Raw genomic sequence first — 144179 nt, 5'->3', positions numbered from 1 at the left:
AAATGCCACACAATTTAAGTGGAACACAATGCAGTTGAGTTTGGTCTTGATAGCCCTTTCTTTTGCTTATGATGATGAATGTTTAAAAAAATGTTTACAGTTTAATGGAAGTTACACCCATAGTTTGTGCAAAGCGCTGTGAGGTGTAGGAAAAAGTTGGACAAACCTATGGAAATTATGAAAGATGGTAGCCTAAAAACATATTTAATATAAATATAAATGGAAAACAAACTGCCATAGCTTCATAACAAAAAGTAATCATGCTGTAATTATATTCATTTGTTTTATTAATGTTTATTTACAGTGCATTTTATTCTGCTTACCTGACTCGCGCAGAATTCTGTCCTGTTTGGTTTCCATCATCCAGACACTCTGGCAACTGGGCTGTGTATGGAGGCCACCATTTTCTCCCACAAACTCCACTCTCAGGTAATTTTTATTGTTTTGCTGAAACAGCGTTGTGTGTTTTATCCACAGATCTGCTCAAAGTCGCACTGGATTTTCTCCTCATTGTAAGGTTGAGAGGTCCATCTATCACTCTTTTCCATGTTTGTAGAGTTAGTTCGTGGAGTAAATATATAGGCTGTAGTGTTGTTACAATACTGGAATTTCTAACTTCAATACGATACCTTGAAAAGTACCGATATTCGATACCATTTTTGATTCCACGGGGGGAAATGTATACACTGTTATAGATTTTGATTTATTTATTTATTTTTTGTCTGTCCATCTATTAAAATTCTAGGCGATCAAAAACCACAGACTGTATAAAACCCAACCGCTAGATGTCAGTGTTATCTTAGAACGTAAACTGACGTGGAACCGGAGAAGTGCGAGGTGCGTCAAAGTGCATACATCTCTAGAGTTAGCATTAACAAACCCAGCTCACAAGACGATAGAATTATTCCACTCCCGCCGCGGTGTGTAGAACTGAAGTTTTGGCTTCAACTATAAAGAAACCACTAAGGAGATCGACAAGAGTCATGTTGTTTGCAAAATAGGCCATGTTAAAATCCAAATACTCGAAACGCATTGAATCTGAGAGCTCACTTATATAATATAAATATATATATATATATATATATATATATATATATATATATATATATATATATATATATATATATATATATATATATATATATATATATATATATATATATATATATATATATATATATATATATATATATATATATATATATATATATATACTCATCAAATAGACTGACTTCCTGTTGTTAAATAGTTTAGAAATTAAAAACTGTTATACTGTGAACCTTTAAAACATATACACACCTAAAGACTCCTGCAGTCTTTACTGTTTTCCCTTTACTTGGATTGCACACAATTGTGATTGTGATATAAATGCAAATGACAGTATTAAGTTTTTGTTTGTTTTTGTTTTTTTGTAAGTTGTAAAGCAGAAGCCAGTTTAACCCAATTTATTATAAAAAAAGTAAAGAAAATCAAAAGAACAAACTGTTATGACTCATAGGTAGTCTGTGTTCACACTGGCACTATTTGGGATTAAAGGGTCATGAAACCTCCTGTTTTAGCCTGGTCATTCACACCTCAAAGCTCAAAAAACTCTGTAAAAATGGGCATGTAAAGCTCTGGATAAGTCGGAGTGTAGAGGGAGGGAAGAGGGAAGAGAACAACCAATGAAGCACAGACATAGAACACACTCATTATACAGAATAATGAATATTAATATATGAGCATGGAGAAAATGACGACAAACTCCCAAGCACAAGGGAGAAATTTGAAAGAATATTTAATAGGGCTAATAATAGGCCACTTTGATTACATTTACGAGCACTGCAGTCTCAAAATCAGTCTTTTGTCTATTAGAATAATCGTGTCGTCGCGTTCAGATAGGCTACACCACTGTATCAGTGTCCAGTTTGCACATATAATTAATTTGAAGAAGACTTGATGAAATATGTGTGCATAACTACACCGTGCTGTTTAATGTTTAGTGCAGGAGAATGTGTGAAATAAAAACTTTAAACACGTATACTTTATTCTGTATGAGCTAGGATTCACGTGGCTAGTGTTATTAAACACAACGCGAAGCTCCGCTCTGAAACCGATCATATGAGCGCTCCACGTCTATATCATAACAATCGTATTTTTCATGTGTTCGTATTCAAACTCCAGTTCTGACCGCATCGCGAGCAAAATACAAACAACTCGTGCTGCTGTGCTGAGGGAAACAGCCTACGGCTCGCGTGTTTGAACGCAGCTAGAGCAGGCAGAGGAGAATGAGCCGCACTTTTGGGACATTTGAATTCTCCGCTGTAATGTGATCTCACGCGAACATATTTTCCATTTGTGCTGGTAGATCACAGCAAAACAATCCACATGCACACAAACCTCTGCTCTGGTCACGTCGCAGGAAAACGTGTTGTAACACAGGGCTTGACATTAACTTTTTTTGCTCACCAGCCACTGTGGCTAGTGGTTTTCCAAAGTTACTAGCCACTCAGCATTTTCACTGACCACAATTTTGCTGTTGGGAAATTACATTTTATATGATTAAAGTTGCCTCTGGCATGCTTAAATTACTTGATTTTGAGTCATTTTACTTGATTTACAAGATTTAAAACCCTTTCATACTTACAAATGTAGATTGACCACCCAAATGAAGACTATACATCGTATATATCAGCTGGAATGTAGTTATTTTTGTTAGGCTATATAAAAAGAACAAAGCAGCAAAATTACAAATAGTAATTTAAAAAAAAAAAAACCTTTTTTCAGATGTTTATTTAGCATGTATAAATTTATTTAACATTTTTATTTAACAGTGCTTCTGTTCTGTATCATTCAGCACGATTCTGCCTATCCCGCCTTCACTAACCACAAGTTAATCGATAAAGAACTGTGACTGAATTGTAATTTTGTGATACAACGAGCTTGGCTATCTTTTATTTGGCTGTAGGCTGAAATTATATTCAACCCGCCAAAGTGGCTAGTGGGAGTGGCTATCTTACCCACCACAGCTGAAATCTACCCGCATTTGGCTGGTATTAATGTCAAGCTCTGGTTGTAGCACTGAGGAAACGAACAAACGATATGTCTCTGAATGACAAGAGACAGAGGCGAGAGAAGTGACACTTCCTCATGCATAATACCGCAATTATAATCTTAAGCATACTACAGCGCAGTGATTGGATTAAATAAGCTTTATGTCATGAATATATGTCGAGAATCGCTCGAAACAGTCTACATCAGCATGTTCGTCCATGCCCATACTTGGGCTGAAAGTACACAATGTCATCAGATTTTGTGACGTTGCTTCGACAGGAAGACAGAAATCGCTCTGAAAAATGCAAAAATAACTATTTTTCACTTATGAATAACATTGAGTACCTTTAGCTTTTTCAATGATGTGCAGCCTATACATATGTTTACATCTCAAAAAAAGTGTTTTGGGGTTTCATGACCCTTTTTAACAACAGCATTTACTTAGATGTGAGTCTCAGTGTCCTGCACACAGGAAATTACAGTAGTGTTTTGAATGCTGTATGATGTAACCAAAGTCAAACCTGTGTTCAATTTGTGACTATTAACTGTAATTATAGTGATGGTGAGTAAAGTAATATCAAAGATGGCAACATCCATACAAACAAAAATCTTATCACAAATGACAAGAGTCCAATCAAGGAGTGACTTCATCTGTCAAGTCTGAACTAGCAGCAGCTTTTATAAGTGGAGTAGATTTGACTCGCATACAGACCACAAAACAGACAGGAACAGAGAAAGGGCTTCAAATAACCAAGCATATAGCTGATCGTGGTTTGCCCTGCCAGATGCTTCGGCAGATGTGTGTGGACTTGAGATGTTTCTCCAGTGTATGATTTGTTGGTTGTGTCCTTATCAAATGTTGGAAATAAATGAAGAGAAAAGGAGCACAGTAATTCTGACTAAAATATATATTTAGGTAAAATGCATATTTTAAATGTAGGTTTAATATTCTACATGCATTTATGAGAGCACTAACTCTAAAGGGGGTATACATGTAATTACCACAGTTGTTACATGTATTTCAATTGCTGTTTATTTACTACATTCAGATGAGTGAATTTGTGTTCCTCCTACCAGTTAACATTTGATCTGCATTTTTGTTTTTTTTGTTTTAAATATATTTTATTTTAAAATGGTGGGCAAACAGTTTTTGTTTTAGAATGTAACATTTTAACCTTTATTTACAAAAATACATTTACTATATTTGTTTTCTTTAACTTATTATTATTATTATTATTATTATTATTATTATTACAGTTTTCACATTGTTTGGAGGATGTAATTGGGCAGAATGTAGGGGCCCACTGAAATTAAGTCCCTTGTACCTGCATCAGTCTAGCTTTTGTAATAATCATTTCCTTATAATTGCATAACATGTTTTATTCAGTTATGAGCTAAATGGGGAAGCCAAAATCTGTCAGCAACTTCTACAGACAGCTTTGGGCTGGTTGATCTGTGCTGATGATTGTATGTGGTAGTCAGAACATTGTTCAGTTTTATTTGTTACTCAGCTTTCACAGCAATGCTGGTAAATGAGCAAAAATATATATAAATACTGTGAGAATCATCAATCTGAAGTCATTGGCACAGCTGCTGTGTGGCATCTAGTACTGAGGTTGTTGACAGTATTGTGTGCATGTTGCTGCCTTGTACATGGTGTTCACTGCCCAATATTGTTTGAGAAATAAGTATTTTAACCCACAGTTAACTTGTACATTTCCTTATAAAATGCTCTAACATTTCTCCTATTTCTTTTCTCCACCAAACAGCTTTGGAGATGGTTCAGCCTAGATGCTCAGATCTACCACTGGTCAAGCTTCATTCCCACATCTGGCACCAACGATTCATTAAGTGCAGTCCATAACCAGTGTCTGCACCTTGTCCATTGCAAATGTTATGGATTGTTCTATTAGAGCTCATTATAATCTTTGAGACTGGTGTTATGTAAAGGCTGTTGTGTGTTGTGAGTAAAGTTCACCCCCCTGTGAAACAGTTTCCCTTAGTTGTGAGAATATTTTACCTTCATGCTCTCAGCAGTTCCTACATTTTAAAGTGTCTTTTTATTATTATTTTTTATTATTATTGAAATATTGTTTTAATGTTCAATCAACTTTGGGACATAATCAACTCTGGGAAGTTAGTATCATTAATTCTGTAAGGTGCTTTGAATCAAATGAATATTTGTATAGCGTGTTTCCTTCAAAGGCTGCTTTCTCATTCCTCAAACATCAAAAAGGGTCACCTTTGGTTTGCTCATTGGAGTTTATAAGCATCATTATTTGGAACAAAATATGAAAATGGCTCGGTGTTACACTATTTCAGTGCATGGCAGAGAGTCGAAGAACCACCTGACACAAAGCCATGGATCACCCCCTTATACAGAGCATGGTAGGCTATGGGGTCAAATTCATGCTTTCTGCATTACGAAATTACGTGAACAACACCTAATAAGCAGGTAGAATTACCGTTTGCTTGAAACAAGCTTACCTTAACTTGGCTGGCAAATTTTTTATTTTTTTTTATTTTATTTTTTTTTGTCTGAGGGATCAAACAAAGGGATAGATGAACAAACTGGCTGTTTTACATTATGGGTTCCAGAAAGTGTTCATATGAGCTTGTATTTTTATTAGTATTATAATTTATATATTCTGATTTGTAATCAGAAGTCACCCTTTGCAAATCATTTAAAGCATTTTAAAAATTAAATCCATGAATGCAGTGCTTATCATGAGTGCCTTTTTGATTATTCTGAGCCAAAAGCTATTTAAGTGTAAGTGCAAAATGTAAAACAGTGAAAATGTGTCAGTGAAACTGCATTTATCAATGCTGAATCTTCAAAATAGGCATAACTACATTTGTGGTTGTTGTTTTTACACGTTATGTAGGCTACTCGTTGGGGGAAATGCAACACAACATGAATTCGATGCTTGTCAAATTGTATGCATAGATAATTAGTTTATATTTCCGTGTCTACACTGGACGCGTGCGGCGCGACGCGACTAGACCCGCTTTGTCACGTCCATGCAGACAACTTAATCAAGCGAGCTGCTGATCCGGCGCTGCATGGCTGCACGTAATTTCAGATATTGAAGATTCATCGTATAGACGTCGTATAGAGGTAAGGATGACGGCTCATTAACCACTAAAAACGGAAGATGGAAGACGGATTTCAAATATTGAAGATTCGTCGTATAGACGTCGTATAGAGGTAAGGATGACGGCTCATTAACCACTAAAAACGGTCGATGGAATGCGATGTTTACCAGACGTTACGATCTTTCACAGACGTCTCCGCGACGTACGTGTGCTATCTGGGGAGGGGCGGGGCTTAACAGTCTTATTTGCGCGACCCATACATGTCATTTTCTTTTGTTAAATATAAGTTGTTTTTACATGGATTTTGATCGGATCGATGTCTACAGTATTTAACAACAATACTTTTAAATAAATTTTACTGTTCATATAGGCCTAATATGCATAAGATATCATGATGTACAAAGAGCACAATTTTAAAACAGCCGTTTTTATTTTAAATTATTTCCTCCACGTTCCAAATAATAGTTAATGACACAGAGTTTGAGAAGATTTATTTATTTACGTTTTTTTTGTATTAATTCAAACATATAGCCTATTAATAAATGTGCAACATTTGACTGTATATTTGATTGTATTATTTCCTTCATGTTCAAATTGTTACAAATAATACTTAGATTATGTAACGTAGGCAATTTAATGTCAAATAAAATTAACCATTAAAAAAAAAAAAAAAAAGCCTTGAACAAGTGAAACGTGTGTTTCTTTGTATGAAAACAAATAGGATATTTAAAAAACATTTCTAAAATAATGGGGTTAAAACATATTTAAACTGCTCATAATAAAATAAAAACAAGCAAAAAACAAATAATCATCTTTATTTAATATTAATATTATTAAAATTAATATTATTTAATATTAACACAATAAATATCTTTGACAAATGCAAAAAAATCTTTAATGATAAAATGTAAATGATTCAATAGCCTATAGCAGATAAACACTTTATATATATACACTTTATATAGCTTATATATATATATTCGTTCACCACATCATGACAGAAATATCATACCGTATGATATTTATCACCGTATACACCTTCTGTTGTTAAATCGTTTAAATGTATGTTTCACTTGTTCAAGGATATGCAATGATTAAATACATGTAGGCCTATATTTTGACATTAAATGCCCATACCTCCGTGTCTTTATTTGTCACAAGTTCACAACATGATACAGAAATATCACATTATAGTCAAGGGAGACATTTTACTATATGGTTAAACGTTAATATATTTTTCAAAATGATATGGTTAAAAGTATTTGTTCACAGTTTATACAAATTAGTTCATGACTTAACAAAAATAGTTTGTATTATCCATTAACATGGTAATTAAAACTCGTCTTTGTACATCATGATATCTTATGCATATTAGGCCTATGAACAGAAAAATACTTTATTTAAAAGTATTGTTTATAACCCTGTAAAACCCAAATATAGGGAAAAAAAATGAGCAATTTTTTTTGACCTCTCAGATATTGTTTTAGGAGGCCTCTGATGTAGAAATTAAAGATTTTTTAATTTTTTTTTACATTTTGGTAAGTTTTTAGGGAAATGTTGTAATATTGCAACATTGGGCCTAGTTAGGAGCAGAATTTCTGTATTTTTACTCACTTTGTATGAACAGATATACAGAGCATTTAAGCATTAATTTGCAGGGCTGATTGCTTACTTTGCCCCATAACAGTATATATCATGAGTAATAATCACACAACAATCATATTTTTTTATGAATAGGCATTTATTAATAAAAATATTGGAAAAAATTGTATTTATAAAACTTCTATCACTTTCAATGTGGTTTGAATGAAGTCTGTTTTTTGCAGCGATAGTCCCTAAGACAGTTCTTTTCATTTGAGAAGCACAGGCGCACATGCACTTGATACAGTGTATTTGTGTATCCATTATTGCAGTGTCTGCAGCATCCTCTCTTCGTCTTTAATGGGAAATGTGCAATCATGTCTTTGCATACTTCCAGTGGGGAGTGGTCCGATGACATCTTGGCATTCTGAAATGGAAAAAGTAAAAATATAAATAAGTGAATAATACATATGGGTCTTATATTGTAGATAAACTGAAAGAATAGACAGGGTGGTAGACCATGTGTCGAGTGTAGAGATCTATATCCATCAAAGTATTATAATTTCAAAAATAAAATTCAAATGCTAATCAAAATTCCTCTACTACATTCAAACAATACTGTCTGGCTCACCTATGCTCTTTACTTATACTAAAGGAACACATGCATCCCCCCAGAGCACTTACAGGTTCATGTTCAAGACCATTCACACCTGTCCCTGAAGAATGCAACAGGCATCCCCCCCAAAAAATCCAAAACATTAAGAGCCTGATGCTATAAACTGCTACTTGGGCAACACTAATAAAAAAAAATCTCAGGATCATTTAGAAGTTAAAAAACAAATAAACTACAAAGATACAGGGAGTTTCAGATACTGCTCTAGATGATGGAGTTTCAAATTCCACATAAAATATATTCCTGTGTTTAATTATGGTCTAAACTAAACTAAGTACTAATTTAACAGAAAAGCACATTTAGAACTTAGTTCAAATGAATCATATAACAGTTTGAATTTCAATTTGTGACCATGTGAGAAGTGCAGTGTCCTTATATAATGTGTAAGGAGCACAGGCTATTTTGACTACCATTCTAGCCCAACGTTGTAGAATTACAACATGCACTTAATCTCTAGATCAAATTAGAGTAATGTATTCCAAAATAACATGTATGCGTTTTAGACACTGTAATAAACACACACACAAAAAAGTAAGGAATTTTACTTAGCCTACTTGAATCTTGACGACATCCAGTCATGCAAAAAAAGGAGATGAGCGATATAAAATACATATAAAAACAACTTATATTTAACAAAAGAAAATGACATGTATGGGTCGCGCAAATATGACTGTTTAAGCCCCGCCCCTCACTTCCGTTCTGTGGCTGCGGTTCTGAAACTGCGGTTCTGAAACTGTGGTGCTGCGGGTCTGCAGCTGGATATGTCTCCGTTTGTCGCCACTTGCTGGTTTAACGTGAACGTTATGTGTGAGTCTATTCATTCCTATAAATCTAACATACTTTTTATTTTCAGCAGCTGGAGGAGAGACAGCCTGTGCAGCAACAACAAGACAACAATGATTATAAGCAGGGGTGGGTATTAAATTATTTTCTGACTTGTTCAGTACCAGTAGATATTTATAAGTCCTGGACTAATGGTGCTGCTATTGGTATGTATGTAACATTCAGTCATTAATTGCCCTTTATATACAACCATATATCATTCAGATAATCTCCAGGTGGACTGCACGGGTCCAGGATCAAGAGATCATTCATCATGCAGACCATGTTCCAGGAGAAGCAGCGTATACTGGGTGAACAACTATGCCTCATTTTTCCAATATCACTTAGGTAAGACTAAATGGATTTAAAGTGATTTCAATCATGGTCATTTGTTTCAGGTCTGCTTGATCATTTTGTTGTCCTGGATGTGAGAACATGGTCAAAAGGTGTGTCAATCAGCATCCAGCCATGAAAGCAGCCTTCTCGTTAAAGGGTTAGTTCTCCCAAAAATGAAAATTCTGTCGTTTATTACTTACCCTCATGTTGTTCCACACCCGTAAGACCTTCGTTAATCTTCAGAACACAAATTAAGATATTTTAGTTGAAATCCGATGGCTCGGTGAGGCCTCCATAGGGAGCAATGGACATTTCCTTTCTCAAGATCCATTAATGTACTAAAAACATATTTAAATCGGTTCATGTAACGACTTATTTAGTGATGGCCGATTTCAAAACAATGCTTCAGGAAGCATCGGAGCACAGATGAATCAGTGTGTCGAATCTGCTGTACGGAGCGCCAAAGTCACGTGATGTCAGCTGTCGACACACTGATTCATTTATGCTCCGATGCTTCATGAAGCAGTGTTTTGAAATTGGCCATCACTAAATAAGTTGTTATTTTGGGGGGTTTTTTGGCGCTCCAAAAATATTCTTGTCACTTTATAATATTAATATTGAACCACTGTACTCACATGAACTGATTTAAATATGTTTTTAGTACCTTTATGGATCTTGAGAGAGGAAGTGTCCATTGCTCCCTATGGAGGCCTCACTGAGCCATCGGATTTCAACTAAAATATCTTAATTTGTGTTCTGAAGATTAACAAAGGTCTTACGGGTGTGAAACAGCATGAGGGTAAGTAATAAATGACAGAATTTTCATTTTTGGGTGAACTAACCCTTTAAAAGGCTCAGGAGGACAAACAGGTAATTCACAGGGTTGAATTTCACAATTCAATTACTCACAGAGACAAGGAGATGTTAATAATTCTGAATTTGAGGGGTCAGCAATTTTACTATTTGATACATTTACACTTTTTATTTAATTCAGAATGAAATCATTGTGATTGATGAATCTGAATATAGGTGATGTGTACATTTATTTAGAAATCGGATTTGATATTTTAAAATGCACTGTCTGTCCAAAATTACAGACTTTCCCGCTGTTGGTGCATATTAACCATCATCCTGTCATTGTTTCTTTTCTGTTTCAAAAAGCAGACTTTATATTTATCATTCCAGGTCCTGATTAGGAGACGCAGAGAACATGAAGCTATGTGCCATGCTGCTTATATTTATCAAGCAGTAAAAATGCTCAAAACTAAACAGAAGCATTTTGAAATTTTATGACAACCGTCATTTATTACACTGCATTCATTCAACAACAATGGTTACACATGCTTTACACTTTCAAATTTCAGTTTTTAATCTGATCAAGTGTTTACATGTCCTATCGAACAGATTAGAAAAGGGTTAAACCACCCCTTACAATCAGAATGAAATTTTAAAATCTGATTTGGCAAATTTATTCTGAATGACATGGTTGCATGTAACTTAAAGGGATAGTTCACCCAAAAATGAAAATTCTGTCATCATTTACTCACCCTCAGCTTGTTCCAAAGCTGTATACATTTCTTCTGTTAAAATCCACCATTGACTTCCATAGTTTTTTTTTTTTTTTTTTTTTCTACTATGGAAGTCAATGTTGGCCAAAGCAGCCTGGTAACAAACTTTCTTTAAAATATTTTATATAGCTTTGGAACAAGCTGAGGGTGAGTAAATGATGATAGAATTTTCATTTTTTTTTGGTGAACTATCCCTTTAATTCGACTGTGCAACTAGTCCGATTACAAATTAATTATTAGGGTCCATGTAAATGCAGCTATTGTATAGTCCCAAATGATACACAATCACATCATATTATAAAGGCTGCTTGGCAACCCTATAACTTTTTTAAGTCTGAAGCTATAGCAGCAACATTAGCTGTGTTTACATAGGCTCTAATAATCAGACTTTAATCAGACTAGTAGCACAGATGGAATAAAAAGTCACATGTAACCACATTAGTTGAAATGAATTGGCCGGGTCCAATTGACATTTCATTCGGATTGAAAGTGCATGATTAAAGCTTTTTTAAAATCTGTTCGATTAAAACTGTTCGAATCAATTCGACTATCAAATACAATCCAAAATCTCCTTCCTCTCATCATCTCATCCGCAAGCTTCTTGTTTTGGGCATTGAAAGGGGCATTTTTACTGCTTGATAAATATAAACAGCATGGCACAAAGCTTAATGTGCTCATCGTCTCCTAATTAGGACCCATAATAGATAAATGTTAAGTCTGTTTTTAAAACAAAGAAAAGCTGTGTAGTGCAGTCATGCAATGTACCAACCGCTTTGACATGATTATCGGGTTAACTAACTTGTATGCAAGGGCTCACAAACTACTGAGTGTTCGAACTTACAAAGTGTACGCCTGCCTAAAGGGTTAGTTCACACAAAAATGAAAACAAAAATTTACTACCCTTATGTCATTCCGAACATGCAAGAATGTGTTGTTCATCTTCGAAACATAAGTGAAGATATTTTAATGAAATCTGAGAGTTATCTCCCTCAATTTACAGACCATGCAACTAACACTTTGATACTTCAAAAAGCTCATAAAGAGATTGTAAAAGTGATCCATATGAATGGAGCAGTTTAGTCCAAATTTGAACATGAACTTCAAAGAGACTTGTTCGCTTAATGCAATATACAGTTTGAGTTTAGACTTTTATTCACATAGAAACATTAATTAGCGAACATAAATGGAAGCTCAACTGTACTTGTTTGTATATGCACTTGTGTATTAAATTTGTTCATCATATAAAGTGATCGAGTTTATTCAGAAAATTTGGACTAAACCTCTCAATATTCATTAGATTAGATTTACGATCTGTATGAACTTTTGTTTTAAACATCAAAGTGGCAGTTGTGTAGACTGTCAATGGAGGGACAGAAAGCTTTCAGATTTCATTAAATTATCTTTATTTGTGTTTTGAAGATGAACGAAAGTCTTAACAGGTTTGGAACGACATGAATTCATGTCATGATAAAAACAAATAATGTTGTAACTCACAATATATACATGATATTTTAATGATTTCAAAATACTATCAAAAATTAAAAAAAAACCTTCATAATCGCAATTCATTTAGGCTACATGAAATATGCCCTTACTGTATTTTTTCTTAAAATATTTGTTTCTTGCTTTCGTGTACAGAAAGATGTATTTTTGAGGAGGCTGCAACAATGACTAAAGGCAGGGACACACTTAACGACTGTAAGGCCGATTATAAATAAACTAATAAACTGATCTTGCCCAAACACGTCGAGTCAGAGCCAGTTGCGTTCAGTCTGTTTATAATCTGTAAGTATTTAAATCCACTTCAGTCGAAGGAAACAGTTTTTAAGTGTGTGGATTTCAGTCTTAGAATGTTTCTTCTAGTCGTTCAGTGTGTCCCCAGCTTGAAGTAATCATTAAAATGTAAGTTCTTTGAGAATTTGTGCACTGTTTATTATCTAAATGTAATAATGTACACTGCCAATCAAAGATATTGAGATTTGGAAGATGTTGCAAAATTTAATTTATTCCTTTGATGGAAAATTTCCGGCATCATTTTTCTAGTCTTCAGTGCCACTTGATCTTTGATTATTCTAATATGCTGAATTGATGCTCGGACATTTCTTTTGAAATGTGCTGCTTCATATTTTTGTGTTCTTGAGCATCAAATCATCATATTAGAATGATTTCTGAAGGATCATGTGACACTGAAGACTGGAGTAATGATGCTGAAAATTCAACTTTGATCACAGGAATAACTTACTTTTAAAAATAGATTAAAATAGAAAACAGTTAATAGTAAAACTGTTTTAGAATATTATTATTTTACTGTATTTTTTCCATCAAATGCTGCCTTGGTAAGTAGAAGAGACTGCTTTCAAAAGTGAAAATGCAACTTCTAACAATGTAATTCAACCTTTCAGCTGCCAGAGGAGGATGATGATGGCAGTGGTGACTGAGGTGACAGTGCAGCTCAGGATGAAGAAGAGGAGGAACATGTAAGTTAAACATGCTTTCCTCATACGTTTCTAACAAACAATAAACCTGACTACAATAACTACTATAATATATATATTTTTTTTACTTCCAGTTAGTAAAAATCCAAAGTGAATATATAGAGACCATCCTCCTATCCTTGCCTCAGAAGAACCTGAGAAAGACCCTCTTCCTCTTCTCTCACAGCTCTCCATCATCTACCTCTACAACACTGTTGGCAAGAGTGTTATACACAGCTGAGGACACGGTAATGAGAGATCTCAAATTCTTCCTGAGAAAGTCCGCATGTTCATTTTCTTGAACAAAAACTGTACATGTATTTTTGGGTGGGCCAAACTATTATTTGAAGAAATGCTAAAAATCTCTATATTGTTCTTTATACATATCTTACTCTTTATGAATGTCATCTTCTGGATTTTTTTTTAGCTTTTGAGAAGCTCAAGGACTGTATATCTTTGGTAATTGTGATATTGTCTGGCATGTAAAGCAGTATTAAAGCACATTACCTCAGTATATTTGTAGCAGCTGCCTCATACAGGACACTTAGGAAATGGTTTAATATATATTTTTTGCAAATAAAGTAATAAAATATCTGCTGAATCTTTTTCATATCTTTGTCATTTTTGTGCCAAATAATGGATAGTAGTAATCATAAGAGTATCTATAAATATAATTGATAAAATCATTATTTAACTATACCCATCTAATGATAAAACACTTTGTCAATTAAAAGAATAAAACATATGAATCACTGGTTACATTTATTTATTGATTGTATTTGATCTATGAATGTGTTCAATTTATGAATTCATGTGTTAACACTTTACATGGTTAAACATGGTTACATGGTAATATTCAAATGTACTGGCTTAGTAATTGTGCAAAGTAACAATGCTGATGATTTCATGGATGCAGTGTGTTTCTAGCCATTTTCTATCAGAATTTAATAAGGGTTTCTATTGGTTTCCACTACATATTTTGATCTGCAAATGTATTAACCAAAGCAATACAATTCCCTATAACAATTAGAATTTATAAGGTTTTATAGCAGAGAATGAAGTGTTTATCAGTTCTGCATTGATTTCAAGGTCATGGACGGAGCACATTTCCATTCCCCGGAGTAAAGGTGAGAAGCAGATTTTAAGATAAAGGTCGAGGTGGTATTTTGGTCTGTAGGACGTACCTGTCACGTTCCAGCAACGTACCACTAAAACGTCGCCACAACGAATATGGGAATCACAAAGTTACGTCGCTGGAACGTTATTCGGGACGTCGTTGCAACTAATATGAGCCGATCCAGTTACGTTTTCACAACGTGCCAGTTTGGTCGTTGAGACGTACTCCTCACGTTACAGAGACTTACCGCTATAACGTCGCCACGACGAATATGGGAATCACAAAGTTACGTCGCTGGAACGTTATTCGGGACGTCATTGCAACTAATATGAGCCGATCCAGTTACGTTTTTACAACGTGCCAGTTTGGTCGTTGAGACGTACTCCTCACGTTACAGAGACGTACCACTATAACGTCGCCACGACGAATATGGGAATCACAAAGTTACGTCCCTAGAACGTTATTTGGTACGTCGCTACAACGAATATGGTCCGGTCCAGTTACGTCGTCACAACGTAACTGTGTTAGCTGGGTTTGAGTCTGTTATGTTTTTGTCCGCTATAGGTTTAGGACAGCATTATCATTAAACCCAACCAAAACAACATGGAATTATGGAGGATAAATTTGGCAGATGATTATAATGGTTGAGTTATAATACAGTATAATTAATATGAAATATGCATATGAAAACGTATTATTTAAAATAACCGTGGGGGGATGACAGTGGATATTCCTTCGATCAAAGCCAAAACTTTGTAAGTTTGTAAGGAGCCAATAAAATACTACACCACATGTATGATCATCTTGGCTATATATTACGGTGGCGTATTGCCTGGCGTAATATTTTTCCACTCAATTATGTCGTAAAACGAGATGTTATGTCGTTAAAACAACATATTTTGTACGTGACGTGTACGAAAAATACCTGTATACCTTTATCTGATCTATAGAGCTCATATAGCCTATATCAGTTCAATTTACATTTATTTGTTTAGCGCTTTTCACAATACTTAGGCCTATAGTTTTAAAGCCGCTTTATAGGAAATGCTTTAACATTACAATTTGGAGTAATCTGTTATCAAAGGTGACTGTACAAGTTATGGCCTAATTTCAGACATATATAACCTACATAGGCTATATGTAGTTAGCTAACATTAATTTAAACCAATGTATTGAGGTAGAAACAATGAGCGATGTCCAGAAAAATGTGTAGGCCTAGCCTAACGTTGTAGCCTACTAAGAAAGCATAGGTACTACACAGGAAAAAGTATTCGTGTAGAATTTGATCTTTTAATAGCCTATCACTTAGTAGGCTACATTAAGCGACCTTGAGCTTTTTCTTTATAACGGTTTTCTATAAGAGAAAAACACTTAATGTAGGCTAATTAAAGGAACTGCGTTCATATTCTGGGCTCATCTGCTTTGCTGTACATAGTATGGTTTAGTATGGTGTTTACTGAGTTTGGTCTTTTATGTCACACATTATACAAGCATTAAGCTTTAAACATGTATTTTAGGCTATTTCCACAACAAATCCATAATGGTATTCAATACAAAACAAGACTGAAAATTTTTATAAAAAGTATAAAATAATCCTAAACAAATTATGGCATTCATTACAAACAATATTTATTTAAAAGCCTAAAAAATTATTTAAATTGAAACTGTTGGGCTCTCATTCGGCACAAATCCAATTGTTTATTAGCACTTGGACATTAAAATATATTTATGCCTGTTATGTTGTTAAACAATGCTTTCATGTCCCAAAACAGCACTCACATGCGCAAAAACATGTTTGGAGCAGGGTTATTTCAATATTAGGGGGGCTCAGCCCCAAATGAGGGATTTAAAAAAAAATATAGGCTATAGGCCGATATTGTCACGGTTCATGAATCCGCTGTCTCATTCTGGTGTCTGTGTGATGGTGTGGGTGTGTCACCTGATTGTTTTGTGTGGGCGTCGCCGCTGATTGTTGATCAGCGGCAGCTGGGAGCAATTACCATCTGCCTATTTAACGCCTTGTCTTTCGTCTCTTGTTTGTCAGATCGTTGTACGGTGTCCGCGTGTTGTTTCCTGTGTTGCTTGTTGTGTGTTTCCCTGGACTGGACCTTGATTCATTGCTTCCTGGTTTTCGTGTTCTCGTTGGATCTCTCTCTGGACTTCACGCACGGATTACTTCACGGACACTGCTCTTCGGTCATCACTCATCACGGATCTTCACCGCCCATCGACGTCCCTGTGTTACCACTCTCCTGCTGACTGTTATATGTTCTTTGTGTATGTTGAATCTGACTACCTTCGGTGTGAAGCTCTATTAAAGAGATTTAACTTGCATCTGCATCCTTCCTTCATTCCGTGACAGAACGATCTGACCAACATGGATGCAGTGAGTTCAGCAGCTTTAACGGAGTTCATCAACCACAGCATCTCCCGCATGGACCAGCAGCAGGAGAGCATCACTTCCACCGGACGCGCTGTCCAAGCGCTGGTAACACAGGTGTCCGAGCTCTCCCGGGAGCTTCAACAACTTCGCGCTCCCACTGCGCCACCCACACCGCCTGTTCCCCCCGCGTCGCTGGAGCGACGCGATCTACCGGAGCCCCGCCTGCCTGTGCCCCAGAGTTATGCCGGTGAGCCAGAGTTTTGCAGAGCTTTTCTGAATAAGTGTTCCCTGCATTTTTCTCTGCAGCCTCGTACATTCGAGCGTGAGGAATCCAAGGTGGCGTTCGTCCTTACATTGTTGACTGGGAAGGCGGCTTTATGGGGAACGGCGGTGTGGGAGAATAAAGACCCATGCTGTTCCTCGTTCCAGGCACTCTCCGCCGAGATGAAGAGGGTGTTCGACCGTGCGGTTGCAGGAAAGGAGGCCGCTCGCCAGCTTACCGAACTCAAGCAGGGCAGCCGCACGGTCGCGGATTATGCCATCCAGTTCCGCACCCTCGCGGCGGAGTGCCGTTGGAACGAGGAGGCGCAGTGGGATGTGTTCCTGCATGGGCTGGCCAGCCGTATTCACCGCGAAATTTACACCCTGGACCTTCCTCAGACTTTCAACGGGCTGGTTGATCTCGCTTTACGGGTGGATTCCCGCCTCCAGAAACTGGAGTTTTTGGAGGTCCCCAGCACCAGACTACAGGGAGCGGAGGGCCGGACGGCCAGCGCTGCTAATACGGTCGGTCCCGCCACAGATCCTGAGCCCATGCAGGTTGGGAGAGCTCGGCTTTCCCGGGAGGAGAGAGAAAGGCGGAGATCCCTGGGCTTATGCCTTTACTGTGGAGCATTGGGACATCTTCTCAGGTCTTGTCCAGTAAAAGACCAAGCCCGATAGTAAACTCGAGGCTACTATCGGGCGGGATCTCCGCTGAGAAGTCCTCACCATCACCTCTTCTCTCGGTAAGACTGAGATGGGCGTCTCACAACATCACCTGCAATGCACTCGTTGACTCCGGGGCTGAGGGGAACTTTATGGACACCAGCTACGCACTACAGCACGGACTACCCATCTCTTCACTCACTCACCTGGTTACAGTCAACGCACTCAACGGTCAACGTCTTCCTAACATCTCTCAGACCACGGATTACGTCACCCTCATCACCTCCGGTAACCACAACGAGAGGATTCAGTTCATGCTTTTGGACTCACCGCAAGCACCCGTAGTTCTCGGACACCCCTGGCTCATCAAGCACAATCCTCGGATCGACTGGCAACTCAACACCATCACCGAGTGGAGCACTTTGTGTCACAGGTCTTGTCTTAAGTCTGCTTGTCCCACTGTGTCTGTCTCTGTGTTACAGGAAAAGGCTGCGGATTTGTCTAACGTGCCCGCGGAGTATCTGGACCTGAAGGAAGTGTTCAGTAAGTCCCGTGCTGCTTCTCTCCCTCCGCATCGTCCCTATGACTGTGCCATAGACTTAGTTCCGGGTAAGTCTCCGCCTAAGGGCAAATTATACTCTCTGTCTGTTCCCGAGAGGGAGGCCATGGAGAAATACATTTCTGATTCTCTGGCAGCCAAGTTCATCCGCCCTTCCTCTTCTCCAGCGGGGGCAGGGTTCTTTTTTGTGGGGAAGAAGGACGGATCTCTGCGACCTTGTATTGATTACCGAGGGTTGAACAACATCACGGTAAAGAATACTTACCCTTTGCCGTTGATGTCTTCAGCCTTTGAGAGGTTGCAGGGAGCGTCCGTTTTCACTAAATTGGACTTGAGGAACGCTTATCATTTGGTCCGCATTAGGAAGGGGGATGAATGGAAGACCGCTTTTAACACCCCTAGAGGGCACTTTGAATACTTGGTTATGCCCTTCGGGCTTTCCAACTCGCCCGCGGTCTTCCAGGCACTCGTCAATGACGTGTTGAGAGACATGGTTGATCAGTTCATTTATGTCTACCTGGATGACATATTGATATTTTCGTCGTCTCTCCAGGAACATGTTCAACACGTCAGACGAGTGCTCCAGCGTCTGCTAGAGAATGGGCTTTTTGTCAAGGCGGAGAAATGCGAATTTCATGCACAGTCTGTTTCCTTTCTAGGGTACATCGTCTCGTCCAAGGGAATTCGCATGGATCCTGACAAGGTTAAGGCTGTGGTGGATTGGCCAAGTCCAGATTCCCGTAAGGCCCTACAGCGGTTTCTGGGGTTTGCCAATTTTTACCGGCGTTTTATTCGCAATTTCAGCCAGCTAGCCGCGCCTCTGACCGCCTTGACCTCACCACGAACGACCTTCAGGTGGTCAGATGCAGCTCAGGTTGCATTTGCCAAACTGAAGAGCCGCTTCGTTTCGGCTCCCATTCTTATCGCCCCTGATCCTTCGCGTCAGTTCGTGGTGGAGGTCGATGCGTCAGAGGTGGGGGTAGGAGCAGTTCTTTCCCAGCGGGCGCCCTCGGACGATAAGATGCATCCCTGCGCGTATTTTTCTCATCGTTTGTCTCCCGCTGAACGCAATTATGACATTGGTAACAGAGAGTTGTTGGCAGTCAAATTAGCGTTGGAAGAGTGGCGTCATTGGTTGGAGGGGTCGGGGGTACCCTTCATCGTTTGGACTGATCACAAGAACCTAGAATATATTCGATCGGCTAAAAGACTCAACTCCAGGCAGGCTCGGTGGGCACTTTTTTTCGGACGTTTTGACTTTGCTCTATCGTACCGCCCGGGCTCCAAAAACATCAAGCCCGATTCTTTATCTCGTATTTTTGATCCATCCGAGCGCCCGTCTACTCCCGAGTGTATTCTTCCTGAGACATTAGTAGTCTCCACTCTTACATGGGAGATCGAATCGAAGGTCCTGGCGGCCTTAGAAGGGGTAATGCCTCCGCCCGGGTGCCCACCGAACCGTTTGTTTGTGCCGGAGGAGTTAAGGTCCTGCGTCATCAAGTGGGGGCATTGTTCCAACGTGGCTTGTCATCCAGGGGTTAATCGAACCAGATTTTTGGTTAAGCAACGATTCTGGTGGCCTGCTATGGCTCGGGACATCCGCAGTTTTGTTTTGGCTTGCTCGGTTTGTGCCACTGGTAAGACGTCCAACCGCCCTCCAGATGGGTTACTCCAACCGCTGTCTGTCCCTTTGAGACCCTGGTCCCACATCGCTCTAGATTTTGTCACCGCCCTCCCACCCTCCCAGGGGTACACGGTCGTTTTGACCGTAGTGGACCGGTTCTCGAAGGCGACTCATTTCATTCCCTTGACCAAATTGCCCTCTGCCAAGGAGACAGCGGTTACTGTCGTAGACCACATCTTTCGGTTACATGGCCTCCCGGTAGATGTGGTGTCCGACAGGGGTCCCCAGTTTGTGTCCAAATTTTGGCAGGAGTTTTGTAGACTGCTGGGCGCGACGGCTAGTCTTTCCTCTGGGTTCCATCCCCAGACCAATGGACAGACCGAGAGAGCCAACCAAGATTTAGAGCGTATGTTGCGATGTTTGGCGTCCAAGAATCCTTCCTCCTGGAGCCAACAACTCTCTATGATTGAGTACGCACACAATTCGTTACCAGTGTCTTCTACGGGCCTCTCTCCGTTCGAATGCAGTTTAGGTTACCAGCCACCTGTGTTTCCCAGTCTGGAATCCGAAGTCGCGGTCCCCTCTGCTCACGCCTTTGTCCAGAGGTGCCACCGCACTTGGAACAGAGCCCGCGAGACTCTGTTGCAAGTGAGGGCGCGCACCAAGGCTAAGACTGATCGCCACCGGTCAAAGCCTCCCGTATACGTCGTGGGTCAAAAAGTGTGGCTTTCTACCAAGAACATTCCGCTCCGTTCCGTTGCCAATAAGTTAGCTCCCAAATTCATTGGCCCGTTTCCTGTCACTAAAATTATTAGCCCAGTGGCAGTCCGACTCAAATTGCCTCCGGCGTACAGGAGGATTCATCCCGCCTTCCATGTTTCCAAAATTAAGCCTGTTTTTCACTCACATCTTAATCCGCCTACTCCGGTTCCCCCACCGCCGCGGCTCGTAGACGGGGAACCAACCTATTCGGTTAATCGCATTCTGGACTCGAGGCGGAGGGGACGCGGATTCCAGTACTTGGTGGACTGGGAAGGTTACGGTCCGGAGGAGAGAAGTTGGGTTCCTGCTAGAGACATTCTGGATCACTCCCTTATCGATGATTACAATCGGCAGGTAAGGAGTTCTAGGAACGCCGTGAGGCGTTCCTAGGAGAGGGGGTACTGTCACGGTTCATGAATCCGCTGTCTCATTCTGGTGTCTGTGTGATGGTGTGGGTGTGTCACCTGATTGTTTTGTGTGGGCGTCGCCGCTGATTGTTGATCAGCGGCAGCTGGGAGCAATTACCATCTGCCTATTTAACGCCTTGTCTTTCGTCTCTTGTTTGTCAGATCGTTGTACGGTGTCCGCGTGTTGTTTCCTGTGTTGCTTGTTGTGTGTTTCCCTGGACTGGACCTTGATTCATTGCTTCCTGGTTTTCGTGTTCTCGTTGGATCTCTCTCTGGACTTCACGCACGGATTACTTCACGGACACTGCTCTTCGGTCATCACTCATCACGGATCTTCACCGCCCATCGACGTCCCTGTGTTACCACTCTCCTGCTGACTGTTATATGTTCTTTGTGTATGTTGAATCTGACTACCTTCGGTGTGAAGCTCTATTAAAGAGATTTAACTTGCATCTGCATCCTTCCTTCATTCCGTGACAGATATAGGCCTATTTAATAAATGTTATGCATGAACAATACATAGGCCTATATCAAGTCAATCCCTAATGAATTTTTTTCTAATCATTCTAAATAACCTGCTAATATTCATGAATATTCAATAAGAATATCGACAAACTTTAGGCTATTTTTTTGGCTGTATTTGTCTAGATTGGCAATATGTGGCTAACATTTTCTTTTTAATATTTTTTCCAATACATGTAATCTTTTGAACACTTATTTTTTTAAACTCTACCTTTGTGCAGTAAAATTAAATTGAATGTATAACAAAATTTAGTAGTTTAGGCTTTAAAATATTGTTTGTAGGTAATGAATGCCAATATAATTTATGTTTATTTAATACTTATATTTTGTATAGAACAATGTAAAGGATTTGTTGTGGAAATAGCCTAAAATACATGTTTAGCATATTTTTTGTAAAAATTTCGTTTTTACCGGCTAGCCCGGCTTCAGGTTGGCATAGGGGTATTTAATCCCACCACTACGCTTTTTTAGTTCCCCTTGCGCTACAAATCTTTTAAATTTAATGGTATTCAGAAAAACAGAACAGTTTCCATATGCACTATTTGGATGCTATAGCCTATATCCTATTTATTGTTTAAACGCTCTGGGCTGGGTTTCCCGAAACCTTCTTGCCTCTCTACGTCGTTCTTAAATTATACCTTAAGCTGTACCTTAACGTTAATTTGTGTGTCCCGAAACGTTCTTAGTTAAGTATACCTTCTGTAAGTCATACTTTCGTAAGGTTTGACTGAAACACTCTTAGCTATACCTTATCACTGTTGACAGTCTATACGAATATAATTCTGAAGTTGTAATACACCCAGTGTTAGATTAGGATTATGGCAAAGAATAAAATGCAAAAACTTCACTGCTAAATTCAAATGTGCTTTGGCACTGAACCAGAGACAGACATGTGCTCCGCGCTTGTCATGTAACGTTATCACAACTATTCGGTGTTTTTAACCTCAACGTGCTTTATTTTAGTTTTCAGACATTTAAATACACATTTGAATTAAGTAGGCTATAAAAAAGACATTTATAGTTTGTTAAATTCCATGCAACAATAACCCAATTTCAATTATAATTTGACGAAGTGTTTTATTCATATCGTGTAAGAAACAATAAAGTTTAGTCTACTCTTCTCCCAGTTCACCGGCCACATACTTTTATGTATTTCGGGGAAGATTTCGTAAATCCGACAGCTCTAACTGCCATGTAGCCTAAACTCATTGCGCAACGAAACACATTCACTTCCACATATTTCATAGTTCGGGGAACACGCTTAGAAACGGTACATCTTCAGTTAAGGTCTACCTTTAGTCTTCGTAGCGCGAGTTTAAGGCCACAGTTATTTAGAACATAATTTTATGTATTAATTCCTTGGAGACACGTCATGCAGCTGGCAGATATGTATGTAGCTCGTTAATATCGTTTTTCCTTTGTTATTCAAAATATTCACAAACTTGTTAACTACACATGCATTTTATGATATATTCTGATTGTAAAATATGTGGAAGTGAATTTTTGTCGCGCGATGAGCTTGCACCGCAATTCGGAGCTGTCGGATTTACTTAATTTTCCCCGAAATACATTAAAGTATGTGGCTGGTGAACTGGGAGAAGAATAGAGTAAACTTTAATGTTACATACACAATGTGTATCTGATATTAATAAAACACTTCGTCAAATTATATAATTGAAAGGGTTATTATTGCAGCTTCTATAGACATCAGTGTATTGAATTTGAATTTAACAAACTATAAATGTATTTTTATATAGCCTAGTAGGCCTACCTCATTCATATGTGTATTTAAATGACTGAAATCTAAATAAACCTGATGTGGGGTTGAAAACACTAAATATAGTTGTGATATATGACTGAGCGCGTCTGTCTCTGGATCAGCGCTAAAGCACATTTGAAGTGAATCTTTGCATTTTATTCTTTGCCATAATCCTAATCGAACACTATGGTGCATTACAACTTCAGAATTATATTCGTATAGACTGTCAGCAGTGATAAAGTATAGTTAAGAGTGGTCCAGACCAACCTCACGAAAGTATGACTTACAGAACGTTTCGGGAAACACATATTAACATTAAGGTACAGCTTAAGGTATAACTTAAGAATGACGTAGAGTTAAGAATGTTTGCCCTGATTGTACACAGACTATTTAAAATGAGCAGTGGAACTTTTTCTGTATTTGGTTGACTGTATTTTATTTTGACAATAAACAGGCTGCGATGTCAAGTTATAGCTACTTAAACTGATATGGCGCCGGCGCGTTCACTTGAATTTTCTTATAAAAGCGTAAACAACTTAAAATACTCAGACATTTATGGTCATAAGAGTAACACCATTCGAATCTGTGTAGGTATAACTATTATTGTAACTATTATTTGTACTCACACAATAAAACATTGCTTGAAAAATAAAGACAAGCAATGCCTTTCCGTGAACTTCTCAAAAATGAATCGAAACTCATCATATACTAGATGGTCTACTTGTCGCAGTTTTTTTCTTTCATTTTCTTAATATGTTAATTATTTAGATTTAATATATTTCATGTATGCCTAGCTATAGGCTATTTATTCCTTTTATAAGATTTCATCTTGTTTTTTTCTCCGTTCACAGAAGCGCTGCATGATGCAGTGAATCCTCATGTTTTTGTTGTTTCTCCTATATAGCCTAGGCTAAAACTAAAGCCCTGAGATTTTTTCCCCTCATTCTAATTTCGTTTAATTCTAATTTAACATAATCTTGTCGGATAATGAAAGGATCGCGTCGGTTGAAGGTCGTTGTGGAAAGGAAATTATATTGAAAATATAATTTTCAGCTAATATTTAGGCTATATTTTCTTATATTTCAGGTTTATTTCGATTAGCATAAATGTATTGAATAGTTTTTTAGTTAACTATAGGCTAATAACCTTGCCTATGCAAAACATCCACAGAACTGCAGTATACCTATACAGAATTTTTCCAGCTGTTTAAGCCACGAATATTTCCAAATATTCACGAATTATTTAATGCCGTCTAAGACACAATCTCTGACCGGGAGTCTCAGACTCATCAAGGCCAATAAACCTACAGATGCAAACATAATTTACTTTATGCTACTTTTAAGAATAATGACACAAATGTTGGAAAAGTAATGTAGACCTTTTTTGAGGTAGGCTATTGTCTCCACTTTCATTCATCAGTTTTATTTTGAGGTCTATGACAATATAGCATTATTGTTGTATCCGTAGCGCCAGGCCTGTTTACCGGTATTTTAGCTACATTATTTTTGAATAGGCCTATAATAAAATGCGACTGAAACACCAATGATAATATTTTTCTCTCAAAAACTTAATTCTGACTTGGTGCATGTGGCATAATCAGGTGCGAGTTATTTTCTAGAATGTAAGTAATGCTAAATAATAAAATTGTGTTTTATTAGGCTATTAGAAACTGCATAGGCTACACGCCTATAAAACAATAATATTGTGTTCATTACTCTATGGGCACTGCCATCGATACAGGCATCGAATGGTATTTTACACTATATTTGCTTCTGCTTTTCGAGTGCGGAAGAGTGATAAAGGCATGATAAATTCTCTATTATTGATCAGATAAAGGTAGCCTATACATTCACGTCATATATGCCAACAAAATGTCGTTTTAACGACATAACATCTCATTATTACGAGAAAAGATGTCTTAACGACATAATTGAGGGGAAAAAATATTATGTATGAGCCAATACGCCACCGTAATATATAGCCAAGATGATAATACATGTGGTGTAGTATTTCCTTACGAACTTACAAAGTTTTGGCCTTGATCGAAGGAATATCCACTGTCATCCCCCCACGGTTATTTTAAATAATACGTTTTCATATGCATATTTCATATTCATTATACTGTATTATAACTCAACCATTATAATCATCTGCCAAATTTATCCTCGATAATTCCATGTTGTTTTGGTTGAGTTTAATGATAATGCTGTCCTAAACCTATAGCGGACAAAAACATAACAGACTCAAAGCCCTAAAGAGTGAGCACACGCTTTCGACATGCACTTTTGAGAACTCTAAGGAAAGAGCGCATTCTCTTCGCCTGATGGACACTTCAAACACACGTTTGCACTGCCTGTTTGGTTTACCTGTTTAAAGTTCATAACGAGCGTTTTGTCTGACTCAAAACGCACGTATTCAACGCCCCGTTTTGTTATGAAAAGCGCGCCTTTTTTGGTCACTCCAAAGCGCACGTCAAAAACGCGCGTTTTAATAGCAAATCACACGTCGAGAACGCGCGTTTTGGTACACAAAAACGCGCGTTCTTGACGCGCGTTTTCCATGATACCAAAGCGCGCGTTAAGAACGCGCGTTTTTAACGCAAATCACACGTCGAGGACGCGCGTTTTGCTGTCAAAACGCGCGCTTTTGACGCGTCAGTGTGCAATCAGACGTCCGACCAGGCGTTTGTGAATACTTTGGCTTGCCATAAATTCGCCTCATTCGCGCGTCTAGTTCGCGCGAATGACGCGAATTGACGCGCGAATGGTGCTTTTTGTGCATTTACGCGTTTGACGCGAATTCGCGTCTGACGCCCGAGTTGAAAAATTTGAACTTTGGCGTAAATTCGCGCCGCGTTAACCAATCAGGAGCCTGCTTGCTGCTGTGGCGGCAGGCCCGCCCGGAGTCACTCATTCAAAATGGAGGAACGACTGATATTATCAGTGAGCAGTCACCCAGAGATTTATGACACAAGTTCATACTTCAGACAGGAATAAAAAGGACCTCGCTTGGAAGAGTGTCGGTGAGGAGATTGGGCTACCTGGTAAGTTGTAAATACACATTTCACTTTTGAGTCACGTATACGTTTATCGACCCGCGGCCTTCCCGCGACGCTGACCCCTACGCCGCTGTTCTGCTCTCCAGAGCAAATACAAAGCGGTAGCTCTCTCGATGAACGCACGATCAACATCAGCCATCTTGCAAACAGACAACCGCCTAGCACAGTGGTTCTCAACCTTTTTTGGGCCAACGCCCCCCTGTCCATTATCCAGGTCCTTTACCGCCCCCCAAACACCAGTAGCCTACATCATGAATCCATTTTCCAAACCGTGTTTTTGTCTTATCCTGAATCACTATGACACACCTATAATAAGAGTTTATATTTTTATTGGGACTATTAGACTGGTTCGAGTCAGCACCGCTGCAGAGTACAGTACAAGACGCCTGCAATTTTGATTATTTACCGCTAGAGCTCCAAAAGTTACGGACTGCAGCTTTCATAATTAAAAAGCATGTCACTGAAAGCCAAATAACAGATTTGATTTGACTGAACAGTGGCAGGCAGCCGGGACAACCTGGAACCGGAACCTCCGAAATCTGATCCGGCACCTCATTTGGGGGATCCCCCTCTCATATAACACCAAAAGTGGTCCATGCCAGGTTTTGTGTTTTCCAACACATAAGCAACATATAAAGCAGTGGCTGTCAAACTTTTTTTTTTAAAGAACGACCTTTTTTGTTTTTTGTTTTTTTTCAAGTCAAGCATAAGAATACTAAAATGTATAATATACATATACAGAACAAGAATAAAAACTTGTAAGTAGCTATAAACAAGCCCAAACGAATTAATTTGAAGCGAAACTGAAATTGTTCTCAAGCAGCCTCTCGTTCATATTAGCAATGTATTTGGATGCTGAACTTTTATTTATTGTGTCAAATAGGATTTGTACTTCACTCCCGTTTCAATATCAACGAAAAAAATCATCCTCTTCAAATGAGCAAAAATGTGTTTGGCAGGACCAGTTTCAGCGGTGGTCACGCTGAACGGCACAGATAGGATACTACGGAGTAGGGGAGAGTGGGGTAATGTGAGACATCGGGTAATGTGAGACACCCCCTGTATCTCTGCAACGGAATACATTTGTGGTTATGTGACAATTATGTTTTCAAGCCCCTCACATTTCCCCTTGGCCATGAAGGAGAGGACCTCATGGTGCTGTGCTAAGCATGTTTTTTTCACAAAAATATTGTTTTTGCATGTAAAAGTAAATTTTCTTGCGGTCAACTTAATCAACTGTTGTGCCAAAGCAGACTGATTCAGGTAGAAAAACTTATATCATACATGTTGATGAACTATCAACATATAAAACCATGTGATGATGCTAGCTGAAGATTAGCCTGAATTGCTAAGAGAGATAGTTTTTTTCTAAAATGTAGTGGTGGGGTAAAGTGAGACAAATGCTTTGGGGTAAAGTGAGACATGAGGCACAAGTTAAATTTAGTCTTAAAAATATTTTAATGTAATATTACATTGCATATGTTTTATTTTTAATGTCATAAACATTGTAGAAAAGCCATCCTGCCAAGGCAAAACATCAGGAAGACAACCTCTGGGGCAAAACACCCCTCGAGGAGAATGATGTGGCACATGTTCCTAAAAGTGATGTAGTGAAGAAGCTGCCTCAACCTAAAAGGCCTGGAGAGATGGAGAGAGCAACTCCTCATCTTTCCCTGTAACCTTCAGGGCTGGAGTGTAGAGTAGGCCTAGTTGTAGAGTATGACAGTAGGTTGATGTTCTAATACAGGTGGGTCTAGTCCTGTGTTCTGAGTCCCAGGCTGTTCTAGCTGGTTCTGATTGTGCTTTGCTCTGACCTCCAGACACTAGCTGGCTCTAAGGGTGCGTTCACACTTGTAGTTCGATTTGGTTGGTTAATTTGGTCCGGACCAAATAAGAAAAAAAAAAACATTTAGTCCTGGTCCAATTAGCGTTCAGATTGGCAATTTTATCACCGAACCAAAAGATACCGAACCTTGAGGCATAGGGATACATTCACAATGTTATTGGTCAGATTTTATGACGTATTGCCTATTTTGAACTGGAACTTAACAAAAATCCCAAACAATGCTGTGTGCTGAGGTAAATGCGCTCATTGTGTGTGCATAGCAGTGCGTAGCCTGTGTGTGATGGTACTTTGGCCAGCTGGGAACTCGTGAAGAGCTCATAAAATGTGTAAAGTAGTCAAAACAGCGGCAGGAATCCACCCACACAAACGAGACGAGCGTCTGATGCCTGTGATGGGCAAACTCGCGTCTATGACAAGAAAAACCGACATGCGTGAGGATTCTGTCCTTTTTAGGGCAGCGTTCACATATGTTCAAATGAACCGCACTGACTGAGCAATCGCATCAGGTGTTCTGACCCCCAGACTGTGCTCTGATCTAACTGGTTCTATCTGTCATTTGAATGTTAATTAAAATATTTTGAATTATATTATGTTGTATTTGATTTTGTTCAGAGTTAGAAAGTGTTTAGAAAAAAAAATTGCTTAATTGACCAATCCCCATGATTCTGTTACTAGTCCGACATTAGTTCTGGAATGTGTGGTTGTCAAGCTAGCTGTCAGGATTCGAACTGTTACAACATGTGTTGTTATGGTAGTTTCAGAGTGGAAAAAGTAAGTGGATCAGTTTACCCCCTTGATTTCTCTGGTCTGTCTCGGTTACCCCTAAGCTGGGGTAAAGTGAGACACAAGACGACTTTTTTTAAAACAATCATATTTTCACTGACCTTCGTCCTGAATACATTCTGATCATTTCTATGGCTAGGAAACATCCTGAATTAATGGGAAATGTGTAAATTTTACTGATATATCATTTTAGCTCGCTTAGAGGGGAGCAAATGTAAAAAGTGTCTCACTTTACCCCACTCTCCCCTATGTATGAGCAGTGTAATTTTTTATATGTTTGGCTGACGGTATTTTATTTTGATAATGAACAGGCTGCGATGTCAAGTTTGCAATGAATGTGTTGAGTGCGCACGCGAGGCGCCGGCGCGATCACTTCAACTGGTTTCCTAGAAACAACTTAAATACTCCGTAATTTACAGATATGAGTAAGACATTATTCGATACTGCGAAGTTTACTTTTATACACTCACACTAAAAACAGAACATGCTTTTGCAAAATAAAGAATACAGGATGCGCTTTTTGACATCTCGGTTTCCTTTCCTTGAACTTGTTTGTGGAGCGCCGCGCCTCACAAAAATGAATCAAACTCAGCAGTATATAGGCTACTATTGGGCACATTTTTTTCTTTCGCTTTGTTAATCAATTGAGTCAAATATAAAGAATAGGCTACATATAAATTATATAATTACATGAATTATAGACATATAAACTTCGATGACGATGTTTTCTGAAACAAGCGTGAGTCGCTTTGCATTATGAAGAGAACTTGTGACACAGAAGAGCTATTTGTTTGTTGTTGGATATCTTTTATTGAAATGCTGTGAGGAACGCAGAAGAACTATGAAATACTGGTTAAACATGCCCATACACTGGCAGTTTCCACATGAACGCGCTCGCGCACAAAATAACTACGAGTTTAAACATCTGATTTCTATGTTGAGGGCTGTTTGTCAGACTTTGTTGGGCCTAATACATAATGCCATGGTGTTTTACGCACAAATGGTCACTACACACCATGAGTATGCCAATGGTTTCCATCACCTTAACGCGCATTTGAACTAACGCAAAACTCAAGATAATCTGCGTCTGCCTATTGAATTTCTTTGATAATTCTGGACAGTAAAAACGACCATAAGCTGCTATACGGTCATTTCAGCGCTAAAGTGTGCACTTAGGATAAGTAAAAAAAAAAAAAAAAAAAAATCTTCTAATAAGAATAAATACTATGAACAATTATTAATGTATTATTAATTATTTTTAACTAGCCTATCTTGAAATTATCCAAGCAGCGTTTTGCGCTCAGATGTGACGGCGAAATGACCTAAATGTGATTACAGAATATATTTAAATTAATTATCCATCAAATTGTCATTTTCTCCTTACAGTCTTGCGAGTTAACAATAATGCCCAGTAAATTGCTTTGTGAACAAAGAAAACTTTTTGGCATTAGGCATTAAAAATGTAAAAGTTTTACCTTACAAATATAATTTAGTTTCATTCATTTTAAAATTCGTCACCGGAGTGAATGGGAACATGATTTATTGAAAATATTTGAAAATACAAGTGGTTCTTAAGTCAGTACTTTTTTAATGGCTTGTCAACTTTCCATTCCTCGTTGCGTGGTTCTAGTCAGCGCTGGATTCAAGCCACCACCGGATTGTTGTCAGCGCGAAACACATATTTGTGCACTTGAATTCATGTCAGCGCTTGAGCGCTGCTATGACTGGAAAAATAATCGTTGCAAAAGAAACGATACATAGCCTAGCTTACATGTTGCGTGAAACTGGCAGATTTTAGAATGTTGTAGGCAATTCTTTTGCAAGTAATTACACGTTTAATCTTGTCTTGCCTGGATCTTTAGTGTAAACTCGTGAACGCCCCCCTTTTAAAAATCTTGCTTCCAACGCCCCCCGTTGTTCTCTGAACGCCCCCTGGGGGGCGGTACCGCCCCCGTTGAGAAACAATAGCCTAGCACTTGCCCCTCCCACAAGAAGCGGATTTCGCCTCGGACGCGCGTCAATTTCGCTTCAAACGCTTGTTTTTTACGCGCGTCTATTTCGCTCTAGACGCGCGAATGCATTCAAAATGTTCAAGCGGCAAACTAGACGCGGTAGACGCGAATTTGACGCTCTATTCGCGTTTGGTGTGAACGCAGCATTACAGGCCTGCAACGGGTGGGTTGTGTGTGTGTGTGTTGTGTGTGTGTGTGTGGGCCCACATAACTGGTAAACTAATCTTTTACGTTCTACTTTGGTATTTCACACTGTTGTTTGGGGTTATTGTTCCCAACTAAGTGTATTATGAGGTTTTGATTTTCCCTCATCTAATTCCTATTGTGTCTGGTGTTGTTAATATTGGTAATTGAGTACCATCTTTGTGAAATTCATTAATTTGGATTATATAAGATTTTCATATGTTGAGAATTGCTGTACAGGTATTTTAAAAGGTATGTAGCAAAAGTAATATACGCAACAGACCTTTATTAATTTTTTTTTTTTATCTTTATTGACACATAATATCCACTTCTATATTTCCCTATTGTTATAAATAAATTTGTGTTAATATTTTCATACTTACCCTTTGTGTTGATTTGAGGTAATTCTTGTTTGTCTGAGGGTCTTTGCTGTATATAAATATTATTAAAGGAGTATAAGCATAGATACTTTGGGTTACAATAGCCATATAGGGTAATAGGGGGAATATTAATTTATAGTCGGGAGACATCTGTCAGAACCCGGTGCTCCACCCTATTAAAGGTTAAGGGTAGGGGACGCTGCATATCTATCTGTTGATGGTATTCATGTAGGCTATTTATGTAATCCCTTGGCGAATAAGAAAAGAACAGAAAAGAACATGCCGATTTTCACATTGGTCTGCAGAAAAACCGCAACGGGCTGAATGAAAATGTAAATGTGACTCTTCCAACCAGATAGTGGTATTGTTTTTATTGTAATATTTTATGCATTCCATTTTTATTTTTATGTTTTTGTTTCCTTTTTATGTAAAGCACATTGAATTACCATTGTGTATGAAATGTGCTAAATAAAAAAAATTGCCATGTCTCGCCTTGCCTAATCGATTCTCTGACAGTAGGTGGCACTGGAACAGCAGAAATAAAGCCGTTTCCTTGGTAACCTCTGTACACAAAGCAGCTGTACTTATAACAACGCATTCAAATAGCTCAAAATATTTTTTTTACCTCTCTTAAAAATGAACCATGGTTTTACTACAAATAAAACAAAATGGTTATTGTAGTTAACCATGGTAACCACAAATTAACCATGGTTTTGCTATACTATAGTTTAAGGTATTTGTAGTAAAATTATTGTTATACAAATAGCCTATCGATCCAACAACAACAACAACAACAAAATCATAGTTAACACACTTTTAACCATGGTTAATTTTCGTATGTGTTCACGATAGTTTGCAATGCAAGCTAGTTGCAATGTGTTATTTTGCTAACTTTTTATAGCCTACATGCAAATAAAACTAGTGAATAATACAAATTTACAAAATAATCTCAGTGGGATATGTTTTATACAACTCAGTGTAACATTTAACTGAAAACTGCGTGCACGTGACATCACATTGAGGCGGGGCAATTCGTTTCTTTCTAAGTCCGTTTCTCTGATGCCTTTTAGTCTGAGGCCGTTTTGTCTGATGCCTTTTGGTCTGAGGCTGTTTCGTCTGAAGCCTTTTGGTCTGAGGCTGTTTAGTTCGATGCCTAATTGTACGAGACCTGACGTTGTTTTTCCTGAGACCTGAAGCCTTTCAGTCTGAAGCCCCGTTCACACCGCCAGTGACTTTTTCGCTGCATGTTGCTAGTCTCCTACTGTGAAGTCGCTTGTGGGCGTTCCTAGTGCTGTCGCTCTAATATCATTGGTAGATTGCACGTATGATCATATCTATAGAAAATGCAATCACAAATGATATATAAAACTAATAAATCATTCTAATTTGACTAGGAATTAGGTTTAAAATAATTAAAAGTAATATTCTGCTGTTGTAGAGTGTTGTGACTGCAGAGCTCATTGCAATAAATCATTAACTAGATTAACGATTGGTCTATCAACAAATTAAACTCACTTATACTGTCAAAAAATACTAAAATGTCATTCGAATTCGACAAATAATTAATTTTCTTGTCCCTTATAATTAACACAATGCAGGGGAAACTGTAATATGAACTGCAGCAGTGCTACACTGCTCACAGCATCATATAATTAGCAACACAATCAAACTCACAAGACTGCCGACAGTTTCTTTTCCACGCATATCATTTTATTATATCCATGTATGTACAGTCAAATCATATAAAACAGTGAAATCGCTCCGGAACTTTTCCTGTCTGTCTTGCCCTCGAGACGGTGACGTGAGTTCCAGAGAGCTCCAGTCCTATTGGTTCGCTCCTGATTTGCATAAAGTTGAAATATCTGAACTTTTGTCGCGTGTCTCTCGTCGCTTGACACGCCTACATTCTGTCGGCAACGGTCACTGTCGCTCTTGTCGCCAGCGCTCCATTGAAATGAATGGGATCCTGTCGCTTTGTCGCTGTGTGTCGCTGGCGGTGTGAACGGGGCTTGAGGCGCGATGCCGTTTTGTCCGATGACTGAAGCCTTTTAGTCTGAAGCCCCGTTCACACTGCCAGCGTCTTTTTCGCTGCATGTTGCTGGTCTCTGTACTGTGAAGTAGCTTGTGGGCGTTCCTAGTGCTGTCGCTCTAATGTCATTGGTAGACTGCACGTCTGATCATATCTATAGAAAATGCAATCACAAATGATATATAAAACTAAGAAATCATTCTAATTTGACTAGGAATTGGGTTTAAAATAATTAAAAGTAATATTCTGCTGTTGTAGAGTGTTCTGGCTGCAGAGCTCAGTGCATTAAATAATTAACTAGATTAACGATCGTTCTATCAACAAATTAAACTCACTCAAACTGTCAAAAAATACTAAAATATCATTCAAATTTGACAAATAATCAATTTTCTTGTCCCTTATAATCAACACAATGCAGGGGAAACTGCAATATAAACTGCAGCATTGCTAAACTGCTCACAGCATCATATAATTAACATAGGCCAATTCGCTCTTGATTTGCATAAAGTTGAAATATCTGAACTTTTGTCACGTGTCTCCTGTCGCTTGACACGCCTACATTCTGTCGCCAATGGTCACTGTCGCTCTTGTCGCCGGAATTCGCCAGCGCTCCATTGAAATGAATGGGATCCTGTCGCTTTGTCGCCGCATGTCGCTGGCGGTGTGAACGGGGCTTGAGGCATGACGCCTTTTCGTTGTATGACTGAGGTGTGAGGAAGTCCTAATATGAACACCGTACTAACTGCAGAACGGCAGAACCATACGTCATGACAGTCTGAGGATGACAGCGCCAGACTAACAGCCTGAGGGCGGAAGTGGGCGGAGCAAATTTATCTTCGTAGGCACTGCTCCATTTGGAGCTTTTTAAAGTTTAAAACCATGTTAATGTCAAATTTTGTATTAAAACGATCTAACTGAAAAGGTAGATAGATAGATACTCGCATGGTGTTAATAGCTTAATCATATAGACCCCTTAAAAGTTTGTAAACATTGCAACGTTTCCTGGTGGGCGGGGCTTAGCTGGAGGCAAAAAGAGACGCTGGACTCAATGTTGACAAGCGTAAGCTAGCATGTTTTAGGAGGGATTTATTAAACATAGATGCAGAAGAAGGTTCAGAACTGTCCGAATATGTACAGTCACTGACTCTGCGGGACTGTGACAGCTATTTTTGTAAATTAACTTTTGGATATTTCCTAGACAACATATGAATTACTTTCAGGTGGTTCGGGGAATTTTGTCAAGGCTTATTGTCTAATGTAACCTAACGCTGGGCTAACTATGATTATGGCTAGCAATGTGGATTATTTTAAGAGACCATTCAAAGGATGGCACACACATCTATCGTTGTATGTTTGTTTGACATTTAAGTTAGCTAGTGCGCTGAAAGTTGGTGACTTTTCACCTATAAAACAGAAACTTGCTGATTTGTACTAGATAAAACCAACACACCATTACATATGCATCGATTATTTTACCTGATATGAAGTGTGCGCTGCAAACACGAGCATCATTTATGATCGTCTCCGTCCAGTCTGTACGCTGTATTGCATTCAACCACAATTATCTTTTTGATTTCTGTGAAGGAATGTCTGCCGGGATCTGGTAAAACTTTAGTTTTGACCAGTCCTGTTCCTTCTATTCTGGCAGCCAAAAACACAACAAGATGACATTTTAAAGTCAAACCTCAAACTTTTAGCGCACCTGCTATGAGTTCTTATTTATGTTTTGCCTCCAGCTAGAGCGGTGACGTCACAGTGACGTAGGCGATTAAGGGGTCTATACACACAAACACATAAGTTACGATATATATATATATATATATATATATATATATATATATATATATAGATAGATAGATAGATAGATAGATAGCCTGTGTGTGTATTAAAACCCCCTTGTAACCTTTTAATATTTTAAAAGTTCATCAATTTGTTTTGTCTTAAATAATTAACTGAATATAAATTGAACACAAAGCTTAAACACTAAAAATGATAAACATTTATTAATTTGTCATAAAATGTATATTTTACTCAAGCATTTCAGAACGAACCATTGTTTTTCATAATATATAATACACATTACACGGTTGTACACTAGATTGCATGAATTAAGCAAATTCAGATCCATCAAACCCTAAAACAAAAGTTATTTATTTAATTTTAATAAAATGTACTTTTCCCTCTAAGTAGCAAAAGCATTATATAGCTACTAGCTGTGCTTTGCTCTAAAAAATTACAAAATCAAACCAAATTGAGTGTAAATTGAACAGCAGGTACATGATGACAAATTAAATCTTAAAAAAAAAAAAAAAAAAAATCTCCATAAACATGCGATTAATTACAAGGCTGTTTTTGTCCAGAAACTCATTAAGAAAAATGTCCATATCATCCTTAATTTGTAAGCAAAACACTAAAGGCTCTTTGGCCATTTGTCTGTCATCTGTTTCAGCCTGTGAAAGTTGAAGGACTTTTTCCTGGTCTTCCTCTTTCAACATCAGAAAGCACAGCTCTTTCACTAAACCCTTGAAGACTTTTGGTTGTTCCTCTGCAGCGCAGAGGTCTTCTGTGATCTGTGGCTCCTTCATGAGAGAAGGGTACAAACAAATGGGATGAAATGTTAGAAGTGTATTTAACAATACTTTGTGTTGTAGTCAGGATGTAGCACAGCATGTATAATAAAGTTTTGACATTCTGTTTTTCTCATGTTTATATAAGACAAATCATACCCTGTCACTAATGAAATTAATCAATTATGTTCAGTTTTATTTATTTATTATTATTATTTTTTTTTTTAAAAAAGGCAAGCAATTCACATGGCTTTTCACGCTGCACTTAACCCCAGGTTATCGTCGTCCTAAACACCACTTTTAATGCTCCACATATTGCTTGTATATTTACATACTTTTGACAGTCACAGAAACACTGTGCATTGTATACAAATAGAAAATTCAGCATTGGAAAGAAAAAAACAACAAATTCTGACATAAAATGCAACAATTGCAGTGCAGAAAATACAGTTTAATTCTTTTATAGTCTGAAATGTCCATTCAAGATAAACTTGATAGTGAAGTTGACTATATGTAATGAGGATGTGCAATGCCTGAACATTTATGTAAACATATTGTGCTTTGTTCATCCAATCAGTGACACTGGCACTGCAAATTTGCAAATAAGGATGTTAACCCAGGGTTTAGTAATGTACAGTGTGAAACGCTGCGTATGAATACTCAGAATTAATTGTTAACCTCAGGTAAATGATGATCAGTGTGAAACATTAATCAAGATAGGATACTGTTTACCTGGGGTTTACAGTCACCCAGGGTTAACTATTTAAAGTATGAAAAGCCCTCATATTTGTTTTTCATTCTAATGAAAAGAGAAGTTCATACATTTTTAAAAACTTTTAACTTTCCCTTCTTTTTCTTACCATTAACATGAAGATCCCACACAGCCGGTCAACTGTTTCTAAAACAATACAATATTATTAAGTTATTCCTGAAAAGATTTGACAGATATAACAACACACCATCTGTATAAGTAGCTTGTGTCTGTAAGAAAGTCTTAAGAAACTAACCTTGTTTTTGATCAGCTTCCATTGTCCTGGGGTGATTCTGCTTGTCAATTTACTGCATTGCAAAATCAAAACAGAAAAACTTAAATATATAACCATAAAAATTGCATAAAAGAAACAAGTTGCGTTGTTCTAAAGTCAAAATTACTACTTACTGCATTTGCAAAAACAACATTTTAAATTCAGAATACAAAAGAAACGTTCATACCTCCATAGACAACAGCCTCTTTGAAGAGAATTTGAAGGTGTGCATTCAACTTGTGCTGTCTGGTCGGTTTAAGAACACTGGGCAGTGGAAATTGTTGCAGCACGTTTTGCATCGCAGTAAATTAAGTAAAGCGGAGCATCTCCCAATATAATATGCCTCTAAAAATCCACAAAAACATTGGTCAGTATTGTAAAATGTAACCAATGAAATAAAATACCAACAAGTAAAATCACGAACCATGAATATGTAACCACCAAGGTAAAAAAATACTATAGTGAATATAGTCTTTTTGAACCATACTATAGTAAATTTTTGTATACTGTATATATTATAGTATTTACAACACTGTTAATGAATGCTACAGAATACTGTAGTATTAACTATAATGAACTGATAAACTGTTATAAATACTGTAGTATACTTTAGTTTTTACTACAGTAAACTGTATATTGAAGTGTATATTGTAGTATAATATACCCTAAAATTGTAGAAAACTTAGTACAATATTGGGTAAAGTAATTTGTTTGTTACTATAGTTATGTTATCACAGCAACTATAGAATTACCACAACAAATTAATTTAAGTACTTATAGTACTATAGTATGGTTCAAAAACACTTTAGTATTTACTATAAATTATTTTTTCACCTGGGCGCAAGCAACGTGAGACGATTTGTAAAACATCAAAAGACGCAATAAAGTGACTTTGAAGCCCATTTACAAAATATTTGAGTCATGTTAAGTGTTAACGATCGAATAAATACACAACAAATAAACGTGATCAATTAAAAACATAGCACAAAGACACTTTTTAATTCTCTTCCTCCGCCATTGTTTGTTTGTCGCTAACTCCGTCCACATCCGATGTAAGACTGTTATTCCGCCCCAGTGTTGCCAGATTGGAAATGTCCAATTATCGTACCAGAAGCTCAAAATTATCGTATTTGGAAGAAAATTATCGTACATGACTTTTTAGTATAGGTAAATGAACTAAATTAATAACTAATGATTTTTATAACGGAAAGAATCAATACTGAACTAACTTAAGCTGGACAATCACACTATTTTAGCTGCTGTACAACCAAAATGATGTTCCCTTTATCTCTGTAAAGCTATACTTTGACACAATCTGCATTGTAAAAAGCGCTGTATAAATAAATAAAGGTGACATGACGAGTCAAATGTACAGAATACAGCTTTATCTATAGACCAACAACTTTTTGACATGACCTGCAAATTACCACAATACATAAATAATTTGGCGTACCTTAGTGAGAAACAACTGACCTAAGCGCCGCGGCAGGAACGTTAACTTGTGCTCGTGAGAGAGAGTCATTCTCCACGATTATTGGCCGAGAAGATGTAACATGAGATGAGATGGAAGACATGCGTAACAAAGTTCACGTTCTCCTTACAACCATGATGTAGAGGATCCACACAGCTAGATCAATGAACCGATTATAAGGACCATCATTTGAAGTGTCACAAAATACTGAAATTATCGTACATTATGGGATTTTTTTCATTATTGATCGTACATCGTACAGAGGTCAAAATTATCGTACAAATACGATAATTATCGTACGTCTGGCAACACTGCTCCGCCCACTTTCGCCCTCAGGCTGTTAGTCTGGCGCTGTCGTCCTCAGACTGTCATGACGTATGGTTCTGCGGTTCTGCAGTTGGTTATTATTGGGGTTGCATCCGTTGCTGGAGCGACTGAGAAGAGTGCGCTGTCATTATACAGTATGAGAGCGGCCTCTAGAGGCGAAATAAAAACTGATGCCTCTGAGAATTTGTTTTGACACGTGATAAGGCTGCGCGCTGCACAGAGCAGGACACTTCAAAAACGGATTTAAAACGGACAACGAAACGGTATGTTATACAATGTAAACTACAGTACATGTTTTCATATCATTATAAAGTAGCCTAATTATTTTATTGAGTAGATGCTGCATTAGTGGAGAACAGCAGTATGTTTGTCATCGAGGCTGAGAGGATGTGACAAAAACACCAAATGTTTAATATCACGATTGTTACCATTCATTTGCGTTAGTTTATATCCATTTGTTCACTGTTATGCATTCATTATCCACCGAAGTTGCATATTTAAACTGTATCATCATCATGCAGCGACAGAAACATAACAAATCAGAAATGAATTCGATTTCAGTACTGTAACACATATTTTGATTAGATAATCAGGTTTTCTAAAATAGAGGCAAATCATGTGTGAAAGTGTACATATGTCATGCCTTTGTGTAAAGATGGCAATTTTTAAGCATGACTGTTTGGATTTATATGAAATGGTAACACTTTACAATAAGAGCCCATTTGTAACATTAAATAAGGTTATTAAAAGTAATGTTCATTTTTAATTTCAACATTAACATTTTAAAGTCATCTCTTACATTAGTTATAATGGACTATGAATTAACATGAACGATCAATGTATAATTAATATAGTAGTATTTTTTATGTTTAATAATTACAAAGAACATTTAGCCATTTTTTTAATTCAAAGAAACAAAATGTAAGAGTTAAAACTGAACACAGTCTTGCTGCTCAAACTGTGTATAGAACAATTTTATATAAAAATATTTTTTTGCTCCTTTTGTATTTTACATTTACTTGTACTTTTACTTTCAATACTTAAGTACGTTTAATATCAAAAAAATACTTTTCGTACTTAAGTACAAAAAATATCACATACTTTAAAACTTTTACTCAAGTAACATTCTAAACAGTGACTTTAACTTCTACCAAAGTCATTTTCTGGTAAGATATCTATACTTTTACTCAAGTATGGTTTTCGAGTACTTTATACACCACTGGGATTCATATCGTGTGTTATTATAAAGTGTTACCCAGAAGTTTGTGCTTGTGTGTGTCTGTGTGTGTTTGACCTTAAATAGGCCTTTTGTTCAGATGAGTGAGATAACATTAATGGAAAACGTGCAGCCAGCTAACTCAGATATCACCAGTGCCTGAAGTCAAAAAGGCATAAGGTCTGAGTGCTCTCAGGTGGGCAGAACACTATCACTATCTGTAGAGATAAGACAATAAGGAGATGACTGCCTCTGAGCACAGACACAGAGAAACTAATTTAATCTGCATGTGAACAAAAGTACCAAAGAAACCTTTAACCTCATTCACATGCAAGTATAAATATGGTCCTGAGTTAAAACAGGATGGGGACAGTGATTCAAAGGAACTGGTATGGAGAGAGACAGAGAAAAACAGAAGATGATGCTGGAAAAGTTAAAGACGGCGGCTTCTATGAAGGCATGTTACCAAGGCTTTGATCCTGTAGCCTATCTGCACTATAACTACACTCCACCCCGAGCAGACTTTGAACGGAAAAGTAGCATTGTGCCATGGAAACTCAGCTGTCTGCACAGAGCCTTTACTGAAGGTGAGCATAAATGTGTGTAAGCAGGGCCGTATGCACCGTTAAGGTCCCCGAGGTTCGGATCTCTGTCATTTTTAAAGGTGCATATAAGAAAGATCTCATCTGAGCTGCCTCAGGGGTCTAACACCACTCGTCAATGTCAAAAAGTGTGTTTGACCTGAAGCAGCGCTGCGCAGACTGATAGGTGTATGACATCAAAGTTTTGTGAGAGAGATTCGAAAGCATACAGAGCCGTGTGCTCTCTAATTGCTCTCGTGGTACTTTGATGTCATACACTGATCAGTCTGCACAGCGCCACTTCAAGTCGAACACACCTAAAATGTTTTAGACGACCAATCAAATCAAAATAGGTGGACTTTATGTTCACCGCAGCTGCTGAGCGTGAATTCCAGTGTGATGTTTCAGTTAATGGTCATAAAATGCGAGATAAGATCTAAATAGCTAAACTAAACATTTACAGACGACTGACAGAGACGACTGATCCCTGATGCAAACAAATAAACTTGTCTAATTTCACTATTTGGAAATAATTTGTGTGATTCATGTAAAATAATTCATAATTGTCAATGTGATGAGACAAGAAACATTAACAGCCGTTGTAGCAACTCATAACGTAATAACTGTACAATGTAATAAGTACTATATTATTAATGTAATAAAATGTTCATATCGTAATATTTCTCAAAACATAATAAAACCTTGAGCTCATAATGTAATAATAATTTTTACATTATGAGAAATGTATTATCATATTGTCATAATTCCCTTAATAATAACAATAATAATAATTATTACTATTATTGATGTTGCTATTATTATTGTTATTATTATTATTATCATTGTATACATTACTTCTTATATATACATAAGCAGTTCCTGGCCATAAATTTAGGTAGGGCAGATTCTGAGTCTATGATAACCATTTTGTAAGCTTTAAATTCTAATCGCTAAACACATCAGGCACACTTTTGGCATAATTCTAATGTCCTTGCATTATTCAGCCTGAGGGTAGCTCTCTAATGATGACTGACAGACTTTAGTACACATGACAAATGCATAGAATGCCATCTTAGAATTGCTGGTTGATTGGTTTCTGGGGGCGCAGTGTGCCTTTTTCACAGCTCTGATTGGGGCTGTGCTTTCCTTCCTCTAGGAAGTGTTGGAGCAAAGGTCTCCCTCCACCCTAAAAAGATATGTTGCTGTGATTGCCGCACATCACAATCTGTAGATGGTAAATCTCTGGGAAAGCACAACATGATCATCAGGTTCCTGAGAGACATGAGGAGACTAAATCCTCCTCACCCTAAAGGCGAGCATACACTGTGCGATATCTGTGCGATTTCAGCAAGGTTACCAACTCACACTGTACGAGTAGATCGCGTGCGATGGAAAACCAAAATGCACGATTTATGTGCTCACACTATGCGGTCCGATGGTCGAGACGTGACTCTACTGCTCACACCATGCGTTTGAATTATGCACGATAAACCCACGTACTGGGATGCGCCGATTGACAATATGTTTCCAGAGATATCGTCAAAAGCATCAGCTATGGATATCAAGAGGATTTAGCATTTCCAATTCATATATTAAATAATAATAATAATAATTAGCCTATTATTATTATTATTATTATTATTAGTAGTAGTAGTAGTAGTAGTAGTATAGGGTAGGCTTATTTAATATTAAATTGATATTACAATTCATTTGGCCCGCAATATTTTATAGCGCATCACTGCATAACTGACGCACTGCGAGGATAATAAAAGATTTGATTAGCTTATTATTACTCCTTACTGAAAATTATTTAAAGACATTTATACAATGAATTAAAGGCATAATACAATTATTAACGTTCGAAGACTGCAATAATCAGTCAATGAAAAGCAGCTTCACTTCAAAAACTTTTTTGAAAAAAAAAAAAAATTTCACCCACTACATACAGTTTATGGGCCACAAGAGAAATATTAAGAAAATAAATTAAGATATAGCCTACCGTTATCAGGTTGAAGTAGGATTTATCTCTCGTTGTCTCTGAGAGAATATGCACCGAAAGGTCGTCGGTTTTACAATTTTTTTTTTTTTTTTTAAAGGCTGGTGAATAATTGACAGGGGATTGAGACGTCTTCATCGGCATAACTCTCACGCAAAGTTTGCACATTGCTTGTGTGATATAAAGTAGACATTGACTCGCCTTCCTGGTTTAAAATGGAAAAAAATCCTATATTGCGACGTGACATTTTTCTTTATCACCAATTGCCAAATGATGGACAACAGTTCACATTTCCGCATTTAATAAAATTAAGTAAATATTAAATAGCCTACATGAGTAAATAGAAAGTGAAAAGCGAAACATGTAAATTAATGATCAAGTAAATTAATACAAGAGGCACCGGTTATGTACACCCAGGTGGCTTGAAAGACGTGGGTTTATCCATCATGCAACACGAACTGGAGGTAAGCAACAGTTTGCTAAATTGCAGCTAGTTTGATAGCTACAGAACTTAAAGATCTCCCTCTTTTCGTTTTCTTGCTGCATTGAAGATTGGTTTAATTTCTTTTTTCGCACAGGCGCAGTGAGGGGAAAAACACAGAGTTTAGGCAAGTCGGTTCGTAGCTCTGCTTCAACTGTGCGATATCCTCACGAGGGGCGACCAAATTTCTGACATGCCAGAAATTCATCCGACCATGCGATTGCTAGTCGGGAAAGGTTTATCGCCACTCGTTTCCCCGTGTATACTGCATGATCACTGCACAACAAACGACACACGACAAAGCTGAAAATCGGCCCGACTCAAAAAAGAGTCGCACGAGTCAGAATTCGGCTCAAAATCGGACGAAAATCGCACAGTGTATGCCTGCCTTAACCCTGTACCCTCTTGGGTTCTTCTCTGGTGCTTACTGCATTTCAGAGAGCCCCCTTTGAACTGCTGCAGTCTGTGGAGCTGAAAATTCTGTCAATAAAGACAATAAAGTGCTCTTAACTGCGTTAGCTTCTATCAAGAGGATAGGGGACATGCAATCATTTTTGGTCAATGAATCATGCCTAGAATTGTCCCCAATAGGTTGTTAGATACTGGAAAGCTGTTTGGTTTTAAGCAGTCTATTGAATAAAGTGCTTTATAAATGAACATGACGTGACTCAAGTGCAAATTTGCAGAGCTTGTGCTAACATACCAATGTTGTTATGATCAGACTGTTTTCTTATGCTTTCTATAGTTATATATTCATCTAAACACCGATTTGAAAGCAAAACGTGCATCCTCGATGTGTGATTTGCTATAAAATGCATGTCCTCAACGTGCGCTTTGAAGTCACCAAAATATATATAACAGAAATGGGCGTCGAATGCGTGCATTTTGAGTCAGACAAAACGCTTGTTATGAACGTGTAAACAGGTAAACCAAACAGGCAGTGCAAACGTGTGTTTGAAGTGTAGGCGAAAAGAACTTACTCTTTCCTTAGTGTTCTCAAAATCGCATGTGCTGAGCATGTGCTCAGTTTTTAGGACTCAAGTCTGTCATGTTTTTGTCTGCTATAGGTTTAGGACTCTTGTATTATCATTAAACCCAACCAAAACAACATGGAATTATTGAAGATAAATTTGGCAGAAGATTATAATTGTTGAGTTATTATTGATTTCAAAAATACGTCAATGACGCGTATTTGACAGCTTTTTATGCTGTTCATCTTGCCACATGATGCCGTAAAACAGCGTTTTTGTTGCACAGAGCGCATAATTTAAGGCGTTTTGCTTATAGTATAATGATCCACACCCACTGATTTCCACAGCCAGTAAGTTTGAAAGGTTTTCACCTGATTGATGATAAACTGAGGCTACGTGCACACGAAGCCGGAGCTTATCCTAAACCGATCTTTTTTTTTCCTTGTCTCAAAAAATATCTGCGTCCACACGAAACCACTGAAACGACTCAAAATGATGTAGTATACATGCCAGACCATTATGTGGCGCTGTAATTCTGTCACAGAAATGCACTTAAAGCAGCGAAGAAGACTTGGAGCATGCGCATAAACCTTGCGTGCTGAATACAAACTATATCAAAGATTAGAAATAATGCTTTATTTTGACTCAGTAGCTTCTGCAGCATGAACGCAAGCATGTAGAGTCTGCTATTGCTGTTGTTGGTGATGTTTTGTGGTGTTAGCGCGTCTGACTAGGGTCGACACGTGGGGTGATGACATCATCGTTTCAGAAAATATACGGATTGCCCCGTCCACAAGATTTTCAAATTTTTCCATTCTGGTACCCGGGTTCAGATCGCACCTCTTTATCATACTTTAATGTAATTGCTAAGATTTCATGTTCAGCAATTATCTACTCCATTCTATGTATTCAACTTAGTACACAGATACTTTTCACATTAGTAAATAACTTAACACTAGCTTGAAGTAATGTTTCAAAAACGAGAAATTGTCCCTAGTATAACAGAAGTGAGATAGTGTTTAAAAGTTGTGCAACATATCATGTGGTAGCCTAGTTGATAGCCTGCTTGTTAAAGTGCCCGACTCCTAAACCGTACCCATCGCTGGTTCGTGTTCTGCTCTTAGCAGGTCTGGTTTGAAAGAGTGTATTTGCTATGTTAAAGAAACAAATAATCTTTTTTTGTAAGCTGATTTTTACAATTTCCACCTTGTTTTGTTTATCTATTAGTAAAATATTGTATAATTTGGTGTTTCAGTGGCATTGTCACTATTAGAAATAGAAAACGTTTTGTCTGGGTTAAGGGCTCATTCATTGGTTAACTGCATGTCACTATCTGAACTAAATGGTTGTAATTCATGAATGCTTTGGAATACAGATCTAAGGTCTCTTTTAAAAGAAGACATTTGGCAAAGTATTGCTGAAGTGGAATCACTAAAAAAAAAAAAAAAAGTTTAAATGTACTGTTATGAAAATGTACAGAAATATTATGTTCTTCTTTTAGTAAAAAAATAAATAAATATTTTCAGCAAAAAACAAAACAAAACAACAAGTCTAACCAAGTTGTGTGCAAAAAAATGCCTTTTCTGAGAAACTTTTAGCTGCTGTACCATGCTTCAATGGTGATTCCTACAGGTTAGAGACCAGAGTCTACCAGATAACTCCATCAACACAGAAACTAGTATATTATTGTGAAATCACAATAAAAAAAACAAAATAAAAAAAAACTTTAATTTGAAAATGAACATTATAATTCTGATTCAAGACATGAGGACAGGATACATAATTTATGGATACAGGATACATAATACATAATTGCAACGGGCTCTGGGTCTGGCTGTGCTCCAGATCGGGGCGCGACGCTCTCCAGACACCGAATGACAGTTTCTTAGTCTGGTGGTGTCTGGGAGGTCGAGGGGTTGGTGGAAAGTAGCCCTGATCCGGAACAAGGTCTTGAAGCTTCTAGCTTCTTACAGAATCATCTTAACATCAGCATTTTTCAGTAAAAAGGGAAGAGAAGAGGAAGAGGTGTTTGATCTTGTGATCCGTGAATATAAGGGGTGAAGATGTCACACCCTCTTAAGGTGTCTGAGCCAATAAGGAGTTTCCCTTTCAGAGGGAAGTTTTACGAGTCTTTGTTCTGTAGCAAGATATTAGCATAAGACACTGGATTGAATGAATGAGAAAAGAACCTTCTAGATTCTTATAATACTAATGTGTCACAGAGTTAGTAACATGTAACATAAATTACCAAATAGGAAACGAAAGTTGGAGTCCGTAGATACCAAACATGGAACATTAATACCAAAATAGTTCAAAAGAGAGAATTAATACATAGAATAAAGCCTAAAAAGGAAAGTCACGAGATGGGACACCTAGTTCTGCCTGTGGTTTAGCTACGTTTGGGATGCTAGTTGCAGTTTTGGGGGATGGGTTCACAGAACTTTGATAGAGTGAGTTCATGGGTAATTCATTAAATATATTGAATAATTGTGTTTGATCGCTCCAGACGCTACAGATATGAATCCCTGTACCTGTTTGTATTGAATATCTTTAGTAACTTCATATTGGAATCTTAATCTTCTGTGTCTTCGTCTTCCTGCCTCCACGCACCCGTGACAATTATGTATAATATTAATTTAGTCTACCTCTCTAAAACAGGCATTGCGTTCTTTCGATATACTTATGAGATTACATTATCAATATAAACTAATATGCATAGCCTATTTCAAAAGCAGGGAAATGCAATAGACCAGGCACCTTATGTTTTATCTTTTAAAATGATCGAAATTTTTTCCCATTTTGCATTATCCTTCAAAATTCGGTTAAGGGCTTTGTTCAGACCGAACTTCTCTCACAAATGGTGGACTTATTTCAAGTCGTTTATTTTACTACAAACTGGATGTTACCGAAGATATTCAAGGTTCTTATGGTCTGTCAGTACCAGGAACGCGTGTTTGGCTCCCTCCAGCCAATGCCTCCACTCTTCCAAGGCAAGCTTAACAGCAAGAAGTTCCCTGTTACAGATGGAGTAGTTGACTTCCGCCGGGCTGAGCTTGCGGGAGAAGAAGGCGCATGGATGGAGTCTACTTGGCGTCCCCTGCTGCTGCGACAACACCGCTCCCACTCCAGTTGTTGAGGTGTCCACCTCGACGACGAACTGTTTTTCTGGGTCTGGATGGACGAGTAAGGGAGCGGTGGTGAAGGCTTCCTTCAGGTGGTTAAAGGCGTTGGTGGCTGCTGGGTTCCAGGACAGAGACTTGGGCTTATTACGGAGCAGGCTGGTAAGTGGATGGGTGATGGAACTGTAACCTTTGATGAACCGTCTGTAGAAGTTGGAGAATCCGAGAAAGCGCTGGAGCTCTTTAATGGTGGTGGGTTCTGGCCAGTTGGTGATGGACTCCACCTTCCTCTCGTCCATCCGGATGCCACTGTGGTCTATGTTGTAACCCAGGAAAGAGACGGAAGGTTGGTGGAAGGAGCACTTCTCTGCCTTGAGGAACAGGTTGTACTGACGAAGACGGGTGAGGACCTCCGCAACGTGTTGGCGATGTTCGGCCTGGCTCCGGGAGTATATGAGTATGTCGTCGATGTAGACTAGGACAAAGCGGTGGAGAAAGCACCTCATGTATGAAATCCTGGAATACGGAGGGGGCGTTGACCAGTCCATACGGCATTACAAGATATTCGTAGTGGCCAGTAGGGGTGATGAAGGCGGTCTTCCACTCGTCCCCCTCACGTATCCGGATGAGGTTGTACGCGCTGCGGAGGTCCAGCTTCGTAAACACAGTGGCACCACGGAGATGTTCCAGGGCCGCTGGGACGAGAGGAAGGGGATACCTGAACTTGACTGTAATCTTGTTGAGTGAGCGATAATCGATGCATGGCCGCAAGCCTCCGTCCTTTTTAGCCACGAAGAAGAAACTGGAAGCAGCAGAGGAAGTAGACGGCCTGATGTAACCTTGGGCGAGGGCTTCCTTGATGTAATCCTCCATGGCCTTTTCCTCCGGGATGGAAAGTGGGTATATCTTACCCTTTGGCACTGGTTCACCCGGAAGCAGGTCGATGGCACAGTCCCATGGCCGGTGTGGAGGCAGCTTGGAAGCCCGTTGCGGGCAGAAGACATCGCTGAAGGGGGCGTAACACTTGGGGATGTCGACGGAGCGTTGTTCGACTGGACTTTCGATGGACATGGCGCAGAGAGAGAGGTCAGGCGAAGGAGATGGTGGAACAGGAAGTTCAGCCAGACAGCGAGAGAAGCATGTGTCGCCCCACTTCAGGATTTCGCCCGTTTTCCAGGAGATGGTGGGGTTATGCTGCTCCAACCAGGGGCGCCCCAGAACCACGTCAGCGGTGGAATCCTCCAGAACCAGCAGATGTATCTCTTCTTGGTGTAGTAATCCAACTTGAAGTGTTACTGGTCCAGCCACGGTGCGGACGCGCTTACGACTCAGGGGTTTGCCGGTTATTGAGCTGATCTTGTAGATGGTCGGAGACGGAGTGGTCTTGAGACGTAGTTGGCGGCAGATGGCGCCGGAGACGAAGTTGCCGGCTGATCCTGAGTCGATGAGCGCAACCACTGACAGGGAGACAGTAGCGGCAGTAAGATTGGCGACAGTAGTGAGTGGTTTCATTTTATGAGTAGCAGGAATAATAGCACTCACCAGGGGTCGCGGCGGTCGTGTGGGGCATGCTGAAATCACATGCCCAGGGCCTCCACAATAGAGACAGAGATGCAGGGTCAGCCGGCGGCGACGCTCTTCAGAAGATAGACGAGAGTTTTCCACTTCCATGGGTTCTTGGGCTGGTTCTGGAGTGCTGACGGGTTCGGATCGGCAGAGGAGCACGTTGGAGAGGGACTGGTCCTGGTGCTCTTGGATGCACGCTTGCATGCGAGTGGCACAGCGAATGGAGAGCTGGATGAATTTCTCGAGGCCGATGGAGTCCTCGCATGCAGCGAGATGCAGCCGCACCCGAGGTTCTAATCCTTGACGATAAGTTGTTATCAGGGCTTGTTCATTCCATCCGCTGAGTGCTGCAAGCGTTCTGAATTGCAAAGCATAATCGTAAATAGACATTGATCCTTGTTTTAAATTATAAAGTTTCTCACCAGCTGAAGAATCCGTGATCGGTTTCCCGAACACTTCCCGGAAGTGGGAAATAAACGCCGAGTAGGATTGGGTTACAGTGCCCCGCTGGGACCAGATGGAATCGGCTCATTTCAATGCTTTGCCGCTGAGCTGAGAAATGATGAATGCAATCTTGGATGTGTCACTCGGGTACAGGTGCGGCTGCATCTCCAGGACCAGTGTGCATTGCAGCAGGAATCCGCTGCAATCCTCCGCCGATCCGCCGAAGGAGAACTGTTGACATTGGCGGTGGTGTTCGCTGGTGCAGGTGAAGGGACAGTGACTGGAGATGGCGGTGGTGGGTTGATGGTCAAAGTGCGCCGAAGCGCATCCACCAGATCCTGAAATGGGTCCGGCTGGCTCATACTGGGTCTGCGGTGTTGGTCCGGTCTTCTGTTACGGTACACAGGAGGCAGACACAGATGTAACTGGTAATGGTTGTTTTATTGACCACAGTAGAGCAGAGGATAACACACAGGTGAGTGAACTGGTTGTAGATAATGTAGAACGGGTAGTATGAGGAATAGTTACTGTCCTTTCTGTTGCAGGTAGAGATACGTTGGAGCTTGGAGATCGCTGGAGAACTTGGGAGCTGGCTGAAACACACCCACACAGCAGACGAGGCACACAGAGGGAAGGAGACACGCTGGAGACAGGTGAGTATACGAAGAGGAGTCCTTGAGGTAAGCATAACAGGGAGTATATGCGAACGAGACCGGACATAGAGTGCTGTGTGAGTGTGTGCTTTATAGTGCTGCTGATGAGTGAAGTGATGAGGTGCAGGTGGTGGTGATCAGTACTCTGGAGACAGCGTGCGTTGTGATTGGGTGATGTTGGAACCTGACGTGTCTGTGACACTGGACAATCGAAAGGGCAAAAATATTTTAGTCTGAATATAACAAAAATATATTGGATATGATGAAATGTAATAATGTTATTTAATGAATATAATTGTCAGGCTGTGTACTCGAAGGAAGACGTAGGAAAACAGGTAAATATCAAAATAATCCAAGTTTAATCCAAACAGGCAGACAGGCAGATACAACACAACGTATTAAGACGGTAAACAGACAATGAACTGAAAACAAACAGGAACTTATATACACAAAGGAAGATTAACTAATGATGTGCAGCTGTGAAAATGAGTGTCCATAGTAACAAATGAATGTGCGCAGGTGAGGAGCAGGAGGGATGCTGGGAAATTGAGTGCTAGTGTAAATTGAGTACCGTGACAGTACATCCCCCTCCCGTGAGGCACGTCCTCACGCCATAACGGAACATCCACGGGGAGGGCCGGAAGGGGTTCTGGAGGCGGGTGATGGTGATGAAGGACAGGTGGAAGGCTGAGGAGACGGTGCTGAAGGTGGAGAAGGTGGTGCTTGAACGACGATCCCTTTGCGGTGATGGAGATGATGAACCGCTGGCACAGACCCAGAGCTCCTCAGTGCCGACAGCCCGTGGCGAAGATGAAAGAGGGAGGAGTCCAGATGGTGACTTGGCTGATGACAGCTAGGGAACAACCGACAGAGGCGTGGCCAATGGCGCCGACGGAGAGGCGATGGAGACAAGCGACATCGCTGGTACTGGAGACCTAGGCGATGTCGCAGCAACGACCGTCGAAGGTGTAGGCAGAGTACCCGAGGGCTGAGGTGGATCTGGTGTGACAGAGGACAGAGGTGACTCCGAGGGGAAGGAGGAGCCCGCTGACGTCGTATGGGTGGAGGGACAGAGTGCAGCGGACGGACTGCAAGTCCGTGACGGAGGAGGTACGACGAGGGACCAAGGGGGAGCCGGCAGGACGAGGGAACCCGAAGGAACCGAAAGTCCGAGGGTCTCCGGTGAAGCTGTAGGTGGGAGGAGCCTGATGTAGCCGAACAGGTCGTCAGGCCGAGATGGAGCAAAGATCTCAGAGGCCGGAGGCGGAGCCGCAGGATCCTCAGGTGAAGGCACTGCAGGTGGTCAGCTCTGTCCTCTCTTCCTCGGGCTCTGGCTGATGCATCGTGGCGGGTGTTGGCTCACCGTTTGCGGGGGGCACACGCGAGTTCTTCGCGGTCGAGGGTGTTGCAACGGGCTCTGTGTCTGGCTGTGCTCCAGATCGGGGCGCGACGCTCTCCAGACACCGAATGACAGTTTCTCAGTCTGTTGGTGTCTGGGAGGTCGAGGGGTTGGTGGAAAGTAGCCCCAATCCGGAACAAGGTCTTGACGGTCTCGTCATCCAGGGAGTTGGTGACAGCCAAACAAATAAAGTCTCTAACAAAGGAAAAAAGGTCTGCGCTCTCCTGAGCCCGGACGAACATTATTGCCCTCTCGTCCATTTCGGGTGGTCCGTTCATCTGTCAGGCTGTGTACTCGAAGGAAGACGTAGGAGAACAGGTCAATATCACAATAATCCAAGTTTAATCCAAACAGGCAGACAGGCAGATACAACACAACATAGTAAGACAGTTAACGGACAACGAAATGAAAACAAACAGGAACTTATATACACAAAGGAAGATTATTTATACCGTGCAGCTGTGAAGATAATGAGTGTCCATAGTAACAAATGAATGTGCGCAGGTGAGGAGCAGGGCGGATGCTGGGAAATGGAGTGCTAGTGCTGGTGACCGTGACAATAATGTAATATGAATAAAACATGAATTTAAGTAAAAAAAATTGGAACACTTTAATCCTGGAAGGCAGAGGTGGATTAACACACAGGCTTGCATAGGCTGCATATGTGGGGCCCTGGATTGGGCAGACTATTTTTTTTAGAATAATTTTTAATTTATTTTAGTGTGAAAAAAGGCCCTCATTGGCCCATAAGAAACATTAAAAAATAAGCAGGTGATTGGATAGATGTGACATTTGGGTCACATCTGTCCAATCAGCTGCTGGTCAAATAATGTCAATCATTTTCATTTAGGCCTATGTCAATTTCTCTGTACTATACTTCTGTCAGGATCACTATCGTCAAAGATGACTGGCAGTTAGCATACAGTTTAGCTAGTGTCAGCTGATGCGAGCTTGACTAACATGACCTGTCAGAATTAACACTACGCTTGATTTCTGTCAGGATTACTATCATCAAAGATGACTGGCAGTTAGCATACAGTTTGGACTGGCAGTATGGTTCTGTTCTGCCTATCCATGTAGCCTAGCATGGATAAGACTCGCCAAAACAAAACCATATGCTGACAACCCCCCAACCACAAACTGATTGCGAAATCTGATGAAAAGGTAACTGGAAGGACAATACGACATAATGGAAAGGAGCAGCATATCCCTCTGAATAGCAAACTGGAGGCAGCATGCCCCCTACAGGAGGGAAGTAGCAGTGAAGGGGTGCTCTTCTTGCAACTTCTGAGAAGAGCAGCATGCCCCTTACTGGAGGATAGTAGCAGCGAGGGGTGCTCTTCCTACAAGCAGCTGAGGAGAGCAGCATGCCCCTTTAAAAGCAGTTACCTGATTGAGCTTAAGACAACAGCATGTGGCCAATACCCAAAAGCTTATGGAACAAGGTGGATAATCTTAAACAGATGCCTTAAAAATCATGCTGTCAAAAACCTGATAGCATTCAGCAAAACAGTGCTTCCCACAGATCTGAAATACTTGTAGCTGTGTGGAAAATTCTCCTACCCACAGCACAAAAAATGATCAGACGCTACAATAGTTAACTTCGAATTAACGAGAAATGAAATTAATATTGAATTTGAATCAAATTAAATACAGTTGTGTAACCATATAATAACCAGGGTGGCTTACACATTTTAGTTACTTATTTATGAACAAGACCTAAATACACTCTGACTCTTATTTTGCAATGTGTATGCTTACTATTGTGGGCTGCTCATTCAAGTTTAGATGAGGTAGATGATAATATATGTTCTTACAACCATTTACAATATTTTACAATACCATAAAATAAACTTTTGTCAATAAGAACAACATTAGTCATATCAACATAAACAATCGCTTGGCATAATAGTATGCATTTAGTATACATTGATTGCAAAACCACTTAGAAGCAGTGTGAGCACTGCGTGAGCAGGTAGAACACGCAACAGTGCCACATTTATCTTTGAAACGTGCAGCACATACATGAAACAGCCTTTTAAAATTTAATCACACCAGGTATCGCAATCTATGTTTTCCCATCCACAAAATGTTGGAAGCGCTGAAAGAGCTTAAGAAGGAAACTTAGCTTTGCTTTGCGAAGACGTTGAGATTTATGAAGGATGAAATACAGCCAGCTGTGATGTGGATTCTTTATCTCCTTCTTGATATCCTTCCCCTTTGTGTGATGAGTGCAGATCTAATCTGAACATGTTTTGGGTCACTTCCAAATTGAGTAGCTTATAATCAATGCGGCAAATTAGTGTGTTTGTTCAAGAACTTGAACATGGAGTAAAATCCGTGTAAATTCGCTAAATTCCTGATTACAGGACATGGACACCCCTCCAAATCACTGAATTCAGGTGTTCCAATCACTTCCATGGTCACAGGTGTATAAAATCAAGCACCTAGGCATGCAGACTGCTTCTACAAACATTTGTGAAAGAATGGGTTGCTCTTAGGAGCTCAGTGAATTCATCCGTGGTACTGTAATAAGTTGCCACCTGTGCAATAAGTCAATTTGAATCATAAGGGCTAGAAACAAAATTCTTTGTTCCTCTGATTCCTTGGGTCAAGACGATTCGATTGCACCCTATGACGTCATTTTCTGTCATGAAAATTTTTCCGCCATTTTGAATTTTCTGAAAAACCTACTTTTTTTAACTCCTCCTAGGCCGTTACTCCGATTTGCACGAAAACTGAACCAGATCATCTTCAGACCATACCGACAAAAAGTTATGGAATTCAAGTTGATTCCTTAAACTGTTTTCGAAAAAGACGCAAACTAATTGTATGTAGTGCTTGTGAAAATAGACATAAGGCTGTATCTCCGCAACACTTTATCGTATTCAGACCAAACTTGGTACATGTCATCACAAGGCATCATGCAGTGTTTTGGCACAGCGCCACCTACTGGTTCGGAAATATGAAAAAGTGATATTTTCGCTTATAACTTCTGATGGTTTGACCAAAAATCATAAATTTGGTCTCGTTAGATTCGGGGCATCATGTCGAGTCGAATGATAACCAATTTTCCCATATCGGCCATTTTGGCCGCCAGCTATTTTGAATTTTGTGCTAAAACACTGTATTTTACGAACGCATTAGCATATCGATACAAAACTCGGTATGGGTCATCCGGACAATGCCCTGAAGGAGCCTGAGAGGTTTCAGACCAGCGCCACATTGTGGTCAAAAGTTATAACAAAATTTACAAAAATGCTGATAACTTTTGATTGTATTAACCCTCTGGAGTCTGAGGCTGATTTGGGGCCTGGAGAAGTTTTGACATGCCCTGACATTTGTGCTTTTTTCAGTTGTTCATAAACATATAAATGACAAAAGTGTCATTATACTGTATTCAGCACAAACTAGGCTACCATAATATGTGAGGAACATGTATGTACATGTTTGTGTTTTTGAAGGAATAACGTTTATGCGTGGTTATTGAAAAAACAAAAAACTTAAGTCACTGAAATAATGCCAAAAAAAGTATATTAAATCTGTGTTCATAAGACTTCTGGGTATTGGAGGTTGTAGACTAGAGTTTTTGCTTCAGAATTATGTAAAAATTATGCTGCCTACTCCTTCATATAAAACAATATATTGATTTAGTTTTTGTAAGACACTTTTTGTCAAGAAACACAGTATGCGTGGAGGCGTGAATCTGCATGAATAATGGGTGATTCTCACCTGAGAAGAGAAAAGAACCACATAATAATGACCTGAAATGACTTGCATATTAATGAGGTCTTTCAGTCAGGTAGGCTGTGAAAAAACCCTCTGTAATCATGTCTCAGCTCAATTTAAAATAATTGTATTCTATTATATTCTTTAAAATATAATGTATTTCTGTGATGCAAAGTGCCTGAAAAATTATGTTACCTCTATGGCATTTCATATAGGCTTTTAAAAGCATGCACATTTGGAGAAATATTGATGGATTCTTATATGTTTATGTCAAATTTCTATACAGAGGAGTAATATTTATTCTATATTTATTCTCATCACTATGAGTGCTGGATACTGTGTTTTCAGTTCATACTTGCAGCTGGAGGGCGCTCTCTGTGCACCTTTAGGCCACAAATCCATATAAAGAAGAAAAGGAACCAGGAACTAACTGCATGTCTTCTAGAGCTGGCTAACCATGGCTTTAACATCCAGATAAACACTTTTCAAGATAATAAATACACGATTGAGACGATGTATGCATGTATTGACTGAATTTGCGTCTGAATAGCGCTGGCTCCGTGGGCGTGGCCGCATTAGCGGATAATGAGCTGAATCACAGACTTCTGACATGGCTCTCTTTTCATACAGATTACATAAACAGAGAAAGTTTGTTTTTCGATTTGACTTGCACGATTTAAAACCTGACATTTCAACGTTTCTTTAGACATAAGTGTAATTTTTTTGTCATTAGTATCCACTAAGTTACAGTTCATTTTCTGAGAACTATCAGATTGGAGTTCGTTCAGAGGGAGACGAGAGATCACGCATCATGTTAGTTTTCTTTATTTTACAAAAAGCACAACATTCTGTTTTTACTCTGAGTGTACACAAATGAAAGAAGATATTCAACAGATTAAAATGGTGTATAACTCTTAATTGTATGTGCAACACTGACGGAGTATTTTGAGTCTCTTTCACACTGGTAAGAAAAAAAACGTGGTGGTATCGCCGGCGATACCTCAGACCTCAGAGTGTTAACCGATTGTAATGAAACTGGTCTCAGTTGATTCCTTGGGTCATACCGAGAACACAAATATCAAATTTGCCATAGTCGGCTGAACTTCCTGTCTGCCATATTATTTTTCTTTAAAAACCTACTTTTTGAACTCCTCCTAGATCGTTGCTCCGATTTTGGCCAAAATCGAACCGTATCATCTTTAGACCATGCCGACAAAAAGTTATGGATTTCAAGTTGATGCGTCAAATCATTTTTGTATACCGGAGCAACGAATTTGAGGCATGATGCAAAACCCAGTCTTGAAGTTGTATCTCTGCAATGCTTTGACATATTGACACCAAACTTTGCAAGTGTCATTGTCACCTCACTCTGATCATACCACATTAATTTGGTCACAGTGCCACCTATTGGTCGAAAGTGATGAAACAGTAAATCCTCATTTTTGATCATTTTTCAGCTCTTTTGCCTAAAATTATCTCAATAGGTCTTTAATTGCTCACTGTTGCAGTTGGTCGAATCCTCCAAGCCATGTTGGCTCGCCTGTTGTGCCGCTTTTTGCTTGGCCCCGTAATTGCTGCTTGCAGCTATATTTATTATCATTATTATTATTTATTAGAAAGGTATATTCTGTTCTAATTTAATTATGTAAATTAATTTTAATTGTTTTTCGGCAGTGGTGTAATGTAATGAAGTAATAATACTTTGTTACAGTACTTAAGTATTTTTTGGGAGAATCTGTACTTTACTTGAGTTTTTATATTTCTGTCAACTTCTACTTTTACTCCACTACATTTCCTAAATAAAATGTATACTTTTACTCCGATACATTTACCCAAAGCATTTTCGTTACTTACTACAAAATAAAGTCGGAAGAACACAGATTGCAAGCAAGCATGCGCAAACAAGTGCTCACACAACCACAGTTGATTTCATTTTCCAGGTTGCATCCGTTGCTGGAGCGGCTGAGAAGAGTGCCCTGTCATTATACAGTACAAGAGCGACCTCTAGAGGCGAAATAAAAACTACCACTGATGCCTCTCAGAATTTGTTTTGACACGTGACGTGAGGCTGCGCGCTGCACAGAGCAGGACACTTCAAAAACGGATTTAAAACGGACAACGAAACAGTATGTTATACAGTGTACACTACAGTACATGTTTTCATATCATTATAAAGTAGCCTAATTATTTTATTGATTATTAGTGGAGAACAGCAGTATGTTTGTCGTCGAGGCTGAGAGGATGTTAACAATAGTACTACCTCAAGCGGTTAAAACAATGTGACAAAAACACCAACTGTTTAATGTCATGATTGTTACCATTCATTTGCATTAGTTTATATCCATTTGTTCGCTGATATGCATTCATTATACAGCGAAGTTGCATATTTAAACTGTATCATCATCATGTAGCGACAGAAACAGAAATCAGAAATGAATTTGATTTCAGTTCTTTTTTTATTGGCACTGTAACACATATTTTGATTAGATAATCAAGTTTTCTAAAATAGAGGCAAAAAATGTGTGAAAGTGTACATATGCCATGCCTTTGTGTAAAGATGGCAATTTTTAAGCATGACTGTTTAGATTTATATGAAATGGTAACACTTTACAATAAGAGCCCATTTGTAACATTAAATAAGGTTAATAAAAGTAATGTTCATTTTTAATTTCAACATTAACATTTTAACATTTTAAAGTCGTCTCTTACATTAGTTATAATGCACTATGAATTAACATGAACGATCAATGTATAATTAATGTAGTATTTTTTATATTTAAAAATTACAAAGAACATTTAGCCATTTTTTTTAAAATCAAAGAAACAAAATGTAAGTGAGTTAAAACTGAACACAATCTTGCTGCTCAAACTGTGTATAGAATAATTTTTAATAATATTTTTTTGCTCCTTTTGTATTTTACATTTACTTGTACTTTTACTTTCAATACTTAAGTACGTTTAATATCAAAAAAATACTTTTTGTACTTAAGTACAAAAATATCACACACTTTAAAACTTTTACTCAAGTAACATTCCAAACAGTGACTATAACTTCTACCAAAGTCATTTTCTGGTAAGATATCTATACTTTTACTCAAGTATGGTTTTCGAGTACTTCATACACCACTGTTTTTTGGTGCATCAATGTTGAGCTGTAGTAGAGCGTGCTCACAAAGGCAATTTAGCCTATTTTAATTTGATTTGCTGACATGTGAAATGCAAATCTTGTCTGCAGTGTGGCCTTTTTGCATTTATTTTTTAGGTTTATTGATCCAAAATGTTTTTATATATTTTCTTCTATATCTTCGTGTGATGTTCTGGACATTGTGGCTTTGAAATGTTATGAGGAATAGTTTTATGAATGTTTATCCACAATGCATTTCATTTCACTTAAAAAAAAAGATTAAAAGGCATTTTCAGTTTTGCCTATCACTTGACAGGCAGTCTTGGTCACTTTATTAGAAAGTTGTTTCTGTGTGCTGTGTGTGAGAGAAAATAAAAGTTGTCTTAAGGCCCGGGTATAGGCCTACTTAATTCTGTCTCACGCACAGTTGAGTGTGCAAGTCTTTCAAAGTAAGGCACCAGATCGGCTGCTGCCTGACAAAAGCAATGCATTCTGGTTAGAAAATTTGTCTGACTTTGATCGGCGCTGCAGCCACCTTATGATCACGTGCCATCAAAGTACCGCGAGAACAAAACAAGCTGCCTATGTCAGGCGCTGCAGTTGCTCAAAATCGTCTGCGAAAGCCTTGATGACGACACACTTTATTCTCATTTGTCAGATTTGTGATGACATTGGTTTTGTGATAACCAATCTTAATACTGAACATATGATATTCAGAACATGGGAATTTCAATCGCATCCACTTCTTCGATTACAATCAATGCAAAAATTGCGTGGTGTGCCATGAATGATGTTGGTTCAGCACACTACAGAAAGCACAAAGTTTCCGACCTGACATCCGTCTCTTTACGCCTCCCTCGCCTGCAACCGGCAGATGTTGCCAGCTGGTGGCAGGCTAGTGTAGTTCATCTCGAACAAGCCTAGTCACAAGGGGAGCACATGGAAAGATCACATGAGGAGCAGGGAATCACATGACAACAGGGAGCACATGGCAAAAAATAACAAACATAGCTATGAAACAAAGCATTAACATCAAAATAAAACATGAAACATGAACATGAACCAAAACACCAAAACAAGACATGACACTTACACTTAATTTTACTCTTAACCCTCTGAAGTCTAAGGCTGATTTGGGGCTTGGAGAAGTTTTAACATGCCCTGACATTTGTGCTTTTTTCAGTTGTTCATAAACATATAAATGACAAAAGTGTCATTACACTGTATTCAGCACAAACTAGGCTACAATAATATGTGAGGAACATGTATGTACATGTTTGTATTTTTGAAGGAATAATGTTTATGCGTGGTTATTGAAAAAACAAAAAACTTAAGTCACTGAAATAAGGCCAAAAAAAGTATATTAAATCTGTGTTCACAAGACTTCTGGGTATTGGAGGTTGTAGACTAGAGTTTTTGCTTCAGAATTATGTAAAAATTATGCTGCCTACTCCTTCATATAAAACAATATATTGATTTAGTTTTTGTAAGACACTTTTTGTCAAGAAACACAGTATGCGTGGAGGCGTAAATCTGCATGAATAATGGGCCATTTACACTTGAGAAGACAAAAGAATCACATAATAATGACCTGAAATGACTTGCATATTAATGAGGCCTTTCAGTCAGGTAGGCTGTGAAAAAAAACCCTCTGTAATAATGTCTCAGCTCATCATAAACAGCAATACTGTGAAATATTATTACAATTTAAAATAATGGTATTCTATTATATTCTTTAAAATATAATGTATTTCTGTGATGCAAAGTGTCTGAACAATTATGTTACCTCTATGGCATTTCATATAGACTTTTAGCTTAAAAGCATGCACATTTGGAGAAATATTGATGGATTCTCATATGTTTGTCAATTTTCTATACAGAGAAGTAATATTTATTGTCATCACTATGAGTGCTGGATACTGTGTTTTCAATTCGTACTTGCAGCCGGAGGGCGCTCTGTGCACCTTTAGTCCACAAATTATTCTAAAGAAGAAGAGGACATTTCAGGAATGGTGTTTTCAATTCATACTTGCAGCCGGAGGGCGCTCTCTGTACACCTTCAGGCCACAAATTCATATAAAGAAGAAAAGGAACTAGGAACTAACGGCATGTCTTCTAGAGATCACTAACCATAGCTTTAACATCCAAATAAACACTTTTCAAGACAATAAATACACGACTGAGACGATGTATGCATGTATTGCCTCTGAATTTGCGTCTGAATAGCACTGGCTCCGTGGGCGTGGCCGCATTAGCGGGTAATGAGCTGAATCTCGGACTTCTGACATGGCTCTCTTTTCATACAGATTACATAAACACAGAATGTTTGTTTTCGATTTGACTTGCACGATTTAAAACCTGACATTTCAATGTTTCTTTAGACATAAGTGTCATTTTTTTTGTTATTAGTATTCATAAGTTACAGTTCATTTTCTGAGAACTATCAGATTGGACTTCGTTCAGAGGGAGAGGAGAGATCACGCATCATGTTAGTTTTCTTTATTTTACAAAAAGCACAACATTGTGTTTTTACTCTGAGTGTACACAAATAAAAGAAGATATTCTATAGTTTCAATTGATATATTACTTATGACAAGAAATGACAGAGTATTTTAAGTCTCTTTTGCTGCAATGTGAAAAAAAATCCTGCAAAACGCGCCAGCGTGTTTTCAGACCTCAGGGAGTTAATAACCTCATTTCAATATACTTTATATATTTGAATATGTATGTCCAAATATGTGATATTGCTACGTTTAACAGTGGAAGAAACTAAGAAAGTATGAGATGATGTAATACCACCTTTGCCAAGAAGAAATCAAATTGCTGGAGGTAAGATGGCGGTGTGAGAAGTCATGAAGTTCTCTGCTCCGGGTATTTCTTTAATTTAACCCTCAGGGGTCTGAGGATTTTTGGGGCCCTGGAGAAGTTTTGACATGCCCTGACATTTGTGCTTTTTTCAGTTTTTCATAAATATATTAATGGAAAAAGTGTCATTACACTGTATTCAGCACAAACTAGGCTACAATAATATGTGAGGAACATGTATGTACATGTTTGTGTTTTTGAAGGAATAACGTTTATGCGTGGTTATTGAAAAAACAAAAAAAACTTAAGTCACTGAAATAAGGCCAAAAAAAGTATATTAAATCTGTGTTCACAAGACTTCTGGGTATTGGAGGTTGTAGACTAGAGTTTTTGGTTCAGTATGATGTAAGAATTATTATGCATACTCCTGCCATATAAAACAATAGAGAGATTTAAATTTTCTAAGACACTTTTTGTCAAGAAACACAGTATGCGTGGAGGCATGAATCATCATGAATAATGGGATTCACACCTGAGAAGACAAAAGAATCGCATAATGAGTTGTAATGACCTGCATAAATAATGAGCTCTTTCAGTCAGGTAGGCTGTGAAAAAACCCTCTGTGATCATGCTGATAACAGGATTAATGTCCACTCTTGATAAAAAAAACATGATTTTTGTGATCTCATGCATGCACGTATTATCGCACATGATGTGAAGAAAATTTTGTATAGCCCTATGTTAGATTACAGTACCAGTCAAAAGATTGGACAAATTTTTTTTTTTTTTTTTTTTTAAAGTCTTAAGTCTCTAACCAAATAATGGTTTTCTATTTTAATATACTTTAAAATATAATGTATTTCTGTGATGCAAAGCATCTGAACATTCCTACCTCTATGGCATTTCATATAGGCTACTATATTTGTTATATTATATAGCCTAAACATTAATGTGCAGTTGACAAACTATACATCATTAAAAAGATCTAAGACTCAAGCTTCACATTTTGACTCTTAAAATCTTATATTGACCATAATTTCTTAACTCCCTGAGGTCCGAAAACGCGCCGGCGCATTTTGCAGGATTTTTTTCACATTGCAGCAAAACAGACTTAAAATACTCCGTCATTTCTTGTCATAGAGACATAAGTAATATATCAATTGAGTAAGTTAACACTCTGAGGTCTGAGGTATCGCCGGCGATACCACTGTGGTTTTTTTCTTACCAGTGTGAAAGAGACTCAAAATACTCTGTCAATGTTGCACATACAATTAAGAGCTATACACCATTTTAATCTGTGGAATATCTTCTTTTATTTGTGTACACTCAGAGTAAAAACAAAATGTTGTGCTTTTTGTAAAATAAAGAAAACTAACATGATGCGTGATCTGTCGTCTCCCTCTGAATGAAGTCCAATCTGAAAAGTTCTCAGAAAATGAACTGTAACTTATGAATACTAATGACAAAAAAATGACACTTATGTCTAAAGAAACGTTGAAATGTCAGGTTTTAAATCATGTAAGTCAAATCGAAAACAAACATTCTATGTTTATGTAATCTGTATGAAAATAGAGCCATGTCAGAAGTCCGAGATTCAGCTCATTACCCGCTAATGTGGCCACGCCCACGGAGCCAGCGCTATTCAGACGCAAATTCAGAGGCAATACTTGTATGCATTGTCTCAATCGTGTATTTATTGTCTTGAAAAGTGTTTATTTGGATGTTAAAGCGATCTCTGGCCTCTGTTAGTTCCTGAAATGTTACATGATATGCCTCTTCTTTTACTAAGTCATTTGTGGACTAAAGGGGCAGAGCGCCCTCCGGCTGCAAGTCTCTTTCACACTGGTAAGAAAAAAAACACGGTGGTATCGCCGGCGACTTACTTACATTTTTCAACACGCCCGAAAATATAAATGAAGAACTTCACTAGCACGATATGCTGAGGGCTAATACTAAATAAACGGTCGATATCGCAGAGGATCTCGATGATTCTACACGAGGTGTGGAGGGAGCCGCAGCCTACTCGGACCAGGGGAGACGATATTTGAGAACTCCTTGGAGGCATAAGATCTGAAGTAGCGGCACTCAGAGATTCGGAGATTCTCGCCGAACATGAGTCATCTATATCAGCTGTGACTTCGCTGTTGGAACATGAACAAAAACTGAAGGATGTCGGTGAATCTCTTACAGATGTGGATGGTCGTGTCACTGCTCTTGAGTCTACATGCTTGACGCTATCCAAAGATAATGAAAAGCTTAGAGCTAAACTTGATGACCTGGAAAATCACTCTAGGAGAAATAATATTAGAGTGATTGGCATCCCTGAAGGGCCTGAGGGTACACGTTCTACAACCTTTATTGAAACTTTACTGCTCGAGGTCTTTGGGAAAGAAAGTTTTACCAAGGGTCCGGAGGTTGACCGAGCGCACCGCTCTTTGGCTCCCCCGCCAAAACCTAATCAAGCCCTGAGACCATTCATTGTCAGAATGCCCCATTACCAGATGAGGGAACAAATTCTCTGACTTGCATGAGAAAAGGGACAGATAGTATATAAAGGATCCCAGCTTAATTTCTACCCTGACATCAGTGCTGAAGTGGCCAAATGAAGGGCGGCTTTCAGTCAGATCAAAGCCCAGCTGAGAGAAGCTGGCATTGAGTTCAGCCTGCTTTATCCTACACGCCTGCGAATCAGTCACGGAGGAACACGACACTTTTGACACCCCGCAATCAGCTACGGAGTTTATTCAGGGAATCATTTCTCCCTTGACGGATAAGTAACTTAAAGGATGCATCTCGTAATACTTTTTGGTAACTGAAATCAAAGGACTTTTTGAATTAGGTATGGCAGTTTGGCAATGACTCTTATCATTCTACTCTATCCAGTTGGACTCATATGCACTAGTTGTTTTAATGTCATGGTGCGTTAAGTTCTTTTTTATCATTCATGATATAGTCTCAATGGAGCAGAGACACGAGCTGGTGAGATATGGTTCTCTGTATACCAGCGGATGTTTTTTTTTTTTTTTTATGTTGATAGTGGGTTTGTGGAAAGGGAGGGGGGAGGTGAAGGGTGGTTGTGGGCACTTCTACAGCCCACGACTCAAACTCAAAATTATTAAGTTTTGGCATTTAATAAGAAAACTATATAGTTTTCTTATTAAATGCCCCAAACTTAATAATTTTGATTTAAATTTTACCACTTGGAATGTAAAAGGCATGAACAATGTCATAAAGAGAAATAGGATTTTTTTGTCATTTGCGTCTTTTAAATGTAGGCATTGCTTTCTTGCAAGAAACTCACATCCTCAATTCAGATATAATTAAACTCTGACGGGGTTGGTGAGGCCAGGTGTTTCCCTCAAGTTTCAATGTGAAGGGCCAGGCATTACGTGATTGTTACAGGTTGCCTTTATGGAAGGCAAGCGATTCTTGTTAACATATATGCTCCGAATTTTGATGATTCAATTTTTTTCAGTAAAACCTTTGCGACTATACCCCCTTTTGATGACTATGCATTAATCATAGGTGGGGATTTTAACTGTGTTTTGAACACATTTTTGGACCGATCCTCAACCAAAGTTGCTGCTCTAAACATTAAGAATTTTTGTGAGCAATATGGGTTGTTAGATCCTTGGAGATTTCTTTTCCCCTCTCTAAAGCATTCTCCTTTTTCTCACCTGTGCATCACTCTTACAGTTGTATAGATATTTTCTTAGTAGATATGAGTCTCATACCCTTTATTAAAACAAGTACATACCACAGCGTTGTTATTTCTGATCATGCCCCCATTTCTTTTTTACTTAGTTTGCCTGCCCCACATTAATCCTTTAAACCCTGGAGGCTGAACCCTCTGTTCTTAGAAGATGGAGAATTTGTTACTTATCTAAATAAAGAGATAGAGTTTTACTTAGAAATAAATGATCAACCTCATATTTCAAGATCTACATTATGGGAAGCATTAAAAGCGTATTTATGTTGCAAAATTATATCTTTTTGTTCTTATGCTAAAAAACAAGAAACCATTAAGCTCAAGGATCTTTCAGTTGCAATTAGCAGGTTGGATGAGCAGTATGCTACATCTCCTAAACCTGATCTATATAAAGAGAGACTGTGACTTCTAACTAAATATAATCTACTATCTACCTCATATGTAGAGAAAAGTTGTTAAAAACTTGATATACATTTTATGAATTTGGGGACAAAGCCAGTAAATTGTTAACCTTTCAAGCTCGTCAATCAAATAACTTCAAAACGATCATTAGGTCCCCGTCAGGCTCACTGTTGTATTCTTTACAAGATATTAACAATAGCTTTGTTAATTTTTTTACTTCTTTATATACCTCAGAATATCCTAATGATTCAGTAATTATAGATTCCTTTTTTACAAAAGTGAATCTACCAACTATAAATGTCAATTTTAACTCTAAACTTGGCAAACTCATAATGCAAGTATAAGTAACAAATGCCATTTCAGCAATGCAGAGTAGTAAAGCTCCAGGGCCGGCTTTCCTATAGAATTTTATAATAAATTCTCAACATTATTAGGCCCTCTTCTTGTAGCAGTCTATAATGAATCTTTTATTAATGGAACCCTACCTCCAACACTCACACAAGCTTCAATCTCTCTTCTTCAAAAAGATAAAAAGGACCCTACTCTTTTCACTCTGTGAAAAGAGTAGGGTCAAGTCACACAATCCTACTCTTTTCCCTGCTCTTTTCACTCTTAAATGTTGATTTTAAAATATTAGCCAAAGTCCTTGCAATGTGTATAGAACCTGTTCTTCCAACTATAATTTCTAATGATCAAACAGGATTTATTCATGGACGCAATCCATTTAGTAATTTGCGCCGCCTTTATAATGTAATGTACACTAACACACAAGATGACATTATAATTTCCCTTGATACTGAAAAGGCGTTCGATAGGGTAGAGTGGAAATTATTATATTATTATTATTATTATATAATTCCTCAGTAGCCTCTGTGTGCACAAATAATATTTACTCTGAGTATTTTCCTTTGCATCGAGGTACTAGACAGGGATTTCCGCTCTCCCCTTTGCTATTTGTAATTTCAATTGAACCTTTGGCCGCAGCACTTTGTCAGTCTGGTAGTTTTAAGGGTATCACTCGGAATGGAATTGAGTATAAGATTTCATTATATGCGGATGATGTTTTTTTATATGTTTCTAACCCTGATTTATCAGTAGCCCATATTATTTCAGTTTTAGAAGAGTTTGGTAAATTCTCAGGCTATAAGCTTAACATGCTTAAAAGTGAATTATTCCCAGTCAAATCATTTGTCTGTATAGACAAATACTTCCCTTGTCCCGTTTAGAATAGTTCATGATTCATGATAAATTTTGCCCAACTTTTAGGTCATTGCAAAGATGATTTTACCAAATCTTCCAGATTACCCTTGTCATTAGCAGGTCGTATTAATCTAGTTAAAATGTCAGTCCTACCCACTTCCTGTATTTATTTACAAATATTCCTATTTTTATAAGAAAGACCTTTTTCATTAAATTTGACAGCTTAGTTTCTTCCTACCTATGGGAAAACAAAACCCCTCGTATAAGAAAATCCTTTTTACAAAGATCAAAATTTCTTGGGGGGATGGCATTGCCCAATTTTTTATTTTATTACTGGGCAAGTAATGTTCAGAAAATCATACACTGGGTGTCTGACTAAGTCCCACACAATATTCCGCTGTGGGTGCAAGGGGAACAATTATGTAGTAGATTTGGTCTTCGATCCGTAGTCTGTACTTCACTCCCTCTGACTGGAAACATGGATATTTCCTCTTAAAATCCAGTTGTTGCACATACTCTAAAAATTTATTCACAATTTAGGAAGCATTTTGGTCTGCAGGCAGCCTCTATTCTGGGTCCTATAGTTTCCAACTCTTTATTTCCTCCACCCTATGTGGATTCTGCATTCTGTGTTTGGGAAGAGAATGGGATCAGGCTCTTGAAAGATTTATTCTTTAATAATATTTTTTGCTCATTTCAGGAACTTGAAAGTCATTTTGCTTTGCCGAGAACTCTTTTTTTTTTCAGATTTTTGCAAATCAGAAGCTTCATTAAAAAAGTATTTAATTCTTTTCCAGGGCTATCCCCTTCCTCACCCATTGAAACGTTACTTGATCTAAATCCAAACAGTAAGGGGTTTATTTCATCTATATATTCTATTATATCCACTATAGATCCACAAAACTTAGATGGCGTTTGAACGGCCTGGCAGAGTGATTTGGGCATAGAGTTTACAGAGAGGGAATGGGTTGATGTTCTAGGCCAAGTACACTCCTCATCTCCTTGTGCCAGGCATGGTCTTATCCAATTCAAGATACTTAATAGACTTCATTTTACTAACTCAAAGTTAGCTAAGATTTATCCTAACATTAGCTCCGCATGTAATAGGTGTTCACATTCACCCGCTACAACAGCTCACATGTTTTGGTTTTGTCCTCGGTTGGAGGAATTCTGAAAAGGAATTTTTGAGACGTATAATAACATCTATGGAATTCATATTAGTCCTGACCCCTTAATTGCTATCTTGGGCACTAGGCCTGAGGGCATAGAACTTAGGAAAGATATAGGAACAGTTATTGCCTTTACTTCACTTTTGGCTAGGCATTTAATCTTGTTAAAGTGGAAAAAGGCTGACCCCCCAAAATACAGTAAATGGATCAATGAGGTGATGCATTACATCCAACATGAGAAAATAAAATTTACAATTAGAGGTTCAAAATGTAAGTTTTACAAAACATGGTCCTCCTTTCTAAGATATTTTGAAGAACTAAACTTGTCTGAAGAGTGATACCCCCTCACCCCCTTTTTACACTTATTACTGGTGTTATAAAAAAATAACTTTTTTTTAAGATTTATTTTATTAATTTTAAATTATTATGACTGTGTTTATTAATATTGTATGCTCTTGGGTGGAGCGGGTGGAGCGTGCTGATCTAGTGATGATGAGTGGTCTGAGACGGTTGCAACTCCTTCTCCATGCACCCCCTGACGGCCAGATGGTGCGACGATGGGGCTTACCTCGACCCCTGATCAGGATGTTCTGAATGAAACTGGGTGAGAAGGAGTGTTCCTCAGGGGCGTAGTCCTCCCAGTCACAGTCAATGAGGTATTCAAGTCTTTGGCCCCTCCACCGCTAGTTGAGGATGACCCAGACCCTGTAGATGGTTTCCTCTTCAGTGAGTTCTGGAAGAGATGGTACCTCATCGCCACCAGATTCTGTGGGGGGAGACAGCAAAGGTTCATTGTGAGGTTTAAGGAGTGAAACATGGAATGATGGTGAAATACGGTAGTGTGGTGGAAGATTGAGTCTGTAGGTAACCTCGTTGATCTGCCTCCGCACTGTGAACGGACCTACGTAACGGGGACTCAGCTTACGGCAGGGCACTTTAACTTCCTTTTCCGTTGAGAGTCTCGTGTTCTATGTTTTTCCGCAAAGTTTAACCAATGACTTTTGCCGCCTCAACTTTAAACTCCATCCACGACAAGAGACTTCATTTCATTTGCCAGCACGCTCAAACGTGATTGGTTTTTACTTAACCACGATCCGGACCTGAAAAGTTCCTGCAACAAATCATCGATTCGGAAAAACCCTTTTCTCCAAGCCAAGGATGCCGATGAGGAGATTCCCATTTAAAGTTGACAAGCGAGTATCTCCAGATTCTAAAGCTGAACTGGTGCATTAAATTAATGATTCATGGTTCGTTCAGGTCAGGTCTTTTGAAGTGCATACTTTGCTAGAAATCATGCTCATCATTTAATTCTCTCTTAAAACTCTTTCTCTCTCATTTCCTTTCTTTCTGCAATGTGTATGAATGTTTGTGTGTGTGTGCGTGTTTGTGTTAGATTATTGATTATTCTAACACAAACTAAAGTCTCCTGCAGATTTTAAAAGAAAGTTAGCATACACCATTTATCTTGTTTAACACTTCCATTTTGCCATAATTGTATATATCCAGCAAGTAAACCATCAGATTGAAGTGTGATTCTCATAAAACTGTATTTTCTGTATTTTCAGCTTTTTTCAAGGTAAATGTAGGTGTCTTTCCAAAAAAGTACACTTGCAGACTCCAAAAGGACACCAAATAACCAACTGATATGAGTCCATATAATTCATACATTTATGTACACCAGTGGTTCCCAAACTGGGGTGCGCGTACCCCTGGGGGTACGTGAGATGACAGAGGGGGTATGCAAACAAAATGTCGAATTTTGCTGTTCATTTCATTCTTCCCTACCTTAAAATAACATTAAAACCGATCATGTATTTTCTAACAGGCACAATGCCGTAACTACATGATATACAATCAAAATAACACATCTTTTGCAGTCAAATCTGACAGCGTCCATTTCCACATAAGCAGCACACATATGGGTGCGTATATATACACACACACACTACATTGCCAACAGTTTTTGGGCGTCTGCCTTTAAGTGCACATGAACTTTAATGACATCCCATTCTTAATCCGTGGGATTTAATATGGAGCTGGCCCACCCTTTGCAGCTGTAACAGCCTCAACGCTTCTGGGAAGGCTTTCCCCAAGGTTTAGGAGTGTGTTTATGGGAATTTTTGACCATTCTTCTAGAACCGCATTTGTGAGGTCAGGCAGTGATGTTGTCGAGAAGGCCTGGCTCGCAGTCTCCGCTCTAATTCATCCCAAAGGTGTTCTATCAGGTTGAGGTCAGGACTCTGTGCAGGCCAGTCAAGTTCCTCCACACCAAACTCGCTCATCCATGTCTTTATGGACCTTGCTTTGTACACTGGTGCGCAGTCATGTTGGAACAGGAACATTCTTTCACAAATGTTTGTAGAAGAAGTCTGCATGCCTAGGTGCTTGATTTTATACACCTGTGGCCATGGAAGTGATTCAATGATTTGGAGGGGTGTCCCAATACTTTTGGCAATATACTGTGTGTATATATATATATATATATATATATATATATATATATATAGTAGAGATAGGTAATGTTGGCCCTGGAGTGCTAAGGATTACTAAGGCTACAGGCAGGTGAGTTTTTTTCTTTCTTTCAGGGTTGGAGCTAAAGTGGCACTCAAGGACCAATGTTGCATATCCCTGACCTAAAAATTGCAACTAATGGACATGTTTCTCAATCACAGTCCTCACAGAACTGATCTTCAGAAAAATTAACTTGGATGAACAGAGATTTTGGCTAAAAATCTAAAACATTACTTAACATATGTGATAACAGAAAATTTTATATGGATAAAGCAGCATTTATGTACAGCCCGAATTCCGGAAAATTTGGGATGTTTTTTAAATTTGCTGAATTGTCACAAAAGTTTATAGTTTGTGCATATTTTTAAGCCTTGCCAATTTAAATATTCAATTACAAGAAGTAGTAAGTAAACTCACCTTAGTATTCGTGCGCTGCGTGAGAAGTTTTCTGTGTGCACATCTGAAGCATGCGCTCATGTCATGTTTCAGACCACTCACAAATACTAAAGTGAGTTCATTTTGATGGCTTCTGGTGCTTGAAGTGACACATCAAGTGATGAAGCTTGTTGTTAAAATAAGGGGGGGATGAAAATTGCTTTGCTAAAATTGCCCAGTTTAACTTTTTAGGTACCAAAAAGGTTACTGTTTGGGTGATGACAATGACAAACTCCACATTTTATACATTGGAGCTCTGTTTTACCATGGCAACTCAATGCAAGTTTTTGACCACACTTGACCATACTTAATTTCAGTTAGGTTGAACCAGTCAGCCATTTAATGCTCTGCCTATTATTATTGCAGAAAAATGCAAGAATAAACAGAAGAGATAGTTGAACACTGCAACTAACCTTGAATATCCACTCTCTTTTACAGATGACATAAGAGGGGACATTTTAGTTGATGTGGGATCTGGCCCCACTCTTTACCAGGTCATGAGTGGCTGTGAGAGATTTGATCATGTCATCCTGTCTGACTTTTTGGAGGTGAATCGAAGAGAGCTGCAAAACTGGTTACAGGAGGGAAAGAGTAGTATAGACTGGACTTCTTACTTCAAGTATGTGTGTGAACTGGAGGGCCGCAGGTGAGATTTCCTTTTCTTGTCTAAAAGAGAGATTTAAAGTTGTAAGTAAAGAATGCTTATTTACTATAAAACAATAACTGCAAACAATATATATATATATATATATATATATATATATATATATATATATATATATATATATATACAGGGCTGGGGAGTAATGAAATACATGTAACGACGTTACGTATTTAAAATACAAAATTTGAGTAACTGTATTTCGTTACAGTTACATTTTAAATAGATGGTAATCAAATTACAGTTACATTCAAAAAGTATTTTAGATTACCAAAGTGATTACTTTGAATTTTAATGTAATTTATTTCATTTAATAGGCTATTAACGTAAGCTGTTTGAGGATTTGTAACCAACGAGCCAATTGTTTATGATTCTGCGACTCTGTCTGTTTAAAAAAAAAAAAAAAAAAAAAAAAAAAAAAAACGCGCGCAGCCTGTTCAGATATTAACAACCTGCAGAGGCAGACATGAGATCGCACGCAAAAAAATGGACGGGAAAACAGGGCATAACGCGTTTCTCTAGTGGAAATTCAAAGACAGTTTTACTTATAAATATGAAAAAGGACGTAACATCATAGTGCAATGCGAGCTATGTCTGCAACAAAACTTCTATCGGCTTCAAGATTCAACATCTTATCTGAAAAAGCATCTTGAGGTAGGCCTAAGCTGTTCTTGGTCTTTGAAAATGTTATTTTCCTTATTTACTCCTTATTTTCCTATTTACTCGTACGTTGAGCTTTATATGGTTATCACTAGCCTACGTTTAATATTTATAAGAATTTATTAGGTCTTTGAAAAATAACACAAAATCCTCATAGAATTAACATCCACTTGTGATAATTTCCCAAAATGTCAGGAAATATTTACTAAGCCTGTCAACAGGACGTTAACACAGGCACACGCTGAAAACAGACACAAAGAGGAGAACAGACGCGCCACAGAGGAAATACTGCACCATGCACAAGCTCACTGTTCACGAAATATAGGAAGAATAATATAAATATTAAATTGGGGTTGATATGAATGTATCTCTGAAGGGAACTGTCTTCAGAAAAGTTTTGGTGGCTTTTCCTCTTATCTCCAGCGCAGCGCTGCTGTGTATAGCTGTAACCATGGAAACACTATATCGCTGCTGTTCCATAGGCGCCACCTACTGTCAGAGAGTGAATTTGCATTTCATTCAGTCCGTCTGCTGATTTTGTTTTGTGCAGGTGTCTTATGTAGTATAATTTCACAAAGCTAAAGTCAGACCATGCTGTTTTTTCTGTTAATCTTAAAATTATACAATAATTTAAATGAAAAACAACTGATCATGCTCATGTTCATAACATCTTTGTTGGGACTGTGATAAAAATGCAGTGTTTGCCTATAATATCAAAGAGCTACACATATTTTTTGAACAAATAAACAACAAATAAATTTGCTTTAAAAAAAATCTGCAACCAGTATCAGAATCGGCCAATTTGCTTCTATTGGCCATGAAAAATCAAAATAGGTGCATCACTAATAAAAATTAAATAAAGGATTATTTTAAAAAAATCAAATAGTTTTTTTTCCGCTATTTGTTGTTTATATGGTTGATATTAATGCAGCTATCAGTGCACTAAGGTTAAATATTAGTATAAACATATTTATACTAGGGATAGGGACACAAAATTCTCATATTTTTTTCCCAAACCTGTAAAATGTGGTGGTGGAGAGATGCAAAAAACTATTGAGAAACCGTAGGTGAGTCAGCTTTGAATATACGCCTTCTCTTGAGATTATTGGGTAGATCATTTCATTTAATTTTCTTTATAAACATTCTAAATGTTACAAACAAACTTTGTTAATAAAACAATTTAAACCACTGTGTCAATTCGACTTTATACACCTATAAAACAACCTATATTAATAACAATATTTTATTGTTGTTATTTAATATATTGTTATCCCTCTGATGCACATCTTTACAAATATAATTTAGGAATGATATCAATAGTAATTATATGGATGTGATCTTAAAAGAAAGAAATATTTTCATAATTTTCATAAACTTAAAACAGAACATCAAGTTAATATGGTCATTTGTGTTGTTAAGTATTTCAAAGTATTCCAAAGTATTTAGATTAAGTTACTAAACTTGAGTAATGTAATGAAATATGTTACTGATTATTTTTTAAAGCATGTATTTTGTAATCTGTAGTGAAATACATTCTAAAAGTAACCTTCCCAACCCTGTATATATATATATATATATATATATATATATATATATATATATATATATATATATATATATACACTGCGTTCCAAATTATTATGCAATTGACATATCAGTAAGATTTCTGTACAATAAACATTCAGATTTTAGTTTTTCTAAGAAAATGTTTGTTTGTTTATTTATCCATGTCTTTTTAGATAACTGGTATCAATCTCAGACAAAATAATTTGCCAGATCTATGAAAACCCTACTTAGAGGTTGTTCCACATTATTAAGCAAGTCACAGTTCTCATGCAATATGGGGACGAAGAAAGATCTTTCTGAAGATGAAAAGCATGAAATGGTGCAATGTTGTGCAAAAGGCATGAAAACAACTAATATTGTGTGAAACTGAATGGAGATTATCGAATTATCATAAGATTTGTGAGTGATTTAGAGCACAGCAGAACTCGGTCAGATAAAGGCTTATTAATGAAAGTTCCTATCAAAAAAATGTATTGTATTAAAAGGGCAGCTATAAAAAAAGCCAGTGTTGAGCAGCAAACAGGTATTTGAAGCTTCTGGTGTCTCTGGAGTCTTGAGAGCCTCACCATGAAGGCTGGCAGTTGTGCGTAAAGATGCACTTTAGACACCACTAACTAAACCTAACAAAGAGAAACATTTACAGTGGGTGTAGAAATACATTTTCAAACAGTTTTATTGCTGTGGTGTTTTTTTGCAGCATGGGATAGTGCATAGTGCATTGTACAATAGTGCACTGTACTATGCACTATCCTCCTTTTTATACCATAGCTGAAAATGGCCAGTTATGAACTCCACATATCTTGCAAAAGTCATTTTAATACTCTCCATCTCACTTCCCAGTATTCCAGCCCAAATCATCACCCACCAGCTCCTTGCTGACGTCGCAGTCTTGTTGGAACGTGGTGGCCATTCACCAACCATCCAGAAATCCATCTATTTAGACCATCCATTGTAGTACGGCATTAGTCAGTGAATAAAACTATTTAAAAATGAGTCTTCATGTATTTCTAAACCCACTGTAAATGTTTCTCTTTGTGAGGTTTGGTTTGGAGTGGCTGAAATGCATCTTTACACACAACTGCCAGCCTGCATGGAGAGCTTCTTGAGACTCCAGAGGCACCAGCAGCTTCAAATACCTGTTTGCTGCTCAACACTGGCTTTTTTTATAGCTGCCCTTTTAATACAATACATCTTTTTGATAGGAACTTTCATTAATAAGCCTTTATCTGACCGAGTTCTGCTGTGCTCTAAATCACTCACAAATCTTATGATAATCCTAAATCTTACTGATTTGTCTCTTGCATAATAATTTGGAACGCAGTGTAGGTGCTGGTCATATAATTAGAATATCATCAAAAAGTTTATTTATTTCACTAATTCCATTCAAAAAGTGAAACTTGTATATTATATCCATTCATTACACACAGACTGATATATTTCAAATGTTTATTTCTTTTAATTTTGATGATTATAACTGACAACTAAGGAAAATCCCAAATTCAGTATCTCAGAAAATTAGAATATTGTGAAAAGGTTCAATATTGAAGACACCTGGTGCCACACTCTAATCAGCTAATTAACTCAAAACCCCTGCAAAGGCCTTTAAATGGTCTCTCAGTCTAGTTCTGTAGACTACACAATCATGGGGAAGACTGCTGAGTTGACAGTTGTCCAAAAAATGACCGTTGACACCTTGCACAAGGAGGGCAAGACACAAAAGGTCATTGCAAAAGAGGCTAGCTGTTCACAGACCTCTGTGTCCAAGCACATTAATAGAGAGGTGAAGGGAAGGAAAAGATGTGGTAGAAAAAAGTGTACAAGCAATACGGGATAACCGCACCCTGGAGAGGATTGTGAAACAAAACCCATTCAAAAATGTGGGGGAGATTCACAAAGAGTGGACTGCAGCTGGAGTCAGTGCTTCAAGAACCACTACACACAGACATATGCAAGACATGGGTTTCAGCTGTCGCATTCCTTGTGTCAAGCCACTCTTGAACAACAGACAGCATCAGAAGCGTCTCGCCTGGGCTAAAGACAAAAAGGACTGGACTGCTGCTGAGTGGTCCAAAGTTATGTTCTCTGATGAAAGTAAATTTTGCATTTCCTTTGCTTGCGGTCCAGTGTAAAGTTTCCACAGTCAGTGATGGTTTGGAGTGCCATGTCATCTGCTGGTGTTGGTCCACTGTGTTTTCTGAGGTCCAAGGTCAACGCAGTCGTATACCAGGAAGTTTTAGAGCACGTCATGCTTCCTGCCGCTGACCAACTTTATGGAGATGCAGATTTAATTTTCCAACAGGACTTGGCACCTGCACACAGTGCCAAAGCTACCAATACCTGGTTTAAGGACCATGGTATCCCTTTTCTTAATTGGCCAGCAAAATCGCCTGACCTTAACCCCATAGAAAATCTATGGGGTATTGTGAAGAGGAAGATGCGATATGCCAGACCCAACAATGCAGAAGAGCTGAAGGCCACAATCAGAGCAACCTGGGCTCTCATAACACCTGAGCAGTGCCACAGACTGAGCGACTCCATGCCACGCTGCATTGCTGCAGTAATTCAGGCAAAAGGAGCCCCAACTAAGTATTGAGTGCTGTACATGCTCATACTTTTCATGTTCATACTTTTCAGATGGCCAAGATTTCTAAAAATTCTTTCTTTGTATTGGTCTTAAGTAATATTCTAATTTTCTGAGATACTGAATTTGGGATTTTCCTTAGCTGTCAGTTATAATCATCAAAATTAAAAGAAATAAACATCTGAAATATGTCAGTCTGTGTGTAACGAATGAATATAATATACAAGTTTCACTTTTTGAATGGAATTAGTGAAATAAATCAACTTTTTGATGATATTCTAATTATATGACCAGCACCTGTATGTATGTATGTATGTATGTATATATATATATATATACAGTTGCACTATATGTAACCACTCAAGGTCTTTTACCTTGACAGTATGAGAACACTCCCAACAAGGGATCATTCTAAATGTTCAATCATTTAGAATTGATGTAAACTGGATGGAGTTGGTCAGCTAATTTATCTTAAACATTGGTGAGATTGTTAACATGTAGAGCCTCTTACTGTATTATAACACAAGGAAGACATGTGTAATAAAATCAATTTTAATAACAAAAGATAAACAGGAATAAATAACACAACTACTAAATGAATACCATGAATGATAAAGAATAAAGTGCATAAGCTGCATAAAATACAAGCGATTAAGGGTGTACTCACACTAGGCATGGTTGCCTCGAACCGAGCCCGAGCGCAATTGTCCCCCCTCCCCCACTGGCATGCACTCACACTGCAGTTAACGTTCTGGGCCGGAGCACGATTACGTCATATACAGTTGTAACCCAGGTCACTAATTAGTTAAGTTTTTTTTTTTCCTTCAAGATTCTATTTTATGCTTAATATGTAGAAAAAGAATATCATCAAATTTACCCTAAAAATGTAATATCAACAATAAGAGAAATTGTTACAAAAATAATTTTATTTTTATGCAAATTGAAACTAGTCAGAGTAATCTGAGATCGCTGATACTTTTGAGTAGAGGAACAGGAGGATTAATGTGAAGAAAAGTGGAATCAACGTGTGTTTAATAGAACAGCTTAATTTTTTTTCTCTCCGTTTCTTATATGGATTATTTTCTCCTTGGCCGTTTTTTTTTTTTTTTCTTCTTCTTTTCACATTTACATTTTACATTTATGCATTTGGCAGATGCTTTTATCCAAAGCGACTTACATTGCATTATACTATACATTTTGTATCTGAGTATGTGCAATCCCCTCGGATCGAACCCATGACCTTGGCATTGCTATTGCCATGCTCTAACCAAAAAAAATCATCATTTGTGTTCTACTGAAGAAACAAAGTCACCTACATCTTGGATGCGCTTGGGGTAAGCAGATAAACATCAAATTTTCATTTTTGGGTGAACTATCCCTTTAATTGAGTAATTTGCAGCTTTACTCGCAAACTACAATCCCTGTTCATCACTAATTTGAGAACCAGACCCGTTATAAACCAAAATACACTCGAATTAAGTACATGAACTGAAAAGTGTACTACCAAAGTAGTAATAAAGCTGTTTGCCATCATAATGATGACAGTAGTGCACACAAAGTAGTAGCTGTTCTGTGCTCCAGCACGGTTAGCGCTCACACTGCATGCGAACCATGCTCGAGCCCAACCGAACCGTGCTCTGGCCTACCTCTTCCAAGCGAGCCAGGGACGGCTAAATGAACCACGCCTGGGCATGGAATGGAGCAGTCACACTTGTCAAATGAACCGGGCTTTGTTGGTCAAACACGCTCGGGCACGGTTCGGAGTGCCTAGTGTGAGTACACCCTAAGTTGAGTGTGGCAATGGCAGAGTTACGTTATCTTATAGAAAGATAACTGTTATTCCCATGCAGTCAGTCACGTTCAACGTTATGTCAATACTGGTGTAATGGGGTCTCGCCTGGGAGCCCAGTCACTTCCAAGTGGAACAGAAGTGAACCAATGGACACTGGCCAGTGAGATTTGCATGTCGAGTCACACCTATCTGGACATACAGGTATAAATAGGTCTGGCATATTCACTTTCATTCATACTTTTCTTCAGAGTCGAGTGGTTGTCAAGCGCTTGCTCTTTTTCCAGTCACTTGAAAAGAGTGCAAATTTGTAAAAAAAAAAAAAAAAAGAAAGAAAGAAAAAAAAACATATAGAGCAAAAAAGCAATGTTAATTGGTATCTGGAGTTTCTCCAACAACAGCAGTTCCCTAAAAGAGCAAGCACGAGTGACCAGCATCTTTTTGAAGATATCTTTTGTGCATGTGTTTCTGGATGCGGTCATTTCCTGACCTCCTCTGACAGCCACGATTGCTGTCTCATGTGCCTGGGCAAACAACATGCTGAGAAAACGCTCATGGATGGTTCATGTCCATGTTGGCGTTGTGGTCACGACTCTCCTTCTTTTAATACGGAGGCACGAGTCCCCTCTGCTGCTACCCAACCCCCCTGGTCTGATTAGCACTCTGAGGGTTACAGTGGGAGCTTCTTCGTTGGGTCCATCCCCACAAACCTTCCACTCCTCTAGCGTGCCATATGCCATCGAGTTGCCGGGTGTTGGTGTGGGGATGGACGTGAATTGTTGCATCAGAGAGTGGGATTTTGTCCTCTAGAGAGGATGAGGAGGCTGAGTTGCCCCCATTCGGGGTGGTTACTCATGCTGAAATGGATTTGAAGTTGACGGCCATAGTTTCCCGGGCCACTGTGGACATTGGGCTTGAGTGGAACCTCCACCGTTACCTGAGCATTCGTGGCTGGACAATTGGTTCCTGGGTGTGGCACGTGGTTCACAACCTTGTGCTGCTCCAGTGCCTTTCTTCCCGGAGGTACATGAAGAGGTTCAGAAAATGTGGAAGGCACCTTTTACTGCCAGAGGATGTTCTTCTGCCTCCTCCACTCTCACTACTCTCAATGGCGGGGCCACCAAGGGTTACGTGGACATTCCACAGGTGGAGCATGTTATTGGGCTGTACTTGTGCCTGCAGTCTTCTGCCACCTGGCGGAATCGTCCACGCCTCGAGTCCAAGGCAAGTAAGACGACGGCAGCTCTGGCTTCTAAGGCTTACTCTGCCGCTGGACAGACCACCTCCACCCTGCATGCCATGGCCATCCTGCAGGTCCATCAGGCAAAAGCTCTTAAATAGCTCCATGAGGATACTTCTGAGCTGGGGTTGTTGCAGGAGCTGTGCACAGCAACTGACCTCGCCCTCCGGGCGATGAAAATCATGGCGTGGGCCCTTGGCCAGTTGATCTCAACCCTGAGATGAAGGATGCAGACAAAGTTTGCTTTCTCGACGCCCCCATCTCCCAGGTCGGCCTCTTTGGCGCCAATGGTACCCACTTTCTCAATAAAAGAGTAGATTCCAACACCTCTGGGCCATACTGGGTCTGTGCTGACAATGAGCAACACTCTGCTTCCTCACTCTCAGCTACACCCTCATTGGCCATGGGCAGTGAGCTCACATTTTGGGGATGCACTGCTTCCTCACGGCTCCCTGCCCTGTCCCTCACAGAAACAGATAAGTGCACCACACTCACCACCTCTAGTCCAGGACACTGTGCTTCCCAGATTGGACCTTAATGCTCTGCACTGCCCTCCCCACCCCCAGCCCCCTTGGGTACGTCTGTTGTCTGTTTGGTGCCACTTGTACGGAACTTGGGAACTCCCTTGACACAGACCATTTCTTCGCTTTACATTCAAGGGTCAAGCATACCAGTACAAGGTCCTCCTCTTCGGGCTGTCCCTGTCTCCCTGTGTCTTTACCAAAGTCGCGGAAGCTGGCCTTGCCCCTCTCAGGGAAGTGGGCATTTGCATCCTCAAATATCTTGACGACTCATTCTGGCACCTCAGCCGGTTGGGGCTTTGGGTCAGCTGGAAAAAGAGCAAGCTCTCCCCGTCCAGAGCATCTCTTTTCTTGGTGTGGAGTTGGACTCAGTCAACATGAGAGTGTGCCTCACTAACGAGCGTGCGCAGCCTGAACACATTCACACAGAAAACATTGGTTCCACTGAAGTAATTTCAGAGGCTCCTGGGGCATATGGCTCCTCCTCTGGAGTCACCAGCGGCTCTGATCGCTGCATGCCATGAACATTCCAGGCGATCTCAATCGTGTGGCCTACACGCTCTCACGACAGCTCATGCTTCCAAGACAATGGAACCTCCATCCCCAGGTGGTCTAGCTGATTTGGAGCCGATTCAGGGACCCACAGGTAGACCTGTTTGCCTCCCAGGAGTCCGCTCATTGGCAGTTGTTTTATTCCCTATAATAAGACTAATGCTAATAAGAATGTTCTTTATTCGACCGGTTGTGAAGCACGTGTGGCAAACATGCCAAGAATTTGGCCCAAATAACCTCTGATAGTGATGTCATTGGAATGCACGCTCGTAAGAGGCTATAAATAGACATGAAACAGACTCGCCCTCAGGTTTATTTGTCTTTAGAGACCACATTGTGTGCTGTGAGTGCTGCTGTTTGCTTTTCTTTCTATCCTATCCCCTTTGGTAGAAGTTGGAATTGTTGGTAGAAGGCAGGATTCAATCTTTAATCATGTCGAGAGAGTCTGTTAAGAGATAGTGATATGGAGTTTGAGAGCACTGCCTCCGAGCGCTCCTCACACGATGATAAAGTGTATGAGGAATTACTTGAGGTGGCAACTCATGTGGTGGCCAGGCTTCAATTAGACTGGCCGCAGGAGCAAGAGAACCCCAGGCTCTCCAAGCTAGATGACAGATTTCTGTTGGGTGGCCAAGGGGAAGGACTCCAACACCGATCTCTCTGTTTTTTGCTGATCTCCATGACGAGTTAACTCATTCATGGAGTAAGCCATACTCATGTTTTTGTGCCCGTGACAGCGATTTATTCGACCATCGTGGGTGCAAGGGCACAGGGGTATATATGATGCAGGCTTGCAGGCAATCATCCCTGGTGGCACATCATCGCTCAAGAAGCCAACGCTCTCCACCAAGACATGCAGAACAACATCTGCACTGGTGAGGCGGTTCTTCAGGTATACCAGGCTGACCTGCTAAAGTATTTGAACATGAGCAGGGGTATTAGTGAGGAGGCATTTTCAGAACTACTCTGGGCAAATACTCTCCACGTGAGTATTTCAGGAAAGAGTAGAAGCTCCTTCTCCTACCCTCCCCGGCACTATCAGTGTCTTCGCTGATCTCAAGTCTCTGGGGTTGAGATGCAACACCATAAAAAGTGTTCTCTCCTGCCTAGAGGACAACAAATTTAAGGGTCTTATGGGACTTGGTCACCATGCAGGCACAGCTGTCTCCTGCACATGCCGAGTCCATCTTATATAACCTTAAAAACATCAGGCTAAATCAGGAAATTACTTTCCATTACTTTAAAGTTTTATGTCTCATGGAGGCTGTGTCCACAGTAATACCTCTGGGCCTCATGTACATGAATCCATTTCAGTTGTGGCCCAGAGCCAGAGGATTTCATCTCTCATCTTCTTCATTTATATAGCACTTTTTACAATACAATACAGATTGTTTCAAAGCAGCTTCACAGTGATAATAGGAAAATTAATGGACAGAGATTGTTTTGGCTTTACAGCAGCTCTAGGAAAAAGTTATTATTAAGCTAAAGTAAGTTCCCTTTCATGGGAACATCGACGCTGCGTAGTCGCTTTGGGAACGCCTCTGCGTGATTACGTCTTGAAGCACTCGTGAAATCAAACCAATAGTGTAGCGGGACGTCAGAGCGGGTGACGTCACGGACCAGGAAACTATAAAGCATCCCTGAGAACAAAGAACGCCAGCTTCTGCGTCTTCAGCAAAGCGCTCTGTGTTGTGTGTCTTATTTGGTGTTGTCTGTCATTTTCTGCAGCAAACAAAATATCTCTTCGTCCGAGGACAAGAGTGTTTTAGTCACCAAGCATATATATATATATATATATATATATATATATATATATATATATATATATTATATATTGCAAAGACACGATTATGGCGGAGAAAGACAAGCAGCAGTTTACTAAATGTGCTCCTCCCTGCCCTTGTTTCATCACGGGCGGGGATACACATGATATGTGTGTTGCTTGTATGGGAGTGGAGCATGCACAGGCAGCTCTCGAGGGAGCTGTCTGTGTGCATTGTGAAAAGCTAACGCTCCGTGTACTCCGATCACGCCGCGCGTTCTTTGATAAAAAGGAGGACGCCGCGGCGAGTGTTCCCCAGGGCTCGGGTCCCGCTGCTGCCGAGGCACAGCGTAGACTTCGTTCCTGGGGTTCACAAATGGATCTGGTGGAGGGGTTAGAGACGGGTTCTGCCCTATCTCGACCCTCACCTGCCAGATCTGTTGCCTCTTCTCTGGCCGCGGAAGCACGCGTAGCGGTTTCTTCCCCCAGAGTGGAGGCACCGGAGCTTCGCTTATCTGTCTCCGAGGAGATGGATGTAGCGAGCGCCGGTGCTGGAGATGAGGGCCCGCCACCCGCATCTCCAGCATATGAGGAGCTTTTAGAGGTTTTGACTTGGGCAGTGGCTAAACTAAAGATCGAATGGCCAGAAGAAAGACTTGAAGCGCGAGTTAAAAGCAAACTAGATGAGCGCTTTCTCCCTGCCCGAGCTCAACCTCAGCCCCGGGGATTGCCGTTCTTTCCAGATCTCCACACCGAGGTGTCGAGATCGTGGCAGAGTCCGGCACATTTCCGTGTTCATAACCCTACAACATCTCTGTACAGTAACATCATGGGGGGGAAAGAACACGGTTATACGGCGATGCCTCAGGTCGAAGAGACGCTCGCGAGCTATCTCTCGCCTGAATCAGCATCGCCGTTAAAATCCCCGACTTTGCCCACCAGACCCCTGCGTACAACATCAGCGTTGGTGGGCAGGGCTTACACCTCAGCGGGTCAGGCAGCAGCATGTCTGCATACTATGTCGATCCTCTAGGCATACCAAGCTGACCTGCTGGGGGAAATAGACCAGAGTGGCGAGGCGTCTTTTGAATGCATTCAAGAATTGAGAAAGGCGACTGACTTAGCTCTCCGGGCCACCAAGGAGACGGCAAAAACAATCGGCCGGTCTATGGCAGCCCTGGTGGCCACGGAGAGGCATCTATGGCTGAACTTGTCGGACATTAAAGAACGCGATAAGGCGGTGCTTCTCGATGCGCCAGTGTCTGTTCAGGGCCTCTTCGGCGACTCCGTAACATCGGTCGTCGAGAGGTTCCAGGAGGCAAAACGTCAGTCTGCGGCCTTTCAAAAGTTCTTCCCTCGCCGCTCTACTGAGGCTGCTGAGCGGGAGCAGCCTCAGGCGTCTACAAGCTCCTCATCTGCGCGTAGAGCGCAGCAAAAACAAAGTGTTGCCACCCGTGCTCCCCCGAAAAGATCTTGGGGACCGGGTAAGACAGCACAAGTGAAGCCTTCCCGGGGTAAAACAGATCTGCGGGCTGTTATTATCGCCAGGAAGGCTGCGAAAAAGTCCTGACGCGAGGGGTCCAGGACTTCTGAGGGCAGCCCCCTCCGGAGAGGGTCCAGGAAAAATTAAAATATATAAAGTTGACCCATCTTCGGTGCCCTCAGGGGGCCGTTCTGTTAACCCCGCCACCTCGTGTGTCGCGGGGCACAGCAGCCCCCCCCGATCCTCTGAGGAGGGTCGGTCAGCACCTGATTCGACTGTTCCCTGCCGGTGCGCCGCTTCAGGGCGTCGAGCCAAGTGCTCAAAAAACACCAGAGACCAGTCTCGAGAGACTGGTTCCCTTAGTAGAATATTTAGAAGAATGGAAAAGTCTTCCCAATATTTCTCAATGGGTGCTGCAAATGATAAAAAAGGGGTACAAAATACAATTCGGGTTTCGCCCGCCCCGGTTCAGCGGGGTCCTCACTACAGTAGTGGACCCCCAGCAGTCTCTGGTCATGGAACAGGAATTGATGACACTTTTGCAAAAGGGGGCTATAGAGAGGGTTCCTCCCGCCAGCATACAGTCAGGGTTTTACAGCCGATACTTCATAGTTCCGAAGAAGGATGGAGGCTTGCGTCCTATTCTAGATTTACGCATGTTAAATCGTTCAGTGCAAAGGCTCAAGTTCAAGATGCTAACACTCAAACAGATCACTACACAGATCAGGTCCGAGGACTGGTTTGTGACAATAGATCTGAAAGACGCGTACTTCCATGTATCAATCCATCCTTCACATTGGAAGTTCCTCAGGTTTGCTTTCGGGGGCGAAGCTTACCAATACAAGGTTCTTCCGTTTGGCCTATCCCTTTCACCCCGCACCTTCACGAAGTGCGTGGATGCAGCGCTGGCTCCTTTGAGACTCCAGGGCATCCGCATGCTGAATTATATCGACGATTGGTTGATTCTAGCTCAATCAGAGCAACAGGCAGTTCAACATCGAGATGTAGTTCTGTCCCACATGAAGAAGTTAGGGTTGAGACTCAATGCCAAGAAAAGTGTGCTTTTACCGGCTCAGACTACCAATTACCTAGGGGTAGTTTGGGATTCCACTTCGATGCAGGCACATTTGTCCCCTGCTTGGGTGAATTCCATTCTCTCAACCGTGAAAGGGGTGAAATTAGGCCAGTCACTCACTGTGAAGCAAATTCAGAGAATGTTGGGTCTGATGGCAGCGGCATCCAACGTGATACCTTTTGGCCTGCTGCACATGAGACCCCTACAGTGGTGGCTCAGAACCAGGGGGTTTTCTCCGAGGGGAAACCCTTTTCGCACAATCAAGGTCACGCGGCGATGCCTTCGTGCTCTGGCGGTGTGGAAGAAGCCCTGGTTTCTATCCCAAGGTCTTGTGCTAGGAGCTCCTTGTCATCGCAAAATGCTAACGACGGATACTTCTCTCACAGGGTGGGGAGCGATCATGAGTGGTCGCTCAGCTCAGGGTCTTTGGGAGGACCATCATCGATCTCGGCATATAAATCAGCTGGAGATGATGGCGGTATTTCGAGCACTCAAATACTTCCTCCCAGACCTGAGGGGCCATCACGTGTTAGTTCAGTCAGACAACATGTCGGTGGTCTCTTATATCAATCATCAAATCCTCCTGTGGTCCCAGGGCAAGCTTCTCTCGCTGAGAGCAGCTTATATCCCGGGACGTCAAAATGTGGGAGCAGACATCCTGTCGAGGCAGGGGCCGAGGCCCGGGGAATGGAGGCTCCATCCCGAAGTGGTGGAACTGATTTGGAAAAAGTTCGGTCGTGCACAAGTCGACCTATTTGCCTCGAAAGAGACGTCTCACTGCCCGTTGTGGTTTTCTCTGACCCATCCAGCCCCTCTGGGGTTGGATGCTATGGTACAGACGTGGCCGAGGCTGCGTCTGTATGCATTTCCCCCGATCGCTCTGCTCCCCGGATTTCTGGAGAGGGTTCGCCGGGACGGGGTCCGTCTAATATTGGAAGCCCCGTTCTGGCCGGCCCGAGTATGGTTCACGCATCTAGTATCCCTCTTAGAAGACTCCCCCATGGAGATTCCTGTCAGACAAGACCTCTTGTCTCAGTTGGGCGGCGCAATAGTTCACCCGCACCCAGAAATATGGAAACTGTGGGCCTGGCCCCTGAGGGGGCAGAGCTCGTAGAATCTGGTCTCTCAACTGAGGTTGTAGAGACCATTCTCCACTCCAGAGCTCCAACCACGAGAAAACTGTACGCCTATAAGTGGAAATTGTTTGCTACTTGGTGTAGCCACTCTCAGGTGGATCCGGTCCACTCTTCTATCAGTCAAGTACTGCAATTTCTCCAAGAGAAGTTCTCGGAGGGTTTAACTCCTTCTACATTGAAGGTTTATATTGCCGCTATTTCCGCTTCTCTTCTGTTGGTAGAAACCCTTTAGTTGTACGTTTTCTCCGTGGCACTCAGAGGCTGAGGCCTGTTGTTCGCACAAAAATGCCTTCCTGGGACTTAGCCATTGTGTTGGAAGGGTTAGCTGCGGCTCCCTTTGAACCTCTAGAGGAAGCATCTGAGAAGATCCTTACTCTCAAAACCTTATTTCTTCTGGCCATAACATCCTTCAAAAGAATCGGGGACTTACAAGCACTATCGGTTGCTCCTTCATGTTTAGACTTTGCACCTGGTATGGTCAAAGCCTTTATACATCCTAGACCTGGATATGTTCCTAAGGTCCCTACTAATGTCCCAGGGCCTATTGTGCTGCAGGCCTTCTGTCCTCCACCTTTTACAAGTCCGGATCAGGAGAAACTGAATCTGCTCTGCCCGGTGAGGGCTTTAGACGCGTATGTCCACAGAGCTGCCCTGTGGCGAAAGACTGAACAACTGTTTGTGTGTTACGGTTCTCCTAATAAGGGAGGTCCTGCGTCTAAGCAGAGAATGAGTAAGTGGGTGGTCGAGGCCATCTCTCTTGCTTACAAATCGGCCGGACAGCCCCCTCCTTTAGCTGTCCAGGCGCATTCTACCAGGGGCATGGCTGCCTCAAAGGCTTTGATGTCGGGGGTTCCCCTCCAAGACATATGTGATGCTGCTGGGTGGTCTTCTCAGCATACCTTTGTCAGGTTTTATAACCTCGATTTGGGCTCCACTCCAGGGTCCTCAGTCCTGTCGTCCTGAAATAATAACACAACAGGCATTTGGTCTTATGGCCTAGTTGGGATAGCGTTCCCAAAGCGACTACGCAGCGTCGATGTTCCCATGAAAGGGAACGTCTCGGGTTACGTCTGTAACCCTGGTTCCCTGAATAAGGGAACGAGACGCTGCGTAGCTTAGCCATACTCCCTGCACGCCTGTGAGCGTCTGCTTCATCCATATCAGAAGCTGGCGTTCTTTGTTCTCAGGGGTGCTTTATAGTTTCCTGGTCCGTGACGTCACCCGCTCTGACGTCCCGCTACACTATTGGTTTGATTTCACGAGTGCTTCAAGACGTAATCACGCAGAGGCGTTCCCAAAGCGACTACGCAGCGTCTCGTTCCCTTATTCAGGGAACCAGGGTTACAGACGTAACCCGAGACGTTTTTGATTGAATCACATCTGAGTGCCAATCCCCAGAGGCAGATAAGGGTTACACGCCAGAGGCTTCGTACCCTTTTTATGTATTTCAGACCCAATTTCTTACCCTGGGTCCCACTCTAGGTGCGTGTTGTCACAAGATGTTAACCCTCAGGGGTCTGAGGATTTTTGGGGCCCTGGAGAAGTTTTGACATGCCCTGACATTTGTGCTTTTTTCAGTTGTTCATAAACATATTAATGGAAAAAGTGTGATTACACTGTATTCAGCACAAACTAGGCTACAATAATATGTGAGAAACATGTATGTACATGTTTGTGTTTTTGAAGGAATAACGTTTATGCGTGGTTATTGAAAAAACAAAAAACTTAAGTCACTGAAATAAAGCCAAAAATATATATTAAATCTGTGTTCACAAGAGTTCTGAGTATTGGAGGTTGTAGACTAGAGTTTTTGCTTCAGAATGAGATAAAAATTATGCTGCCTGCTTGTTCATATAAAACAATAGAGAGATTTAAATTTTCTAAAACATCTTTAGTCAAGAAACACAGTATGCGTGGAGGCGTGAATCATCATGAATAATGGGTGATTTACAGCTGAGAACAAAAAAGAATCGCATAATGAGTTGTAATGACTTGCATAAATAATGAGGCCTTTCAGTAGGCTGTGAAAAAACCCTCTGTGATCATGTCTCAAGCTCATCATGGTGTAAATCAAACATACAGAAAAAAACAGCAATACTGTGAAATATTATTACAATTTAAAATAATAGTATTCTATTATATACTTTAAAATATAATGTATTTCTGTGATGCAAAGTGTCTGAACAATTATGTTACCTCTATGGCATTTCACATAGGCTTTTAGCTTAAAAGCATGCACATTTTGAGAAATATTGATGGATTCTCATATGTTTATGTCAATTTTCTATACAGATGAGTAATATTTATTCAATATTTATTGTCATCACTGTGAGCACTAGATACTGTGTTTTCAATTCATACTTGCAGCCGAAGGGCGCTCTGTGCATTTTTAGTCCACAAATTCATCTAAAGAAGAACAGGAACCAGGAACTAACGGCATGTCTTCTAGAGGTCGCTAACCATGGCTTTAACATCCAGATAAACACTTTTCAAGACAATAAATACACAATTGAGACGATGTATACAAGTATTGCCTCAGAATTTGCCTCAGAATAGCGCTGGCTCCGTGGGCGTGGCCGCATTAGCGGATAATGAGCTGAATCACAGACTTCTGACATGGCTCTCTTTTCATACAGATTACATAAACACAGAATTTTTGTTTTCAATTTGACTTACACGATTTAAAACCTGACATTTCAAAGTTTTTTTTTTTTTTGTGATTAGTATTCACAAAGTTACAGTTCATTTTCTGAGAAATATCAGATTGGACTTTATTCAGAGGGAGACGAGAGATCACGCATCATGTTAGGTTTCCTTATTTTGCGAAAAGCTCAACATTTTGTTTTTACACTGAGTGTACACAAATAAAAGAAGATATTCCACAGATTAAAATGGTGTATAGCTCTTAATTGTATGTGCAACATTGAAGGAGTATTTTGAGTCTCTTTCACACTGGTAAGTTAAAAACCGCGGTGGTATCGCCGGCGTGACCGCCGACCCGAGGGAGTTAATGACAGATGCTTCCCGCATGGGATAGGGTGCAGTCTTAGTTGGCCGTCCAGCCCAAGGGATATGAAGAGGCCATCATCTTGATTGGCAATCAATTGCCTTGAATTGATAGCTGTATTTCTGACCCTGAAATACTTCCAGCAGTTAAGGCGCTACCATGTCCTATTGCAGGTGGACACTACAGTAGTCATAAAGGCAGACTGTGTTTGCACTGACTGAACGGGCTAATGCACAGGTTCTGCTTTGGGCTTAGGACAGGTTCCTGTCCCTCAGGGAATTTTACATTCCAGGGCATATGAATGTGGGAGCAGATTTGCTGTCCAGACAGGCTGTGAAACACAGGGAATGGAAACTTCCACCCCAAATTTTTTTACAAAGCAGAGGTGGACCAATTTGCCTCACAGGAAATGGCGCAATGTCACCTCTATTCTCTCTGATTCCTCTCGTTCCCATTAGTGTTATGAAACACAGCATCGAGGGTAGCTTTTGATAGATCATGTCTCGGGTTACTTGACTGTAACACCGTTCCCTGAAAAAGCGAATGACGTCACTGTCAGAGGTTATTTAGGCCAAATTCTTCGCCACACATGCTTCACAACCAGTTGAACAAAGAGCATTCTCATTAGCTTTATGAAATGCAGTATTTCGTTCCCACTTTTTCTGGGAAAAGGGTTACAGGGATGAACTAGCAAAAAGAAAAGTTTGATCAATAAACACACAATGTCTATGGAAGCGGCTATCCTTTCAAATAGTTAGAATTTGACAACGTGTTTTATTGATATTAGATACACACTGGGCCTCATTTATCAATCTGATGTAAACGAGTGCAGATCCGAGTGCAAAAAATCATCTTACACACGTTGATAAATGCCAGTGTCATAGCTTCTGGGTATGCAGGGTATGCACATGCATATGGGCCCAGACGGATTGGGGGCCCGCTATTACGGGCTTAACCCCAAAGTAGCTTATACTTCGGGCGTCCACGCACCGTCCACATTGCATAATTTACATCATCGGGAGGGTTTGCGGACGTCCGCACACCCCATCTGCGCGTAGCCTATCTTTGTTAAATGTACTAAAAATCATTAAGAAGCTGAATAAATGGACCATAAAATGGTCCATGCTATGTCTTGGCGATGAGCTATTGTATTTTACCAGTATTCGCTTTTCTGTCATTTTTAAAGTGGATTTCTGAATCTTATGTATGCAGTAATGTAAGTAGTACTTAATTTTAAATGAGTCATATTGGTTTTCTGAAAAAACGGCTATGTCTGCACATTTTAAGATACTGCACAAGATGTGAATAAATGTAACTCGCACACTCGCTTGGGGTGGATACTTTTTATTCAACAAATAAAATGCATGTAAAATGTGATAGAAACTAGAGAATAAACTTTTAGTAAATTTATTATAAATAAAACATGCATTAGAAAAGTCTGTGACAGAATAATTAATTCATAACTGGAATAATCTTCAGACTGATGCTGTGATCATTGTGAAATTCCTAAGCTAGAGTGGAATCGGTCGAATTCAAACTTGGACTGTGTTGAAAAGCCCTTTTTTAAATTTTTTTTAAATAATGCAGTCATAATGATGGAGGAGCACATATAGTACTGTAGGGCTGTTGTTGTTTGAAATAGATCCGCAATGCAAAGTCATAATGATGGAGGACCGCATATAGAGTGCCCTCCACAAATATTGGCACCCTTAGTAAATATGAGCAAAGGCGGCTGTGAAAATAAATCTGCATTATTTTTCCTTTTGATCTTTCATTAAAAAAAAATTCACAAAATTCTAACCTTTCATCGAAGTAAAACAATTCAAAGTGGGGGGAAATTCACATTATGAAATAAATGTTTTTTTCCAATACATGTTGGCCACAATTAGTGGCACCCTTAGAAATTCTTATAAGTAAAATATCTCTGAAGTATATTCCAAATCATATTTACATTTTGTAGCACACCAGGGTGACTAGGAGCATGAAATTGTCCAGCCATGACTTCCTGTTCCACAGTACAAATATGTGTAAACACAAAGGCCAAATTCCCTTAATTATTCATCACAATGAGAAAAACCAAAGAATATAGTTCTGATGTGCAGCAAAAGATTGTTGAGCTTCACAAAATAGAAAATGGCTATAAGAAAAAAGCTAACACATTGAAAATCCCCATTTCCACCAACAGGGCAATAATTAAGTTCCAATCAACTAAAGATAAAACTTTTATTTTATTGAATTGTTTGTACATGTGAACTTGTGAAATGTTGTGGGCCTATTTGTTTTGCTGGAGGTCCTGGACATCTTGTTCAGATACATGGCATCATGGATTCGATCAAATACTAACAGATAAAAATCAAAACCTGACTGCTTCTGCTAGAAATCTTATAATGGGGCCGTGGTTGAAACTTTCATCAGGATAATGATCCAAAACAAACATCAAAATCAACACAAATTGTGTCACTGAGCACAAAATTAAGCTTCTGCCATGACCATCCCAGTTCCCTGACCTGAACCCTATAGAAAATGAGTGGGGTGAACTGAAGAGAAGAAGCACCAACATGGAGCTGGGAGAGATTCTGTATGAAGGAATGGTCTCTGATATCTTGTCAGGTGTTCTCCAAACTCATCAGGCATTATAGGTGACTATAAGACTCAAAGCTGTTATCTTGGGAAAAGGACGTTGCAATAATTGGGTGCCAATAATTGTGGCCAACATGAACTAGAGAAAAACATTTATTTCATAATGAGCTTTTCCCCACATTTTCAGTTGTTTTACTTAAATGAATGGTTAGAATTTTGAGACTTTTTTTAATGAAAGATCAAAAGGATAAACAATTCTCATATTTACTAAGGGTGCCAATATTAGTGGAGGACACTGTAGTACTGCAGTGCTGTTGTCATTCCTAGAAATGTTTTACCATTTTTGTCTGCATGTTTAAAAGTGATAATTTATTCATATCAAAGTCCTGGGACTCATTCGCATAATACCACATACGGGTACTCAGAAAAGAATAAGACTGAAAAAGAAGTTATAAAATTATATATTAAACTATAAAATAAAACAAATTAGATAGTCATCGTAGATAGTCATTATAAACAACATAATTAAAGCCAAAATATTTTTTTTAGGCTAAAGCAAAACTGATGGGCTCACCTCTCTCATTTGGCAAGTATTCAAATATGTTTCTATATTTGCATGTAACATTTTGGTTGCTAAATTATTATTTATTATGTAAACAGCAAAACAGCATCCTTCACATTCAGCGTCCATCGTAAACGTGTACTCCACACGGCTCCAGGGGGGTTAATAAAGGCTTTCTGAAGTGAAGTGATGTGTTTGTGTAAAAAAAAATCCATATTTAACAAGTTATGAAGTAAAATATAGCTTCCGCTAGACCGCCTTACGTATGAAGAAAGTGTAAAACTCTTGAAGTTCAAGAAGCTTACGCTACGTCCTATGCCTTCTCTATTCAACTTACAACTTACAAACACCCATCTATTCTAATTTAATTTCATTTTAATTTGACATTCTATCTTAACGGTTTATGATCATCTTAACAGTTTACCTTAATGGTTTATGATCAACTAATGAGCTTCAGTTGTTTGTCAGGAAAATAATTAAATTATTAAAATGCTCTCATTACAATTCTCCACCAGATTTACTATGCTGCACACAAGCTCACGCTAACTCAAAAACTTGTGTACACAAGCTGAGACCTGACGTGAGATTTGATCGTAGCCACCGCTCACATCCATATTGATAAATGCTAAGTTTTGCGTGGAAACGGCCATACGCACCGTTTTCTGTCGTACGTCCATTTCATAAATGAAGCCCACTGTGTATGTAATTATACATTTTATTCTTTTCCTAGTTCACTGGCCACATACACGTAGGCCTTGAGAGAATGGGAATATCAGATCTTTCATGATATAGTTAACAAGTTTGGAAATGTTTCGAATAAAAAAAGGAAAATAAAATAAAACCAATAGCCTACATTTGTCATACAGTGCTATTGTGGCTGCGGTGTGTCATGCGGTGAGCATGATGCGTCAGCATGTAAATAGTAATATATAAAAATGCGAGGCGATAACTGCCATCCCACCCCACTCCACCCCAACCCACCCCCCTGTCACCCTTCACTGGTGCCCCTTCAAAAATACTAAGTGCATGATGCCCCTATCAGTAATGGATGTAATGGAAAAAGCATCTGCAAAAAGGCAGATAATATCTAACTGTGTCTTGGATCTTTTGATTTTTTTCTAGTTCATCGGCTTGGGCAGAGAAAGCTACACGTCTTCGCTCAGTTGTGTCTAATGTGCTGCCCCTTGATGTACACCAGTCCTGCCCATTATCACCAGGGTTCTTGCCCCCTTCTGGAGCTGACTGTCTGGTGTCATCTTTCTGCCTTGAGAGTGTAAGCCATGACTTGCTTTCCTTCACCAATGCCTTAGGCCACATCTCCAGCCTGCTTAAAAAAGGTGGATACCTCCTACTTATTGGTGCCCTGGGAGAGAGCTTCTACATGGGTGGGCCAGGGCTGTACATCCCTGTGGTCCCTCTGGATGAGTCTCAGGTCTGTGCTAGTCTGAAGGCCCATGGATATGAGCTGTTGCAGCTTTGTATTTACCACCTGCCACCAGACATGAAGGTGGGGGTAGATGATGTCACTGGTGTGTTCTTTGCAAAAGCAAAGAAAGCTTAAACAATTTTAGTAGAAATATACATGAATTGGAAAGGTAGGGAATTAATGTATTTTTTTTTAATGCTCAATTTTACTGTGATTAAAAGATATTGAAAATAATCATATTTGTCAGCATCTGAAAGTAAAAAATGTTGGTCAAATGACATAAATGCAGAATGATTGCTAATGTTTGATTTCACGTGTTAAAATTTGTTATTTCACACGTTAATTTCACATGTTAAAATTCACCTCACATTCTTTGCAGCTAAACTCAGCAAAAGGCCCTTTTTCAGAATTCTAGGTTTTAAACCGGCGTGAAGTTGGCCGCCCACCCAATGCAAAACATCAGCAAAATAGTCTAAATTGTTTGTGCTCCGTTTGTGCTGTAAAAAAATTTCGTTTGTGCTGCTTCGGTTTTTTAGATATTAAAAGAATATTTATAGGTCATTCTGTGGTCACTCAGCCCCCCACATGCTCCAAATTCACCCCAAATAGTCTCAATCGTTTGTGCTTCGTTTGTGCTGGTTTGTGCCGGTAAAAGTTTCGTTTGTGCTGCTTCTGTTTTTAAAATATTAGAAACTGAATTCTAGACGATGACGTCACCAGCCCCCCACACGCTCTAAATTCACTCAAAATAGGTTTGTTTGTTTGTGCTTCGTTTGTGCTGGTTTGTGCCAGTAAAAGTTTCATTTGTGCTGCTTCCGTTTTTAAAATATTAGAAACTGAATTCTAGATGATGACGTCACCAGCGTTTGAGCTGCTTCCATTTTTTCCAGATTGAATTATAGGCACAATACAATACTGACAGAATAACAGTAAAATACTATTGCCATTTTATTTCAGGTTTGTCATTTATTCAATCTTTTATCAAAATGTTGGATGCTAGTAAAGATGTTTTAATAACAACAACTCATTGTCAATGTTTTTTGCTGTGGTGTTTAATAAAAAGATTTTGCTGTTCAGACATTATACAGCAGCAGCTCAATATTCATCTGTTGTCAGACTGTTGTCAATAAACAATTATCTTTACTTCATTCACTTGTCTCTCCTGATTGAAATTTTTTTTAAGTACCATTTGTTATACTTCACTACCACCACTAGGCACAAGTGACACTTCTGTTCAAAAAGCTCTTGTGGAAAGTATAGTGAGTTAGTAGAGAAAATGTCTATATAAAACCAAACTACAAAAGTTGTTACTACAGTAGATCAAATTTCTGGCCAAGTACTATTAGTTAACTTAAAGAACAATGGTACAAAATTCAAGAGACTTAAGATTGCAATGTTTATTAAACAGAAAAATCATTGCTCAATACTAATATAACTATGAAATTCTAATTACAATCACACATGTGACCCATGTTAGTTTTTTTTTTAAAAAACATTGTGCATCTAGGCATCGACATTACCATATTGTCCTAATATAAGATATATTAACCTCATATCTTATTACTATATTATATTGTCCTTATATTAGGACCAATACAGCAATCATGAAAACAAATTTATACTGTACATGATATTTTTTGAAGTATTGTATAGTAAATCTGGTGCAACTTCACATGATCAACAAGGTGCATGGAAGAAAAACAAAGCTATTTATGGACAAAATATTGATCTTTCAGCTCCAACTTTTGTTTATTCTGACCCCTTGATGCCACAAGTGTTGCTGGTATTGTCCATAAATAGCATGATATTATTTAAATAATTATTTAAATAGCAGGATTATTTAAGTGGGTAATTATATTTTGCTTATGCCAAAGAAACCAGCAGTCGACAAGGATTCCATTTTCACAGTCCTGTGCTCATCTAAAGAGGCTATAGTCCAAAATGGCAACATAGCTACTCCTAATCAGAGCATCTGGACAGAGCTTAGTAAACATCTAGAACACAAGATCACTGGAAAGGCTCTATACACTTTTGTTAAGTTAAACAGACACAACATCTGGACTGCTTTGTGAAAGTGATCATGAAACAAGTGGCAGTAGTGATGACACTGATTTTGAGCCAGGGTCCCTTTCCTCCAGATCAAAAGATTGCTGGACTTTTGATCTTGAAGTTCCATTACAGAAATGGATTGAATTCATGCCTGAAACGGTTAAATACAAAGACAAATTCTCTAAAACACAAAAAAGGGAATACACAGTTTTGAAGCCTGGCATCTGGACATGTGATAAATCATCAGATTTGGAAAGAAGTAAAATGCCCCTACACATTTGCCTTTAAAAGAGCCAAGGTCATCCATCAGCCACAGAGAAATACATTGATGTCAGAGGCCACTGTAAAGAGTGTCGTGGCCACATTCACATAAAATGTGAACGAGTGCCTGAAATGAACAGTCCGATGGTGCTCAAGCATTTAATTAGGAACACAGCGTGTTTGATGCGTGTTTGAGTGAGACTTTCGCGACGGACGTGATCAAAAGATGGCGGCACACTTGAATAAACATCCAAGCAAGATATGCTATTTTCAAATCCATATGCTATCTATACAACATTAAACGCAAGAACTGGTGGATTATAACCATGGAGAACATTAAAAAACTTGAACGATTTATTGACGACTACTTTTCCGGACTTGCCAGCATGCCTCAACCACAAAAAAAGCATCAGCGTTGGGAAGACTCGGCAGACACAGATGAAAACACAACAATAGAGGTTAGTGTTCTGGAATCCATCAACACCAAACTGGCCATTCTCGAACTACTTCACCAAGACATTAAGGATTTAAAAACAAGTCTCAAGCTGCGTTCCATTCGACAGGGTCCCTACACAGTGTTCACTGCTCCCTACTCCCTGAGCACGGTATATCAGTTGAAGTGGACTTCGCTGACAATAATCGTTCATTTGGAATGCCCTGCAAACGTCATCAAAGAAAGTCAACGACAGTGTCGCGCAGATTGATAACATAAATAAATAAATAGATATTTTAATTTACTTTCGAATTTAAAATGGACTCTTAACAGATATGGAGCTGTAACTGTCATGCCATATGAAAATAAATTCTCATTTGGTTAACTGTATAAATGTATTCTTAATCCATGGTCTCGTGTGCTTTCTTTTCCACGCGCAGCCGCATAAACACTCCTGAGGTAAAATAAAATAAAATAAAATAATAAAAGATAGAGCTTTAGCTGCTTTTACAATTTTATTAAATCTTTAAAGACTGGATTTAAACAACCTTTTAAAATTAAAAAAATCATTTTTAAACTTTTAATATTGTGCTTTGAAATAAATTTAGTACAAAAACATTCACTCTGGAAAGGAGTTAGTGGTCTTAACATATGCTGTAACACAGAGGCTCATGTAGTCTGACTCCACCCGTCCATGTGAGGGTCTGAAGCATCATTTCACACTGGAGTTTATCCCTGCATGGGAGGAACTGGGAGTGTCTTGTTTCACGAGTTCACACTTACAAATAAGTCAGGTAAATTAATTAGTAAACGTATTTGGCGTGCTGTCCGGGGAGAGGGCTCCGAGCTCGGTAATCGGCCCGAACACAGAGTACCCCCCCAAAAATGCAAAATGTTGGCTACGGACAGCAGCCGGGAACTGTAACCCCCCAAAAATATAGAAATAAGGCTGATGTTTGCAAGGAGAATGCTGTCTGCCGGATCGGGAGGGTTCTATCTGATGGGAGTTCAATACTCACAGCGAACCAATGAATATGAACCTCTTCGACCAGCAAACTAAGATAAGGTTTAGATGTTTTGGCTGGGGGCGTCTGCAGCATCCGACGGGAGTTCAATACTCGCAGCAATCGGATGGGTAAAACCCCACCAGCCAGAACATTGAGAAGGAATGGCATCCGACAGGAGTTCGTTACTTGCGGCGACTAGAAGGGTAGCTTCAGCTGAGGGGGCCCCTTTAGGTGTCTGACGGGAGTTCAATACTCACTGCGATCGGACGGGTAAGCCCCAGCTGACGGTGGGGAGGACGTTTAGTAATTGGGGGGCTCTTGCGGCATCCGAGGGGAGTTCAATACTCACTGCGATCGGACGGGTAAGCCCCTGTTGGCATGGGGTGAATGTTTAGTTATTTTAGATTGGGAGGGTTCTAGCAGCGTCCAACGGGAGTTCAATACTCACTGCGATTGGACGGGTAAGCCCCCCCGCTGATGGTGGGGTGGACGTTTAGTAATTTTAGATTGGAGGCTCGTGTGGTGTCCGACGGGAGTTCGATACTCACTGCGATCGGACGGGTAAGCTATGGTTGGCATGGGGTGAATGTTTAGTTATTTTAGATTGGGAGGGTTCTAGCGGCGTCCGACGGGAGTTCAATACTCGCTGCGATCGGACGGGTAAGCCCCCCCGCTGGCACAGGGGTTAATGTTTGGTAAGGGCTCTTGTGGCATCCGACAGGAGTTCAATACTCGCAGCAATCGGACGGGTAAGCCCCCGCTGGCAGTGAGGTTAGCGTTAGTTATTTTGGATTGGGAGGCTCTCATGGCGTCCGACGGGAGTTCAATACTCACTGCAATCGGACGGGTAAGCCCCTGCTGGCAGTGAGGTAAATGTTTAATTATTTTAGATTGGTAAGCGCTCTAGCGACGTCCGACGGGAGTTCAATACTCGCAGCGATCGGACGGATAAGCCCAGCCATAGTTGAACGAGAATAGAAAATGTATACTGTTTCTGAGGTTCTTATGGGAGCTCAATACTCATGGTGTCAGATTGAAGTTTGACTGATTTGACTGGGTGGTTTGAATCATCTGTTTAGAGGGTTAGTTTGAAGACCGGGAGATTTCTTGCAACATTGGATGAGGGCGAGTTTGGGCAGAGCTGGGCTCCTGCGGGAACGGGGGTGACATCACTGCTGCGGCAGTGGAGAAATTAGCCAGAAGAACTGATCTGCGGGAGCCGAGGCAACATCACTGCTGCGGCAGTGGAGAAATTAGCTAGAAGAACTGATCTGTGGGAGCCGAAGTGACATCACTGCTGCGGCAGTGGAGAGAAAAAGCCAGAGAAACTGAGCCCCTGTGGGAGCCGAGGTGACATCACTGCTGCGGCAGTGGAGAAATTAGCCAGAAGAAATGATCTGCGGGAGCCGAGGGGACATCACTGCTGTGGCAGTGGAGAGAAGTGCCAGAAGAATTGAGCTCCTGCGGGAGCTGAGGCGACATCGCTGCACTGGCAATGAGATCATTCCCATTTTATTGGAATGATGGTATTAGTTGAGTTTGATATGGCTTGTGGGTATGTGTGAGAATATGAGCTGGAGCTGAAAACCTAGCTGATAAGCATTTGTTAGGCTTCTTTAATGTGGAAACAGTTTGATGTAGTTCTTAAAAGCTTCTTATGACCAGTGACCAAGTGTTTGAATCTGATGCTGGGAAAGGCCTTATTGAGCAGCTGTGGTTGTTACTCCTATGGGGAACGAATTACTGGAAAAGTGGTCTGCTGGGAAAAGTGGTCTGCTGGGAGCTTGGAGGTTCTTAATGCTGTTTACATGATAAAAATAAAGTAATGTTGAGAAGAGAAAATCAGGAAAGGCAGGCTGGAGGAATGGCTGGGACCGAGGCCGCTTGCAGAGGCAGTCTCATGCTCGGGCTGGCCCCTGGAACCTAGGGAGGAACAAGAAGTGTAGAAAAGAGGGAAGCTGGGAGTCCAATAAGGCCTCTGGGCCTGCGCCGCTAGCGGAGGCAACCTCACGCTTGGGTCAGTCCCTGGAGCCTGGGGAGGAACAAGAAGTGTAGAAAAGAGGGAAGCTGGGAGTCCAATAAGGCCTCTGGGCCTGCGCCGCTAGCGGAGGCAACCTCACGCTTGGGTCAGTCCCTGGAGCCTGGGGAGGAACAAGAAGTGTAGAAAAGAGGGAAACTGGGGAGTAAAATATGGCATCTGGGCCTGCGCCGCTAGCGGAGGCAGCCTCACGCTAAGGTCCGTGGTTGAGCTGTAGACCAAAGACAAAAAGAGAGTTTGAGACTGATGACCGGGCCTGCGCTATTAGCGGAGGCATCCTCACGCTAACATCTACAGGCCACAGACAATGGATAGGGTAAGAGACGGTGGGATGAAATGGCTGAAACAGCGGAGCTTGCTCTGCTAGCGGAGGCATCCTCACGCTAGGAGGGAAGGCATTCGCCAAGAGGGCGAAGAGAGCTGTATGTGGTGTGGCACCTGGGAAACTGCGGTGTGTGGCTAGGCGGAGGGAGGAGGAGAGTGGGGAATCTGGGGCCCAGCCCAGGCTCACTGCGGCCTGACGCCTGTCTTCTAGTGCATGAATCGAAGAAGCAAGAGAGAGGAGATGAAAAAGCGACCTGCGGGATTATGCGCATCATGAAGATAGCTGAGCAAAGATAGCAGTTCCTGTTTAGAACAGTTTGGACCATCTATGAAGATGGAAACAAATAAAAAAATATCCTATTTTTCCTTATGTGGTGAGGCCTAGAAATTAACTGTATTTAAGTTAAAGCCCATAAATTCTGTTTGAGTTCAGCAAAACTGTGCAAGGCTGAGAAGTCGATTATTAATTTTTATTAATAAGCCTAAAATGCTTTATAACCTGCATATATTCACCTCTGGCACGATTGTTTGATACCATACTGTCGTTTACAGTTTGTACTGTAATTGATTGATGTTGAACAATCATCAAACAGCAAAAGTAGGCTACAGACTGATTTAGATGATCGTTTGTTCTTTTAACTGTTGCTGGTTTGAGTCACGTGCACCTTCATTTAGTAAAGATCAAAAGAGACTAGCTTGTAAAAAGAGAGCTTTGCATAATAAAAATGTGCAACTTGGATTTATTCAATTGTGTTCAACAAGCATTAAATTTACCATGAACACGCTGCTTTTTTTTTTTTTTTTTTTTTTAATTAAATTTATTTGTTTACTTTTTAGTTCTATTTCCCAATACTTATCCCGACCTGGTACTCAAATTGCTCAAATCAAATTCCATGCTTTATCAAACTGCATAGGAACATACAACATAACAGTTTATTCACTGGTTATTTGTCTATGGTTCGTTACGTTACTTACAGATTTCTGCTAGTTCTAAATATAGATGAACATACAGATGAATAGGAACGGTAAAATTTATTTAAATGCATCAGCAAAAGAACGATTTTAAGAATTTGTCCTACCAGTCTGTGCCTCGTCTCAATAGTGAAGCTGTGGGTTGAAGTTACAGAAATGCATACTATTACTTTAAGTTTCCAAGCGATTTGTTGATAAATCGCAGAACAGCGATGACAATAAGTTCCGAGTTTCATAGTGATTCAGCGTGCGAACTGAACGTGATATATGAGCCACTGTTTGCGTGTTTAACCGCAAGGAAGCGGCACAGTAATTTATAACGGCAAGTCACAGAAACAATCCCCCGATCAACATTGATCCAGATGGAATGACTGAAAATTCAGGAAAGAAGACGAGAAGGATTTAAACTGTGCTTCTTGCGGGGTTGAGCCGATGGAGTGGAGAGTGAGAGCCGGCTGGGAACTGGATCTGCGCTGCGGCGCGGCTCCGGGTTTACTGAAGGCCTGCTGCGGCGGCCTGGCGCTGGAAGAAGGCCCGTTCCGTCGCGGGAAGAGGCGGCATTGCCCGAGACTCGAGCTTGGTGCTCGGCTGCCTTATTGTCATTTTTCTATGACAGTAATGATTGAATGGGCCAGAGTAGGGAAATACACAGAAGGATATCGCGGATGATTCGGACGTGGTGACAGGCCTCGGCGTTTTGGCATGCAGGGACCCGTTTGTTTGGGCTGACGCCCCTCCGAAATAATGCCGCTGGATTGGAGAAAAATTGTTCTTAAGGCCAGAGGATTGTGGCAAAGATTCCTCGAGGATGAAAGATTCTTCATCGGACGCGACTTCAGACATGTTAGGAACTTAGGGCGGGACCAAATGCTGGAAACTGTCGAGGATCCTTGGGTGAGTTTGACTGTGATTATATACAGGCCTGAACTCATGCCGATTGGGTAGATACGTTGATTACAGATTGTTGACAGCTGGTTGAGATGACGTAATGATTAAGATGATGAAATGATTGGGTATCTTATTTGACTTGTTCCTCCTGAACTACGTTTATAAAACATCATTTCTGATACAACTATTTATTTCACTTTTATTTTATTTTATTATATTTGCATAAAGAACTACTTGTTCAGCTCTCTGAAAATGTAGGTTGCTTTCATATTTATATGTATTTCTTTTATATACATTTAAAGGTGCTCTAAGTGATCCTGGGTGGAGTAACTTCCTGTTGATGTTCGAAGTGTTGTCAAACAAAACAGAGGCTAGCTAGACCCTCCCTCCTCCTCCTCCTCCTGCTCCCCCTCCCCTCCATGCTTCCTGAAACAGTCATGAAAGCGCATTTAAAATCATTCTTGTCGGTTATTGGCTGGAGCATGTTTATTATGTTTTGTGGTCCAGGCTGCACCAGTTTGTTTTTATTGCCATTTTCGGAGCTTGTGGCGACTACAGAGACCGCATTTTTTTACAGTGTGTTCAGGGGACAGGCAGCTAGCGGATAGTGAGGAGATGTTTGCTGTATGTGACAAAAAATGTTTTGGCCTAAAAACGCATGACATCACTTAGAGCACCTTTAATTTAGGTAAAACTATAACTAAAATGGTTTAAATAAATGTTAGTACCATATTTGTTATTATTCATTGTCTTATATATTTTATTTATAATCATTTCATTTAAAATAGAGATAAATTGCTTTCAATTTTGTGGACAAAATACGGCCAAAAGTATAGTAATACCACAAATGTTTCCCCCTGAGCAAAATTTGTCCCATAAGAAAAACAGCTTATAAAATTTATTTATTTATTTATTTATTACTTAAATGCAGAACGTTTTCTGTGAGGGTCGTGTGTTTGTGTATGGGCTAGAATATACAGTTACACTTTAAAAATCATGTCTATGGAAAACCCCCATAAAACATGAAATCCCCACATGTGGAAGTATCCACAGATTGTTCCCTGCCCCACTGCTGTGACTGTCTCACATTCCACACCTTGGTGTGAGAAGTGGTTAGAGAGGTAGGGTGAGAGAGAATTTATGTTTCAACTTATTGCATTAAATAAATATACATCATATAGCCTAAGGACTTATATCTTCAACTCTCTGTAAATATATGATATGTCATACTTTTATTTAATTAAAAACTATAATGTTTAACATTGTTTTAGTAGCATGTTTATTGTAGCGAGTGTTATATACAATCATATATACTATTTATAATCATTTAAAAGAAGATTGTGTTTTTTGAACGAACTTTTTGATCTAACATTTTAAAGTTATTTATTCATTTATTTATTTATTTATTTGTATTTATATTTCCATTTAGCTATAACTATAAAGGTTTAAATAAATTAGTAACATATTTGTTATTATTCATTGTCTTATATATTTTATTTATAATCATTTCATTTAAAACCGAGATAAATTGCTTTCAATTGTGTGGACAAAATACGGCCAAAAGTATAGTAATACCACAAATGTTTCCCCCTGAGCAAAATTTGTCCCATAAGAAAAACAGCTTATAAAATATATTTATTTATTTATTACTTAAATGCAGAACGTTTTCTGTGAGGGTTGTGTGTTTGTGTATGGGCTAGAATATACAGTTACACTACAAAAATCATGTCTATGGAAAACGTCTAGGTTATGTATGTAACCCTCATTCCCTGAAGGAGGGAACGGAGATGTTACGTCAGAGACTGACGAAATGGAGTCTCGCCCGAGAGCCCAATTACCTTTGAGTGTTAACAAAACGAGCCAATGATACGAAGAGTATCTTGGTCTGCGGAATTTGCATGCGCAAGCTCCGCCTGTCATGATCATTACTGGGAGTGCCCTTGTCTGACACCAGAGGGCACTCCAACCCTGACTGTTTCTCACCCCTTGTTTGTCACCTGTCAGAACTTCATTACCCATAACACACTTCCCGGACTCATTATCACTTCATTGCAACCAGCTGTCTTGTATTATGTTATCAGTGTCTGTCTATTTATACCCTGTTGGTTTCTGTTTTAGTCATGGAGTTTTCAGTTCATATTTCCTGGTTTCGTGTGTGTTTCTGGTTCCCTGTTTTTGACTGTTTTTGTATGGACTGCTTTATTGGATTTTGACCTTTGCCTGTCTTGGACTACGACTTTGGATTACCCATTAAAACAACACCTGCATTTGGATCTGTCTCTCGTCTCTGTGTTATCAAACGTGACAGAAAACTCCATCACCTTAGGATCCAGCAGGATGGGGATTCGAATCACTCCTCCAACCACTGCGAAGGAACGGATGGCTCGCCTGAGCAATTTAACCACCCTGCGGCAACAGGGCAATAAGGTGGGTGGTTTGGCACAATTGTTTTGGACCCTGGCTGTAGGGCTGGGTTATAATGATGCGGTCTTAATGGACCTTTTCAATAATTGTCTGGATGACTCGTTGCCGCTGTGGGAGATGGATGGACTGGGTGACCTGGATTTTTGGGGGTTCGTCTATTACATCGAACGTGGGAGTAGGGGGGCCTCACCGAATCAACCAGGCAGTGCGCATGCTCCAGCCCATGAATCCTTTCCAGAAGTCACAGGGGAGGTGGGCACTGAGCCTCTGTTTCACCCCGGTAAAAGGAGGAGGAGGAGAAGGAAGAAGGCTTCCTTCATCCTTCAAGGCCCGGAGGCCTCTCCAGCCAGTGAGTCCGCTCCAGCCAGTGAGTCCACTCCAGAGGCCGCTTCAGCCAGTGAGTCCACTCCAGAGCCCGCTCCAGTCAGTGAGTCCGCTCCAGAGTCCGCTCCAGTCAGTGAGTTCGCTCCAGCTAGTGAGTCCACTCCAGAGCCCGCTCCAGTCAGTGAGTCCACTCCAGAGTCCGCTCCAGTCAGTGAGTCCGCTCCAGCCAGTGAGTCTGCTCCAGCTAGTGAGTCCACTCCAGAGCCCGCTCCAGTCAGTGAGTCCGCTCCAGCTAGTGAGTCCACTCCAGAGCCCGCTCCAGCCAGTGAGTCCGCTCCAGCCAGTGAGTCCACTCCAGAGGCTGCTTCAGCCAGTGAGTCCGCTCCAGTCAGTGAGTCCGCTCCAGCCAGTGAGTCCACTCCAGAGCCCGCTCCAGTCAGTGAGTCCGCTCCAGAGTCTGCTCCAGTCAGTGAGTCCGCTCCAGCTAGTGAGTCCACTCCAGAGCCCGCTCCAGTCAGTGAGTCCACTCCAGAGTCTGCTCCAGTCAGTGAGTCTGCTCCAGCCAGTGAGTCAGCTCCAGCTAGTGAGTCCACTCCAGCTAGTGAGTCCACTCCAGAGCCCGCTCCAGCCAGTGAGTCCGCTCCAGCCAGTGAGTCCGCTCCAGCCAGTGAGTCCACTCCAGAGCCCGCTTCAGCCAGTGAGTCCGCTCCAGCCAGTGAGTCCGCTCCAGCCAGTGAGTCCACTCCAGAGGCCGCTTCAGCCAGTGAGTCCGCTCCAGTCAGTGAGTCCGCTCCAGCCAGTGAGCCCACTCCAGAGCCCGCTCCAGTCAGCGAGTCCGCTCCAGAGTCCACTCCAGTCAGTGAGTCCGCTCCAGCTAGTGAGTCCACTCCAGAGCCCGCTCCAGTAAGTGAGTCCACTCCAGAGTCCGCTCCAGTCAGTGAGTCCGCTCCAGTCAGTGAGTCCGCTCCAGTCAGTGAGTCCGCTCCAGCCAGTGAGTCCACTCCAGAGCCCGCTCCAGTCAGTGAGTCCGCTCCAGCTAGTGAGTCCACTCCAGAGCCCGCTCCAGCCAGTGAGTCCACTCCAGAGCCCGCTCCAGTCAGTGAGTCCGCTCCAGAGTCTGCTCCAGTCAGTGAGTCCGCTCCAGCCAGTGAGTCCACTCCAGAGCCCGCTCCAGCCAGTGAGTCCACTCCAGAGCCCGCTCCAGTCAGTGAGTCCGCTCCAGCCAGTAAGTCCACTCCAGAGTCCGCTCCAGTCAGTGAGTCCGCTCCAGCCAGTGAATCCACTCCAGAGCCCGCTCCAGCCAGTGAGTCCACTTTGGTGCCTACAGATGAAGTAGGCACAGAGCCACCGCCTCACCCTCATAAGTGGAGGAAAAGGAGGAGAAGGGTTTCCTCCGTCCTTTAAGGCCTGGAGACCACTCTAGAGGTTGTTTGTTGTTTTCCCAAACTCCTTGCCCTGCCGCCGCCAACGAAGCGCCTTGCCCTGCCGGCGCCAACTAAGTTCCTTACCCCGCCGCCGCCAGAGCAGCCCATGCCCGCTGCCGTCCCAGAGCAGCCCGAGCCCGCTGCCGTCCCAGAGCAGCCTGAGCCCGAGCCCGCTGCCATCCCAGAGCTAACCGCTCTCCCTGATACGGCCTAGGAGGCCGTCACCGAGCTGCCCGCACTCCCTGATACGGCCACGGAGGCCGTCACCGAGCTGCCCGCTCTCCCTGATACGGCCACGGAGGCCGTCACCGAGCTGCCCGCTCTCCCTGATACGGCCACAGAGCACCCTTGGTCAGCCCTGCCCCCGCCGCCCAGGCCGTCTGCCCTGCTGCCGCCGCCCAGGCTGGCTGCCCTGCTGCCGCCGCCCAGGCCGTCTGCCTTGCCGCCACCGTCCAAGCCTTCTGCCCTGCCACCACCGTCCAAGCCTTCTGCCCTGCCGCCACCGTCCAAGCCTTCTGCCCTGCAGCCTCTGCCCAGGCCGCCTGAACCATTGAGACCATTGAGACTCCGCCTGGTCTGTTCCTCCAGCACCGCCCTGGCACTCAGCCAGTTCTGCCAGTGCCCGCCTGGTCAGTTCCTCCAGTGCCGCCCTGGCGTTCAGCCAGGACCCCAGACCTGCTGGAACCTGCCTGGTTAGTTCCTCCAGTGCCACCCTGGCAATCAGCCAGGACTCCAGGCCTGCTGGCGCCCGCCTGGTCAGTCCCTCCAGCACCGCCCTGGCCTTCAGTTGGGGACTCTGGACCTGGCCCACCATCCCTCCCCCTGGTCCTCCTCCTTTCCACCTCCCTCCTGAGTTTTTGTGTTGTTGTTGTTTTTTTTGTGTGTCTGGTGGAGCGTCTGGTAGCCGCTCCTTTGAGGGGAGGTGATGAGGGCACTCCAACCCTGACTGTTTTTCACCCCTTGTTTGTCACCTGTCAGAACTTCATTACCCATAACACACTTCCCGGACTCATTATCACTTCATTGCAACCAGCTGTCTTGTATTATGTTATCAGTGTCTGTCTATTTATACCCTGTTGGTTTCTGTTTTAGTCATGGAGTTTTCAGTTCATATTTCCTGGTTTCGTGTGTGTTTCTGGTTCCCTGTTTTTGACTGTTTTTGTATGGACTGCTTTATTGGATTTTGACCTTTGCCTGTCTTGGACTACGACTTTGGATTACCCATTAAAACAACACCTGCATTTGGATCTGTCTCTCGTCTCTGTGTTATCAAACGTGACACCGCCCCACTCTCTGGGGGTATATAAGGAGCAGCGCGAACAACTCGCATTCAAGTCTTCGCTGAGGAGCCGAGCCAAGTGGCCCGGCCGTTTAGCGGAACAGCAATTGTGGCAAAGGGATGTAACATCTCAGTTCCCTCCTTCAGGGAACGAGGGTTACATATGTAACCACATATGACATTACGTCAGAGACTGACGAAATGGGGTCCCTACCAAAACGCCACCAAAACAATGGCTGTCTTCCAGTGAGATGGTGTAAGTAATAGCACCTTGCCGTGAAGCACGCAAAAGGTACTACACAAACACAGAATGCACTGGGTAGCATATTCCAACAGGAATATGCTAACAGGTTGCCTACACATGGAGGTCTTACAGAAGTCCACCAGCAGAGCGGAGATAAGAACTGAGGTAACCAATCCGCAGGGTGGAATTACACGTCAGAGATAGCAAGTAGCTTGCCAGGGGAAGACACATGCTCCCAAGGAGACTTAAAGTGGAATACACACGTGGGATTACCCAGAGGGGAATCACAACACATGGAGGCACCTAGTCTAATGCAAGGGCTGACCGAAGGGGCATGCACACAGGCGTAGACATAGACAGTGCTGGAGGAACCCAGGGTTCTGAACAGTGGAACTCAACTGAGGAATGACGCACACACCCAATCCGTAGAGTGGAATGGCGCAGCAAGCAAATGACACCGAGCCAATCCAGCTACTGGCCCGAAGGGGCGAGTATACGGGAGGATAATGGCTCAACGCAGAGATTATAAAATCTTGCGAAAGTGTTGGGTGTCGCCCAGCCCGCAGCTCTACAAATATCTCTTAGTGAGGGAGAGGAGGCTACACTCCTAGTTGAGTGAGGTCTCACTCCCAGGGGGCATGGCAGGTCTTGAGCCTGGTAGGCTAAGACAATAGCGTCCACTAGCCAGTGGGCTACCCTCTGCTTGGAGACAGCTTTCCCCTTCTGCCGTCCTCCATAACAGACAAAGAGCTGATCTGAAGTCCTGAAGCACTGAGTTCTGTCTATGTAAGTGCAGAGAGCACGTACTGGACAGAGCAGCGCCAGGGCTGGGTCTGCCTCCTCCGTGGGCAGCGCTTGCAAGTTCACCACCTGAACAGAGTGGTGGGAACTTTGGGCACATATCCGAGCCGGGGTCTCAAGATAACGTGAGAGTCTTCCGGCCCGAATTTCAGGCACGCTTCGTCAACAGAGAAAGCCTGCAGGTCCCCAACCCTCTTAATTGAAACCAAAGCCTCAGGAGCGCAGTCTTCAAAGATAGTACCCTTAGCTCATCCGAGAGCAAGGGTTCAAAGGGAGCTCTCTGCAGAGCAGAGAGAACCAGAGAGAGGTCCCAAGAGGGAACTTGTGAAGGATGGGGAGGAAAAAGCCTCCTCGCCCCCCTAAGGAACCTGACGACCAGGTCGTGCTTACCCAATGACTTACCTTCAACAAGGTCATGATGGGCGGCAATAGCGGCCACATAGACTTTAAGGGTGGAAGGAGACAGCCTTCGACCCAACCCTTCTTGAAGAAAGGAAAGCACAGACCCGACCGGACATGTCCGGGGGTTCTCATTCCTGGAAGAACACCAGGTGATGAAGAGGTTCCACTTCAGTGCATAAACCTGTCTAGTAGACGAAGTGATGGTAGCTACCACCTGAGGTGGTAAGGTACCTAACCCGGCCGCGTTCCGTCCAGGGACCACACATGTAGTCTCCAAAGATCTGGATGCGGGTGCCAGAGAGTGCCCCGTCTCTGAGAAAGAAGGTCCTTCCTCAGAGGAATTGGCCAGGGAGGGACTGTCGCAAGGAGCATCAGTTCGGAGAGCCAGGTCCGGCCGGGCCAATAAGGGGTGACCATGAGGACCTGCTCCTTGTCCTCCCTGATCTTGCACAGTGTTTGTGCAAGGAGGCTCACTGGGGGAAACCAGTCGGGGTGTTCCACATCGTAACCCTCAGATCACCCTGGCCACCAACTGAAGTAGCCCCCTCATGAGAAGAGGATCTAGATCGGGGTGTGGCAGAAGGGACTCGATACTGTTTAAAGTAATCAAGTCTAGATCTAAGCATCTTGATGGTCATGTTCCCGCAATGAGAACATGAGCCATCCACGAAAGCCGCCTCAGCGTGCTGGAAGCCCAAACACGTGAGACAGCGATCATGGCCGTCAAGAGGAACCATATAACGACCGCATCCAGAAACACACGGGCGGTAAGACATCTTTAAAAAGACACAACCGTTTAAACCCGTCACTCTTTTAGGAGGAAAGCTCTTTTAGTACTGAAGCGCTCAGAGGAAAACAGGCAAAGACAGGAACACTGGAATCCGCTGAAACGCGCCGCCACACCAGTACTGCAGGCTCGTAGAACACACTCCGGTAAAAAGCAACGAAGTGCTCGGCTCCGAAGCGAAAGCTTGAATGCGAGTTGCTCGCTCTGCTCCTTATATACCCACAGAGTGGGGCGGAGCTTGCACATGCAAATTCCGCAGACCAAGATACTCTTCGCATCATTGGCTTGTTTTGTTAACACTCAAAGGTGATTGGGCTCTCAGGCGAGACCCCATTTCGTGAGTCTCTGACGTAACGTCAAAGTGACCGATTGAAAGGGAACCCCCATAAAACATGAAATCCCCACATGTGGAAGTATCCACAGATTGTTCCCTGCCCCACTGCTGTGACTGTCTCACATTCCACACCTTGGTGTGAGAAGTGGTTAGAGAGGTAGGGTGAGAGAGTTTATGTTTCAACTTATTGCATTAAATAAATATACATCATATAGCCTAAGGACTTACATCTTCAACTCTCTGAAAATATAAGATATGTCATACTTTTATTTAATTAAAAACTATAATGTTTAACATTGTTTTAGTAGCATGTTTATTGTAGCGAGTGTTATATACAATCATATATACTATTTATAATCATTTAAAAGAAGATTGTGTTTTTTGAATGAACTTTTTGATCTAACATTTTAAAATTATTTATTTATTTATTTATTTATTTATTGTATTTATATTTTCATTTAGCTATAACTATAAAGGTTTAAATAAATGTTAGTAACATATTTGTTATTCATTGTCTTATATATTTTATTTATAATCATTTCATTTAAATAGAGATAAATTCCTTGGTAACACTTTACTTGAAGGGGTGTGCATAAGACTGACATGACACCTTCATAATCATGACATGACACATGTCATGAATATGAAGGAGGTTTTATGAATGTTTATGACAACTGTCATTAAGTGTCATTTGCTCAGTTATGTCATTTTTAATGCAAAGATGACATTGTTTGAGATGTCCGAGTTATGACAACTTGACATAAACCAATACATCATAACCTGTCAGTGTCTTTGTCATGACAACTTGACATTATTTAGCTTTATGGGATAACATTACATTAAACTGTCATGAGGTTGGTTTTGACATTGGCTGTCATGAGGCCATTATAATAGTGTCATGAATATGTATCTTGAGCTCAAGTACAGTGGTACAAATTGAACTTGTCATTAAAATGTCATTAAGTGACAATACTCTGACAAATAATTTTATAACAGCGTCATGACTATTTTTCATTTCATGTTTTTTTGTTTTTGTTTTTTTTAAGTTTCCACCAACAGAAGGTCAGATAATAGACAATTTCAAATTTCTTAAAAAAAGATAAAATAATGGTAACACTTTATTTTAGGCTCTTTTAACTAGTTGCTTATTACTATTAGCATTCATATGGCTAAAATATTGGCTATTTATTAGTACTTATAAAGCACATATTAATGCCTTATTCTGCATGACCTTATTCTACATTCTTAATCCTACCCAATACCTAAACCTAACAATTAACTATAATAAGCAGTAAATTAAGAGTTTATTGAGGGAAAAGTCATAGTTAATCATTTATATATGTGTTCCCTATACTGAAGTGTTACCAAAATAATGTAATGTAATGATAACCCATAAAGCTAAGTAGTTTTTTAAGTTTGATAATTAATCTGCTATGTCATGTTTATGACAGGTTATGATGTTTTGCTAATGTCAAGTTGTCATGACAAAGACACTGACAGGTTATGATGTATTGGTTTATGTCAAGTTGTTGTAACAAAGACATCTCAAACAATGTCATCTTTGCATTAAAAATGACATAATTGAGCGAATGACATTTAATGACAGTTGTCATAAACATGCATAAAACCTCCTTCATATTCATGACACGCGTCATGTCAAGATTATGAAGGTGTCATGTCAGTCTTATGCACACCCCTTCAAGTAAAGTGTTACCAATTCCTTTTATAGAACCAATTGTGTGTGTGTGTGTGTGTGTGTGTGTATGTGTGTGTGTGTGCTAACTGAGCAAAATTTGTCCCATGAGCAAAACAGCTTATAAAATATATTTAATTATTTATTTTAATTATTTATTACTTGAAATGTGGAAACACGGAAACCCCTACATGTCTGGACATAATAATAATTAATTAATAATAATTCCTTACATTTATATAGCGCTTTTCTGGGCACTCAAAGCGCTTTACATATTGAAGGGGGGAATCTCCTCAACCACCACCAATGTGCAGCATCCACCTGGATGATGCGATGGCAGCCATATTGCGCCAGAACGCCCACCACACACCAGCTTATCGGTGGAGAGGAGACAATCAGTGTATGGGGATGTTTAGGAGGCCATGATGGACAGAGGCCAGTGGGCAAATTTGGCCAGGATGTCGGGGTTACACCCCTATTCTTTTCGAGGGACATCCTGGGACATGTCCACAATATCTCGTATGGTTTGATCTGACTGTTTCTTCATTAGAATCTTATTTCTGTCACTTGCAGCATAGAGAGAAGGTATTGACAAGACTCACTGAGCAGGCCTAGAGTAACACTTTTAGTGTGTAATCAATTTAAAAACTGTAAGATTAAAATGTTTGGTAAGATCTCTGCCATGTAAACTTACAAATGGGTAATGCAATAGAAAAACTGTAAAAGTCTTAACTCTGGCTAACAAAACAAATGGAATATCTTCAGTAGGTGTCAGAAATGAGGTGTCATTTTTGCGGAGGGGTCTCCCAGGTTGTCAGTGTCAGGGGAGCCAGGAAGGATGAAAGGAAGGAAGGAAGGAAGATTTAGCTTTTATCCCTCAATAATAAACCATAAGAGGTGTTATATCCATCCTGACTCACTTTTAATAGTTTGACACATTGCAAACCAATCACATCCGCAGACAGAGTAGGACCGGCCCACAGCAATACTGGAAACAAACTCATTTTAAGTTTAGCAAATGGACTCCATGCATCTCAACTAACTGGTAAGTTGTCTTTTAGTCTGAAGTACCTTTTTAAGCTGGAAAACAAACTTCTCTTAAAGCTTTTTTCATATAATTTCTATTTGTAGGAACTGTGGACGAACCAGACAAATGAATCATTCAGATGATTCTTTCAAAACATATTTCTAATTCAGAATCAAGGTTCCGGCTCCAGCTCGTCTACAGAGAGAACCAATGCTGATTATTTTTACGACACCCTATGCTTCCTGATAGCAGGAGAAGTGACAAACCAAAGGGTCACCCAAGAAGATAAAGATTCTTTGATCACCAGAGTAAAGAAACAGAGAGACAATGCAGACCCTTTTGTTTCCTTACTTCACAGAAAAGCCAAAGAGACTGTTCTACAAATAAAACTGCATCAAAATTGTTCCAACAATTTTAATGGACTTATCAAACATCTTTTAACTACATACATTTTGCATTATGTTTCCACAAGTACTACCTGTAACCAGTTATGCTTTAGAACACTCACAATTCATGTAAATGTGTTAACTCTTGACTGAATGACTGAAAGTATGCCTTATTTAGACTTAATTTGATTCTTTCCCCCTTTCCTATATCCTGACTTGAATGAAATCTGTTTAAAATGTATTGTATGCCATTTAATAGAAATTATGTTAAAATGGCACTCTCTGCTGAAGCAGAAACGGGATGTAACACCTATGTTTTATTGGGGGCAGAGAAAAGCCCTTTTGAAACAGGACAATATCTGATTGGCCAAAACTCCTCAGAGGTGTGACAAACAACTAAGTTTAAATTGTCATATTGCAAGATAGTAAACTAGTTAGGTTAGTTCTGTTCAAAGAAGTCAAGACAAGTATCCAGAACAATGGAGTAACAAGAAGAACAGACAAGCCGCTCATTCAAGCCATCCATCCTTCACTCACTTTTCTTTCCTTTTTCTTAATTTTTCCGCTGAAAGTCTTGTGTTCTAAGTGTTGCCGCAAAGTTCAACCAACGACTTCTGCCGCTTCAACTTTAACTCCAGCAAAAAAGAGACTTCCTTTCATTGTTCCACACAGACCTGACCCTAGACAAATCATCGACTTGGGAAACCCTTCTCTGCACAACGAGGGAAATTGACAGTTAAAGTCAACGCAAGCAAGTACCTCCAGATGAAAACTGAACTGGTGCATTTAAATTGATTCATGGTTCGTTCAGGTCAGATCTTCTGAAGAGCATAACTTTGCTAGGAATTCATCATATCATATTTCTCTTAAAACTCTTTCTCTCTCATTTCCTTTCTTACTGCAATGCGTGAATGAATGTGTGTGTATGTGTTAGTTCGTGTTAGATTAGTTTGTGTTAGAATAAATAAAATCTCTTAAAGATTTTTAAAAGAAAGTGTCTTGTATTATGTGCTTCTATAATTTAATGTCTTAAACTGTGATCTTAAGTTACCGTGCTTTAATCAGTGTTTTCACGATTGTTGGATATTTATATCCGCTACAAGAGCTTATTACGGCTCGAGCAAATGAAAGCTGGACGACTCAGTTGCTCGGTCGTAATCTAAACAACTCTTTATAATTCCCTATAAATATTTCATTTGAGCTAATTTTACTTCCTAGGGTGTGTTCCCTACATATTTCTTTTACATTTAAAAGAGTTGGCATCACTAAATGATTGTAAGGGTATTTTAAAGGATCTAGTTCCTGAGTCATTTGATTGTAATTGTTTTTAAGTGATTTTGTGTTTTTCTGCATATGTAAATTATTGTATTTGCTACACGTTCAACTACATCTGCTGCCTGTCTTGACCCTCTTGTAAAAGAGATTTTAAATCTCAAGAGTTTTATTTCCTGGTTAAATAAAGGTTTAATAATAATAATAATAATAATTTCAGTTTATTTCAGCTTATTACATAAAATTACTATTTCAACTGTAATTGTTTTTGAGTTATTTTGTGTATTTCTGTAAATTATTGTATTTTGCTATATGTTCAACTAAATGTGCTGCCTGTCTTGGCCCTCTTGTAAAAGAGATTTTAAATGAGTTTTTATTTCCTTTTTCTCAAGTTTTATTTTAAATCTCAAGTTTTATTTTAATTAAAGGTTTAATAATAATAATTTCAGTTTATTTCATCTTATTTCATATAAACACTATTATTCCTTTATTTAACCAGGAGAATATTGAGACTATAGTCTCTTTTTCAATGCTTTCTTTAATACTGTTTCATATAAACACTTTCATATGATTCATTTAACAACAGCGCTTCTTATTTATTAATCTTGTTTGTATTGTTTCATTCACAGACATTATGGCTGGATGCTGCACATTCTGACAAAAACATTCTAAAAGGTCAATCATCAAATTCCCACCGCCTGTATAAACATTCCCACACCATTTCACACCCAGTGCAATCGTCAAATTACCCACCACACCTGTATAAACTCCCCAACACCATTCCACTTCCTGAACATAAAAATATATGACGCTCATAAACACAATCCAGAAACAGATGGTCACACATCCTGTTAAAAACACAGTCCGGAAACGGAAGGGCAAAAGGTCACACCTGTCAAGTCATCAATCAAAGTGGGTCATAAATCATTTTTGACACAAGGTCCCAGGTAATACTACTCATATTCCCCCTGTCTCAACCCAAATCAGAAAACATGAGGAAGTATATAGAGGAGGAGTTGGCTAAAGGGTTCATCCGTCCTTCAATGTCTCCAGCCTCAGCAGGCTTCTTCTTTGTCGGGAAGAAGGATGGTGGTCTCCATCCCTGCATTGACTACTGAGGTTTGAATGAAATAACTGTTAAATTCAGATACCCTTTACCCTTAGTGCCTGCTGCTCTTAAACAACTATGCACCGCCAAGTATTTCACTAAGCTGGATCTCCGCAGCGCCTACAATCTAATCCACATTAAGGAGGGGGACGAATGGAAAACAGCCTTCTCCACAGCCACCAGTCCTTAGTCAATAGTCCTTCCGTCTTCCAGGCTTTCATTAATGATGTGTTCAGAGACATGCTTAACAGATTTGTGATTGTTTATATAGATCAGTGGTTCTCAACCAGTGGGGCACGAGTAGGCTACAGGATGGGAGGAAAAAAACCTGAAAAAAAAATCTGCTAATTTTTTTATCACTAAACTACTGTCATAAAAAGTTATAGTTTTGTATATACATAACTCCTGAATAAAAATTAAAATGTGTTTGGACTGATTTAAAAAAAAAAAGTTTTGAACAAATTTGATTGGTTTGTCGATAGTGAGCGCAAATGCAGGTGATAAGCGGTTTTATTAAGCGAGTCATTGAGTCATTCATTCACGATTCGTTCAAACGGCCGATTCATCAAGAATGAGACAGATGTTTGTGAATGGGTCATTGAATCTTTGACTCAAACGATTTGTTCAAAACACTGAATCATTCAAAACACGATTGAGTGTTGCTGTGAGATGCGCTATGTTGTGATCTTTGTTTGGATTCATTGGATCTATTTTCGCTGCTAAAATAGACCAAAACAGTCATTATTTGTTCTAAAATGTAAGTGACTTAATATTATTAACTTGTTTGTTGAACTGTCATAAAATCGAACCATCCGAATTAATTTTTATGATGGACGGAAGTTTCAGAGGCTGCAAACGTATAAAACATGAGGTCGTATTTAATTATATATATATATATATATATATATATATATATATATATATATATATATATATATATATGAACAAATAAACTAGTCAGAATATAGGTTACAGTTAAAGCTTTCCTTTAGTTTTTGTGAAATGCTCACACACACGCAGCCATGCAACCATGCACACACAAACATGTTTAAATACATTTATGTTGTTAATAAATAAATAACAATAAATTGTTGTAACAGCAATATCTTTTTTTTTTTTGGGGGGGGGGGGGGGGGGGGGTGGTGGGCACTGGGGCCCCAACTGCAATGAACCAGCTTTGGGGGGGCCCAGCTTGCAAAAGGTTGAGAACCCCTGATATAGTTGATATCCTGATCTATTCAGACACCATGGCGGAGCACGTTCAGCAGGTCAGAAAGGTCCTCGAATGTTTGATTCAATATCAACTATACACCAAAGCTGAGAAGTGCGAATTTCATCAGACTTCCACCTCGTTCGTGGGATACATAATCAGCCCTGAAGGAGTGGCGATGGATGAGAAAAAGGTGTCCACGATCCTCAACTGGCCTCGACCCAATACTCTCAAAGAATTACAGCGCTTCCTGGGATTCTCAAACTTCTATTGACGTCTCATACGTAATTTCAGCACCATCGCCTGTCCCCTAATGAGCATGGTCAAGAAGGCTAACACTCAGCTCCAGCGGTCGCCTCCTGCCATTCAAGCCTTCCAAGAATTGAAAGACCGATTCACATCAGCCCCCATACTGCATCATCATCCGGATCCTTCACTTCTGTTCATTGGGGAGGTTGACGCATCCAGCACTGGTCTTGGAGCAGTACTCTCTCAAAGACAAGGTAACCCACCCAAACTGTTTCCTTGTGCCTTTCATTCCAGAAAACTCACAGCAGCAGAGCGGAACTACGATGTAGGAGATCGAGAGCCATGAAAGCCACCTTCGAAGAATGGCGCCATTGGTTGGAGGGAGCAACTCACCCTTTCGTAGTACTCACCAACCACAAGAACCTCGAGTACCTGTGAACAGCAAAGAGACTCAACCCTCGTCAAGCCCGCTGGTCCCTATTCTTCTCATGTTTCCACTTCACGGTCACTTATCGGCCAGGCTCCAAGAATGTGAAGGCTGACTCCCTGTCACGACAGTATGAAGGTGAGCTTACAACGCACAATCCTGAAACTGTTTTACCTGCTTCTCTCATTGTCGCAGCCATACAGTGGGACATCATAACCGGACTGGAACAGGCCAATGCTCTGATCGAGATCCCGATGGATTGCCCACCTGACAAGGTTTTCGTCCCGTGTCATGGAAATGGTCCACAGTGTACCTGCATCTGGGCATCCAGGCATCACCGCCACCATTCACCTCCTGCAGAATCGCTTCTGGTGGTCGACTCTAAGTAAAGACACTACACAATTTGTAGAGCAGTGCCAAACTTGTAACATCCATAAGCCATCCCACCAGCTACCTGCAGGCTTATTGCAACCATTACCTATCCTACAACGCCCCTGGTCTCACATAGCAATTGACTTTGTAACAGATCTCCCCGCATCAGACGGTTACACTACCATACTCACCGTCATTGATCGCTTCTCCAAAGCCTGTCGACTCATTCCCCTACCAAAACTTCCCACAGCCATGCAGACAGCAGAACAGTTGTGTAATTGGGTGTTCTGCATCTATGGGCTGCCAGAGGACATTGTTTCAGATCACGGTCCACAATTCACCTCCCGTCTCTGGTCAGCATTCTGTCAGGCACTAAACATCAACGTCAGCCTCACCTCCGGTTACCATCCTCAATCCAACGGCCAAACTGAACGCCTTAATCAAGAGTTAACCCGTTTCCTCCGTACTTACTGCAACCACCGTCAAAACGATTGGTCCCGGTACCTGTTATGGGCTGAATATGCACAGAATTCCATCCGCAAACCAGCCACCAGCCTTACCCCGTTTCAATGCATCTTAGGATTCCAACCACCACTATTCCCCTGGTCCAGTGAACCCACTAATGTACCCGCCATAAACGAGTGGATGAATCGGAGTGAAGCCACCTGGAACAGAGCATACACCCACCTACAGCACGCAGTCCGCCGCCTGAGGGAGCAGGCTGATCGTCATCGCCGTCCTGGTCCTGAATACCGTCCTGGTCAGTGGGTTTGGCTCTCCACCTGAGACTTACGTCTCAAACTCCCATGCAGAAAACTGAGTCCAAGGTACGTTGGTCCATTTCAAGTCATCCGACAAATCACACCAGTCTCATTCCATCTAGCACTGCCTAACCACTTTTGCATATCTCCCACTTTCCATATGTCTCTGCTCAAGCCTGCTGATGGTCCCAGCGAGAAGGGGGAGGAGGTGTCCGGTGACCAGGGCCCCCCATCCATCATGATCGAAGGCGAGGAGGCCTATAGGGTTCGCGAACTGCTGGACTCCAGACACCGAGGAAGAACTCTCCAGTATCTAGTCGACTGGGAGGAACGCTCATGGGTAACACTGCATGAAAAGTGGGATTTTCGTCAGTAAGCGGCACTGTAGATTGTCGTGGAAGTTCAGGTTTACGACAATTTGCAGGCAACACCGAAAACTGCCGTGAATTGTCAGAAATTGCCGTGGGCCTTGCTTGGCAGTTGTCCCCCCATGACCCCCCTTCCTCTAATTCCAGGGGAGGCTTTAACATGTAAATGACAATGCTGTGAGCTATACAAATGCAAATGCAAATTCTCTCAAAATCGACTAATTTTGAGAGAAATGTCTGCAGGTATCCATCTGCTACTTCCAGTCTATTGATGGATATGACTCTGGAGCAGAGTATGATACAAGCCTGCACAAAGTCATTCCTAAGCCAAAGCAAATGTTGAGTTTAAATCAGTCATGAATCCAGAATGAAACATGGTTGTTTTAGGATACAGAGTGTAACTGAAACCTAAGCAAGAGATCTCAGAAAATAAAATCAACAAAATCAGTAATATCACCTAGAACAAACACAAGCCAAAGTGTCTGTTTTTTCCCCTTAATATATGTAATCGCTCATAAAATAAATAATTTGATTATGAACAATAGTAAGCAACATATCAATTAACAAGACTTGTTAATAAAAACATTAATAATTTTGCAATTCATGTTTGCTTTAGGTAGCCTACTGCTAATTTTAGCTTAATCTGTCTGTTGTAATTTGTGTTTAGAAAACATGGTAGCACACTACAGACACAATATGATACACTATTGTTGAAAATAAATATTTATACTTTACTTAATTTCGTTGACAAGTTTGACATTCATTGAAACTAGTGTCCCATGTTAACGTGGGCATGGTTTGTGAGCGTGATGTGAGAGCATGATAAACTACCTTAAAACTGCTCCAAAAACGCAGGAACGAACACTGCGAAATCGAGGCGCTTTATTACGCATCGCAATGTATAAAACTGCTGAATGCTATCAGTGGGCTGTCTCGTCAGCTTACTCAGTTTGCTGCCGATGTAAATGAGCAGTTCACTTTAGTAAACTCCAGGATGCTGTCCATAGAAGACAGGTTGGCTGCTTTGGAGTCGAAAAACTGTGTAGAAGATACTATCTCTAAGACGGGTGCACAATCCTAAGATTGCGGTAAGACTGCTATCTAAGCTAAAAGTAGCCTAAAAGCAAAGCTTTTAAGTAGCACAGGTGTAACTTTTACTGTTTTCTCCTTTATTGTTTTTATTGTTTAAGTTCTTTTACACATTGTTTTTTATTCATATCACTGTCATTTAGCCTAATTGTTTTCCAGCTGCCTGTAAGACATATTACGAGACAGTACGCAGGAGCTTCAGGTACAAACATCCAGATCTTGCATCGCAGGCAGAAGCAGTGAAGCGTTCAGCTCGGAGTCGAGCGAGAAGAAAGAGGGTAAGATTTATTAGATTAGATCCGTTTTGGTCAATGTGACTATTTTTCAGGTGCATTAATAGATGTGTTGAGTCCATACGCAGTGCATCACGCAATACTGATTGTCTTTATTGGTTGTTTTTACAGCTGCTAGAAGCAAGACAGAGTGTGCTAGCTGAGGATGTGAGGTGGGCCTTTGGAAGTGCGCTACCATAGACCTAATGTCTGATGAGGAAGACGGCATCGTTGTGCCACGCTGCAGTCGAGATTAGAGGCGATTCCAAAGTACAGGGCAACGCACCACAGACGTCTGCAAAATGGACTGAATTCAGACAGTATGCCACTAGTTACCTACAGCTCCGAAGCTGAAAACAGACATTTCATGGTGCTGTAGGATTTTGGGCTTCTCGAGAGCTTCCCATTTATTGTGTGGGCAGATCTCCTACGTTTTGTACATGGTTGTGTGTTTGTGTTTGTGCTAATAAAGCTCTTTCTTTGAATAAACAACTCCGTGATCCCCTCCACCGACCATCGAAGGGAGCCCTCTCCGAAATACTAACACACATGCACACACTAACACACTACATTACCCATAACCCCGTGCCTTGGACCAATCACACCACCAGCTGTTGCCAATTACCCGGACTATAAGAGACTCTCATGCTCACTTCACCTTTGCGAAGTCTTGAATTGCCAAGGTGTATATTTCTGAGCGTTATTACCCTGTCTGATTGTCTGTTGCTGATACTGCTGTTTACGACCCTCTGCCGCCTACCCTGACCTGTGCTTTGTCTGCTGTTCTGTGAGTGATATCTGTCCTGACCCTTGCCTGTTTGTTGACCACGATCCTGCCTGTCCCTTGCTATACCTGTTTGTTCCTGTTTGACCTTGCCTGTTTGACTACGCTCTTATCAATAAAGCATGCAAATAGATCCCAGCCTTTGTGATGAATCATTACAATATCCCTTATCACTACAGATATAAAAATAATTAGTAAAACCTTAGCATCACGATTAGAAACAGTTATCTCAAGTCTTATTCACCCGGATCAAACAGGCTTTATTAAAAGACGTCACTCATCAGACAACATACGCCACTTATTTAATATCATGAATATCAGCAAGCAACATAATACTACAGTTATTGTATCATTAGATGCAGAAAAAAGCATTTGACAAAAGTTAATTGGAATTTTCTTTTGGAAATTCATTCATTCATTGGATTAGAACACTGTATAGTACACCCAGGGCTTCAGTTATCACTAATGACATCATATCACCATCATTTCAGTTACAACGAGGGATGAGACAAGGATGTCCACTCTCTCCACTCCTATTCACATTATTCATAGAGCCTTTAGCAGTTGCGATTTGACAAAACGATAATATCACTGGCTTTTCAACTAATAAAATTACTCATAAAATTTTATTATATGCAGATGATATTTTATTATACTTACAAAAACCAGAAAATCACTCACAGAAGCTATCAATATCATCAATGATTTCTCTAAAATATAAGATTATACAATAAATTGGTCAAAATTTACAATTCTACCAATAAATAAAACATTACAGTGTATAGAACATCAGAATATCCCTTTTAATATAGGCAATATCACATACCTAGGAATACATATCTCTCCCAACCTATCAGATTTGTTTAATGTTTAAGACTTAAAACGCTGGATGAATCTGCCACCATCTCTATAGGAAGAATCTCCACAATAAAAATGACCATATTACCAAAAATTAACTACCTATTTACAATAATACCTATCCAACCCACTAAGAAATGGTTCGACACACTAAATAGCGAGATAAATAAATTTTATTGGAAAAATAAAAATCCTAGAATAAGCATTACTACATTACAGAAAAGCAAAGATATGGGAGGATTAGGGGCATCCAACTTTCACCTTTATTTTTTAGCTGCACAATTACAATATCTCTACAAATGGATAAATGGTATTCATACCCAGAACCCATGGTTAGATTTAGAACAGGCAGAATGTAAAAAAGAAAATCATTATCCGACTTACCATAAATTACTGATCTAATTAAGGTTCACAATTTACGTGTTTAAATATTTTTATTAGGAATTTTGACAGCAAGTCAATTGTAATTACACTTTTTTAAAATGCAAACAAAACTTAAATTTTAACACATAGGCATAATAATAAAAAAAATAAAAAAACACACAATAGTCAAAACAATTGTACAGAAAATATAAATAAAATCTCCCCCACCCAAAAACTCAACCCATAAGTGCTATCCAATGGTAAAGGTAGGTAATGTAGGCATGATAAACATATTAATCACAAGTTTGCAAAAAGGAAATAAAAGGGGACCAATTTTTTTCAAATAACAAAGTCTTGTCTATTAGGGTATACCTAATTCTCTCCAGATGTAGTGTACTTGACAATTCTGTCAGCCATAATTCTGTCAGCCATAAGAGTTGGAACTTCCTTTTTCTTCCAAAACAAAAGAATACGTTTTTTAGCAGATATTATCCCATATGAAACAAACTGTTGTTGTACTCGTGCAAGTCTTAAAAATTCTCCGGAAGCTCCAAATATAATTAATATAGGGTCAGGTTCAATAAGCATACCCAATGTATCTGAAAATACCTGGAAAATTTTGTTCCAGAAACGTTGTAATTTTGGACACATGACGTAGCAGTGAGACAGGTTAGAGTCTAAAAACTTGACATTTGTCACATAATGGAGACACTTCTGGAAATATTTTATTTAATTTACACTTGGAATAATGAAGCCTATGAAGCACTTTAAACTGAATAAGACAATGTCTTGCATTAATGAAACATCTGTGAACCAGTTCAAGACTTTGTTCCCAAATTTCACTAGGAATTTCTACTGCAGGTTCTTCTTCCCAGGCAGATTTAATTTTCTCCATAGATGGACTTTTCACCTGTTCTAAAGTCTTGTAGAGCAACGAGATGATACTACCCTTTTGAAGACATCTTTCCAGAAATGTGTCCAGGCACATAGGTGTAGCCGTGACATAATTAGAAATGTTAGACTTCACAAAGTCTCTTGAAGGTACCTAAAGAAGTGATTAGAAGGGATAATGTATTTTTCACAAAACTGCTGAAACCCTAAATTTTTCCAAATCTCAAATGCACTATCTAACATCGATGGGCAAAAAGCGGGGTTAGCTGAGATAGATAACAAAAATGACATTTGGATGAATTTAAAATGTGTCATTAACTGTTTCCAAATATGAATACAATTATCAATAACAGGGTTGTGATTATAAAGTGAACTAGCTAAACCTTTGGGTGATAAAAGTATTGCATTAATAGAGTATGGAACACATTCCTCCTGTTCCAGCACCAACCATCTCTCCCACGCCGGAGTAAAATCTATCCATGAAGTCAAGAACCTCAGATTCGCAGCCCAATAGTAAAAAAGAAAATTAGGTAGGGCGAGCCCTCCCTGTATTTTGGATTTACATAGGTGTGGTTTCGAAATCCTGTGGGCTTTGTAGTTCCAAACAAATGGGACCAGGATAGAGTCCAATTTTTTGAAAAAGAATTTGGGCAGAAATACAGGAATGTTCTGCACCATATACAAAAATTGCGGGAGAAATATCATCTTGATTGCATTTACCCTTCCCACAAGAGAAATAGGAAGTGTTCTCCAGAAACTGATCATGGATTTAAGTTTTGACAACAGGGGTTGAAAATTAGCCTTGACTAAGTTGGAAAAACCTTTTTGTCACCTCAATTCCTAGGTATGTGAATTGCTCTGAAGCAATCTTAAAGGGCAAATGATGAAGCCAAGAAGAATCTTTGATAGTAACTGGCAACACACTCTTGTCCCAATTAATTTTATATCCTGCAAATGATTTTTATCCTTCACTGGACTGTGATCCGAGATAACAATATTATGGTATTTAGCCGTACAGACCTGGGGCATAAGTTTATCATCCAAAATGAAATAATCTATTCGGGTATAGATACTATGTACTTGAGAATGAAATGAGTATTCCCTAGCTGTCGGATAGAGAATTCTCCACACATCAAACATATTAGAATTACTTATATTACTATTTTTGTGGAGGATTTGTCCAAATACGGGTCAAGGACACAATTAAAATCACCCCCAATTATGAGATTTGTATCTGAAATAGATGAAATTAAATCAAACACTTTTTTTTGAAAAACTCAGGATTATTACAATTTGGTCCATAAACATTGACTAGTGTTAATGGCACAGAAAATATTTCCCCAGCAACAATTACATATCTCCCTTCTTTATCTGAAATAGTCAAATTATGTTTAAATGGGACTCCTTTACAAAAAGGATAGCTGTTCCTCTAGATTTGGCAGAGAAATTGGAATGATATATTTGTCTGATCCATTTGCATCTAAATCTAACATGTGCAGTACGTTTCAAATGGGTCTCTTGTAGAAACATAATATCCAAAGACAGCGATTTTAAATTAGATAATATTTTCCCTTTCTTAACTGGTTCATTCAGACCTTTAACAAGTGGAGAAATGTAAACACACCCCCTTTGCGTTTAGATTATTTAACATAAACAGTGATTATTGCAATAGATAATCTCAATCAGCTCCAACCAATTACCTACACACCGGTAGTTGTTACCATAGAAACCTTTAGCACTGACCCACCCTCCCAACAGAATATTAGCTAACAGAACATGTTTTGCTGTTACCAGAACAAATGTACAGCACAACTCACCACGAAGTAGAAGGCAACAAGAACGTATAATAAAAGACAAAAAGTAGAAAAGAAAGCCGACCTCGTATTACTTGCAGAGACTTCACAAAAGTCCAACATGAGTCCGCTACATAACAGAAACTTCTACAAAACAACAGACGTTAATCTCGGGAGTTATTCCTCAATATTTACTTATCTGTGCCAAACTGTTCGATTGCAAATTTCCATGATTCATTCGCGTCAGTGAAAAGCTTCTCTCCCTCGCTGTACGTCACCCGAAGTTTCGCTGGATACAAAATGCCAAATTTCACACCGGGTTTATCCCGAAGGATCTGTCTTACCCTGGCAAAGGCTGCCCAACATTTTACCACAGCCGACGGGTAGTCTCTGAAGATCTGGTTGGAGCAACCGTTGAAGGTTAGCTTTCTTTGTGAAGACACTTTGCGCATGATGTTTTCCATTGTATGGCCATGGTGTACCCGAGCAATAAACTGACGTGGTGGGTCACTGTCTTCAGGTCGGGAACGAAGAGCACGGTGCGCGCGATCCAGCACAGGAAGCTAATTCGAGCACCTCCATCAGCAGCTTAGCTACAAATTCTCTAGCACCTTGACTGTTTTCCAATCCTTCTCGGATTCCCGCGATTCTTATATTTTGCCTCTTAGAACGGCCAGATCGATGCATTTCTCTGTTAATTCTAACACCTGCTCGGACAAACTTTTAACATGAGCTTGTAGTTTCATAACAGCATCTGACGAGGCCGTAGCGGTCTGTTCAAGATGTTCGAGAGTTGTGCGATGGTCATTTATGATTAAATGCATTGCATCAAACTTCGCATCAATTTTCCTCTCCAGCGTCGCAATCTCCTTTCAAACTTTCTTTAATATCAGTCTTAACTTTGCCCAGATCCAGTCGGAGAGATTCAATTGCAAGCAGCACCGGGTCATTACTTGCTGTTCATCTGGCCTCTTCCATCAAGCCTGCGGTCTCGGCCGTACTTTCTCCCTCAGCGACATCTTTCTTTCCTTGTTTCTTTGAAAATTGCTTAAATTTTCTTGCTTACTCCATCTTAAACACGGAAGTCCCTATAGTCCCCCCATTTTAAATAGTAAACTATTTAAAATGGGATTGACCGAATGGGATTGACCGAATCAAACAAATGTGAACACTGCAAGAGAGGATTACTTCCATGTTATCTGGTCTTGCCCCCCAGTTACTAAATTTTGGAAAGAAATTACAGGAAAATTATCTGTCTACCTTAAACGTAATATCCCAGCAAACCGTCATTATGTCTTCTAGGAGACATATCACAAATAAACCCTCCACTGGACCATACCTCACCCTTACTTCTGTCTCTGGTTATTGCCAAGAAAATAATTTTGATCAACTGCAAAGCTAAAAATAAAATCAGTGTCACACAATGGCAACAGCTATCAATAGACCATATAAAAAACAACAACAACAATAAAAAACTGATAGCCACTTTCAAACATAAAATAACTAAGTTTAATGAAATATTTGGCACCATTTCTGCATCTCTAAACATTGGCATACCCTGACAAGTGAATTAATGCCTCACTAATTACCCATATTACTTAAAACATGCAGGGTTTTTTTTTTTTTTTGTATGTATCAATATTAGTGAATACCCTTTAAATAAACTTATATTAATACATCAGGAAGTGTAAAACATAAAGACATTTGATATATTCTTTGGTATTGTGTTGCACTTTACTTTGAATAATACAATAACAATAACACTATTATATACTATTTTCATCATTCCCTCCATCATTAGGTATAGGTGTGTATAAAACTATATGAATGCATATATAAGTATATAGTTTTGTGTATGTATGTTTATGTACATATATATTTGTATGTATGTCTATTTATATATGTGTATATGTATGTACGTATGTGGACATATATATGTACGTGTGTGTGTATGTACGCATGTATATACGTATGTTTTTGGCAATTAATTTGAATCACTTTGAACTGCTGCTGTATGGTCTATATGAAGGACATTAAAGCCCTGAATTACATGTATATCTAGTATATAAGTACCCTTATCTTCTTCCTCTCCTTTCTACCTATCATTATCATATATATATATATATATCTAAAGTCTCTCTCTCTTTTTTTCTTCTTTCCTCCTCTCCGTTCTTTCTTTAGTTCCTTCTTTTTCTTTCTTTCTTTCTTTCTTTCTTTCTTTCTTTCTTTCTTTCTTCCACTGTAATGTGCATATACAACAGGAAACCAACTAAACCAGTCAATGGCCATTGAAACCCTTCCCCCCTCCATTACTTTCTATCTATTCTCTTTTACTCTTCTTTTCTGTCTATCTTTTCTATCTACCTTCCTCCTTCTCTGTATCTACCCCTTATTTGAGTTCTTTTTCTATTCTCGATTTACCTTAGTTTAACTTTATTTTATTATAATTTTTATTTTTATTTTTTTTACTCAATTTTGTTTAACTTTCTCTCCTTTATTTTCTTTGTGTGAAAATCAGTTAATAATTAATGACAGCAATAACATCATACCTTTTATAATGTTAAACATTTTGGTTCAGGTTGATGCAGCGTCCGTGTATGTATGTACAGTTGTATGCAAAAGTTTAAGAACCCCTGAAAATTTCAATAATTTTCATTTATAAATATTTGGGTGTTTGGATCAGCAATTTAATTTTGATCTGTCAAATAACTGCAGGACACAGTAATATTTCAGTAGTAAAAATTAGGTTTATTGGATTAACAGAAAATGCGCAATATGCATCAAAATGAAATTAGACAGGTGCATAAATTTGGGCACCCCAACAGAAAAAAATCACATCAATATTTAGTAGAGCCTCCTTTAGCAGAAATAACAGCCTCTAGATGCTTCCTATAGCCTGTAATGAGTGTCTGGGTTCTGGATGAATGTATTTTGGACCATTCCTCCTTACAAAACATCTCCAGTTCAGTTAGGTTTGATGGTTGCCGAGCATGGACAGCCTGGTTCAAATCACCCCACAGATGTTCAATGATATTCAAGTCTGGGGACTGGGATGGCCATTCCAGAACATTGTACTTGTTCCTCTGCATAAAGGCCCGAGTAGATTTTGAGCAGTGTTTTGGGTCGTTGTCTTGTTGAAATATCCAGCCCCGGCGTAACTTCAACTTTGTGATGGATTCCTCAACATTATTCTCAAGAATCTGCTGATATTGAGTGGAATTCATGCGACCCTCAACTTTAACCAGATTCCCAGTACCGGCACTGGCCACACAGCCCCACAACATGATGGAACCTCCACCAAATTTTACTGTGGGTAGCAATTGTTTTTCTTGGAACGCTGTGTTCTTTTGCCGCCATGCATAACGCCCCTTGTTATGACCAAATAACTCAATCTTTGTTTCATCAGTCCACAGCACCTTATTCCAAAATGAAGCTGGCTTGTCCAAATGCACGTTTGCATACCTCAAGCGACTCCGTTTGTGGTGTGTGTGCAGAAAAGGCTTCTTTCACTCTCCCATACAGCTTCTCCTTGTGCAAAATGCGCTGAATTGTTGAATGATGCACAGTGACACCATCTGCAGCAAGTTGATGTTGTAGGTCTTTGGAGGTGGTCTGTGGGCTGTTTTTGACCAGTTGTTCATAAACATATTAATGACAAAAGTGTCATTACACTGTATTCAGCACAAACTAGGTGTCATTATCATGAGTTGGAGTGCCCTGTTTAGCCACCAGAGGGCACTCCAACATGGACTATTTTTCACTTTAGACTACATCACCCATAATTCACCTCCTGGACTCATTATCCTCGTTTCATTGCACTCAGTGCAGAATTAGTGTCTGTCTATTTATACTCTGTTGTTTCTGCCTTTGTTTGTGGTTCGTTGTTTTTGTTACATGCACTTTGTGACTCTGGCTTTCTTTTGTGGACTGTTTCTGTGGAGTTTGACCATTGCCTGTCTGATTATGCCTTTGGATTTACCAATAAATGCTGCGCTTGGATCTTAACATCTTGTCTGTGTGCATTCCGTGACAGAACGAACCACCACTGCAAGATCCAGCAGCATGAGGGTTCTTCCCGCCAGCCACGGGCAGGGAGCGTGTGGCTTTGCTGGGGGCGGTGAGGGCCTTGCAACAGGGAGAAGAGGAGGTAGGGTGTTTTGCCTAGTATTTCTGGACAATGGCGGTGGGGCTAAGATACAATGATGAGGCTCTTAAGGACTTGTTTAATGGGTGTCTAAGGGACCCTCTGTCTCAATGGGAGATGGAGGGGCTTCGGGTCCTGGATTTTTGGGACTTTGTTGGCTATCTCTCCCATAGAGTCCACTGGGCAACACCTGCTCAGCCAGAAGGTGCTCCAGCCCATGAGTCCGCTTCAGAGCTCGCTCCAGCCCGTGAATCCGCTCCAGAGTCTACAAGGGAGGTGGGCGCTGAGTCTCTGCTTCCCACACGTAAAAAGAGGAAGAGGAGGAGGAAGGCTTCCATCCCTCAAGATCTGGAGGCCCCCCCAGAGTCCGCTCCAGCCAGTGAGCCTGCTCCAGCCAGTGAGCCCGCTCCAGCCAGTGAGTCCGCTCCAGCCAGTGAGTCCACTCCAGAGGTTGTTCTCTGTTTTCCCAAGCACCTTGCCCTGCCGGCGCCAATTATGCGCCTTGCCCTGCCGGCGCCAACTATGCGCCTTGCCTTGCCGGCGCCGCCAGAGCAGCCTGCCGTCATCGGGCTGCCGTCGTCCCAGAGCAGCCCGAGCAGCCTGCCGTCGTCCCAGAGCAGCCCGAGCCTGAGCCCGCTGCTGTCACCGAGCTGTCCGCTCTCCCTGATTCGGCCACAGAGGCCGTCACCGAGCTGTCCGCTCTCCCTGATATATGTCTGTCTATTTATACTCTGTTGTTTCTGCCTTTGTTTGTGGTTCGTTGTTTTTGTTACATGCACTTTGTGACTCTGGCTTTCTTTTGTGGACTGTTTCTGTGGAGTCTGATTATGCCTTTGGATTTACCAATAAATGCTGCGCTTGGATCTTAACATCTTGTCTGTGGGCATTCCGTGACACTAGGCTATCATAATATGTGAGGAACATGTATGTACATGTTTGTTTTTGAAGGAATAACGTTTATGCGTGGTTATTGAAAAAACAAAAAACTTAACTCACTGAAATAAGGCCAAAAAAATATATTAAATCTGTGTTCACAAGACTTCTGGGTATTGGAGGTTGTAGACTAGAGTTTTTGCCTCAGAATGAAGTAAAAATTATTCTGGCTACTCGTTCATATAAAACAATAGAGAGATTTAAATTTTCTAAGACACTTTTTGTCAAGAAATGTAGTATGCATGGAGGTGTGAATCATCATGAATAATGGGTCATTTACACCTTTACAAAAGAATTGCATAATGAGTTGTAATGACCTGCAGTCAAGTAGGCTGTGAAAAAACTCTCTGTGATCATGCTGATAACAGGATTACTGTCCACTCTGGACAAAAAAACATGATTTTTGTGATCTCATGCATGCATATATTATTGCACATGATGTGAAGAAAATTTTGTATAGGCCTATGTTAAATTACAGTACCAGTCAAAATATTGAACACATTGCCATTATAACGTTTTTAAAAGAAGTCTCAAGTTTCTAACCAAATAATGGTTTTCTATTTTAATATACTTTAAAATATAATGTATTTCTGTGATGCAAAGCTTCTGAACATTCCTACCTCTATGGCATTTCATATAAGCTACTATATTTGTTATATGTGACCTGATCCAGCAAAATGAGTCACGGTGACCCAAATTTCAAAATTGAGATTTTGGTATCAATGGAAAGATGAGACAATAAGCTTTAATATGATATCGTAGTCAAAGTCATACCTTGAATGGTTTTAAAGATATACCCATTTGAATTATGGTCGTCTGCCCTCTTTTTCCAATTGAAAACCTGAGAAAATCGCTTTTAAAGTTTTTTGCCCGTTTTTTTGTTGATATCTTTCAAAATCCATTGCATTTAAAGGGATGAACTATTTATTTTACAGCTTAATTTGACCAAAGACATTTTTATATATATAAATGCTATTAAACCAGGCTGAAGCTCAAATTATTTTAAAGTATTTATTTGAATTAATATTTTATAAGGCACTTTTATAAATATTTACTAAAATCAGAAAGATTGAACAGAGGTGCTACATTTTTGCTTGAGAGAGAGACAAACAAAGAGAGAACAAATAATGCCAGCCTATGCAATCATATCTTTGTGTAGGCTAGTTGACAATAACAGTGTAACAAATTCATAACGGAGATACCAGCACGCGCTAGTCTGACAGGAGGATGGCTGGACCAATCGCGTGCCTGTCAGTCGAAACGGGGCTTCCGATTGATAAAAATCAGCGTTTATGTCAGTGTGTTTACATTTCTAAGCTTTTTGATTGGATCTATACAACGTGTAACACCATATTTGGAGAGCAGAGATAGTGACGTTTCAGGGGATACCAGGAAATGGTCATAACGCTACATTCACACGGGGCATCAGCGTCAACGCTTGACGGAGGGCGTGTCTGAAGCGAGTGAAGCGATGTGACGGAACCCACAATTCAGTTCGGCAACGCATGACGTCACTCATTCAAAGTAAATGAGAAGCATTAACGCCGGCGCCCCGTGTGAATGCAGCGTAAGTGACGAGAGGAGTTGAGAAGTTCATTTCCAGCAAATTTAGTAAAACCATGTCAAATTTAATAGCCATTTAAATACCTTTACTCAATTATCTGGACTGCAAAACTTTGGGAGATTATTTTTGAAAGTCTGTTCTTTGAAATTAGCTTTAAAAAAAAATCGATTTTTTCATTGTTTTTCCACATTATCGGCCCATATCTTAAAATGGAACGTTGCAACTTCCGACTCATTTCGCCAGAGCGGGTCACATATTATATAGCCTAAATGTTAATGTGCAGTTGACAAACTATACATCATTGAAAAGATCTAAGACTCAAGCTTCACATTTTGACTCTTAAAATCTTATATTGACCGTAATTTCTTAATATGCGTAAAAGCATGCACATTTGGAGAAATATTGATGGATTCTCATATGTTTATATCAATTTTCTATACAGAGGAGTAATATTTATTCAATATTTATTGTCATCACTGTGAGCACTGGATACTGTGTTTTCAATTCATACTTGCAGCCGGAGGGCGCTCTGTGCACCTTAGTTCACAAATACCTCCTAAAGAAGAACAGATACCATGTGACAATCCAGGAACTAACAGAGGCCAGAGATCACTAACTATGGCAATTCAAAACACTTTTGAAGATAATAAATATACGATTGAGACGATGTATGCATGTATTGACTGAATTTGCGTCTCAATAGCACTGGCTCCGTGGGCATGGCCGCATTAGCGGATAATGAGCTGAATCACTGACTTCTGACATTGCTCTCTTTTCATACAGATTACATAAACAGAGAATTTTTGTTTTCGATTTGACTTACACGATTTGAAACCTGACATTTCAACGTTTCTTTAGACATAAGTCTAATTTTTTTTTGTGATTAGTATTCACTAAGTTACAGTTCATTTTCTGAGAACTATCAGATTGGACTTCCTTCAGAGGGAGACGAGAGATCACGCATCATGTTAGTTTTCTTTATTTTGCAAAAAGCACAACATTTTGTTTTTACTCTGAGTGTACACAAATAAAAGAAGATATTCCACAGATTAAAATGGTGTATAACTCTCAATTGTATGTGCAACATTGACAGAGTATTTTGAGTCTCTTTCACACTGGTAAGAAAAAAAACGCGGTGGTATCGCCGGCGATACCTCAGACCTCAGAGTGTTAATGTCCCGCTGGCTGGCAGTAGTGTTTCAGTTAGTAACATACGTTAATAATGCACACAAATAATGCACAGCTCTTAGAGTTTTAACTTGTTGGACTCAAATATAAAGAAATGCAGTCAGTGCTTATGTCAAGCAGTTCAGTAAAGTTGGCAATATATTCACAGATTCGAGCTTCCCGGATGAATAACTCGTGAGCTAAACGTTGTTAAAACACAAATGTAGCTACTTCCAATCATAGTAACCTAGACAACAAGCTACAACAACCCAATTTTCCTCAAATGTGCTTTATAATAAATTGGTCTCTATGAGTAGGCGGCGGAGATACATGTCTGAAGGGACCGTCTGAAAAGTTCAAAACCCAAAACCCTTTTGCTCATTTTATATTATGAAAAATAATCAATAACTTCACTGTAACACACTGTACTGTCACCAAATTCAGTTTATACATCACTGCTCTCTTGCTGGTTAGGTACTACAACAGTGGTGGAGGGAGACAGCCTTCGCTCCAAGCCCTCTTGCATGAAGGAAAGCACAGACCTGACCAAACATGATTGGGGGTCCTCTCGGTGAGAGGAACACCATTTGACGAACAGGTTCCACTTCAACGCATAGAGGTTCCTCATAGAAGGAGCTCTAGCGGAAGTGATAGTGTCTACAACCGACTGGGGGAGATCACTTAGAACCTCTGCGTCCCGTCCAGGGGCCACACATGAAGTTTCCACAGGTCGGGACGCGGGTGCCAGAGGGTACCCCGTCTCTGAGTCAGAAGGTCCTTCCTCAGAAGGTCCTTCCTCAGAGGAATGGGCCAAGGAGGTGCTGTCGCGAGGAGCGTCAGATCCGAAAACCAGGTCCGAGTGGGCCAATACGGAGCCACTAGCAAGACCTGCTCCTCATCCTCCCTGACTTTGCATAGGAGCTGTGCGAGAAGGCTCACTGGGGGAAACGCATATTTGCGTAGGCCCCGGGGCCAGCTGTGTGCCAGAGCATCCGTGCTGAGCGTGCTGTCAGTCAGGGAATAGAACAGCTGGCAGTGAGCAGTGTCCGGGGAGGCAAACAGATCTATCTGTGCAACCCCGAAGCGCTGCCAAATCAGCTGGACCACCTGGGGATGGAGTCTCTATTCACCCGGAAGCGGAGGCTGCCGTGAGAGCTCTTCAGCTGCACGGTAGAGCATGCCTGGGACATGAATGGCATGAAGTGACCTCAGATGCTTCTGACTCCATAGCAAGAAATGGCGGGCGAGATGCGACATGCGGCGGGAGCGTAGACCACCCTGATGGTTGATGTACGCAATGGCCGCAATGCTGTCCGAGCGGACCAGTACGTGCTTGTCTGTCAACAGCTCCTTGAAGCGGCTTAGTGCAAGACGTACTGCTAGCAACTCGAGGCAATTGATATGCCACTGCAGTAGAGGCTCCATCCACAGACCTGACACTGCATGCCCGTTGTACATGGCACCCCACCCTGTGGCAGAAGCATCTGTGTGGACCACAGCATGCCTGGACACTTGTTTGAGGGGAACTCCAGCCCTCAGGAACAATGGGTCTGACCACTTGGTGAGATTGCGACGGCAGTTCGGTGTCACAGGGACAGGGAACGTACCGCGCTGCCACGCCCATCTCAGGACCCGGCCGTGGAGCCAGTGTTGAAGCGGCCTCATATGAATCAATCTGAGCAACGTGACTGCGGCTGAAGATGCCATATGCCCCAGGAGCCTCAGAAAGAGTTTGTCCTGCGCTTGAGCATACTCAGGCAGTTCAACACTGACTGGACGCACTCCTCGGTGAGGCGCGCTCTCTGGGTGACCGTGTCCAGTTCCATACCGAGATAAGAGATCCTCTGCCCGGGGGCGAGTTTGCTCTTGTCCCAGTTGACCCGAAGACCCAACCGGCTGAGGTGAGCTAACACCATGTCCCTGTGTTCGCACAACTGCTCCCGTGAGCTGGCCAGAATGAGCCAGTCATTGAGGTAGTTGAGGATGTGAATGCCCTGTTCCTTGAGCGGAACAATGGCCGCCTCCGCAACCTTCGTAAAAAAGCGGGGAGACAGGGCCAGCCCGAAGGGTAGGACTTTGTACTGATATGCCCGACCCTTGAACGCAAACCGTAGAAAGGGTCTGTGTCGAGGCAGAATCGAGACATGAATGTACGCGTCCTTCAGGTCGATCGCTGCAAACCAATCCTGGGGACGGATGCATTCGAAAATGCGCTTCTGCGTAAGCATCTTGAACGGCAGCCTGTGAAGGGACCAATTTAGGACACGCAGATCCAGAATTGGCTGTAGCCCACCGCCCTTCTTAGGTACAATGAAGTAGGGGCTGTAGAACCCTGCCTCCATATCGGCTGGAGGGACCGGCTCGATTGCATCCTTCGCCAGGAGGACAGCAATTTCCGCCCGGAGAACAGGTGCATTGTCCAGTGACATGCGAGTGTAGTGGACTTGCACGAGCTGAAATTATAAATCCTCAGTCAATTTTAGTCAACTTTGATGAAACTCCCCTCAGCTAGCACGTCTTTTTGAAGTGACCAGCAGCCTTGTCACCTGACCTGAATACTGTATGCTGATTCGCTAAAATAGATTTATCAGTTTCTGTACACAAACAACAAGGGTGCTTGTCAGTTTCTGCTGTAAAACGTGAACTCGCGATGCCTTTGCGAGTGGACAATACTGGCTTTTCTGACGAAAAAGGATTTAGGGTTCAGAACATACTATATGTGGAGAATAATACACAGCAGTCAGTTAATTTTTTTTAAAAGTGGCATTTATCGATTTTTGCAAATGAACTCTTCAGTTTTTCCTGGTTCCTCTTCAATTTTCTGGTTGCTTTCTTAAATGCATATTGCCCGCCTTGCACAGTTGCCCTGGCGGTGGCTCCGGGGCTTGGGCCCATCATCGCTGCTTGCAGCTATATTAAAAACTGTTATAAGCTTTCTAGACTGTTCTAGACTAATTTCTAGAAATCCCACACAAACAACATCCATCTCAACATTTAACAACTAGCCAACCATAATGTGTGAGTTTCATTAACTTACCATTGTTTATTTCAATGCTATTCAGAATTGTACTTCACAAATTCCAGAATTTATTTTTTAAGCCAACCCTACATTCTTCACTGGTTAGCAAAAATATTGCCTTTTGCAATTATTAAGAATGCAAATTGCCACCATATTAAATCTGGAAAAATTTGCTGTCATGGACACAAAAGAAGATTTAGTAGCGAATATGAAATATGACAATTTATTGAGAAAAGTCTAAGACAGGAAGAGTGCGAGAGTCAGATGAAGCATGTGCAGATAAACAGTCACTCTTGGCAGCACAGGGACACAATGGACAGCCGTGTTGCTCTGATGTGAATCCAGCATGAAATCTACAGAAGACAGGTACAAAGATCCGCAGAAGACAGGAACAATAATCCACAGGATGCGAAGAACAGGACCAGGGAGACTCAAACACAACCAGAAAACACGGTAGAAACACCAAACGATCTGACAACACAGGATAGAATGCAAAGGTCTTAAATAGCAGTGCTGATGAGCCACAGCTGGCGCTGATCAACTCAACAGCGCGATCAGAGACACACACACACACACACAGAGAGAGTGAGAATGAGTCAGTGATCCCATAAACTGACATTTGCATTTTAATATGGTATTTTATATGCTTGATGACATGGGGGCTGAAGTATCTCCTGAAGTAATCATATGGAGTCTCAATGAAGTCAGGGGGAAAGTGCTGGTACTCAGGCAGGGCTTGGTTGTCCAGGTCAACCTTATTCCAGGTGGTTAGCCTGGCTGCTGGCTTTGCCTTTATTTATATAGTGCTTTTTACAATGCAGATTGTGTCAAAGCAGCTTTACAGTGATAACTGGTATATAATTTTGGCTGCACAGCAGCTCTTAAAGAAAATGGTGTCGTTGTCCAGCTTAAGTAAATTCAGTATTGATTCATTCCGTTGTAAGAATCAGTAGTTATTAATTTAGTTAATTTATCTATAACAGCACTGGAGTAAACAGTGATGTCATCATCCAGCTCAGTTCAGTTCGTATATAATGGTGTCAATGCAGGCAGATCAAAACATTGTTGAATATTATATGTCAAGTTTCCCCAACTAAGCAAGCCAAAGGTGGAAAATGTGTGCTGGCTGGTCGTCGTCGTCCTCAAGCTCCTCCACTATTAAATACTATTGTCCAATGTTATAATGCATTATTTGTAAAATGGACATGCTGTCACTTGCGCTAGTCTTACCTGAATGGGGCATATGATCAAATATGATCACTTCATTTTTTACGCCACAACATTCACTAATTTCTTGAAATCCTACACAAACAACATCTATCTCAACATTTAACACAACTATTCAACCATAATGTGTGAGTTTCATCAACTTACCATTGTTCGTTTCGACGCTATTCAGATCCGTACTTCACAAATTCCGGAATGACGCTGAAGTTTGAAATGCCCCGGGCAACTCCTGATTGGTCAAATGCCATGGTGTCATCTGTGACGTAGACGTAGGAACTCACTGAGAGGCATGTAAACACCATTGTGAATGTTCGATTACTGACTAGCGCAAACATTAAATTGTGTTGCGTGATTCATTTAAATACTCTCCTCCCATAAATTTTGCGTCTGAAAGGAAAACTCCTACAAATGCATATGCAATAAGATCAGCAGCAAAAACAACTCAGTCCATGCCTTTTCAGTGCAAATTTAGCAATGTGTGTCTTTAGTAAATCCCAACAGTAGTTTTTTAATGCCAAAAGAGGGTTTGTGCTAGAGCAAGCTGTTAGTAAATCTGGCCCATTTATGACTAGTTACTCTAGTGAGGGTATAAACATGGCAGATTGTGTGCGGCTCTCTCAGCTTGGGATCTATGCTAATAGGGTACAGTTTGTCACCAGTGGGCGGGGCTCTGAAGCATTGTCTTAAAACACACTGTTCCAGTTTTTTCGTCATTGCAGGGAGAAAACTGGAACAGTGTTTTAAGTCGCTGCTTCTGATTTATGGGGATTATTTTAAGGAGTGGGTGGATTTTTATGATTATAGGGTGGTTGGTTACACACACTGTGTACACACATTAATGTTCAAACACCATGTAAAAGTGAATTTTGCATAATAGGTCCCCTGTGACAAAGACACAGTGTTTTAAAGACAAGAAAATATGACGTGGCTTATCTCGCCCTCGGATTTACCAGTAATTATTAGCTTCTGACAGTATGAAGACGAATAAGTTAAGACGTCACTTAGAGACTTCACATCACGAACACAAAGACAAGCCAACTGAAGTTAAAGTTTATTAAGCCAGCCCTACATTCACTGAAGATTTCATTGGTTATCATAAATATTGCGTTTTGCACTTTAAACTGATTAAGCATGCAAATTGCCACCATATTAAATCTGAAAAAAATTGCATATTATATAAAAAAATGATATAGACTACACAGAAAAATCATTTTATTTAATTTTTAATGGAATCAACAACAAAGTTGTTTACTTGACAATGAAGACCTGAAACTCACTTCAATCTGGATATATTAGCTGCAAAATGGATTGTGTTTATGTCAAATATATTTGTCAAATTTAAAGGTGCCCTAGATTCAAAAATTGATTTACCTCGGCATAGTTAAATAACGAGTTCAGTACATGGAAAAGACATACAGTGAGTCTCAAACTCCATTGTTTCCTCCTTCTTATATAAATCTCATTTGTTTAAAAGACCTCAGAAGAACAGGCGAATCTCAACATAACACCGACTGTTACGTAACAGTCGGGGTGTACGCCCCCAATATTTGCATATGCCAGCCCATGTTCCCAACATTATGAAAGGCATTAGACAAGGGCAGAACGTCTGGATGTGCACAGCTGAATCAACAGACTAGGTAAGCAAGCAAGGACAATAGCAAAAATTGGCAGATGGAGCAATAATAACTGACATGATATTTTTAGTGATATTTGTAAATTGTCTATCTAAATGTTTCGTTAACATGTTGCTAATGTACTGTTAAATGTGGTTAAAGTTACCATCGTTTCTTACTGTATTCATGGAGACAAGAGCCGTCGCTATTTTCATTTTTAAATTTTCATTTTCATTTTCCAACAGTGTAGCATTAGCCGTTAGCCACGGAGCATAGCCTCAAACTCATTCAGAATCAATGTAAACATCAAAATAAACACTGTACTTATGCGATCAGACATGCTGCATGACGAACACTTTGTAAAGATCCATTTTGAGGGTTATATTAGCTGTTTGAACTTTTTTTATGTTGTTTAAGGCAAGCGTGAGCTCTTGGGGCGTGGAGCACGAGATTTAAAGGGCCACACACCCTAAATCGGCTCATTTCTAATTATGCCCCAAAATCTATGGGGTATTTTGAGCTGAAACTTCACAGACACATTCAGGGGACACCTTAGACTTATATTACATCTTTTAAAAAAAAGTTCTAGGGCACCTTTAAAACATGATTTTAGTGGCTTCTATGTCATATCTGTATTGCGCAGCATATGAATAAACAATTTTATTCAACCTTATGAAAGAAGTAGGACAGCAAGATTCAGCCAAAAATCATCAAACCAGGTTTAAACATGTTTAAACAGGCTTTATATGTTTTTCTTACAACAGGTCAGGTGGCAACTACATTAAAAATAACACATTTGTTATATACTAATAAGAAAGTTGCATTCCCAACTCAAGGCTTGCTTTCTAGGGTGGTCTCATCAAAGAGGCTGAGCAAGTTCTTTGGCTCAAAGTTGCTTTTATCAGACAAGTCAGTGGAGATCCAGCTTCTCTTTCGGCTGCTGGGTGAGTCTGTGAGACTGCGCTGGGAGCTGTGATGAATCAGACTCGAGCTGCTGCTGGAATGGATTCTGGAGGAAGTGTGTGTCCCGTGGCTGTGCGGTGATGTGTGTGGGGGGTCGGTGTGTGTGTTTGGCAGTGGCGTAGAGGTACTGCCAACAGATAGGCTTTCCTGGACTCTGTTCAAGTAGGAAGAGAGAAAAAAAAAAAAAAAAAAAGACAATTTAGACAATGTAGATGATTTTTACATTTTCTGCAGAAAAACCGATTGGGCCTTGTCTGCAAAATTCCCCCCATTACGGTGTTGTATAGTATTGGTAAAGCTGATGTGTTGCTAAGTTGTTGCTAGGATGTTCTGGGTGCAGGGCTCCTATGTTTTTTTATGTACACCATATTCAAGGACTGTTCTAGAATACAATCATGAAAAGCCTCAAAGATCATAAATTACTGTAAATGATTGCATTGACTGTGGAATTGACAATTAGCACAATTAACAAAACCATAGGAGAGACCACAATGTGAGTGCATTGGACTGACAGCAATTTCTCCATGTTTAAATCATTGAATAATCACTCATCCCGGAGTTTTTCAGTACCTGCTCAGCACATTGTGGCAATAGAGTGCAACACAATGAGGTTCCTTGTTTAAAATTTCTTTTGTTTTTTAATGATGAATCAAAGACAGACCTACCATGAGTTTTGAGCTGCTATATACTCAATGACTCTTAATCAATGGTATATACTTTTGTTTAGGCTAACTTATTTATTAATATCATTTGTTCGTTCTTTCTTTCATTCTTTTTCTTTTCTTTTTTTTTTTAAATGACAATGATCTCACCTACATTTTTGTACACTCAATAAATTTGAGCTTTTACAATACATTTCATGTTAGACTTGCAAAGAAGAGCAACCTATACTATTACACTATTACACGTGTGCTGAATCATATTTATATTGTTAGGAAGGTACAGAAATTTGAAAGCATACAACCTGGACGCTAGATGGTGCTATGGGGTCATTTTCATTGCACAATAACCCCTACATACAACTTCACAAATACATTTGATTTCAAACTTTGAATAAATTTAACAAAAAACAAAAACAAAACTAACAAACAAACAAAAAACCCTGACGCAAGTTCTTTTTTTTTTTTTTGTTCGCCAAACCTCAACCAACAGGACGAGATATTCACTCTTTTGGCTTATTCTCATAATGGTCTTGACTTCTAAATGTGACTAGATTCACAGATTTGTGTGCAAGTTCTTCACAAATGTGTATAATGACAAGGGTATTACAATGTAAACATGGTTTATGAGGACACTTCCTGTGTCCTCGTAAACCAAATGGCTTAAAAATCATACTAAACTGTTTTTTTAAAATTCAGAAATTGCAGACAGGTTTCTGTAATGGGTAGGTTTAGGAGTAGGGGTAGTGTAGGGGGATAGAATATACAGTCTGTACAGTATAAAAACCATTACATCTATGGAGAGTCCCCGTAAACCGCACATACAAGTGTGTGTGTGTGTGTGTGTGTGTTTTTTACTTTATTAAAATTTTATACACTTACAATGTATGTTGTGCAACTGGGTGATTACCTGTCAAATAAAAGGTATAAGGCCAGATTTACTAAGCAAGGCTAATTAGAGTGAGAGCACAATTCCAAAAAAAGCACAGATGGGAGTGGAAAGTTCCAATTGTGCTCTACTAATGATGTTCAAATTTAAGAACAGCTCTTGAAATCTTACTTGCTCTGAGGTTCATTCAGTCAACCCACCAGTAGCACCCACACCGCCATTACACACCTCTGCACTGAGCACCTCCTCTGTCATCTCTTTCCCATCTGTCAGCTCAGCCAGTCCTGTGGTCAATCCAGTGCACTACTCTGACTCAGCAAAGAAGTGCAGTGGATTTCTGCTTCACTGCTTGCTCAAGCTAGAGATGCAGCTGCAATGCCTCCCCATGGATCAAGCCAAAATCACAGCTGATCATCCTGGAATGTCCAAGGCTAATACTTCATTCATAACAAACTCTACTGGTCCACCGGTGAGTTCCTGGCATTGGGAGACAACTGCTTCCAAGGGTGTCTTTGTCTGCCACACTGCAGACTACCGCTACAGCCCACCAAAACCAGCACCAGTCTGTTCCTGTCTGTATCACAATGGGCCTCATTTATGAAACAAACCTATGACAGAAAACCGGGCGTACAGCCATTTCCACCAAAACTTGGCATTTATCAATATGGACGTGAGCGGTGACTAAGATCAAATCTCTTGTCAAGTCGCTCGTATACGCCAATTTTTAAGATAGTGTGAACTTGCGTGTAGCATAGTAAATCTGGTGGTGAATTGTAATGAGAGCATTTTGTTAATTTAGACTATTTTCTTTGACCGAGTCTGACAACCAAGGCTCATTAATTGAGCATTAACCATTAAATGGCTAGATTAGAAAGTCAAATTAAATTAAATTAAAATAGTTGGGTGTCTGTGACCCATTCAAAATATAACAATATGTTATAGATAACTATATATAATATATGTTTTGTTTTCTTTCTCTTTTTTTTCCTCCAGGGGTTTACATGTGCAAATAGCAGCATAAACAACAGAGACTAAGGATTCACACACCATCACATCATGCACCTGCAGTGCTTCTGTGAACGGAGAAAAACAGAATAAAAAAATTATCCGTGTTAAATAGAGGAGTTTGCCACTGTTCGTCTTTGCGTCATTACGTCACATCTGTATACATAAAGGAGTCCCAGCTAGTAGGCTATATCGCGTGTGTGGATGCTGCAGGTGGCGGATCATTTGTAGCCTCTTCTTACAGTAGAAAAAAACTTCAGACTGGCTACATCAAAAAAGGGAATGTGATCGTGCCCATGCAAAAACAAGAATAAATATCGACAGGGCTTTTGAAAGGTTGCATGTTCTAAGGAACATTAATTTGCTTTTTGAGGTTAAAAGAACAATTTCTTTAGATGAAATTTGAATGGTATGACAGTTAGAGATTAGACTGTACAGAAACTGAAATCTATAACGTTAATACACACTAAATACACATAGTCACACAATGTTGATGTTGTTAACATTAACATATAACATTAATAATAATTTGCACGGTTTAACGTGATCTGAGCCAACTTTGGTAGCTCAATTGATTGTAAAACTTTTTTTTTCAGTTTGTTTAGAACAAAAGTGGTAGACATGTTACTTACTTGTTTGATGACATTTTCAGGTGAAACTTATTTTGGAAATACTTCCAAAACAGAGTATCTGTAATTCTGAAGTACAGTGAATATCTACACTGGTGTGCTGACTGACAGCCCACACATATACCTCAAAACATTAGATTCATCCACGCTGAGGAGCCGTGCCAATGCACAACACACTTAAAGAAGATAACTGCAATTGTAGTTTTCAAACAGAGATGGCAACAAAGAGGCAAAAATAGCAGCTTTAAATAATTAACAGATAAAAAAAAAAAAAAACTGCGACAAGTAGGCTAGTATAAGCTATGCTAGTTGTACTATGCATGTATTTGTTTTCTTTATATATCTTTATTTTATTAAATCCAACTGATCGTGCAGGCGCCTCACGAGCGCACACACATCATATCAGTTCTAGCTTTGCTAACTATTCATCATCAAACTAAAATGCAGTCAACCAAACATAAAAGTTACACTTCAATTTAAATGGTCCGCTGTAAAATCAGCGTACCCAGCGCACAACCAAACAAATTTTTCCACATGTGAAGGATGCTGTTTATGTGGATATTGGAACACAAGTGAAGTACAAATCATTCTTTACATAATGAATAATAGTTTAGCAACCAAATGTTACATGGCAAATATGGAAACATTTGGATTCTTGACGAATGAGAGAGGTGAGCCCAATGCCGTTTCACCTTCGCTTTAAATAAATTCATTTTGGCTTGATGTTTTTATGATGTATAATAATAGGTTTCTACAAGTTTCATCAAATCTAATTTAATGCTTTTTAATGCCTTTTTAATGCCAATTTTGTAATGCCATATATATATATATATATATATATATATATATATATATATATATATATATATATATATATATATATATATATATATATATATGGCATTACATATATATATATATATATATATACCGCTAAATGTCAATAGATGATGACATATGGCAATTAGAAAATTCATGTCCTTGTATTCGCATTCTGCCAAGTGTCAGCCCTTTACATTTGTTTGCTTCTCTGCTGCTACCCTTTTGCTCACATAATATATTTGAATACAGCCAAATTCCCAATAAAATTGTTTTATAAATATATTTTTTCTGTTTTTGTTGTCATTCAATATGAAATGGTGACTGAAACGCAGCCCAATAAGATTACACACAGGGCTTGACATTAAGCCTCGTCATGTGGACACACGTAAATCGGTCATTCACTTCTATGAGTAAAACAGTTGCTTGTCCGGAAAAAAAAATAGTTTTTTTTTTTTTTGTGGTGGTGGAAATATAAATTTGTTCTGAAGCAGAACAGAATCCTTTCAGAATATTGCAGCTTATGTAAATCTGCATATTTTTGATTGATTACAACTGCATTAAATAATGTTATGGGATTGTTTTAAATATTTTTTTGAAAATACAAATATAAAATGTTTGGGGGGAAATGATACTTTTAAAAATGAAACTAAACCACCAGTAGGTGGCAGCAAGTAACCGTCTTATTGAGTGGGTCACTGATTCATTCATTCAAACGATTCATTCAAATGGCCGATTCGTTCAAAACGCATAATCATTGAGTAATGAAAACAAGGCTAAGTGTTGCGCTTTGGTCCTGTTGTGATCTTTGTTTGAAACTATTTTCGCTGATAAAATAGAACAAAAACAGTCAATGTTCCTTCTAAAATGTAAGTGGCTTTATATTAACCACTTGTTAATTGAACTGTTGTATGAAATCAGTGTCATGTTTTTAATTGTGACGGTAGCCTGTTTAGGAAAACAGCATTCTTGGTCATGTAGTTTTGCTTATCAAGTTACAAAAACTGCAGGTGTATTTTTTTGAATTTTTACCGCAGTAGTATGTTTAACTGAGTTTCTTTTTGTGTGTGCTTCACTCATGTTTCCATTTCTCCTCGAGATGGTGCGCAAGCCTCAACAGCACAACCTTGTCATCGTCAGTAGCTTACATTATATGGCCTATTATTATCCACTATCGATTGCCACCTCAATTCACTTAC

General features: G+C 40.2%; 2 protein-coding genes and 2 long non-coding RNA genes across 7 annotated transcripts in view; 2 read left to right on the top strand and 2 right to left on the bottom strand.

Moving 5' to 3' along the window:
* LOC125252509 overlaps positions 1 to 5028 on the top strand; it is a 10611-nt gene extending 5583 nt beyond the window's left edge. For both annotated transcript variants that reach the window (XR_007181243.1, XR_007181240.1), the window contains 2 exons: positions 305 to 429; positions 4803 to 5028. This is a non-coding gene — a long non-coding RNA (uncharacterized LOC125252509). The remainder of the gene's footprint in view (positions 1 to 304; positions 430 to 4802) is intronic.
* Positions 5029 to 35878: 30850 nt separating this feature from the next.
* LOC125249350 lies at positions 35879 to 38010 on the bottom strand. Its single transcript, XR_007180543.1, has 4 exons — positions 37714 to 38010; positions 37509 to 37560; positions 37362 to 37399; positions 35879 to 36513 (listed from the first exon to the last, which is right to left on the bottom strand). It is a non-coding gene; the product is annotated as an uncharacterized LOC125249350 (long non-coding RNA).
* A 2552-nt stretch (positions 38011 to 40562) lies between these two features.
* LOC125251887 (phenylethanolamine N-methyltransferase) lies at positions 40563 to 94534 on the top strand. Its single transcript, XM_048164998.1, has 3 exons — positions 40563 to 41127; positions 71273 to 71480; positions 93132 to 94534. Exons 1-3 carry the CDS (start codon positions 40932 to 40934, stop codon positions 93568 to 93570), a joined length of 843 nt encoding a protein of 280 aa, XP_048020955.1. The 5' UTR covers positions 40563 to 40931; the 3' UTR covers positions 93571 to 94534.
* Positions 94535 to 138736: 44202 nt separating this feature from the next.
* pkmyt1 (protein kinase, membrane associated tyrosine/threonine 1) overlaps positions 138737 to 144179 on the bottom strand; it is a 67167-nt gene continuing 61724 nt past the window's right edge. For all 3 annotated transcript variants that reach the window (XM_048164814.1, XM_048164924.1, XM_048164855.1), the window contains one exon: positions 138737 to 139133. In XM_048164814.1, the coding sequence (XP_048020771.1) occupies positions 138848 to 139133 (286 nt within the window). In that variant the 3' untranslated portion in view covers positions 138737 to 138847. The remainder of the gene's footprint in view (positions 139134 to 144179) is intronic.

Source organism: Megalobrama amblycephala, linkage group LG1 (genome assembly GCF_018812025.1).
Source record: "Megalobrama amblycephala isolate DHTTF-2021 linkage group LG1, ASM1881202v1, whole genome shotgun sequence".
In the NCBI taxonomy this organism is placed as follows: Eukaryota; Metazoa; Chordata; class Actinopteri; order Cypriniformes; family Xenocyprididae; genus Megalobrama; species Megalobrama amblycephala.
Note: the sequence above shows the minus strand (reverse complement) of the source record. Positions and strands in the feature narration are given on the sequence as shown.

What these genes read in the sequence shown, in the direction of transcription:
- LOC125251887 (XM_048164998.1), top strand. Translation starts at nt 40,932, where the DNA reads ATGGAGAGAGACAGAGAAAAACAGAAGATGATGCTGGAAAAGTTAAAG. An exon ending in GCACAGAGCCTTTACTGAAG is followed by an intron (nt 41,128 to 71,272) that starts GTGAGCATAAAT and finishes TCTCTTTTACAG; the next exon opens with ATGACATAAGAGGGGACATT. An exon ending in TGTGAACTGGAGGGCCGCAG is followed by an intron (nt 71,481 to 93,131) that starts GTGAGATTTCCT and finishes ATTTTTTTCTAG; the next exon opens with TTCATCGGCTTGGGCAGAGA.